Consider the following 144,179-nt stretch of genomic DNA (forward strand, 5'->3'; position numbering starts at 1 on the left):
GAATTCAACTCAGTAAACACCAAGCTGACGACATACCTCAGAATGTTTTGACAGAAGGGCAGTGTAAATTGAAGTCAGGGATATTGGAACATATGAACCTCCATAAATGACCGTATAAGACTACCACCATTAAAAGCTTTACAACAATCTAAGCTAAAACAGCTCCTCTTAAACGCAAATGCTGTAATTGAAACCATTACAACTAACAGTATAAAGGAAACAAATCAGCTCCTATACAGCACAGCCTATATCATTTCAGTGAAGCTTGGTTGCAAACCGAAACAGCAAAAGCCGAGGATGAAACAATCTGCACCATGGAAAATCCGGTTAAAACGAAAGGTCAACAAACTTCGAGCTGATCTAAGCAACTTAAAGAGTTTTAAAGAAGGACGGTTGAAACATAATAACATCAAAAACAAACTGATTAACATATATAATATGACCAACAAAACAATTGCTGAAGTTACCGAAGAGCTAAAACAAAGAATTACAGCCACTGCAGAGAAAATTAAAAGATATCCAATGAAGCAAGAATAAACCAATATGTACAAAATATGCAATTTCGACAGAACCAACATCAGTTCTTTCAGTCTCTCCAGAGAAATACAAATGCAAACTAGCATTCACCCGGAAAAGAAGAAACAATCAAATTGTGGAAGTCAATCTGGGATAATCCTATTGAACACAATAAAGATGCTTCATGGATTAAGGAAATAAAATCAGAAATGAAACAAAAACAAATGCAAAATGTTATTATCACTAAAGAAATGGTCAGTGCTCAAGCTAGAAAATTAAAAAACTGGAGTGCACCTGGCAAAGACGAACTAAATGGATTTTGGTTAAAACATCTAACCAGTCTACATTATCGAATGGCAGAACAATTTAATTATTTGTTGCAGTCAGGCTCAGTGGAAGACTGGATGATATCTGGGGCGCACTTTTCTCTTCATGAAAGATAAGGATAAGGGTGCAGACCCAAGTAACTATCGTCCAATAACATGCCTACCAACTATGCTTAAGCTGTTCACTGCAATCATAGCAAATTCCATATACCACTACTTATCAGATAATCAGATTTATCCGATTGAACAAAAAGGCAATTTTCAAAAATCTAGAGGAACAAAGGACCAGATCCTTATTAATAAAATGATTCTCAGAAACTCAAAAATATGTTGGTTAAAACATAAAAATTAGTTTTCGAAAAACTAATTTAAACATGGCATGGATAGACTACAAGAAAGCATTCGATTCCCTCCCACACTCCTGGATCCTAAAATCACTAAAAAATATTTGGAATTAGCAAAACCATATGTTCGTTTCTGGCTGCTGCTATTAAATCATGGAAAACAACAATAATAGTGAATAATGAACGATTTGGAGATATCAGCATTAAACGTGGAATTTTCCAAGGTGATTCCTTGTCACCATTGCTCTTCAACATTTCTTTGATACCTTTGTCTATGATTCTGAAGAAAACAAAACTTGGATATGAAATTCCCAAATGTAATATTAAAATTTCCCATCTGTTGTATATGGATGACTTGAAGCTATATGGAAAATCGGCCCAGCAAATAGATTCTTTATTGAACACAGTTCGTATTTTCAGTCAGGACATCAAAATGGAATTTGGTTTAGATAAATTTTATCTATTAAACGAGGAAAAATTAATGACTAGCAATTTTAATTTTGATCAAGAGAAATATATAAAAGCAATTTCAGCTGACGAATATAAATACCTAGGAATATTAGAAGCCAATGATATTCTCCACTCGAAAGTTAAACAACAGGCAGCATCAGAATACATTAAAAGAGTTAGAAATATTCTGAAAACAAAACTAAATGGATTAAACACGATTAGAGCAATGAATTCTTGGGCTATACCAGTGATTCGATACACAGCTGGCATAATAAATTGGAAAAAAGAAGACCTAGACAAACTAGACCGCAAAACTAGAAAACTAATGATTATGCATCATGCATTACACCCACGAAGTGATGTTGACCGGTTGTACCTACCGAGGAGAATAAGTGGATGGGGTCTGCTGCAAGTGAGACAAACTTTGAAGGAGAAGAAATTGGTTTAAGACATTACATCGACAATAGCTCTGAGCCAATGCTTCAAGCAATTATATAAGAAGGCCTTCTAAAAGCAACAGTAAACAAATCTGATTACAAAAAGGAACAACAAAATATCCGATATGTGCGCTGGAAAAATTAATCCTTGCATGGATAATTTCTTCGAGATACTGAGGACAAAATTGACGTGAACAAGACATGGCAATGGCTTCAACACGGATACATTAAAAAAGAAACAGAAGGATTTATTCTAGCAACTCAAGAACAGGCATTACAAACTAATGCAATCAAAGCAAACAGCAAATGCAGATTACGCGATCAGAAAGATGACTGTAGAACATCTAATCAGTGCCTGCAGCAAAATAGCTCAAACTGACTATAAATACCGCCATGATCAAGTGGCCAAAATAGTTCATTGGCATGTATGCAAAAAAATATGGCTTTCCTACTTCTGATAACTGGTGGCAGCATAAAATAGAGACAGTATTGGAAAACGAAACAACAAAAATTCTCTGGGACTTTAGAATACAAACTGATCGGCATTTGGAACACAATAGACCTGACATCACAATTATCGAACATCGACAGGTTTGGATTATCGATATTGCAGTACCCAGTGATAACAACATCAACAATAAAGAACTGGAAAAAATTACTAAATATCGAGATCTGGCAATCGAAGTTGGCCGACTCTGGCTTAAACACACCAAAGTCATCCCAATAGTTATCGGTGCACTTGGTGCAACTTCAAAGAAGCTGTCCAACTATTTAGAGCAATTAAAAATCAATGAAGTGACCCCATATGACCTACAAAAAAACAGCATTACTTGGAACAGTCCATATTTTACGACGCTATCTGACGAACTATTCTTAGATTCTTGGGTAGACTCTGAATTGTTCTAAATCACCAGTCAAATTCTTATTTATATGATATCTTGTTTTGACTGTGTATCAATTATGTGAATAATAATAATAATAATAATAATAATAATAATAATAATAATAATAATAATAATAATAATAATAATAATAATAATAATAATAATACGTTGTTGCAGCAATGGGAATAGCCAATATCATACTAACCGTGTAGACATTGAAATTATTATTCCTTATAATTGAGGCCATAATTACCATATTCACAATGTACAGGAAAACTTTCCAACAATTCTTTATATTTTTGCCTCGCTTGCATCGGGTAGAATTCAGCAGAGAAAGACGAAGACAAATTGGGGAGGTCTATAAACAAAATTGGTTATAAAAACGGCTTTGAAGAAGAACAAGAACAAGAAGTGAACTGAGTATAGATATTTGATAGTGTATTCATTTGTATAACTGACTGCTTTGCGGTAGAAACTCCAACAACTTATTATGTTGAGAAATGAATGAAGTTGTATTTAAAGTAGAATAAACAAAACTGGAACATGCCTACCTTAGAGAACGAATAATAATTGCACTTAGAGGTCAGGTCATTTCATATCCCCGGGGTATTTCTCATGAGTCAGTTCATATTAGGTGCCTTGACACAAATTCAGAAGTCAACAGGATATTTGAAAAGGAAAATTTATTTATTTATTTATTTATTCTCTTAATTACGATATCTAACCAAAGACAACACTTGGCTATATTGTAATTAAATACCGTATTATAGTTTGTGCAACAGGGACTGATTTGTAATGAATTTCTTATTACGACAATCTACCTTATTTACCTGATGTTTGTCATCAAACAAAGGTCATTTAGAATATAAACCTACAATAACAAAATCATAAATTATTATTATTATTATTATTACTATTATTTTGGTAACCTCCACATAGTCAACAGACTCATCGTGGGAAGCCCACTCAATCAGCAACATGTCTGCCACAATGAACTTTGAAAATATTTAAACTCCCTCCATTCGCAATCCATTCCCCAAGAACTCTTCGCGTAAAAAATCTACTCCTCACATCCTTCTTCACTACATCTTTATACAACTTCCAGGGATGGCCTCTCATTTTTCTCATCTTAACACCCGCTCTTTTTATAATGCCTTTTGTATTAATCTGGTAGTATCCTTTAACTAACTTGAAGATCTCTATCATATCCTCCTCTTTTCCTTGTATCCACTAAACTCTGTAATCCACATTCTCTCAAATACTCTTCATAAGAACACTCCAGAGTCCTACTATCATTTTGGTTATTCGTCTTTAGGCCCTCTTTAGTGTTTCCACATCATAATGAAAACCAGGCGACCACATCTGAGCACAACAGTCCATGTGTGATCTGACCAATGCCTTATATAGAGGCACCATCACCTCCTCATCATATCCCCTCTTTTCCTTATATCCACCAACCTCTGTAATCCACATTTCCTACATGTCATTCCCACATTCTACATGTCAATGCACTTTTTATCATAGCAGCAATACGATGTGCAGTCTTTGCAAATTCTCCCAATGTACTCTCCGAACTTTCAAGATCACGAATTTCGTCCACCTCCTGAAGTACAGCTCCACAATACAGTATGTAGTCATATATCCCAAAGTGTAACACCTTGTATTTATTAATATTAAAACTATAACCCTACTCATTTCCCCAAGCTAGAAGTCTATGCAAATCTTCCTGTAGAGAATTAACATCAGCACTACTCCTAATAATTCTACCTAACTTTGCATCATCTGCAAACATTTGAAGATCCCCAGTCAATCCACATGAAATATCGTTAACAAATTAATTAAACAGTAGGGCTCCAAGAACAGAACTCCGAGGCACACCACTGGTCACCTTCCTTTTCAGAGACACAGCTCCATCATACACAACTTGTTAGTATCGTTCAGAGCGCCAATCTCCGATTCATCTAACCAATATACTATATAATCCCATCTTCTTCAGCTTATACACCAATCTGTCATGTGGTAATCTATTAAATGCCTTTGCAAAGTAAACAAAAACACTGTATATGCATTTCCCTTATCCAACGCATTCGTCCGTTATCATAAAATATAAGCAGATTGCTGAAGCAAGACTCATGCTGATTATTATAGGGAATCTTATGTCCATCAACTCGATCCTGCATTCTATGCCTAAGCAATTTTTCCAACGCTCTGACCACAATTGCAGATATACATACCGGTCTATAATTGGAAACTTCTGTCCTAGAAACATGCTTGTGGAGAGGTATTATTTTGCCTTCTTTCTACTCATTAGGAACCTTCCCCACCGCAAAATTTTCATTAAAAAAACAGGTGAAGGATATGGCTAACTTTTTTTGCACATTCTTTAAAAATATATGGCGATATGTCATCCATTCACACAGCCTTATTAATATCTAACCCAAGCAACACTTGATAGACTTCTGATTCTTTCCTGTAATTCTCCTAATCTTTGCCTCCCTTTTACATGCCTTGATATACATTGATTAAGTGTTCATTTAATAATTCCACTATATCATTTGCTATGGTTACTCTGCTACCATAGTTATCCACCAGCATCAATCTGCCATAATATTTTTCCTCTTGCTTGCCACATAGCAGAAAAATCCCTTGCTTAGCTTTCACCTGACTGGTTAATCTCCTCACATATTCTATTTTTTCTTTTTTAACCATGCTTGTCACTTTTCTGGTCTGCACTTTATATTCTTCGTGCATCTGTTCACTGCAAACTGTCTTGTACTTCCTCCATAACAACTTATTTTGTAATACTGCTTGCTTGATTTCACTTCTCCATCTCACTCCTACTCCATTTATTCACTTAATTCTCGATATGCTTGCTTGTGTTAGATACTGCCTTATTATTTCCCATGCACTGTCAGAATTCTTTTCTACACAATTCATCAACCCAATGTATTGATGCTAGTTGACTATGGAGCTTCTCATAATCATCTACCTTATAGTTCCACATATATACCTTCTTAACAACTTTTTCCTGTTTCACTACCTTCCAAAGCAAATACCTCATAATCACTCTCACCAACAGGTGGCAGTGTTAATACCTCATTCACAACCGCATCCTGTGAGGGTCATCAAATCCAACACCGATAAACTCCGTGTTACATCCATCACACGCTGCTTTAGATAATTATCCCGAGCAACTCAATAAATTCATTCTCCTTGTTACCATACACCATCTCTTCTTTCCAATCCCCATTTCCTATAAAACTCTCCCATGAGGATCATCTTCCTTTTACTTGCCTAACTAATTTGTCTAAACATTTTGCAAAAAGTGCTCTCCACATTCCCTGCCCTATAATAATATCCTATTAGATATACTATTCTACTGATCTCAACTTCATACCAAATAGCTTCAAAATCTTCACACGTACTACTATTTTCCACTTCCACTCTTGAATGATACAATTCGTCTGCTATCATTAACAATAGTCCCCCCCCCCTCCTCTCTTCACCTTCCTATCCTTTCGGAAAAATCTATATTCTACTATTTCTAGTCCCCCCCTCTCTCTATGCTAATTGTTTTAAAATGTGTTTTGAAATCATTCTGTAAAGAACTTTATCCTAATTACGTTATCCTACAAATTGACTATTCTGCTTAGCCTACCTTCAAATCATCACCAAAAAAAAAAAAAGATATTTTACTCTTCATGTTATTAGTAGTCTTAATGTTTTAATTTCATTATAAATATATTAAATAAGGGTCTGAGTCCTATCACCGAAAGATTAGATTGCATTCAATTAGCCGAGGCAACTAGGCTATGAAAATACAATCATTATTACAACCATACAACTACAACCATAAGACTGGATAATTCACCTTTAACTGAAAATTCCTAATAAAGGTTCCTCGCCTCATGGACGAGATCCGAACTCAGGTTTTTCCAACTGAAGGACTTCGTCAAAACCGACTGAGCTACGGAGGTTTCATGAGGATACTATGCCTCTTAATTGCATATGTCCTTCTTGCCAAATTGCTTAGCCGGATGAAAAATCTGTTTTTCTGAGAATAAAAACCCTGCCACTTTATATGTAACAGGATAACTTACCTTCGACTGAAGAGTGAATCCTGTGGTACTCCGCACCGAATTATCAAGCTGTTTTTAACACTACTTTCGGTGCATTTAATAGATTGCTTCTTGTGTATAGGAGCACTCTACTAGTCAACCTCGTTGTCTAGAATCCCGTAGTGGTTTAATTAAGACATAGAAACTATAGAAGATTTTCGCTAACATAAATCAAAAGAAGTGGAAAAAAAAGTAAAAAAAAATGACCGTTATATTTTTAATTAATAAAAACCTACCGTGGGACTATACAGAAGGTCTATTCTTCATTCTTCTATTGTCATTAGCTGAGCTAACTGTCCAGACTGTAGATTGGATAATGCGGAAATAGCGACTAAATATAAAAATAATGAGCATATAATAAGCATGCTATTAAATTTACTAATAATACAATTAGAAGCATAAGTAATATAATTCTAAAATAATTATATACTGCTTTTTGTTATCTAACTGTCAAATAATTTCCTACCTATCTCTCCAAGTGATCATCAACACTTTGACATATATTAATCAGGTAAAAAAGTGATCAAAGCCTTTGTTGAAATCCATTAAATGATATAGCCATTATGTCTGTTTTCCCCGTGATATCTTCATAAAAAATAAATATGATAGTTTATTGCAACTGATCTCTCCTTATTAAAACGTGCTGTGTCCTGCTTCCCAAATGATTCCTATCAGAAGTATTCTGGATGAGATTCCTAATTAATTTTCCGATTACTTTGTCGATAACACTGATAAGACACATACTGATCTAAAATTGTTTATTTTATGCGATGATCTACCATATGAACTGGAATAATTCTTGCAAATTACTAGTGAGAAGATACCGTTTCCAAACCCAGTGATTCTTTGAAGATGATCAATAATGAATTAACATTAACTCTGACCTAAATCTGTTTATTTACTTCCAATAAAGATATATGAATCCTCCCTCCTGCCAAATCATTCAAGACACCAACAATGTCCCTCTCATATGTTTTCACAATAATAATAATCGCATGATGATACATGATACACGGCTATGAGTCCCCTTTACGGGGAGGTACGGCACCATCTCAGTTCCCCCTCCCCCAAATTTTATCCGGGCTCCAGAACTGGCATAGCTGATGAATCAGACCTGAATCAAACAATTTAATACATGAATCAAACATATATTAAATTCTTCCCCGAAATCATTCAAAACTGTTTTCGAAGAGCTAGTTGTGATTAATTCATTTCATCTATCATTATTATATTTTTATAAATTTATAAAATCTTTTCAGATTAATCGCGGTATTTCTCGTATAATAATAATATCACGAAGCTGTTCAGGAAATTTATCACATGTTACTTTTCCTCATATCATTAACAGGCACGCAATATTATCACTGCTTCCTTTAAGGAAGTCTGTACTCAAGCGTACAGACTCCACGTTTATTATGCACATAATAAACACAGGGGCGCGCCGGCCATATGTGCAATGATAGGATAGTAAAGGATAGTAAAGGCGCCAAAGAGGAGGAAATATTTAAAAAAAACATTTTTTTTTAAGTGATTTTTTTATTGGAGGGGGGGGGATAGGGGCGCCAACTAAAGTTTTGCACACAGGCGCCGGACACTACTGGCGCGCCCCTGATTATGCATCACAATATCTCTAACAAGAGTTTAATATATCTTATACATAAGCAACAACAGGCATCCTTCTCTTTTTCCTTATTTCTTATGAGAATGCCAATTACTATTATACATTTCAATATTAAGAACTTCAGGGTTCAGGGCAAGACTTGGAAATCGCCACAATACGGCTTAATTTCTCGTATATGAGTTTATTATTATTACGTGACACCTCCAGGGAGTCCAAGGACTCATCGCAGGCGGGCTAAATACATCTCACCCTCTACGCTACTTAATTCTCCTACTACGACACTACTACCATCAACGCCAAGTTATACTTAAGCTTCGCGCATTACTACATATATCAGAACATGATTACCACTCAAAGTAACTTTAATGCCGATTTTTTTTTAATTTAATAAAGAGGGGTTATGTAGCTCATAACCTACTTATAATCTAATTAGCTGTCATTGCTATAGCAATATATTATTGAAATAAACCCTTTTTTAGTTATTGATTTAGCAGCTAATATAAATGCTAAAAGATCCTCCTGTAGTATTTAAGATCGTCTGTTCGCACTAGCATAGACATCTCTGGTTTTCTGTTATTTCTTTATATTTAATTTTATTTAGATCACTTATCTATCCGTGATTGGCACTTTCAATACCAGAACATATTCTTTATCAAAGCACCTTTAATTTTGTGTATGATTCAACCACTGTTTCTCCAGGTAATTTTCTGCAGTGAAACAATTTCCACATTCACGTGATATGCCATCAACTAATCCGATAAATTTCTGTACAATATTAGGCAAACAGTCCCATCTTATTCGATGGGTTGTTTATCTAACCTCGTGATTTTTATACGACATTGCTTTATCCAATGCATTCCTAAAAAATGCGTCACTGTATTGCTTGCGTAACCAATGTGTTTATTTGTAGTTAGCAAATGTGTACTGGAGATCTACAGATGATGACGAAAAGTACCGAAATATGACACTATCAAAAACCCGAAGAGGCGAAATTATTATTTCGCCTCTTCGGGTTTCTCTCAAAGGCATAGCGAAGAAAGTCGTCGGCTTGTTTAATGATGATGCACGTGGAACAGTAATTTAATGATTAAGCAAGTGAAACAATATCCCCCCCCCCTCTCCTCTTTCCTTAAATTTTAATCCTCAGAAGAGAAGTTGTATGTCCAACTTAAGCATTTCCTTTTGGGAATTCCTTCCATGATTACCATAGTAATTGTTCCCCAACTTCACACGTTTCCTAAAAGGAATTTCAAGGTCAGAGATAAGTACCGGTAGTTACTTTTTCTTCTTTTCTTCCCCTCCCCCACCATTTTGGGGTGATAAATAACTAATCGTCTCAGTAACAGTCGGTGTCCTCTCGGTAATCAGACCCCCTAAAGTTCGGGACAGGTTAAAAACCGATAACATAAATCAGCGATAGTGAACTTAAACTCATTTCAAACCTCCAAAATACACTATACCACCAAAAGTTATAGAACATATACAGATATAAACATACTGTCCAAACCTTTAGCATCTTAGTCATTCAGTTTAGCGCTGAAAACGTACAAAGTTCCATCATTAAATTCCACTAATGAATTCCCCAGATATTCCCTGGAGTTCGGGTTGGGTGCTGACAACTGAAATGTTCTAATGTTATATTATTTTATCGTATTTCCAGTCATTGTTGGTTTGGGACATCGGATCTGTATACCACAAAATTGCCATGATTCATTACACAATGAACAATTCACCTACATCTATTACAGTGCCATCTCCAAAGTTCATCAAGGGGACAAGACTCAGATAAAAACACATTCTGAACGAATTCTCCGTACCTCAAACTAGAAGGGTGTATAATAACTCGTTGCTATTTTGGACTGATTTCCATTGCTCCTAATCCGGGCTCTGTGTGTCTTGGCCCACGCCAGTCAGTAATGTTGATTTGTTATTATTAACAAAGGCTTGGGGGATCGCGGTTCTTCAACATTCGAGGAAGAGCTTTTTCTTTCTTTTTTTTTTTTTTTTTTTTTACATGCGATAGAAACACTGTTCTGGATTATTTGTGATTATTGGTCTGTCCAAAAAAGATTCCATAAGGTCTGGTGAACGAGATGCGCTAATTAGCCTTCTCAAGATGCGTTCAGCTTCGATTAGCTGAACGCATTTTAGGACTACTGGTCTATGTTAGACTCAGAGTCGCATATAGACTTCCATTTCTTCAACAAGTTGCCAAAGGAGATAACAGTCGGGAAGGACACGTTTTCCTAGTTACATTCATTTTTTCTGTAGAGGGATGTCCATTGACTTTTGGTTAGATAGTGTACATAAAGTATTTAAGTTTCTCTGTACTCAACTCTGTTTAAATGAGGAAATCAAATGCCATAATGTAAGGCTATTTCTGTAAATAAAATAAATTTTGGCAGCAATAATTTTGATAAATTCCAATTATACTAAACTCGGCACTATTGTTATTTGAGGCACAAGATGGAGGCAGTAACAATGATAGTAAATTAAACAAAATTCTTGAAAAATGTTACTAAACACCTCTTTAAAAATAATTAAAACTCCATATGTCTTCTTTAGACATATGGAGTTTTAATATAAAACAAATGTCAATATAAAACAAAGTTTTTTCTTTGTTTTATATTGACATAAGAAGGGATTTTGCATAGTCCCACTCTTTTGAATGGTTTAACTGGGAAAATTACACATCTTATATAAACGTATTTATTTTTAAATTTCCACACGTTGAATCAGTAGATATATCTTATTTTTTAATAGTTTTAATTCGTTAGAGACAAAGTAAATTAAAAATAAAGTTTATTATCATGTAAGTTAAAATAAGTGAACGAAAACAAATGGGATAACTTGACTTCATTAAGTAATGAAACATTAATTTTTACAAAAAAAAAAAAAAAAAACTAATTCTAAATCTTCGAATGCCTTTTTATGCCTCAAAATAGTAAGCACTAATAATAATAATGTAAACTTAATCATACACTACTATTATAGTATCCTGTACCCGTCCTCCCTTCATGGTAGATAACAGGAATTTGATTATGATGGTATAATGCTCTTTCAGCCCTCAATTTCGGAAATTGAGGCTTTCTAGTCTCCATCTTTTAAGATCGTTACAGACTGACGGTGACTGAACTTTACTGACATGCTTAAACTCTAAATAAATTTTTAAAAAATTGAGTAAATAAAAATAAAACATCCTCAAATGCCTTTTATTCCACAAAAGGAGTAAGCGGAGCTAATTGAACTTTTTTTTTTTTTTTTTTTTGAAGAACAGTGGGCATCTGGACTTCACCCTTAGCAGTCACTGGCATGATAGCTGAGCCTGAGGCCATCAATGATTTCAGAGGCATCAGGGGAAAAGATCAATAATGGGAAATAATTGCTGCCATTTCGTGCTATATATTATAGCGCTGCTTAAATAAGTGGGTGCTATAATATATATATATATATATATATATATATATATATATATATATATATATATTGTTGAAATTAGGATTTACTCGGGATGTATACATTTATAAAAATAAATTTAACTGACTAGAACCCGAGAAAGTATAACAAAAACCTTTAATACATCACAACTAGTTTCATCGGTGATCCGACTTCTTCAGGTGAGAAATAAAAACATAAGACATAAAATAACACGGTAAAAAATGAACTTTACAGCTTAATAAAAAGCAGAATAATAACAGTCATATTTGAATAGGTGACCGCGTGCTACCGTTGGCATGAGTAGAATGTGTGCGACAGCTAATTTTTGAGCGCCAGTACTGGATTACTGCGCTATGGGAATCGGGTAAATTGTAGCTAAGATTATTGTTTAAATGTGAAGGGTCCAGAACTATTTCTTTTGATTCGATGATTCTTCTTTCGAATTCATCCTTGCAAATATATAAATTAGTAGTGCGTTCCCAATCAACTTGATGTGGCTGTTCTTCAAGGTTAGAGTTTGCCGAGAAAAGGACATGACTGGAAAGGGCGCTCGCTCGTGCTCTACTGTAGGAGATGTCACGTCTATGTTCCTCAAGAGAAAATATACAAACAAACTAGCGGTTTAGCTATGGGCAGCCCTCTATCTCCAGTCTTAGCTAATTTTTTTCTAGAAGATTTTGAAGAGAAAGCTATTTCCTCAGCTACTTTGAAACCTAAACTGTGGTTACGTTACATCGATGACTTCTTCCTTATTTGGGGACATAGTTTAGAGGAACTGCAAAACTTCCTAAACCATTTAAATAACCAACATCAAAACATTAAATTCACATCTGAACTAGAGGTTAACGGCGTTCTCCCCTTCTTGGATCTAAAGATCAGTAGATTTCCTGACTGTCTTAAATTTTCAATTTTTCGAAAAACCACCCACACTGATAGATATTTACATGGTTCTTCTCATCACTTCCCACCTCAGAAACTGGGCATCATCTCCACCCTCGCCCATCGAGCAAGATGTCTCATTTCCACAGAAGAAGACCTTCAAACAGAGCTTAACTTCCTGAAAAACACCTTCTTAAATAATGGATATTCGTCTCGTAACATCACTAAACGCTTGAGACCACGCCAACATCCTCGACAAGAAGATGACTCCAACCCTATCACTCATATACAGTTGCCTTTTATCAGCACTCTTACCCCAAAACTAGCTAAGATTCTGAAAAAATTCAACATAAAGACCGACTATACTACGCTGCCAAAACTTCGTTCTTTTCTGAGTCGACCAAAACCAAAACACAACCATCTGCATTTTCCTGGTGTTTATAAAGTTTTGTGCAACTGTGGTCGACCTTATTTTGGCCAGACAGACAAATCTGTTTCACTTCGTCTTGAGGAACATAGACGTGACATCTCCTACAGTAGAGCACGAGCGAGCGCCCTTTCCAGTCATGTCCTTTTCTCGGCAAACTCTAACCTTGAAGAACAGCCACATCAAGTTGATTGGGAACGCACTACTAATTTATATATTTGCAAGGATGAATTCGAAAGAAGAATCATCGAATCAAAAGAAATAGTTCTGGACCCTTCACATTTAAACAATAATCTTAGCTACAATTTACCCGATTCCCATAGCGCAGTAATCCAGTACTGGCGCTCAAAAATTAGCTGTCGCACACATTCTACTCATGCCAACGGTAGCACGCGGTCACCTATTCAAATATGACTGTTATTATTCTGCTTTTTATTAAGCTGTAAAGTTCATTTTTTACCGTGTTATTGTATGTCTTATGTTTTTATTTCTCACCTGAAGAAGTCGGATCACCGATGAAACTAGTTGTGATGTATTAAAGGTTTTTGTTATACTTTCTCGGGTTCTAGTCAGTTAAATTTATTTTTATAAATATATGTATATATATATATATATATATATATATATGTAGAAAGTATTTTTACCTTGGGTATAAATATGTTAAAGATACCAAGCAATTTTAAACCTGGTTTTACTCCATTTCCCAAGTAGGCAAACAGACTAAAAGTCAAGTTTGCGCCTGCAATTGATGCAAGTCTAACTGATCCCACAGGTAGTGCAGGAGCAGGGCAACTCGTGGCAAAGGTGGAACAAGCTCCGATCACTAATCTTAATATTTACCTTAATGCCAAAACACATCTCCAAGAATGGGATGTTTTGGCATTAAGGTAAATATTAAGATTAGTGATCGGAGCTTGTTCCACCTTTGCCACGAGTTGCCCTGCTCCTGCACTACCTGTGGGATCAGTTAGACTTGCATCAATTGCAGGCGCAAACTTGACTTTTAGTCTGTTTGCCTACTTGGGAAATGGAGTAAAACCAGGTTTAAAATTGCTTGGTATCTTTAACATATTTATACCCAAGGTAAAAATACTTTCTACATTTATATCTCCTCCAGAGATTTTTATTTAATAAGGTTAAAACACCTTATGGTAACTTGTTTTGGCGAAATACTTACAAGCTCTGTATTACTAAATCTTGGTATTTTTAGCCTAGCTCCCACTGACGAGACCTCAATAAAGGTCGAAACCGGTCTGGGTAGTGGCCCCTTGCCTTTAATACAAAACATCTTACATCCCATTCTTGGAGATGTGTTTTGGCATTAAGGTAAATATTAAGATTAGTGATCGGAGCTTGTTCCACCTTTGCCACGAGTTGCCCTGCTCCTGCATTACCTGTGGGATCAGTTAGACTTGCATCAATTGCAGGCGCAAACTTGACTTTTAGTCTGTTTGCCTACTTGGGAAATGGAGAAAAACCAGGTTTAAAATTGCTTGGTATCTTTAACATATATATATATTTATTAAGCTGTAAAGTTCATTTTTTACCGTGTTATTGTATGTCTTATGTTTTTATTTCTCACCTGAAGAAGTCGGTGCTATAATATATATATATATATATATATATATATTATAGCACCCACTTATTTAAGCAGCGCTATAATATATAGCACGAAATGGCAGCAATTATTTCCCATTATTGATCTTTTCCCCTAATGCCTCTGAAATCATTGATGGCCTCAGGCTCAGCTATCATGCCAGTGACTGCTAAGGGTGAAGTCCAGATGCCCACTGTTCTTCAAAAAAAAAAAAAAAAAAAAAGTTCAATTAGCTCCGCTTACTCCTTTTGTGGAATAAAAGGCATTTGAGGATGTTTTATTTTTATTTACTCAATTTTTTAAAAATTTATTTAGAGTTTAAGCATGTCAGTAAAGTTCAGTCACCGTCAGTCTGTAACGATCTTAAAAGATGGAGACTAGAAAGCCTCAATTTCCGAAAATGAGGGCTGAAAGAGCATTATACCATCTTAATGTTAAGAATACCAAGCAATTTTTAAACCTGGTTTTACTCCATTTCCCAAGTAAGCAAACAGACAAATAAGTCAAGTTTGCGCCTGCAAGTGATGCAAGTCTAGCTGATCCTACAGGTAGTGCAAGACCCAGGCAACTCGTGGTAAAGGTGGCATGAGCTCTGATCACTAATCTTTATATTTACCCTTAATGCCAAAACACATCTCCAAGAAGGAGATGCATTACCTGTAGGATCAGCTAGACTTGCGTCACTTGCAGGCGCAAACTTGACTTATTTGTCTGTTTGCTTACTTGGGAAATGGAGTAAAACCAGGTTTAAAAATTGCTTGGTATTCTTAACATTTATTATACCCAAGGTAAAATACTTTCTACATATATATATATTATAGTTTGAAATTTTCAGTTCTAAAGTCAATTTTTTTAGCTGTGGGATTCAAATCTACGAACTTCAGGGAGGAACAACCTACTTATTTAAATAAGTGGTGCTGCAAAAAACGCACCTAACTGAACAAAAACTGAGAGTTTTTTTTAACTTCCAAACAATCATTATTATTATTATTATTACTATAAAAATCTCCATGGAGTCAAAGACTCATCGTGGGAGGTCCACTATTATACACACAGTTTATCATACTGTGCCTTAAATATATTCACTGTCTCTGCACACACCACACTCTCGGGAAAAGCATTCCAATCACTCACCACTCTCCATGCAAAAAACCTGCTCCTCACTCCCTTGCTCACACCCTCCTTATACAGCTTCCAGGAATGACCTCTTGTTCTCCTGCTATCCTCACCCATTCTGTGCAAAACCTCCCCGACGTTAATCTGGTAATAACCACTCAACAGCTTATATGTCTCAATCATATCCCCCCCTCCTCCTTCTATCCACCAATTTCTGCAAATTGCATTTTGTCAATCTGTCTTCATACTCTACATTCCAGAGACCAGAGACCACCTTAGTCAATCGCCTCTGAACTTTTTCCAACGCAATTTCATATTTTTGAAAACCAGGTGACCAGATCTGTGCACAGCATAAATTATACATTAATTTATTTGAATACCTATGAAAAGATGATTAGAAACCTTGAAGTCAACACTAAGATTTGTTGTTGATGTCGGTTAAACATTCCAAGGACTGAACTGCATGAGTCAAGGACGTGGTAGTTGTGTGGACAGCTTTCCAAAAGATAGCTGTTGTTTTCCTTTGTTTTTTTTTTTATATCGACAGTATAGTTATTGTTAGTATTTGATAGAAAGAAAATACATATAGCAATCAATAGAGGAAATATAGAATGAAGAAAACTTTTTTCTTTTTTTTTTTTTTTTAGAGAGAGAGAGAGAGAGATTTATATAATTTCCAATGACATGCAGTTTCAATTTCTCCGCAGTGATGGACAGTAATGTAGAATCCTACAAGTAACTTTAATTTAACGCCTAAACAATTAACGGGGGGGGGATATTCAGTTGTTTGATGACGATGCAAAACTGGGGAGAGCATGGCTGAGTAGATATGCTGCAAGATGATTTAAATAAATTGGCAGTGTTGGTAAAGGACAATGGTTATCAACTTAATGTTACAAAATAAAAGATAATGTACTTGGGGATGAAAAGGTTATATGCTTTGTATCAGAGTCATGGCACTGGATTACAGGAAATTAGCGAGGCTAGGATTTGGAGGTCATGGTGAAAGAGATTTGAAATTCAGAGGATATATTGCAAAAGTGGTCAGAATAGCTCAAAGGACTACTAGGATGTTGAAGAACACACTGACAAGTAAAGATAAGGAGCTTATTATTCCCTTTTATAGGGCTATGATTCATAAATAATAATAAAAAAATACAATTAAACCGTAAATGAACTTAAATATACAACTGAAATACCATTTGCAAATTAAATATCAACTTGTTAAATGCTTTTGCAAAATCCAGAAATATTATAATATATGAATTTCTCTCATTAACTACTTTATTTCATAAAGAACAGCGATCAAATCACTGAAACAAGAAGGCCCCTTAACAAATTCATGCTGATCTACGTAACTAAATCTAACATACAATATTATTAACAGATAAATCACAAAGTAAACTTTTATGAAACATAAAATTAGTGATGATATAAAGTACCGATGTATTAGCCGTATGAATGTTATTACAATTCGATTATTACATAGCTGCCATCATATTTTTCCCGTTGCCTTTTATTACTTATTAATAATCGATTAATAATAAAAACAGAACAATACATTTTATTAATAAAATCTAAGTACATAAAAAATACATGTTTGCATTTCACGAAATCATGTAATTAAAAAAAAGAGCAATTTTATGTACACTGCACGTACTTATTTATATATATTCTCCTTATCGCCTTTGCCATACGAAGATACGATAGTATATTTTTCTCTCTGCGCATGTGTCACCTTCTTGATACAACGCCTATCGGAATTCCTTAGTAAATAACTAATTGGAAATAACTGCAACACAAAATATTACATTTTATTAATAAAATAAAATTACGTAAAAATATATTTTTGCTTTTCGCGAAATCATGTACAGGGGAACAAAAAGTCATTTTTATATGTACTTATATATATATTGTACTTATTTGGATCTTAATATTTCTTTTTTTTTTTTCTCATAAAAACGGTACGTTTTTATTTCTGCACATGCGTCACGTTCTTGACATTAGGGCCTATCGGCATCCTTCTTTATTCCACACCATTAGGGAGAGTAATTCCAAGTAAAATTGTATTGCATAAAAGTATTAGTCAATGAGGTGAGATCATTTGTATGCTGTTTAAAAGGAGAGAGGGGGGGGGGAAACTAACTGAAATCTTTTTTTTGGAAGGAAAGGTTAAAAGAAATGTGGAAAATAATGAGTCATTGAATGAGACTAATACATCATCTTTTTTTTTTTTTTGCTATGTTCTGTCTAGCCCTTAGTAGCAAAATATCAGCTTTCATTGCTTCAGTATTGCTTCTCACATAGCGATGTGCAGTTTCAAATGTCATTGGTCCTTGAACTGTGAATCATTATCTCCTTGGTCTATATAGGATCATGTGAATGTTTCTTTTTCTGCAATTTGTTTCCCCTTATTCTTCCTCGGATTATTATTATTATTATTATTATTATTATTATTATTATTATTATTATTATTATTATTATTGGCCACATAAGTCATCTACAAAACTAGAAAACTCTACAGGTAAAAAGATATAGTTCCTACAAAAAACACTAATATACAATGCACTATGATAAAATATACTAAGATACGCTATAACAATGTACACATTTTGTGCACACTACAAAATAAATAGATTATCATTACAGTACAAAATTATAAAGTTGATCTTTTAGGAATAAAGAGACGATACCGGCTTTATACACACCGCAGTGTTTGAACATAAAATACTAATAGCAAAACACTTACGTCACTATGCAGCTATGCTAAAATATTACTTTGATGCCAACTACAGGATAGCCAGAAATACATATCGTATAACAAGACCTCAGACAATTAATTACATCACATATAAATATGAAAATCACTACGGAAAGGCTTCGAAGCTTCTACATTCCAGATATGTTAAATAAACTACCTTTTGAATACAGAAACCATACAAAACTAAGGGGTCCTAATGACATACTGTGAACGAGAAATACGCACCCTACACACGTTACAGACTTAATGAAATGCAGTATATTAGTTCAGCCTTTTCAGTTTCTGTTTATTATTACATATATCTACACTCATAAACATTAAGTCAAAATAAATTGTACGAGGATATTATTGCATTAAAGAGTATGCCGATAAAAATAAAATTAAATTAATGCATTAGTTATAACACTTGTTATTATATATTGAAGTTTTTTTTTTTCATTGTACTGTTTTTGTAGATCGTTGTACTTTATAGTACAATATTTTAGTAACGTATCTATTTCTTCTGAATAAAAAGACATGCCGTGTCTTTTTATTCAGAAGTTGATGATAAAAATTCGCAAAAAATTGTTTACAACTTATTTGTTATCAAAGCATGCGATATTTTGTTGCAAAAATATCAATTAAGTTAGCATGACAGAATTAATATTTTATTAATTATCAACTTTGGTTCATTAAATTCGAGGCTCAAAAATATTCACTACATATTTAAAACAATTACAATCGCTCTCATTATCCCTATAATTTTATTATGTTGTAGTTGATAATCCAAGTCAAACTCAATGCTTTATATTCATAAGCAATTCGATATCTTCCGCTGCAAGATACTACCAGACACCGCTTACAGATAAATGTAATAAAAGCCACAAGTATTATCGAACGACACTTCATTCGCCAACATCAATACAGCTACCTCACCAGCAGGGTTATTTCCTGCTGGTGAGGTAGCTGTATATTTATATTAGGAAACGTTCAGAGTTTCAAAGGCTTTCGGTGAATTTGTTTTCTGTTTATTCTCAAATCGGAGTAGACAAAGTTCTTTTAGCCCTAACTTGATTATTTGTAGACTTTCTGGTAACAAGATCATGGCAAATAATTGTTGTGATTTCATGTTACTAACTTGATATGGAATAAAGCACTTAGAACTGTACTGGGCTTTCAAAGCTGTTGGCATATGAAAGAGCTTGCTTTGGATAGTTACTGATTTTTACTGATAGTTACGAAAACACTAATTCAAGATAGTTGCTGATTTTTCCCTTCATGCACACGAAGTTAATGATCTTTTTTATATTATTATTATTATTATTATTATTATTATTATTATTATTATTACTTGATGGCGGAATTTTTGCGGTAATAGAGGGCTTAACTATCTTCTCTCATCTTCTTTAAAAACTTATTCCAGTTTTTATTCATATTTCATCTCTTTTAATCTTCATACTCTATTTCATCCTACCTCAATAATCATCAGTAATAAATCAAATGGTTCTATTAGGCCAGAAGGTTTTATCAATTGACATCAAATTAACTGTATCAGACAAGCATGCTTCAATGATCTAATAGCTTGTTTTTATCAATATAATTATTTATAATTAACTAAGTGAATGCATTGATCCAAATTGCACCCTGCTAACATTTTTTCAAGTTAACTGAATACGTGTATTTGGGACAACATGTAAGGAAAAAAATATCGCATGATTAAAAAACATTTCTACTTTTATTATACAAAAAGAACTGCAATGAAGTCTACATTGTGTTGCGGGAAAAAAAAATAATAATAAAGAAAGAAGTATATAATAAAATAAATCAGTTCACGAACTTTTATATCTTACAGCGCATTAAGTGAGAAGTGAATTCTATGAACTGATAAACTGTATTTTGCAAGTTTCAGCTTAATTTTATGTTTATCGAATTATAAAAATTAAGCTGAATCTTGCAAGATACAGTTTATTGCATTTACTTCATTATATGCAATATATACATTATATACGTTATATAATATTGTTTACTAGCGACATCTCATATTAGGTACTCGCAATTTTTTTTTGTTTGTTTTTGTTTTTTGTTGTTTTATACGTACTATACACGGAATGAGTAGTAAAGCGCAGAAGGTTTGACATTAAATTAAATAGAAATATGAAGAATTTTTTGAGTTAAATTTTCGGGTAGTCAGATTTCAGAACGAAACGATAGTCCGGGAACGAAAGGAAGAATAGATTTTTTTTTTCTTTTTGTATTTGTCCTATTGAATTATCAACATAGATTTAGAGAAATATGAGTCGGTAAACAGTTGTCCGTCCAGTTTATATGACCAAAAAAAAAAAAAAAAAGCTTCAAGACGCTCTGTCTTCCAGAATGCCAGACTGTATGCTTAGCAACAATGAAGTCGGATCCACTAATCCTCTCATGGAGACACGATATTAGTTAGTGCTTTTATTATTTTTTTTAATCATCACAACTTCATATTGTGCAGAAACAACTGAATAGGCCCTCATCATTCTTGAATGAAGTAATTATAGAGCATATTTCCTATAAAATCTAAAAAAAAATTTTTTTTACGAATAAAACTGAATAAAGAGCATATCTGAGACATTATAGCTACAAGGCAAAAACATACTCTTTTTTGTTTGTTTATTTAATTAAATAAACTTGTTTATTTACATTAAATAAACAACTTTGCATAAAGAGATACTTATTCTCTACGTATTCTATAATTATCTGAAGATTTATTATTATCATCATATAATAATAATATTAAGTACACTCCATTCTTCTTCGTCATTCACACGACTTTTCAGCACTCAGATGACTCAAGCATCAAGATTTTCTTTAGCCAATGTCTTTGACAGATCGAGTGTTCAAGTGGAGTGAAGATAATTTAGTAAATTTTAACACTACAAACCTCATTTCCTTGGAGAAGACCATGCTTCACTGTACCTCAATTTTAAAACACTCTGCTCACAAAACAAGATCGGTTTCTCTTCTTGGGCGGATTTCACATGTAGTGACTGTGTAGCTCAGTGGAAATTCATACTGCAGAATTCCATGGATAGTAAAGTTATGTTACATTAAAAGAAAAATACTGCTCAGATCATGTAAAAAGGATCGTAGGAAGAAGCAGATACTGAGCAGATTATGATGTTAAAAAATATGAAAAAAATAAATTGTACGTAATATATATATTATTAAGATATCAAGAAATGTAAATCAAATTGCCAATTAGAATAAGCCTTGTATGTACAAATGTATATATTGTAAATAGTTGTATATATATTTATTTTCATTGTACATAGATACTTTAGTGTTAATAAAATATAGCCTGTGTAACTCAGTGGATGTGGCGTTTGCACGCCACCGCACGAAGGAAGACTTTGCTTCGAATCTAGTCGTCGACTAGAGGAAATTTTTCTTAGCCTTTTTTCGACCGGTTCCAGAGTTAGTCGATCTCTGGCACGAGCAAGCGGGTTTTTTCTCCCGGAAACTCGGGTTTTTCGTCTCGTAAAACTCAAGAAAACCGACCGTAGAACTCACATTATTTCAAACATTAAATATATTGTGTTAGGGTTAGGAACCACGAAATGGCGGCACTCGTTGAGCCGTCTCTCTTCACTGCATGCCGCTTAATTAGTGATAGCCTTGGGTCAGCTATCTCTCATTGGGTACCAGTGGAGATAACGTGTGCCCACTCAGTCTCCAAAAGTTTGATAGGGCTAAACGCCTCGCCTACTCCCTATACGGGAATAAAAAGGCATTAGCTCATTTTTTTTCTGTGTATCTTGGCATAAACATCAAAGCTTAGTATTGTTTTTCGTTCTAAATACTGCTTCTCTTTTGCTTAATTCCTAATTTGTGTTCAGGTTATTAAGGATTATTCTGGTTTATTTCTGGCTGAAGACTGAGTGACATGGGCCTAGTTTTTAGGTGACGTGACTATGGTATTATTTGTATGTGAGAGTGGTGAAAGCATGAATGGACTAAAGCTGTGCTCAGCTATCTTGGTAAGGGACCAGAAATCTCGACAGGAGCCAAGTTTGCAGCATTTGGCGCTTTCAAAATCTGATTTGGATTTGTTCATTCTTTTACAGTTCTTATGAGCTGCAATATACACATTCTGACCACTGCATTAAAAACTTTCATTTAATGCCGTGTTGAATCTCCTTTCGCGACTGTACACGATCCTCTTCAATGCCCTGCGCATAGTTTGGTGAGATATGGATTGGGAACAGCCTTCATTAAATACTTTGATCAGTTGCAACACACAGGCAGTTCTGTTTGTCCGTATAAGCCTTCTCAGATGACGGCGATCTCGTGCCTTACAGACTGTCATCGGATTACAGTTACAGCTCTTAAACAAGCAAAGTGGGTTATTTTTCCATATACCTGATTAAACACCCAAGGTATCTCACCTTTTGAGAAACTGGTCATCTCTGGTGTTTTCAAAATTGTGTCTCCAGATAGACAGGCATCCACAATAAGCCCTCTATCGAACTCCAAAAGATCCTTTGTTTCTCTCATTGTGATCAATACTACTGACAATTATGAAATAGTTGCCTAACACACGTTATCTGCATAATGGCTTATAATTCAGTGGCAGGTATGTGTAAATGGAATGAGCAGTTCGAGTTTTGGTTTTGAGTCACTTATTATATGGAGAGCCTTTTTTTTTTTTCTCTTACTGCATTAGGACACTTTTTTTGAGAACCAAGTTTTGGATGGTGGTCAGGGATTATGATTTCTGTTATTTGGCTAAGTAGGTGTTTGGGCCAGGGCCGGTACGAGAGTAGCTTACGCCCCTAGGCAAAGAAAATGTACGTGCCTTTATACAATGTCTCTATGAAGTAATTAGTGTCTTTTTTTCGATACCCAAATTCGATTAGTGCGCCTCTAAAATTCGATTAGTGCACCTATATACATCTTAAAAGTAAACGTTACAGATTTAAAAAATTTTCTGTCTATACATTTTTATACCTAACTATTTTAAAAAATCACTCACCAGAATGAAATAATTTAGTTACCAATTTAAAACATTTTATTACAAAGTTATTTTTAATGGCATGCTACACTACTTCCATGTACACTATGTATACCAGAGTTTCCCAAATTGTGTTCCGCGGAAGATGAATAAGTGTTCAGCGAGAAGTTCCTGGAATTTTGTCATTTTAGTTTTCTAAGCATTTTTTATGAATAAATAATTTATAGTGGAAATATTCTGAGGAGAATAATATTCGAGAATATGTCGAAAAGCTCGGACCCAGAACGCCTAATAATATTTGTGTATCATTAATTTTCACACATCGAAGCCTTTCAACATTTACTCAAACTTTGGATCAGAAGAAATGAATCAGTAATCGGCTATGTGAAGGATAGAAGTTACGGAGGTTGTCCCCTTTTGGCACTCTACAGTGTCAAAGAACACGAGACTGAGAAGTGAATAAGATAAGGGTTGTTTCTTGAAAAAGTAGACTTGTATGAAGTTGTAAAGTAAGTTACCAACAGCAGAATAGGTATACACAGTATATTTTGAAGGGGAGCCTGTTAGTAAGAGATCAAGTATGATGACGGATTGTCGGGTATGGTAGAGAGACTGGCGATCTGTGTGTTGTTACTAATGACAAATACCCCAGCATCTGTGCCTGCTTGATCGGTGGAGAAGGAAGCCAATTCGCTTCCTTCTACAGACGAAATATCCTAAAGCTTGATTTTCTACACTCGAAATATGCTAATAATGAAATCATCCTTGTCCCCAAAACGGATGACTTCATTATTAGAATATTTCAACTGTAGAAAATCAAGCTTTAGGTAGAGAGATAAATGAAGAGGTCAGAGTGGTTATCAGAGTTTGGAGAGAGAGAGAACAGTCGCTCGTGATGGTCGAGTTGGTTTGGGAGAGAAATTTTGCACCAAAGGAGATCAAACAGGAGGAATCGAGGTTTTGCACTATCCGACATGGAATATCCGGTGGTCTGAGGAATGTACAAGTGCAACCCTTGTGGAGGAAGGAACTGTGTAATATGTAGTTTATTCAGTTGATATAGATGACAGTGGTTGTTGAGACTGCCAATTGGGGTTCTATTCGGAATATTAATTCTGGTTTAGGTGACTGTAGATAATGATGCACATAATTTATATTGCTGTTGAGGCCACGAATATTGGCGAAGTGGATATGAAAACTTTTTGGGTAAGAATTAATGTTGGGGATTTTTGTGGCTTTTTATGAACGATTATTATGAGAGATATTTTGTGATATGCGGTAAATCGTGTTTCTTTGAGCTGTGATCCATTGCGGGGAGGAAGAGATAAAAAGGAAAAGAGGTATGCAATGAGAGAAAGAAAGAAAGAGAGAGAGAGAGAGAGAGAGATGACAAACTTGCAAACATACAGCCCACACAGAAGGAACCCAATCTGCTGTCCACACGTAGCCTCGACAGTTCCCCTGCAACCCTTGTACTGGGCCTCACTCTAGTCACTAACTGGCAAAGTGTTAGCAGGATTTGACTCTAGCTGATCTGGAAGTCTCCGTATTCGTTACTAACCGGTTCAGTTCCGTGCACCAATCCACAGCCTGCCTGCAGAACCGTTTACTGTATCTCCCGAATAGGGAGAATTTGTCTCCCCTATGGTGTGATTAGCTTATCATTGAAGGTATCACCTCATTGCGTGGAAGACAAAAACATGGCTGCATGATATTTGAGGCCTTAAAAAGAAAGGTGATGGTATTTCGTTGCGCGATGAAAGGCAACTACCAACTAATAATTTCGGCATTTTTTATTCTAAAGAAAACAACTACTTAATTATGCAGTCGGGTGGCAACTCTAAAACTACTTGTCCTGTAATAACCACATCATGATGATAATCCCAACATGAACTATATAGCAAAATACTAAGTATGGAACTTAAGAAAGGATATGTATGGCAATAAAAATGCACTAATCTCATCCTGGCTTGTTGTTCTTGGAAATAAACCTAATAAGTCTTCTATTTTATATGTATATTGCTTCTTAAAAATAATAAATAGATAAATAAAAATTTTTAATTTCATACCTAGCTGTGCAAAATCAATGGAGCACATTTGGCAGGAACTTTGGTAACAAATGCTGGAGAGATCTTTCTTGATGAACTTTAAATTTTATGTCAGCCTTGAAAAAGAAAACGGAAAAATGCTATTATTATCAAACAATTATATAGGGTAGGCACAAGAGTTACTCGAACATACAAGGAAACAAGATAACTGCTACAGACGAATGACATGCAAAGTTAAATACATTGTGATCATCTTGCATCATGTAAGAGTCTAAAAAACTGTGACAAAGCAGGATAACAAAGAAAAATTTACAAATTGTTCATTATGTTTTGCAGAACCTGTTTATTGGTAGGTCATTGATGCAATATGCATAAATCATGGTCTGCGGACACTTTGACAAATGAACAGCGAAATATCGTAATTTGAGATAATAAACCTTCTGATCATTTTATTTCTTTATGAAATATTTAATTTCTGTTAAGCTATTTTATGTTCAATTAAAATAATAAAGATACTTAATGAAATGCCTAATTAAAAGATAAGTGTCTTTGTTTATTGGGTATTATTAATAACCTATTTACGCGTAAACACGAGGAAAAGTATTGTTAAATTCATTTAAAAATTATAACTATATGTGATGATTAAAACATTAAAAAATGAAAAGATTCCTTTATTCCAATGAAAAGAAATGGTCCTTAGAATTCGACCATTTTAAAATTGTACCGCAAAAATACACTGGTCTATTATGACCCAGATCCTTTTAATTTTAGTGCTTGAAGGGATGAAAACTGATAGGCATTCAGTACCTCTGAATAATGCAAAATACTTTTTACATGGGGATATTTTATGGAATATCTTCATGTCACGATGCATGATTTCATACTATAGGTGCAACTTTAATAAAGATACTTGAAGGTTTACAGATGCCTTTAATCTCATCTCAACTCAACAGAATACTCTGGGCAAAAACTAGAACATCAGATGCAGGCGAGCCAAGTGCATGAGTGGAATAATGGTTCAAAGTATTAGACACAAACATGGCAAGTATGCCTAAAGCAGTTGAAATTTTATTATCAAGGACAAATGATGACGTACAAACTATGGAGATATATACAATTCAGGTTTGTCCTGATATAATGTTATCCCACTACTTATTTCAGTGTCGTGTAATAAGTATGCTACACATATTAACAAATATCAGCTACCCCTGGTGAATAACGAGTCAGTGTGGCAAAAGAAGTAAATGCATTGATTTCAAATAACCTGTTGGAAGACCTATCTATCTATGAAATATATGGAAGTTAGTTCCAAATATGAAAACTATATCGACTGTCAAGATATTTTTTATGCTTATTATTATTGTTGCTGTTAAAACTTTCATGCAGTAAGACTCATTGCAGACCTGTCTAGGCTGAACAAAGTTCACCTTATTACTGTCTGAACTTATTTACTATCTGCACTCTCACCATTCTTCAAGCAAAAAAAAAGTATGGGTTGTAACTTCTAGAGATTGCTGCTTGCCCATTTACACACTATTGAGAATATGAAAAATTTTCTACGTTCTTTCCTCCGACATCAGACGAATGTAAGCATTAATACGAGTGATCAAACACCAATTCAGTTTGTTTCTCCTGTCAATTTAACTTTTGTGATACTAAAAACCCTCAAATACAGTTCCTTCTTTGGAAAACCTATTTCTCACTGGTAATATCGAATTTCTTTAAGGACACATGCATTAAAGATGTGAATGATGGATAACAGAGACCAGAAATTGAAGGTACATTGCAAATGTCATTAAGACCACAGTGCATTGCGGCTACCACAAGGAGCACTCTTCAGGTAGAGATAAACGCTCTTATAAGTAGAGATAAGAAGCTGAATCACTTTACAAGGTAGTAATCAGATCGCACATAAACTCTGCATAAATTTGATCACTTGGTTTCCACTGTAAATGTGGGAACTCTGGAGAGGATCCAGTGATGAGTAACCAAGACACTATCAGGACTTGATAATGGTTGTGAAAAGAAGTCCGGGAGAGAGAGAGAGAGAGAGAGGGGGGGTTTAAGTTGTTGAGGGATTTCACGATTAATATGGACGTAATTATACATATAGTGTGAGGGGAAAATGAGAGGCCATCTCTAGAAGTTGCATAAAAGTGTGTCGAAGAAGGAAGTGAGGAATAAATGTTTTACGTGGAGAGTAGTGGGTGAATAGAATGTACGCAGAATATGTTGTGAATGCTGGGAGTGTGAAGGGGTTTAAGGTTCGTGGTTTAGAGTTTAATGATAGATATGCTGCTGATTGAGTGAGACCCTCTGCAATGAGTCTGTTGGCTCAGCGAATGTTTGTTATTAATAATAATAATAATAATAATAATAATAATAATATTATTATTATTATTATTAATAATAATAATAATAATAATAATAATAATAATAATAATAATAATAATAATAATAATAACTTTAAAATTAAATATTTAATTATGACTAAAAAGTATTATTTCTAAGTGAAATGGAATTAGCACTTCTGTTCCACCGATCTACTAGTATTTTGCCTCTTTTCCAAGAAGTGAAATGAAATTACATCGGGTTCACTCACTTGGTCTTCTGACATAATATGAAACATTTGTCTATTTTGAAACCATTACTGCTATATTACATAAGCAAAGTATATATTATATCCAGCATTATTTCAAAGTCGAATATAGAAACTCTGAAAGTTTCGTAAGTTGACCAGAGAGCTTGCTGAAATACATTCCGCGTCATTCACAAGTTACCTTAGTGTGAACTATTTAAAAAACATAGGCGCAGCCCAAGCGTCTATATATTCGCCTTTTATTAGTCTATTTTGATAAGGTTTCACTGGCTTGACAGCAGTTTCGAACTGGTTGGTTCTCTTCAGAGACCAGGCAGAAAACTGAATAGAGAGCAAAAACTCTCTTTCAGTACTAAGGAACTTGAAATGTATTTTTCGTAAGCGAACTCTTGGTCCGTGCGTAAAAGTGATTGATAATATAAAGTGCCAAAAGATCCACTTTGCTTATGTAATTTTGAAGTCTTTTGACTCTTTTTTTTTTATTTTGGTAATGATTACTACTATAGTTGTTTATAATGAATCGAGCGTTATTAGTTTGTTGTTAATACATGGCAGACGCCGCGAATGAAATAAAAAGTTAACATTTAATGTATCTCATATTAACTTTTTTTTTGGTTTCGTTGTTTCTTTTTTTTATTACTATAAAATACTTTGTTGTATGACATTTTACGTTGAGGTTATATATTGTGATCTGCAATAACTCCATGACTGTATCTTTATTATTATTATTATTATTATTATTATTATTATTATTATTATTATTATTATTATTATTATTATTATTATTATTATTATTATTGCCTTCCACGAGGAGACGGGCGAGATCGCCAATCGAGATTGACTACTACATTAACTGTCAGTTGCTTTAAAAAAGGATGCTTTCCATATCATCAAATCCTGAAAATATATATCAGGAATTTGATGAATATGTGCACTCTCAAAAAGAGATAAGACTATCATATCTGACATATTATGCAGTACTATCATATCTGACATATTATGCAGTACTATCATATCTGACAAGATATGATAGTACTGCATAATTCACCTAGATCTTGGACTTCCTCTACATTTTCCTACTAAAATCACTTGTTCTACTGACCATTCATCTCCCATTATGTTTAACTAGCGATACTACCATAGTTTAGTGCCTGCTCAAACATTCTTGAATGTTAATATATCAAGTTCCTGAGCCGCCACGATTTTAGTTTGAAATCTTTTCTTTTTTTGCTTGAATAATATTTGTATATTTATGTCTTCAGTTCATGTCTCTAAGGCTGCTCGACTTTGATTATTTTAAAACTTTAGTGCACATTTTTCTTTTCAATGCGATATTAAGATTATCCTGCCCAACACTGGAAACTCGAAAATGTCGTAACCACTGGTGCGATGTGAACAAGAATAGCAGTTTTAAAAGTAGGTTATTACAGCCACTCGAGGGCGCCAAATGTAAACAGCAGAAAGTGAAGTTGAGAGCATTGCGCGTGTGTGTTTAATACATGTGATCGTGGTTTCAAGGTTGTTGGAAATAACAGGTGTAGTTTTAAATTTAACGTGTGGTAATGATGCTGTGTGAAGAACTTGTTTTGACGAGAACGATTTCAAAGCTCTACGTATTCATTTCGTAAAGTTTGCTAAATCCGATGTTTGATACGGTTGTAATAACGGATTTGGTCTCCTAGTTTTAATTTGATTTTGCGTTCTGTGACATCTCGTGATGGGCAACCTGTTACGTCGCATCGCTTTTGGTTGTTTAGGCGTAGTTCAGTCCATTTGCCTCACGATACTCACCTTCATTTTTGGAATTATTTATAATGGAAAGTCCGAAAAACTTCCACCAATTAAAAATTCCCTGCTTTTGGAAAGTGCAACAAGCTTAGCACGGAAGATCAGAACTAGACAAGTAAGTGTCAAATCTATTTGCTTTGGTCGGAGATATATTTTACACTTCCCTCTTTCACCTTGCATTTTGTTGCTTCTCTACTCAACTTCTGCCTTGTTAAAGAAAGGTACAAAAACGATCTGCGTCTCTAAATAATGCTAAAAAAATATTGGAGCACCTTGACTTCTTTCTCATATTATACCTCTCCGGCTGTTTATGTCATACTGTATACGAAGATAATTTTACATTAATGAAATAAAAAAATAAATACAAATAATCCTAAATTAAAAAAAGCAAAACAAATCTATTATTACAGTGGTGCCTCCATGGAGATACTGACTCATTGCGGGAAGCTCATTCGACAAAAGTCATTAATAACCATTGCTTACTTTGTAAAATAATACGTGCCAGTACTTTTTTTTTTAACTAGGTAAATGTGTAAAATGTTACACATTTACCTAGTATCCATATGTCAAAACGTCATTGTTAATTAAAGGTGCCAGTATCCCATATTCCATACCGTTGCGTACAATACAACTCCCCTCCCCCCGAAAAAAAGAGCGCTGTTAATAACAAACCTTCAGATGCCTCATAGGTCTCATTAATCCAGCAACATATATCTATCATTCTGAGACTTTAAAATCTTTAGATTTTTATCATTCCCACGCCGCTTAAACTCTTATTTACCACTTCCTTTTGTAGCTTTCAAGAATGGCCCTTAGTTCTGTTTTTCTGTCTTTTCTTTGTTTTACCATTTGAAATATTTCTCCCTGCCCATTGACTAAATAATTTGCTAGCGTAAATGTCTCAATCATATCACTTCTTTATCTTCTATCTAACAGAATTCCGTAGGTGGGATGCCTTCACTCTATCTTGTTAGCTAACTTTCCACAATCCTGAATTCATTTGTGTTACCTATGTCTGTACTCTCTGTATGGTTCCTTCATCCATCCATATTGAGGTAACTAGATCTGAACACATTAGTTCATATGCTCTAATCAGAGTCTTATAGAATGGAACTGCTACTGTTTTATATCATCTGGTCACTGACTCCAAAGGTGATAATGGCAGCAATCCTCTCAGTTGTCTTTATCACCTCTGCAATATGTCCCTTGAATTTTCAAATTTCTATCCACTATTATCCCAAGAATTTTAGGGAATGTTTTGTGTGCCACATATGTGAACAGTATTCTAAGTTTGAGTTGATTTGGAATTTGTACAGAGTTAGCAGCTGGATGCAGGCTAAGAGATCAACTAGAGTAGTAGAATCCATAATGGTGGTCATTAAGTGGTAGGCCTCTAGATAGTGGTAATGATCTGTCAGTAATTGAAAGGCAGGATTTTCTCTTTTTTTTTTTAACAGGTTGGATATGCTTGCATTCAGATATTGGGATAAATTCCAGCTAAATATAAAAGATTGTAGAGACAATACAGAACAGGTCTTAATTCTGTTGTTTTAGATAATGGCTGAAGCAACTCAGGTTAGGCTATTATATTATGTCTGTTAATTGCATGTGTTCTTATGGCTGGTTTGTCTGCTTTGCAATATGAAGAATCAATTTCTGGAGGGTGGGATGGATTCTGTAGCACAGTGGAAAATCACCATTGGTACTGAAGGAATTGTTTAGTTGTTTAGTATTCTTCTGTCTTTTTGCCAAAAAATTGCAGGAGACATATAGTGTACTACTGGTTTCTGATATGGTAGATGATTACATGGCCTGCCCACTTCCATTTTCTGGTCTTAATATGAGTTAGAATGTCATTTATCTTGGTTTACTCTCTAATCCAGGATCTATTTTATCTTGAGATCCCTAGGATGTTTCTTTCAAATTTTCTTTGAGCAATCTTCAATTTGTTTTCCAGTCTTTTTGTTAGGTTCTGGGTCTCACTACCATAAGCCATGACTGGTAATAAGCATTGATCAATTACTTTCCTTTTTAGGCACAGTTGGATGCCACTCTTAAGAATGGAACTTAGTTTTCCAAAAGCTGTCCATGCCAACTGTATTTGTCTGCTGATTTTTGATTCGATACCTTCATCTAAATCAAAGAGCTGTCTCCTAGATAGACAAATTGATATACAATATCTAATTATTTCCCAGGGTGATGGGCAATTTTATTGCTGACTTGTTGAACAGGAGAGGATGGATGCTGAACCAAGGAGATTACAAACTGGATACCAACTGGAAGAAGAAACAGAGGAAAGCCATGGACTAGATGGGATGATGAGCTTCAAAACTTTGACAAGAAGTGGAAAATGACTGCCAAAGATAAAAAGAAGTGGTCAAAAAAGGGGAGAGGCCTTCGTCCAGCAGTGGACTGACCAAGACTAAGAAAGAAGGAGGAGATGATTTGTTTTGGTGGTCATCTCTGCAGAAAGTTGAAGAGGGATGCTGGGAGGTCAGCTCTTCTTTAGGTGGTCTAACCTTGTTGCCCTCGGTGTACATTGTTACAGCGGTGTGAGAAACTGGTGGAAGTGCAGATAAGCAGTTATTCCCAATGGCCTTGTATCTTCTATACTTTGCAAACTTCCATTTGGACAGTTGTAGAAAGCTTCTTTTTTTTTTTCACTTTTGTTATGTAAATTATAAGAAATATTCTCGTTTTAATCCCATACTCAGGTGTCAAGTAGCCTAGTCGTGAAGGTACTTCACACAACTAGGCCACTTGCGTGTAGAGGTTGCTGACTTCCTATCAGTTGCATTAGTATCCTATAATGGAAAACACTTCTTTTTTTTGGATATGTATATTGCAATGCATTATGGGAAGGGTCACTACCCAAATTGGTTTAGACCTTTATTGAGGACTCCTTGCTGGCAGCTACATCTGGAATATTTTAAAATTATGATGACCTAGTATTTTACTACATCATCACATTCCTGATATGTATCTTCAGGTGATGTACAGGATGTTGTTATTATTATTAACATCTGTCCTCCATGGAGCTAGAGACTCATTGTGGGAGGTACACACTATTGTACACAATGCTCATCCAACCATGCCTTAAACTAATTCAGTGTGTCTACATTCACAACACACTCAGGCAATGCATTCATTCACTCACCAAACAGTCTCCATGCAAAGAACCTGCTCACTCCTCTGCTCATATCCTCCTTATACAATTTCCTGCAGTGGCCTCTTGTTCTGCACCCCTCTCTCATTCTATGAAAAATTTCCTTTGTCAACCTGATAACAATCTTCGACTAGCTTATGTCTCAATCATATCCCTCTCCCACCTATTCCTATTCACAAGGCTTTGCAATTTACATTCTCTCAATCTGTCCTTGTACTCCACATTCCAAAGACCACTAACCACCTTTGTAAATCTTATATGACCATGAAAACCTGGTAAACCAAATCTCTGCGTAATAATCTGTAAGAGGCCTGATCAACACCTTATACAATAGTATCATAACCTCTTTATTTCTGAATGTCAGGGTCCTCCACATCATTGCCATTATCTTATGTGACGTCTTGACAATTTTGCAATGTCACCACTGAATTTCAGGTCCTTGTCAACCATCACTCCCAGATCTCTCTCATCTCCTCTACCGCTTTTAAAGTTTCTCTGCCAAGTGTATTCTTTGCATCCCATCAGTGTACCAAATTTCAAAACCTTACACTTTGCAACATTGAACTGATAATTCCACTTACCTGCTCAATCATGCAATCTATTCAGGTCCTCCTGTAAGGCCCTAACATCTACTTGACTCTGCATTGCTCTTCCCGATTTTGCATCATCTGCAAAATTGGGAAGAGCAATGCAGCATATCACTAGTTAAACCAATCCCAACATCATTAACACACAAACTGAACAAAAATGTTATGATAGTACTACATGAAAAGTTGCATCATTACTAACTTCCTATCTACAATTTTCTTCCAAATTAATCTGTTGTCTGTTAAGACTCAGATATTATTAGATCTTATATTCCTGTCTTCTAAGGCATCACTTACCTTATCAATCCACCTAGATATCGGTCTTCTTCTGGGTCTTTTTTCTGCCATCATGGGAAAGAACACTTGTTTTGCTAACCTTCCTTCTCCCATTGCCATTTGAGACCATAGAACTTTAAAACATTCCCAAATGTTGGATATGTCCAGTTTTCCTAATATCCACATTTTTGATATGATACTGCCATTGATGCCTCTGTTCAGTCCACTAATCTTTTCTCCAGTCTTTGATCAAGTGTTTTATTCTTTAGCCCAGCTCTCAAATTCATAAATTAAAACTGGTATGAACACTGTCTTGTATGTAACTAGTTGAGTATTTTGACTAATTATTATTATTACCTAAGACCTCGTTGAGTCAAAGACTCATCTGGGAGGTCCTTTTATCATACACACGGCTCATCATACCGTGCTTTGAACACATTCTAACTCCCTGCAGACACCACACTCTCAGACAAGACATTCCAATCATTTACAACTCTGCACGAAAAAAACTTGCCTCTCACCCCTCTATTCACATCTTCTTTATACAGTTTCCAGGGATGACCTCTGGTTCTCCCCCGATCTCCCACTATTTTCTGTAGAACTTCTTCAACATTGATCCTGTAACAACCCCTTATAGGATTGTTATAAGGACTCTTTCCAACATCTCTTCATTCTTCGGAAAACCAGGTGACCAAATCTGGGCACAATAGTCTATGTGTGGCCTAATCAAAGCCTTATACAACGGAACAAGAATCCCCCTACTTCTATACGTCTGTGTCCTCTGCATCATTCCCAGAAGCCTTTGTGTTGTCTTCACAATTTTGGCTATGTGTCCCTTAAATTTCAGATCCTTATCCACTATCACCCCCAGCTCTCTGGGGATGATAGTGGATAGGGATCTTCCACCTCCAACAGTGTATCCTCACCAAGCATAAATTCTGCATCCCATATTTGTTTTCCAAATTTTAAAACATTACATTTTGCAACATTGAACTCGCATCCTCATTTCCATGCCCAATCGCTCAATTTATTCAAGTCTTCCTGCAAGGTCACAACATCCTCACTACTCTTCATGGTTCGTCCTAAATTTGCATCATCTGCAAACCACTGAATACTTCATCCAAATCTTCACTTATATCATTGGCTTACAAGTTAAACAGCAATGGCCCTAAAACAGATCCCTGAGGCACTCTGCTAGTGACTTTCCTTTTCCTCGACATCGCTCCTCCATACACAACTTGTTGATACCTATCAGACAGCCAATCTCCAATCCAATGCACCAATCTAATATCCAACCCCATCCGCTCCAGTTTGACTATCAATTTATCATGAGGTACTTTATCAAAAGCCTTTGTGAAATCCAAGTATATCACTGTGTATCCTTCTCCTCTGTCCAAGAAAGCAGTCACTTTATTGTAGTAAGTAGATTATTAAAACTTGACCTCCCTTTAGCAAATCCATGCTGTCCATCAAAGATGATACCATTGTTGTCAACCCAACTCTGGATCCTAGTTCTCACAAGCTTCTCCAACAACTTAACCGCAACACCTGACACACAGATAATTTCTCTCTTATTCCATATAAATTTATTAATTTGACCTACCATACAAGCTTTGCCTTGTACAATTTTTCTTAGCCTTTTCTCAAGTATACCTGCATAAATCTTACCAAGAACACTTGGAAGCATTCCTCGGTAATTCTCACACTCAGTTTTAATTCACTTTTTATAGATGTGCACTATGGAGCTCTATCCAATCATCTAGAATTAGACCCTCTGATGAGGCCTTCTGAATTGTGCAGTATAGCCACTATAAAACTTTTATACCACCATATTTAAGCATTTCTGGTCAAATATCATCCACTCTAGCTCCCTTTCCATGTTTCTTGTTTTTTATTATTTAGTTTTTGATGGCATTTCTACTTCAAGTATGTATATATATATATATATATATATATACATACTTGAATATATATATATATATATATATATATATATATATATTGATACTTGGAGTAGAAACACTCAGCAGATATGCAGTCAACCTGATTGCATACCTGCTGAGTGTTTTCTACCACTGAGCTTTCCACTACAAGTAATTACTTCAAATATCTAGAATATCTGTCTTCAGTTTTTGTCACCTTTGTCATCTCTGATTCCCTTTACAATACTCGTTTCTCCATCTCTAAGCTCTTTTTTTTCCCCTCCAATAGCTGCCAGAATATTTTGCTGCCTTCCTGATATTTATTTTCTGTGTTCTTTACCAAAGTCTTCCCATTATGTTTGTTTAGCTAGTTTTGCACAGTGCTTTGCTTTCTGGCATTTTCCCCTGTACATGCATGTGCTGACTTACTTGCCAGGAACTTTTGGTATGCTTTCTTCTTTTCCATGTACATGCATGTACAACCTGATAACCTTCCCCTTTAACTTTCTGAGTCTACCATGGAGTTCTGATTTTTCTGTCCTTGCAGACAATCTCACCATATGCCTCTCTGGCTGAATCAATGAATCTTATGTTTTTTTAACTTGGTCTATCATGGAATTTCCAAGGTTTGGTTCTTGTTTTAAAACTCATTTTTTTCTTGAATAATGTTTGTGTATTTGAATCTGCAGTTCACCTCTGAATGCTGCTCACCTTTGATTCATTTTAAAACTTTCTTACATGCTCTTCTTTTGAATATGTAATTCAGTTTTATTCTGCTCAAAACTAAATGATGATCACTTCCAATTTCAAATCCTCTGTATACTCCCTTGTCGCGAACCAGTGAGGAAACATTGCTATCAACAATAGTTGAAGAGACTTTTTTCTTATTTCTTGTATTTTCTCTCCACATGAATTTTTACATGTTTTTATGTTGGAACATGGTGTTAATCATAACTAGTTGATGTTCTGAACAGAAATTTAGTAGATACTTACTGTTATTGTTAGCATTGCTCTTTTCTCCAAATTTTCCCAGAACATTTTTATTTGCATGGTGATAATTTCCTACTTGGATGTTTAGATCTTCAACAAGGACTAGCTTTTCTTTTTTTGTGTGTGTCATCTCTAGTGCCTCAAAAAATTCTTCCACTTCATTCTTAGTAGAATCCTCTCTGTGACCATAGGCACAAATAAGTTTCATTGTCTATCTACTTCTTTACTCTGATTGTTATTGCCTGAATATAACATCTTGTATTTGTTGCTTAGAATCACTTTTTGTCTTCTTTATTTTGATTATGCCTATTATGTTGATCTGATAATTATTCAATTCTTCTGCTAGTTCTATTTCTTTTTTATTGATACTTATGTTGATGGTGGCAAACTTGAACTCTGATGTTGAGATTTCTTCCATGATTTGTTCCAGTAGCTGAATTTTAACAGGGGCATTGTTTAACCAGGTGGTTCCTCAATGAAATTCTGTTATGTTGTACTATCGTTACTGTTTAAGCCAATAAGAATACAATTTGGTCAGCTAAATCCAAATTAGCAGTCTGTCCTTGTTCATTCATTATCCATGTAGATACTTACTAATGGAGTGCATTATGAGAAGTGATCACATTCTGTTATTATTGAATCTATTGTAATTATTATTATTATTATTATTACACCCTCCATGGAGTCGACACTCATCGTGGAAGGTTCATTCAACTGACAACATATTTATCATGTAGAATCTTAAAGTTCTTAACACTCCTTGCATTAACCACACATTCTGGTAATGCATTCCATTCATTAACAATTCTCCATGTAAAAAATCTACTTCTCACACCCTTCTTTACCACACTTTTACATAACTTCCAGGAATGATCTCTGGTTCTTTTATGAAAAAAGGATTGAATGTTAAGGCAGAATCCCTTGCCAGTTCTCTGCATTAAAAGGTTGTTTGGTGGTCTCCTAGTTATCCAGCTTTGACTCTTGAGAATCCTATTTTACTGCTTGTATATTATTAACATCTGATCGCCATGGAGTCAGAGACTCATCGTGGGAGGTATACACAAGGCTCATCCAACTGTGCCATAAACTGATTCAATGTGTCTACATTCACAGCACATTCAGGCAGTGCATTCCATTCATCAACCTCTCTCCATGTAAAGAACCTGCTCCTCACTCCTGAGCTCACACAACCCTTATACAGTTTCCATAGATGGCCTCTTGTTCTACACCCCTCTTCCATTCTATGAAAAATTTCTTCCATGTTAACCTGATAACAATCCCTGAGTAACTTATGCCTCAAGCTCTTATCCCCCCCCCACTTCCTAATCACAAGGTTTTACAATTTACATTCTATCAATCTGTCCTCATATTCCAAAGACCACTGCCTTTGTGACTCTTTCATAGACTCTTTTTAACATATCCTCATCCCTGAAAACCTCTCCATGTAAAGAACCTGCTCCTCACTCCCGAGCTCACACAACCCTTATACGGTTTCCATAGATGGCCTCTTGTTCTACACCCCTCTCCCATTCTATGAAAAATTTCTTCCATGTTAACCTGATAACAATCCCTGAGTAACTTATGTCTCAATCTCTTATCCCTCCACTTCCTAATCACAAGGTTTTACAATTTACATTCTATCAATCTGTCCTCATATTCCAAAGACCACTGCCTTTGTGACTCTTTCATAGACTCTTTCTAACATATCCTCATCCCTGAAAACCTGACTACCAAATCTGTGCACAATAATCCATATGAGGCCTGGTGAAAACCTTGTACAATGGTATCATAACCTTTTTGTTTCTGCTTTTCAGGATCTTTCTCATCATTGCCATTATCCAATGTGACGTTTTCACATCTTGTGAAATGTGGCCCCTGAATTTCAGGTCCTTGTCCACCACCACCACTCTCATATCTCTCATCTCCTCCTCTACCTCTTTTAAAGTTTCCCCACCAAGTGTATACTTTGCATCTCATTGTTGCTTGCCAAATTTCAAACCTTACACTTTGCAACATTGAGCTGACAGTTCCTCTTATCTGCCCAATCATGCAATCTATTCAAGTACTCCTGTAAGGCCATAACATCTGCATTGCTCTTCCCAATTTTGCATCATCTACATACAGATGTATATCACCAGTTAAACCCATCCCAATATCATTAATATACAAATTGAACAACAGTGGTCCCAAAACTGACCCCTGCAGCACACTAGTGACCCTCCTCTTTTGGGATACTGCATCCCATATACAACTTTCTGATACCTATCTGACAGACAATTGCCAATCTCACTCAGATGTCTGTTATCCAATCCCACCCATTGGCTCATATGGAAAATATGAATTCTGTTTTGATTTAACCCAGTATCTTCTTGTCTAGTAATACTTCCCATAATATACATATCCAAAACGAAGTGTGTTTGGCATTATGAGATGATAATGCAGTTTATTTGAAGTCAACAGAACTCTGTATACAAGACTATTAAATTATTTCAGGAAATTACAATATACTAAATATTAATTAAAAGAAAACTTTAATCAATACTTCCTATATATCGGCAATGTTACATTGCCATCTTCATGGGAGCATAAAACTATAAGTGCATGCAGGCACTAACAACGAGCAAATGAGGCCGAAGAGAATAACTAACATTGTTCCTAGAGTCCTAAAGGTGCCCCCCTAGTGGGTTGTCTTGGCGGTTGGGCTGATGTTCTCATGATGCAAGCTTCCCAAATTTGGGGAAGTCTCATGTACCCAAATTTGTTGAGGTTTAGGAAGTTTTTTAGAGCTGATGCTGATTCCATGAACAATCTTTTGTATTTATATTCTTCCATCGTATTCTGTGGTGGGTATTCAGAGCATGGTCTGCAAGCCCAGAATGGCTATATTGGTGAAATTGGCCATGTTCTGTATATCTGCTGCAGAATGTGATGGAAGAAAGCCACTTTACTACACCAGAGTAAATATAAATACGAGAGATTGTTCATGGAATCAGCCTCAGCTCTAAAAAAACATTCCAAATCTCAACAAATTTAGGTGCATGAGACTCACCCAAATTTGGGAAGCCTGCATCATACGAACATCTACCCAACACCCAAGACAACCCAATTTAGCCCACTAAGGGGCACCATTAGGACTCTAGGAATGTTAGTTACTCTCTTTGGCCTCATCTGCTTGTTGTTAGCACCTTCATGCACTTATCATAGTTCTATGTTCCCATGAAGATGGCAATGGGAACATAGTTCTGGCAATGGGTATAGGATTAAAACAAGAATATAATTTGTGTAGTATAATTTATTCCATTTAGATAGGAGGCATGTTTATTTTATTGGCCTTGATGAAATCCAGAGTTCAATTTGTTGATGGCTGTTTTGCATTTATTGTGTGCTTCAGCATAGGTTGAGCATGAAGCTGTGAGGTTCTTTTTTGTAAACCACTTGCAGTATGACAAATTTTTTTCAACTGCTTTGATATTTATTTTGTTAAACTGTTGCTTGGAAATTGGATGACAATTTTGGATAGAATGGGAAGCAAAGGCCTTGATGCTAGTGAAGATAATTTCTGATTCACTCAGAGCAGATGTTTGAATTAGAAGAGTGTAAGAAGTGATCTGACCATGGATAAGGAAAGTAGTAGTTCTGGAGATCTCCTTATTTGGTACCATTTTATTGCCAAAGAAAACCAAGTTGGGGATGGCTGGAGGAAGGGAGTTCTGTGGGAGAGGATGCTTGCACAGAATTGTGATCAGAGTACTGAGAGAAGAAGTGACCTACAGTGTATCTGAACAGAGAACAGGTTAAGAAAAGATCAAGGCATTGGGAGAATCAGGTATTATGGCATTATTGAGTATTTTGCTTGGAAAATGTATGATTAGGCTACTGCTTATTGAAAATGTTTCTGCATCTCATCCAACTTGACCAGTGGTGTTAAGAGGGAAAGCCAATTTGATTTGTGAACATTAAGGTCAACTGGGAAGGGAAGATGACTTTGCTATTTGGATCATCATCATCCTTTCAGGGATTTAGGCCTATTGGCCAGTTCTGGTCTCTTTCCATCTTTTCCTTGGGCATTCCTGACTTCTATATCCTCCATCTGCGTAGTATCAGAGTTTTTTTTTGGGGGGGGGGGGTAGTCTTGAACTGTCTACTTCTTTTCCAATACTGAGTATATTTTTAGTTCTTTACATATTTCTGTACTTCTTCTTTTGTTCCAGAGAGTATAGCCTACTGTCCTTCATAAGAATTTCATTTCTCCAGTTTCTATTATTTTTTTCCTTCTGCAGTTTTTATGGTCCATAATTCATTTCCCTCTAGTAGAGAAGGTCTTGCCAAAACTTTATAAACTCTTATTCTTGTATGCTTTTGAACTTGGTTAGGTTTGAAAATATTACTGATCATTCCTGTTATCTTTTGAAATTTTGATGTCAGTGTCAACTTCTTTTGTATATGATACAACACATCCAAGGTATTTGAAGCAGTTAATTTGTTCTAAAATTTTATTTTCAATCACGATTTTATTTCTGACTGGAAATGGTCCTGGGGTAGTGACCCTCCCATAATACATAGCATTATACATATCCATAAGGATATGTGCTTTGCATTAAGGGATACTAAGGATCCTGAAAATAGTTCAGGCCCGAACTTGTTTGCCTTCACTTGGATAAAGGATTAAACCAAGTACAAAATTTCTTGGTTTATAGTTTGATGCCTACATTCCACCACTCTTATGCAATAGTGCTATTTTATACCCTCCTTCCGCTCATTGGGCACTTTCCCTAATAGTTAGTTTCATTGAACAGTTCCTTAAAACAATTGGTGAATTCCAATCCAATCCTACTACCTTATTGACTTCCAGAGTACTTAGTATTTGAGACACCTTCTCATGCCCTTTTACGAGGGTGGTCTGAAAAGTTCTCGACCATAGATGGCAACACTCTCGGCAAGAGATTTTTTTTTTCTAAGTTGGTCCATCTGTCATAAACATCCATGTGAAATTGCAAGTCATTCTATCAAGTAGTTTGTTTTATACAGTTGTCTGTATCCCATGAAATGGATAAAATTGAGTATTGTGTGGTTATAAAATTCTTTGTAAAAGGTTTAATGGCAAAAGAAATTCATTCGAAGTTCATAAAAGTTTATGCTCATTCCTCTTCTCTTTCTTTTTCGACAGTTAAGAAATGGGCTGCCGAGTTTAAACATGGCCCTATTAACCTTGAAGATGATCCATGTGAAGGACGTCCAAAAAGTGTAACAACACCAGAAATCATTGATCAAATGCATGATATGGTATTGGATGATGGGCAAGTCAAAGTGCGTGAAATTGCTGAGACTATAGGCATTTCAAAATGTAGGATATATTTTGCATGAAGAATTGCATATAAAAAAGCTTTGCGCAAGATGGGTGCTGCCATGATTGCTCACAGCAGATTAAAAATGCACTCGCATAAAAATCTCTGAACAGGCTTGGAGTATTTTAACAAGAATGAAACTGATTTTTTGCATAAATTTATTACTATGGTTGAGACTTGGATTCGCCATTACCCACCAGAATCCAAATGGCAGTCAAAACAGTGGACAGAAGCCAGTTGTTCAGCACCAAAGAAGACAAAGTCTGTTCCATCAGCAGGAAAGGTCATGGCATCAGTGTTTTGGGATGCTAAAGGCATTTTGTTTATTAATTATCTTGAAAAGGGTACAACAATAACTGGGGAATATTATTCCGATCTTTTAACCAGACGAGACAAAAAAATTTGTGAGAAAAAGCCCTGGTTTGCAGAAGAAAAAAAAATCATCTTTCATCAGGACAATGCACCTGTCCACAAAGGTATTTTGACAATGGGAAAATTATGGGATCTGCACTATGAATTGTTGCTACATCCACCCTATTCTCCAGATTTGGCTCCTCTGACTTCTGTCTCTTCCCAAAACTAAAACTCTTCCTTGCTGGGCTGTTTTCTTCAAATCAAGAGCTGATTGCAGCTGTAGAGGGGTGTTTTGCAGATCTTAACTGAGAACCACTACAGGGATGGGATAATGGTGCTGGAGCATTGCTGGAATAAATGTATTAGTCTTAAGGGAGAGTATGTTGAAAAATAAAAATCATTTTGAAATTATAAATTCGTTTTTTCGTTGTTAGGCCGAGAACTTTTCAGACCACCTTCGTAAACATTCAGTCTTCCCCATTTCAGGAATAAAACTTGCTTTTCCTTGGATGAAATGCCCAGTGAACTGATTATTGAACAGCTCCACTATGTCCTCTGCATTAATCACTTATCCCCCCTTTTTCCCCTGTCTAACAAGGTTAGAAAAGCGGAGGAGAGAAATGAGTGACCGCAATCATTTCTCCTCCTACTGGCCACATAACAAAAGAATTTCTTGGGATCTTTTTTTTTTTTGGATCAGTGCTAAGCTCTTCTTGTATTTCATTTTTGTCTTCCTTTCTATATTAGCCACTTTCCTCGCTTGAGTATATTTCTCATCCGCCACTGTACCTCTCTTTATACTTTTTCCATTACCTATTTTTAATTTGCATTTGCTGTTGGATTTCATTAGTTAACCATTTAACACCAAATCTTATCTTTTTTCACTTGAGGAATGCAATTTGCCAATGCCATTGATAAATATTCCATCACTAATCCCTGTGCACTGTTGATCTCTTTTCCCTACAATTTTCCATCTGTGGAACTGCCCCAGGCTATTTTCTAATATTATTATAGTTACCTATCTTATAATTTCACAGATTCCTTTCTCCTCGATACTTCTCCAAGTGAACACTCCATGGGCACTCTCACCAGTGGGAGAAGGGGGATCAAGACTGATATTGTAATAATCAGATCCTGTGACTAGATCCAAAAACTTGATCTGTATGTTCCCTCTCCTTAGTGTTTTTTTTTTTTGGATGATGCACAAAGGTATGTTGTAATGGCACTTTTATTAAGTGACACATGACATATGGATGTGTTATTGTTTTGATTTTCAAATTTGCCTGCTGACAATAAATGTGTACTGGCACCTATTGTTTTACTAAACATGTTTTATAAAAACAACCTACTACATGTTGCTTGAGACATTTGATCCTCAAACATTCCAAAAATTCCATTTCCTTATTGTATGCTGTTTCCTCTGCCCAATTTATACTTCTTTTTTCATATTGGCTCTACAACCTGAATCGAGCTTTGGACTCCTTCCCTCTGTTCAAAACCTTACTTCTCCAGTTTGGACATTGCAGTGTGATGTTGCTATTTTGGCTATCTTTTTGGTTTCCTTTTGGTCTTTTACGAATAATTTTACTGTTTATAGTCTTAAGAATTCTGTCATTTTCCATGTGAAAAACACATCCTGCCCATTACAACTTTTGGAACTTGATTAAACTAGATATTGTAGGTTCTTTATAGAGATGATATAACTCATTGTTGTATTTGTTCCTTCAGAGACCATTATCATTTACTGAGTTCAGATAATTTTCCATTGATTTTCTTTTCAAAAGCTGATATCAAATTCTAAAACTCTTGCTGTAAATATCCAGGTTTCACATCTGTAGGTAACAACTAGACAATGATCAATTTATATATTTATACTATAATCTTCCACTGGATAGCTTTTGAGCTGAATACACATGGGAGAGAATCAATTCTGATTATCCTTTATTCAATTCTGTACTTCTACCATCTCATTTGGTTACCTTGTAATCATTACTCCTCTTATTTATATATTTAAATTGTTTCACTTTTTTATATTTCAAGGTTCCCAATTTTCATACTTGATACAAGTATGAAAATTGGGAACTTTGCTCTGCTTTGTATTTAGTTCTTGAACATGATTTTGTCATCTGCATATGATGTACTCTGCATTAATGTCTTTATTAGAGTGCCTTTAGTGTTATTATTACCTGACACCTTCAAGGAGTCTAAGGGCACACTACTCCACTCACTCTCTCCCCTACTCAATCCTCCACCTACTATAATGACACTACTACTGCAACCATCAACAACAATTCCATCTATTGCCCACCACTAATGGTATATTTTGTCTGTAAAGTGTGTACTCTCGCAACTGATTTGCCTTTATGCAGGATGAAAAACCCTCTTTATAAGACTGGTTAACTCACATTCAATTGAAAAATCTACTGCTATAGTTAAAATATCCCATAAACATTGGTCACTGGTCACTTTGCACTTGCCAAATCTCTGTTTCTTCTGCCATGCAATATGAGTAATGATTTGATGGTAGGAGAGAATAATTATGGACATTGTAGAGAGAGAGAGAGAGAGAGAGAGAGAGAGAGAGAGAGTGTGTGTGTGTGTGTGTGTGTGTGTGTGTGTGTGTGTCCAGCATCACTTTTTGAGGATACATCTTTGAAACAAATTGTTCTCAGTGATTTTCCAAAAGAAATAGAAAATTACTGGGAGAAGATAAAATCCCAATAAAACTTATAAAATATGCAGAAAATAAATTTCACCAAAGATTTCTTACTTTAATAAACAAAATTACAACACTGGAAAAAATGTTACTATTATCTGTGACCTCCAGGGAGTCAAGGACTCATCGAGGGAGGCTGTAAATTACCCAATCCAGCTATCATACCTTCCCTTAAATTCATTTACACTTGATACACTCACTACCTGTAAGGGCAAATTATTTCGCTCACTCACTGCTCTCTGGGAGAAAAACCTAGCTCTTAACCCTTTCTTGACCGACAACAACCTTAACTTCCATAGATGCTCCCGTGTTCTCTCCCCGCCTTCCATATAACGAAAAATTTCATCATTTGAAATGCTATAACACCCATTCGAAAATTCATAGACCTCTATCATATCACCCCTCTTTCTCCTGTTAACCAGAGTCTGTAATCCACATACTCGCAATCTGTCCTCATAATCTAAATCCCATAATCCGGATATAATCTTTGTAACTCTTCTTTGCACCTCTTTCCACAGCTTCTTTATCCCCTTGGAACCTGGGAGACCAAATCTGCACACAGTAATCCAACTGTGGTCTTATCAAAGCCTTATAAAGAGGCAAAATTACTTCCTTGTCCTTACATGTCAAGGACAAGGAAGTAATTTTTGCTATGTTAAAGCAAATATCCTCTGAGTTGTATTTGCAATTTTTGCTATGTTAAAGCAAATATCCTCTGAGTTGTATTTGCAATTTTTGCTGTGTGACCTTTCTTGAAATTCTTATCCACCAATATACCAAGATCCCTTGCCTTTTCAGTTTCTTGTAGCATAACCCTGCTAATATAATATGCCACTGGAACTCGAATCATGCCAAAGTGCATAACTTTACACTTACTAACATTAAACTGACAGCCATTTTTGTTTGCCCAGATTTCCAGTCTATTCAAATCATTCTGTAATTGCTGATTATCAGTAGTATCCGTGATTGCCCTGCCTATCTTTGCATCATCAACAAACAATTGCAGATCTCATGATCGACCCTGCTTGATGTCATTGATGTATAGATTGAACAATAATGGCTCAAGAACTGAACCCTGAGGTACACCACTGATTACCTTAAATCTGGCATATTCACACCCACTGTATACCACTTTTTGACCAATCCAAGTCAATAGATTATATTCCAATCCCATATTCTCCAATTTACACAACAGCCTATCGTGTGGTATCCTATCAAATGCCTTAGAAAAATCCAACATTATCATAATGTATCCATTCCCTTTATCCAACTCGGCCGTAACATTGTTATAAAATATGAGCAAATTGCTAAAACATGACCTTCCTTTAGTAAACCCATGCTGTTCCATGCAGAGTATGGAATGCTTGTCTACCCATTTCTATATGCGAGTTCTTACCCACTTCTCTAAAATCTTCACTACCACACCAAAGATACTAATAGGTCGGTAGACACATCAGTTTTTGCACCACCCTTGTGCAATGGAACTATCATACATTCTTTCCATTCCTGTGGTATCATTCCTGAGCTGAGACTCAAGTTATACAAATGTGTGAAAGGCCTAGCCAATTCAGCTGAACATTCCTTTAACAGATGGGCAGATATTCCATCTGTCCCTATTGACAAATTCTTATCCAGGTTATGCAAGAGCTCTTCAACCTCATTTTCATGAACCTCTAACTCTTCATTCAACATAGCAGTAGCACCCTGCACCATGCTGCATACACCTGGTTGATATATCTTAGCAAAGTGAGCACTCATTAACTGGACAATCTCTTTAGCTTCCGACACTCGTGTACCATCTGCATGTAATAGTTATTCTTCCACGTTCATTCTTTCTTTTGCTTGCGGCATAACGATAAAATTCTTTTGGATTGCCTTTAGCTTGCATGGCCAATTTCTTTTCATACTCCATTTTAGCTTTTCTCACAATACTCACAACCTATTTATTCTTCAAACACTAATACATTCAGATACCACCTCATTCAAGCACTTTTTCAAAGATTCCCATGCATTGCTGACATTTTTTCCATTCAATAACTAATACCATGAGACCAAAGATAGTATTCTTATAAGTGGATCATAATTTCCAGCTTTGTAATTGAGCATGTAGTCTGATTTAATTGCAGCTTCAAATACAAGTAGATACTTCCCAAGAAAGAACAGCATGATCACTGTCACCAATTGGTGGTAAAATAGCCATATTCTTGACAGAGATTCCTTCTGACGCTGTGAGCAAATCCAACACTCTATCACCTCGAGTTCCTTCTTTCACATGCTGCTTGAGAAAGTTATCTCACAACAATTCAATAAATTCCTGTTCTTTCTGATCGTGAGATTTCTCTACTACCCAATGAACGTTCGGAAAATTAAAATCACCCATAATGATCATTCGCTTAGTACCCATAAGGCTAAATTGATGATGCATTTCTTCGTCCCCCTACAGCTGAGCTGCCAGGTCTGTAGCAACACCCCACCATATATTTCATTCTATTAACCTCCACTTCACACCAAATAGACTCAAACTCATTGTTACCATCATTGTTTTTTTTTGTATTTCTACCCTAACTGGACTTAAGTCATTTGATATCATTAGTAGCACGTTAGAGGTAAAATACCCAATCACTGGAACCATGCAACTGCAATCACTATCTTTAAAAAAGGAAGTAAGAATAACTTTGACAATTACAGAGGGATAAATGAAGAACAGAATGGTTTTAGAAAAGGAAGCTCCTATATAGAACTTTTATGTAAGATCTTTGTGCATGATCAAAGCTTAGGCAAACATGCTTTTGGATTTCGTCTTCTGTTCACATAGTTAACAATTTTCTCATTTGATAAATAGCACAAAAATGCTTTTGTCATTTTTGTTGAATGTAAAGAGGTAGATCCTTTTATACATTCCTTTATATGGTCAGCATCCCTCATAGTTGTAGTCACTGCTTGTTTTTCATTGAAGTATATGAATACAAATACACAGCACCCATTCATATGTTCGACAATAAAGAAAAGAAGGCAAAAAGCATACATTAAATCAATGTAGGCTGTCTGCCTTGAAGTCCACAGCTGTTAGGTGATGGGCAAGTGACGTAGACATATTAAGTAAAATTTTTATAACTCAATAAAAATTGTTTACATGATGGTTTCAGGATAATTTGCATTAGTTCAAAATTATGTAAGTCAGGGTTTGTCTGTTCAAAACAAAAAAAAATTGCAGATTCTTCATGTTCAAAATGCTGTCTAGGCTGAAGAGATGAAAATAACAGAATGTGAAAGGTTTTGCTTGATAGCAACCTATCAAGAGTGTGTCATAAAAATCTCAAAATTTTTATTCATATACCCACATAAACAAGGGTGGTCTGAAAAGTTCTTGGCCTAACAATGAAGAAACAAATTTATAATTTCAAAATTATTTTTCAACATAATCTCCCTTAAGACTAATACATTTATTCCAGCACCATTATCCCATCCCTGTAGTGGTTTGCAGTAAGATCTGCAAAATACCCCTCTCCAGCTGCAGTCACCTTTTGATTCGAAGCAAAATGCTGACCAGCGAGGAAAAGTTTTAGTTTTGGGAAGAGGTAGAAGTAAGAGTAAATACATTTATTCCAGCACCATTATCCCATCCCTGTAGTGGTTCGCAGTAAGATCTGCAAAATGCTGACCAGCGAGGAAAAGTTTTAGTTTTGGGAAGAGGTAGAAGTAAGAGGAAGAAAAATGTTCCAACAATTCATAGTGCAGATCTCTTAATTTTCCTATTGCCAAAAATACCTTTGTGGACAGGTGCATTGTCCTGATGAAAGATGATTTTTTTGTCTAGTCTGGTTAAAAGATCCGAATAATATTCCCCGGTTATTGTTTTACCCTTTTCAAGATAATTAATAAACAAAATGCCTTTAGCATCCCAAAACACCCAAATGACCTTTCCTGCTGATGGAACCGGCTTTGGCTACTTTGGTGCTGAAACAAGTGGCTTCTGTCCACTGTTTTGACTGCTGTTTGGATTCTGGTGTGTAATGATGAATCCAAGTCTCATACATAGTAATAAATTGATGCACAAAATCAGTTTTATTCTTGTTAAAATGCTCCAAGCACTGTTCAGAGATTTTCATACAAGTGTGTTTTTGATCTGCTGTGAGCAAGCACAGCACCCATCTTGAACAAAGCTTTTTCATTTGCAATTCTTCATGCAAAATATATCTCACACGTTCTTTTGAATTGCCTATAGTCTCCGCATGTTCAAGCGCTTTGACTCGCCTGTCATCCAATACCATATTATGCACTTGATCACTGATTTCTGGTGTATTGCACTTTTTGGACCTCCTTCATGTGGATCATCTTCAAGGCTGGTATGGCCACGTTTAAACTCGGCAGCCCATTTCTTAATTGTCAAAATGAAGGAGAAGAGTACCCATAAACTTTTATGAACTTTGAATGAATTTCTTTTGGCATTAAACCTTCTTTTACAAAAAATTTTATAACCACACGATACTGAATTTTATCCATTTCAGGAGATACAGACAAGACTTTTGCTTCAGACAGCTGTATAAAATAAACTACTTGATAGAATGACTTGCAATTTCATATGGATGCTTATGACAGATGTACCAACTTAGGGAAAAAAATCTTGCTGATAGTGTTGCCATGTATACTCAAGGCAGAGAACTTTTCAGACCACCCTCGTAACTTTTTTGCCCTTCAGAATCGGAAATTTTAATTTTTTTGCAGATTTTGAGGTAATTTTTTTTCATAGAAGAAATGCTCAGTCAAGATGATTTTTAACATATATATATATATATATATATATATATATATATATACACACATACATACATACACATTTCCATTTCATGTATAAATGAAACACAAAATCAGACTTGTGGATGGAACTTAGGATCTGCAGGAAAAATTACAAAAAGAACATTCTGAACAACTAAACCAGGTGACCAACATATTGAGAGGAAAAAAGTTTCTCTGAAAATGCAAATAAGAAATCAAAGTACACACTTTGAGCATTAAAATAAGAGTGGGAAAAAAAAAAAACAGAAACTGGACAATCTGAAAATTAACTGCTGTTATAGTTAATTATTATTATTATTATTATTATTCAGACCTCCATGGAGTCAAAAGACTCATCGTGGGAGATTCTTCCTAAGAAACACAGTCTATCAAGACTCATCGAGGGGAGGTCCCCCCCCTGAGAAACAGTCTATCATACCACTCCTTAAACTCATTGACCGTTCTCGCTCTCACCACTCCATCAGGCAATGCATTCCATGGTTCAACCACCCTCCATGTAAAGATACCACTCCTCACCCTCTTGCTCACAGATTCCTTTCGTAACTTCCATCCCTGGAAGTTACGAAAGTAATCTGTGAGCAAGTCTCTCTCAGTCATATCACCTCTCCTTCTTCTATCCACCAAACTCTACAGTCCACATTCCCTCAGCCTATCCTCATAACTATCATTGTACAGTCCTGAAACCATCTTTGTTATCCGCTTTCCACAGTTAATTTATCCCCTTCAAATCTTGGGGACCAAATCTGAGAACAATAGTGTAAGTGTGGTCTGATCAGGGTCTTATACAATGGAATGATAACTGATTTATCCCTGCAGGTCAGCGTCCTTCTCATTATTGCAGGAATCTACCTTTGCTTTAAGTCCCTTAAATTTCAGGTTTCTATCAATCATCAACCCCAGATCTCTTGTCTCCCCTATTTCCTCCAGTATAACTCCTTCCATAGAGTATGCAGTGTCCCGTTGATGTTTTCCAAACCTGAAGACCTTACATTTTGCCACATTAAACCGATACCCCATTCATTTGCCCATCTATCTAGCTTATTCAAATCCTGTTGCAGGGCTGCCGCATCTGCACTATTACTAATAATCCTTCCCAGCCTTGCATCATCCGCAAACAACTGAATATCCCCTTGCAATCCACTGACAATGTCATTGATATAAAGGTTAAACAATATAGATCCCAGTACTGAGCCCTGTGGTACCCCACTTGTAACCCTCTGCCTCCTTGAAACTGTCCCACCGTACACAACTCTCTGATACTTATCGGACATCCAACCTGAATCCAGTTGACCAGTCTGACATCCAGACCCATGTGGTGCAATTTAAATATCACCTTATCATGTGGCACTGTCAAATGTCTTTGCTAAGTATAAGAAAATGGCAGTGTATGCCTTTCCCTCATCTAATGTTCTTGTAACTTTATCATAAAAGACTAGCATATTGCTAAAACAAGAGCAACCCTTCACAAATCCATATTGACTCTCACAGATAACATTACCCTCATCTGCCCAATGCTGTATGCGGTCCTTCACTATTTTCTCCAAGATCTTATTAACTACTGATGACACACGAACTTGCCTATAATTAGACACTTCCAGTCTGCTACTGCCCTTATGCAATGGCATTATCTTACCTTCCTTCCATTCCATGGGCACTTTTCCTGCAGGCCAGACTTTCATTGAAAAGCCAGGTCAAAGGTAATGTCAGCTTCCTAGCACATTCTCTAAAATCTCGTGATGAAATGCCATCCAGTCCCACAGCTTTACTGGCATCCAGAGTACTCAGTATTTGAAACACACTCCTCTCCTGTACCTCTAAACCTCGAACCTGCCCAATCCCTCTAGCATTAAAACTGACTCCTCCGAATCATTCACTCGAATAAAGTATTCATTGAACAATTCCGCTATGTCCTCTGCATCAGTCACTCTATTCCCATTTTTATCCCACAATATCATTCTTCCACAGTCATTCCTCCTCGTACTGGTCACATATCTAAAAAAATTCCCTAGGATTTTCTTTGGATCTTAGGTCCAATCTCCTCTCATATTCCAGTTTTGTCTTCCTTACCATACTAGTCACTCTTCTGGCCTGTGTCTTATATTCTTCATGCATCTTCTCTTCACCTGTCTCCTTATATCTCTTCCATAGCCTCTTTTTAATACAATTCCTGTTTAATATTGTTTGTCATCCACTTTAATCCTAATTGTGTCATCTTGTTCACTCGTGGTATACAACTTACCATTGCTGCTAACAAATATTCTTTCATAATTTCCCACGCACTAATGATATCCCGGCCTTCCAATTCCTCCCTCCATGAAACTTCCCCAAATTGACATTTTAGACTATTATAATCACCTGCCTTATAATTCACATACGTTCCCTTCTCTTTGATACTCCTGCATGTCAAAACCATATGGTCACTCTCTCTCCAACTGGTGGGAGAGATGTCATCTCAGTTATTATCAACTCTTCTGATGCTATAACTAAATCCAAAACTCTTGAATCTCTTGTTCCATCTATTACATGTTGCCAAGACATTTGTCCCTCAAGAATTCGAGAAATTCCATTCCCTTATTACTACATGCATCTTCCTCTCTCCAGTTTATACTACTGTAGGTAAAATCTCCTATAACAAACATTCTTCTTGCACTTGCCAAACTCAACTGTCTAAACATTTCTTGGTCCTCGCCCTCTGTGCTCCTGGGTCTGTAGCAACACCCTACTAAATATCCTCTCTTGCCCACCTCACACCATATGCTTTCAAAATCATTAGTGCCACTGCCTTCCAAAGTTCACTTTTAGAGAACATAGGTCGTCACTTATCATAAGTAGTACTCCACCACCATGCTTTCCCTTCCTATCCTGCCGAAAAATGCTGTACCCAGCAACTTCTATTCCTGTCATTATATCCTCTTCTGTCAACCACGTCTCAGTGATCCAACTAATTTTTGGCCAGGCTGATGCAATCTGTGCCACCAATTCCTCTCCTTTATTCTGGATACTCCTGGCATTAGTATAAAGCAAAATGCCGTTGTTTCTATACCCAGCATTATCCCCTCTGAACTCCACTGGGTTCAGTGTTAGCTGATGTCGTCCCCCTTCTCCCAAGTACCCATTTCCATAAGAGGCCAACCTTGTTACCATCCTCCCTGGGACACACTGACTTGTTCAGAACAGCAATCTCTCCAGATGCCTACGTCCTTCTTCATTCAAATGTAAGCGGTCTCTCGCATACAATTCCTCTCTCCTCAAACGCACTCCAAGCATCCACATATTCCAGTCCTCTCTTGTCACACATTCTGGCTATTATGTCATTCAATATTACTGCTCTTCTGCTCAGCTTGTCATTATCATACCTAGGCAACACACACTATCTTTCCTCTCTGTGTCTTCTTTCATACCACTTCAAGCAAGAATCTCATATCTCTCGCTGCCCTATTTACACCTCCACTCAATTCATTTGTTCCCACCATCACAATCATCTTGTCCACCCATTCACCTCTCTTAACTGCCAAAGCCACACTTCCTATCGTTCCTCCTGGCAAACACTCCTCACACATCCTATCTTGAACATCACGGATCATTGCGTCCCCATACATTATACCTCTTACCATTCCCCCTCTCCTATTGTTTCCATTTTCTTTTCTTCTTTCATTCCCAGAATTCTCTCTCATTCCCTCTCTCCTACTGTTTCCATTCTCTCCTCTTCTAGCACTCCCATACCTCTCTCTCATTCTGTCTCTCCTACTGTTTCCATTATCTTCTCTTCTAGCACTCCCATGCCTCTCTCTCATTCCATCTCTCCTACTGTAACAGATTAACATTCCAGATGTTAATCTGTTCCAAATGACACAATAGAAAATGCAATTAAATCTTTGTGTATGCACTTCATTACTATAGTTACTGATTTTAAAATTAATTATAAAAAATTTACATTAAGTTTTTTTTTTTCTGTTGAAACAGGTAAAGAGTGTTGATGTTGTGAGAACCTTCATTTCTAGAATTCGTGAAATTCAGCCATACCTGAATGTAATTGTAGATGAGCGATTCAATGATGCACTTCAGGACGCTTCCAAAGCTGATAATGTAATTGCATCTGGAGAGTTCTCAGAAGCAGAACTTGCTTCTCGTTTTCCATTTTTTGGTGTCCCATTTACAACTAAAGAGGCAATTGCAGTGAAAGGTAACAAACTTATCTTGATATTGTGTAACAAGACAGCACATTTGTTTATGCTTTTAGAAATATTATTGCTTTCGATCTTGTTTACAGCTGTTAAATTGTGAATGAAACTATGTTGTGTAATTTATTTATTTTTCATTCACATTTAACATTGCTTATTATATATTAATCATGATTTGTATAAAAATTATTTATTATTCCTTAATTAAGGATTACTATTTAATTATTTATTCTAAACTTAACCTACTATTAATTTATTAGGCAATAATATGTGTAGAATTTATAATAACTAAAATATATATATGATGTAACGAAAAGTATTATTATAAATAATTGTATACGTAATGAAAGAGCCGATTAAGTAGCTCAAATATTCTGTTTATTCTTATTTGTGAAAATTTAACGTTATGTAATCACTTATGTAAGAGTAGAGCGTTGTATTACATTAGCAAAATGTTTACGTTCATGCGTTGTCATGGAGACGCATGAAATAAACAAGCACGAGTCGAAGAGTGCTTGACCTTGGAACCAAAAGGAGAAAGAAAGGCAAGAAGAATTATGAATTAGAGAAAAAGGAGGGAGTTTTGCGGAGCCTGAAGGAAGGTACGATACAAGCAAAGAAGTGAAAGAAAGATTATAAATTCTTTAGGGCAGAAATTCAAGAGCATAGTATTTAGAAGTGAGCAAAAAACGCAGTGAATCTTATACTCAGCTGCAAGTGAAATCAGCTGTGGTTATAGAGGAAAATTGATGTCGTAATCGGATAAATAAAGAACTGGACATTCAATGGAAAATTCTGATTAGTTCCAGTTAGTCTAGGATTACGTCTTAATTCTATGTTGCCCTGAGGAGAATTATATCGAATTAAACTAGTTGGAGAAAAGTAAACAAGGAAAGATATCAGTGTCTTATTGATGTGTTTTTTAGAGTAGTGAAGCGCGATTAACAGTAGTTCAGTTAAATCGTTGGAGAATTTTTATTAATGTGTTCCGCTAACATAAATAAGTTGATTCATAAGTGTGCTCACAATTAATTGATGTATTGAAGATTGTATCTGGTAAGAGTAGTCATACGTATTTGTTTATTCTAACATTACATATCTTCGAAGTTTAAGGTCCGAAATAAGATTGCTTGGAATATTGTCTACCTTGATTAGTGCTTCCTGTGAATTTAAACATTAAGTACAGCTGATAGATGTGTGGAGACTGATTAAATAAGAAGTTTCGTTTTATTAACTTGAGTTAAGAAAGCTTGTGATTTTGAAGCTGTGAATTGTATGTGAAAGTTTAGAACATTGAATTGCCATGAGTGACAGCAAGATGTATTAAGTTGATTGTATTGTTTCATTTTAAAAGTAGAATTAATGTATTTGCTATATATCATATATTAAATGTTTTATTTTGTTAATCTAAATATTGTGTTTGCCTGAATTCCTTTTTATTGCACCGTTCATAAATATTCGAATCTTGCGAGAACCCCATGTAGAGTAGTAAATAATTCGGCCTAAATAAATGAGGAGACTGCTAACTTAATAGGGTGGCGCAGTATAATTATAAATTTCCCTACTTTTGGATCGGTGATCAATTTGCAAATTAGTTGTTATATTGATAAGAGTGACTTGAACCAAGATGGCGGATTTAGAACATAACGTGAAAATAGAACGTCACGACACAGCCATACACGTTGAATGTCATTCATAACTTATGACTGACATTAGTATAAAATCATAGATCGAGACCCCGCTATGCCTCCGAAGAAAAAAGTTCATAAGTTACTGAAAAAGAAATCATTATAACAAATTAAAACCTGTTTGTAAAAACCACTCTGGATTTCTGGGGCATCCAAATTGTAGATATTTCATACTGAACAAATAACAATATATCATCAGTGTGTAGAAACAAGCAAATCAAAGAACAGGAATACAAGGTACATACAACAATTGGTTTACCAATTAAAAATAGTTGCTTCATCCAGTGGGATGAAGAAAGAGCTTCATCCCACTGGATACTGTTTAGGGTCAATGCTGTGTTGTGCCAGACCAGACTTTGAGGTTTCATGTATTCATTTTAATATTCATGTTCATTAATTCTTGTTTTTCCACAGAACAGCCTGTCTGCCTAAAGTATGTCAAATTACATTCACAGGGAATCTGGAAAACACTAGCTAACGATAGAGGTGATAGTTGTCTTTTGTAGATGGTAACAGATGAGAAATTTTGTTGATAGGAAAATGTGCTTTGTTTAATAAGGTGATACTACTTCAGAATTCTACCAATAGCTTCAGAGATATCAAAAATATAAGGGATTGGAACCCTACCGTCTGTTTGGTTCCAATCCCTTATGGAATTCTTAGGTGTTGGAACATAGGAGTCAGTTATCTGCTGGATTTGATGAGCATTGCAACCATTTAATTCCATTAAAGTTTTGATAGTGAGAAGTTCTTGTTGTAAGCTTGGACAGTAGCATACATCTTATACTCTATTAATTTAAAGCCTTGATAATGCCAATTTTTTGAGAGGTGTGATGAGAAGGCTTTCAATGAATGCATCTGCCAGTAAAGGTAGGTTTTCAATAAATACTGGTTAACAAAGTACCAGATTCTATGCAAGTAAAAAGGATGTCCAAGAATGGTAAATTATTAGCATTTTCTTTTTCCATGATGAATTGATTTGTGGGTGAAGGCTACTGATCCATTGTAGGAAAGTGGTAAGTTCATTTTCAGAATGAAGCCAAACAGCAAAAACATCAATGTAACAAAACCAAAGAGAGGATTGGGGATGAATGGATGAGAACAAGGTATCTTCCAGATGGTTCTAAAAATAGTTTGCCAAAAGTGGAGACAGAGGGCTACCTATGGTAGTGCCTTCAACCTGTCTATTGATATTGTTTTTCCAGCTGAAATATACTGAATGCATAAGTTCAAAAATCTTCACATCATCAGAAGGGAGATCATCATATAGTATACTAATAGTGTCAGATAATGAAATGTTGGTAAAAAGAGAAATAATGTCAAAGCCGACTAACATATTCAGCTCTTCTATTTGAATAGTTTTGATTTTTTAAGAAAATGTATGGAATTCTTCTGAATGATCTGGATTATCCAATATGGGCAGTTAATAAACATGAAAGAAATTTAGCAGTTCTGTAGGTGGGAGAGTCGATACAATTCACAATGGGTTTTACTGTGAACAACCTTCTTTAAGAATTTTTGGGAGATCATATAAATGATCTTCCAAATGTTCATATAAATGAGTCCGTCCAAAATGGTGTGTAACTTATCCAAATGATCCCAGCTAACAACTTCATTAAGGAGAAGAGCTTACTGAATTGTTTAATTTGTGTTTTTTAGGGTTATAACTAATTTCTTGATAAATGGAGGTATCCTGTAAAAGGCATTCTATCTTCCTCTTATAGTTGACCTTATTCATTACCATTCACTACAGCTTTTCCTTTATCCACTTTTGAAATAGATATATGGTTCATTTGTTTTAATGAAAACAGCACACAGATTTCAGTACTAGATAAATTACATGCAGGTAATTTGCTTCTAAAGAGTAATGCAGCAACTTCAAAGTGTAGCTTATTAGTATCTTCGCTTGAAAATCCCAACAGATTGTGTTCACTGTTAGGCAGAAAAAATCAAATACAGACTGGATTTAGATACCAGAGCATGACAGCAAATCTTGGCTTTTAAGCCAACACACTAGTCTTAGCATCAGACAATAGACATTCAGAAATGTTCATAACCCAATTATTAGTAGGAGCATTGTCAGCAATTTTTTACATTTTCATATTTTCGCATGAGTCTGTAGAAATGTCTTTTGTAAGAGTTATTTCTCTTTTTATCAGGTTGGAGATTGTTTAGAAACATGTAGAATGATATCTAGTGAATCGTTGTCAGAGTAGCTGAAATTCTTCTTTCGTGATCTAAAATAGACTGAATATTAGATCAAAGCTTTTTAGCCACTCAAAGTTGATTCCATATCCAGGAAAAAACGAATAGAAATTGCATGAGCTCTAGGCATCCGAATAGTCTCTCTAAATCTAGCAAACATAGAATAACTTTTGTATCATGACATTTTTTGAGAAAGGCAATCCAAGCACGTAGCTTACCTACCTTTACTGGCAGATACATTCATCAAAAGTCTCCTCATCTCACCTCTCAAAAAAAAATTGCTGTTATCAAGGCTTTAATTAATAGAGCATATAATGTATGCTCCTCTCTGTCAAGCTTACAACATGAACTTCTCACTATTAAAACTTTAATGAAAATAAAGGTTACAACTCTCATCAAATCTAGCAGATAATTGACTCCTATGTTCCGACACCTAAGGATTCTTCAACAGCAGCAGGGTTCCATTCCCTTATATTTCTGGTGTCCCTTAACTATGGGTAGAATTTTGAAGTAGTATCACCTTATTCCCACATTTTCCTATCAAAATTTCTCATCTGTTACCATCTACAAACTGTGACCTCTATCATTGCCTGTGTTAACCAGATTCCTTGTGAATGTAATTTGAGGGAAGACAGGCTCTTCTGTGGAAAAAAGATTTAATGGACATCATTATTACATTGAATACATGAAACCTCAAAATTCTGGTCTGGTGTTGTGACGTTTTCTCTTCATGTTCGAATCCGCCATCTTGTTATAAGTCACTTTCATAAAATAAAACACAACTAATTGTAAATTGATCACCAATCCAAGGGTAGAGAAATTTCTATTATACTGCGCCGCTCTATCCTTAGATAAGTCTATATAAAACAGCAGGATCAATTCAAAGTTAGTTAGCAGTCTCCTCATTCATTCTGGCCGAAGTATTTGTTTTCTATCTGGGATTCCCACAAGATTCGAATTTTTGTGAACGGTGCAATAAAAAGGAATTCAGGCAAACACAATAATTAGATTAACAAAATGAAACATTTAATATAAGCTATATAACACATAAATAAATTCTACTTCTAATTTTAAACGATAGAATCAAGTTAAACATTAAGTCAAGTCAATCACATTAGTTCAATCTTCCAAACCTCCACATACACTTTCTCAGCTTCTGAGTCACAAAGTTCCTATACTTAAATAAATATAATAGAACTTCCTATCTAATCAGTTTCCACACATTTCTCAGTCATGCTATAAGTTCAAAAATATCGCAGGCACTAATAGCTGTAAATATCTCCCAAGCAATTTTTATCTTCAATTCTCAATTTCGAAGAATTTCCACAGTTAAAGTTAAGTTAAACGTAGCGTAATTAACACTCAATTCTTCATGCATTGAAATAATTCAATATGATAGTCCTTACCGGAAATAGTTCCTAGTACATCAATTACATTGTGAGTATACTTTTAAAATATATTTATTTCACTTAAGAACACATCTATAAGACTTATCCACAGTTATAATTAAAACACTATTAATTGCGCTTCAGAATTCTAGACATCAACTGCAGGGTACTTTAACTATCCTTGTTACCACTCATTAACGAATTAAACACTGTGCGGTTCTCCTTGGGGCAAATTAGAAATAAGTCGCAATTCTAGACCAACTGGTTTTATTCAGGATTCTTCACTGAACATCCAGCATTTTATATTATCCGATTACGGCATTAAATTCCTTTTACTATTACTGCTGACTTCACCTTCAGCTAACTATAAGATTCACTTCGTCTTTGGTCACTTATAAATATTATCCTTTTAACTCCTGCCCTAGAGGAAATTTTTCTAAGCCTTTTTTCGACCGGTTCCCGAGTTAGTCGATCTCTGGCACGGGCAAGCAGGTTTTCCCTCCCGGAAACTCGGGTTTTTCGTCCTGTAAACTCAAGAAAATCGACGTAGAACCCACATTATTTCAGACATTAAATATATTGTGTTAGGGTTAGGGACCACGAGATGGCGGCACATTTGAGCCGTCTCTCTTCACTGCGTACCGCTTAATTAGTGATAGCTTTGGCCATCTGTCTCAGATTGGTACCAGTGGAGATTGAACTGCCCACTCAGTCTCCAAAAGTTAGATAGGGCTAAATGGCCTCACCTACTCTCGTATACGGGAATAAAAAGGCGTTAGCTGATTTTTTGTTTTTGTTTTTTTGAACTCCTGCCCTTAAGAACCTTTCATTTACTTCTACTTCTCTAGTTTATAGCCTTGCTTCCTTTCACTTCAAAATTTCCGTCCTCACTCTTTCTTGTTACCTTTTATTTTATTTTTTTTATTCTCTCTTCAGCTCACGCTCTGTTCCACTCGCGCTCGTTTATTTCATGCGTTTCCATGACAACAAATAAACGTAAACATTTTCGTTAATATTACATAAGGCTATACCACTACACTGAGTTAATAAAAACACAATAAATAGAATATTAGAGCTACTTAATCAACTCTTTCATTTCATATACAGATAACTATAATAATATTCACGTTACAATATATATAAGTTATAATAAATTATAGGGGTGCTTAAGGGTCATGGGGTGCTTAAGGGTCAAAGCTGTATAACAGAGGAGACCTCCACATAGCCTTTAAAGGAATGTGGAGAACCGACCTGGGCTTCTGACCTAATGTCCAATCCTCACCTTCTCGTGGTGCACCCTGTTGGGTATCTACTTTGATACCTGAACGAACGAGGATGGGCTGGCAATTTGGGATTTAGCCGACCAAATTGTATTCTTATTGGTTAAACCAAAATAAAAAATGATGGTACAACATGACAAAATTTCATGCCGGCTGGGGCGTCGCCCGGTTAAACAAGGCCCCCGTTGTTTTCGCCAGGGAACCAGGGCAAACAGCGAAAAGTCAGCTACTGGAACAAATCTGAAAACAAACCCCAACTCAACATCACCAGAGTTAAAGATCGGTACTATCAACGTAAGAAGCCTGAATGGCAAGGAAATGGAGCTAGCTGAGGAATTAGATAAGTACCAGATCGACATAATAGGGGTGACTGAAACAAAAAAGACCAAAACTGGTGAGATCTTTCTGAGCAATAAATACAAAATGTTATATTCAGGCAATGACAATCAAGGAAAAGAAGGAGTAGCCATAGTATTCAACACAAAATACGAGGCTAATCTTCTTGAATGGCAGTCAGTCTCAAATAGAGTAATGTGGGCAAATATGAGAATGGAGAACTGGACAATGAGACTTATTTGTGCCTATGGTCCCACAGAAGGTTCTACTAAGGTAGAAGTGGAGGAATTTTTTGAGGCTTTAGAAAAAGCAACTGACACAATGAAAAAGGAAAAGTTGGTCCTTGTTGGGGATCTAAATAGTAGAGTAGGAAATGATTGTGAGACATACAAAAATATTTTGGAAAAATTTGGAGAAAAGAGCAAAGCTAATAATAATGGCAAATATCTGTTGGATTTCTGCTCAGGACATGGACTGGTTATTACTAACACCATGTTCCAACATAAAAATGTGCACAAATTGACATGGAGAGAAGAGGCTAGGAATAAGAAAAGTCTCATTGACTATGTTATTGTTGATAGTGATGTTTTCTCCCTGGTGCAGGACACCAGAGTGTACAGAGGATTTGAAATTGGAAGTGATCACTATTTAGTCTTGAGCAGGATAAAATTGAATTTCATATTGAAAAGAATACCATGTAAGAAAGTTTTAAAGCGAATAAAAGTTGAGCAGCTCTCAGATGTAAACTGTAGACTAAAATACAGAAATATTATTGAAAAGAAAATGAAAGAGTTTGAGAACAGGAATCAAACCTTGGAGATTCAGTGGCAAACTCTGAAGGAAACATTGATTGATTCTGCCAGAGAGGCATGTGGTGAGGTTGTGTGCAAAGATAAAAAAATCAGAACTCCCTGGTGGACACAGGAAGTTAAAGAGGCAGTGAAGGAAAAGAAGAAAGCGTATCAAAAGTTCCTGGCAAATAAGTCAGCTTTTACTCTTACAGAATACAGAGACAAATGTAAGAAAGCTAAACAGTGTGTAAAACTAGCTAAACAAAAGTCATGGGAGGACTTTGGCAAGAATATAGAAAATAAATATCAAGAAGGTGGCAAAATATTCTGGAGGTTGTTGAAGAAGCTTAGGAATGGAGGAAAGAGTGCTGTAAAAGGAATTAGAGATGATAAAGGTGAAATGAAAAAAGGAGAAAAAGATATCCTTGAAGTATGGAGTAATTACTTTGAAAAACTGCTAAATGAAACAAGCAGTGATGACAGCACAGTGATAAAAAACACTGACCAGGCATGCAGTCAGGAATACATATCCATACTTGAAGTAGAAAAAGCCATCAAAGGCTTGAAATGTGGAAAGGCAGCAGGAGTAGATGATATTCGACCAGAAATGCTGAAGTATGGTGGTATAAGAGTCTTACAGTGGCTGCACTGCATAGTTCAGAAAGCCTGGACAGAGGGACGAATTCCCAATGATTGGAGTAGAGCTTTCATAGTACCCATATATAAAAAGGGAAATAAAACTGAATGTGAGAATTACAGAGGTATTTCCCTAATGAGTGTTCCTGGCAAGATCTATGCAAGTATACTTGAGAAACGGTTGAGAAAAATTGTGGAAGAAAAGCTTGGTGAAGAACAAGCTGGATTCAGGCCAAATAGAGGCTGTCAGGATCAGATCTTCACTTTACGACAAATAGTCGAGAAAGCATGGGAATATAACAAAGATCTGTATATAAGTTTTGTCGATTTGGAAAAGGCATATGACAAGGTGCCAAGAGAGAAGCTATTCAATACGCTGCAGTTATATGGTGTCAAAGGGGCATTATATCAAGCAATACTTAGTCTTTATTTGAGTTGTGAGTCAGCAGTTAGAATTGAAGGAAGTACAGGAAGATGGTTTAATGTTAAATCTGGTGTGAGACAAGGATGTACATTATCCCCTCTGTTATTCATTATCTATATGGATCACATTATGAAGGAATGTGGTATTAAACCTGATATCAAAATTGGAGATGTTAATGTCAGCTCTTTGCTTTATGCGGATGATGTTATACTTCTAAATAAATCCGCTACAAGTCTGCAAGATTCTCTGACTAAATTGAATAGCTGTTGTAATAGATATGGTATGAAGGTCAGCAATAAAAAGACAAAGACAATGAAAATAGGCAGAATCATTGAAAATGTCAACTGTGTTGTGAATGGAGAACCTGTGGAACAAGTAAAACATTTCAGCTACTTAGGCACAATTTTTACTGAAGATGGTAAACTAAATATAGAAATAGACAACAGAATCAGCAAAGCTGGTATCGTGGGAAGTCAATTGAATAAATTCATATGGAATAAGAGAGAAATTAGTCGGAACACTAAATTAGCTGTATACAAGGCTGTGTTCAAACCAATTTTAACTTATGGATCTGAGAGCTGGGTCAGAAGTAAAACACTTGACCAAAGACTAGAGACCGCAGATATGAGAGTCCTGAGAAAGATTAGAGGCATGAACAGATGGCATCAATGGCAATATCATGTTAAAAATGAGGATATTAGGAAAGAACTTGACATTGTCAGCATCCAGGAATGTGTTAGCAGAGCTAATCTCAGATGGTATGGTCACTTAAATAGAATGGGAGAGGAAAGATTAGCAAAACAAGTGTTCTCTGCCAGGTTGGCAGGAAAACGACCCAGAGGAAGACCAAGATATAGATGGATTGATACGGTACAAAGTGCCTTAGACGATAGAAATATAAGATCTGATAACGTTGGAGTCTTGACAAGTAACAGACTGATTTGGAGGAAAATTATTGATAGGAAGTTAGTAATGATGTAATTTTTTCATGTAGTACTGTCATATCCTGTACACCCCTTGAGGGTACATGGCAGGAATTTGATGATGATGATGATGATTGATGATGATAATAAATTATACACATATTATTGTTTAATAAATTAATAGTAGATTAAGTTCAGAATAAATATTTAAATAACAATTCTTGAATAAGGAGTAATAAATAACTTTTATACAAGTCATGATTAATATATAATAAGCAATGTTAAATGTGAATGATAAAAAACAAAATACACAACATAGTTTCATTCACAATTTAACACTGGCACTGCATAGTATTGACACTGAACACAGTATGTATCCAGTGTGATGAAGCTTGTCTTCTCAATACAAACAGTTTTAAATATAAACACTTTTTCAAAGAAAGTTGTGAAGCTCTTTTACATTGGCCTAACTAGAATTGGAACGATTGTCTCTCTCCCAAAAGTGTTAATTTCTACCTCATGGCAGCCATTTTTAATTGGTAAACTAATTGGTGTATGTACCTTGTATTCCTGTTCTTTGATTTGTTTGTTATTTCTACATACTAATGATGTACTGTTACTTTCAGTATGAAATATCTATACTTTCATTAAAATTAATTACTGTGGTTATTGTGTAATCTGTTGTTTATAGTTATGCCACAGGTACCTTTTAAAGATTAGACAATACTCCCTGCATCCTATAGTTGATAGTGTAGATAGTATAATTACCAGTTAAGCTCCCTTAACTGGTAATTCCTCTCCTTTTATAAAAATTCTCTCCATTTTAAATCGCAAAAAAAAAAAAATAAAATCAGATGCTTAAAAATTCAGACTTGTTGGCTTTGATATTATCATTATTATCAGACCTCTGTGGAGTTAAGAGGCTCATCACAGGAGGTCCCACTCTGACACACATGGCTCATCATATCTTGACTTAAATGCATTCATTCTCTGCACGCGCCACACTTTCAGGTAATCACATACCACTTTCCATGCCAAAAATTCTACTCCTCACTCTCTCTTGCTCACACTCACCTTATACAGCTTCCAAGGATGGTCTCATGTTCTATCTGTGTCTCCAGCCATTCTATGAAAATTCTCATCCATGTTAATCTGGTAATTGCATCTTATCAACTTGTCTCATTCAAATCCCCCTTTTCACTGTTCTTCTATTTTCTAGGCTCTGTAATTTGCATTCTCTCAATCTTTCCTCATATTCCACATTCCAGAGACCAGAAACTGACTTAGTCAATCGTCTCTGAGCCCTCTCCATAACTCAGGTGGCCAAATCTGTGCACAGCAATCCATATGCAGTCTAATCAAAGCCTTATACAATGGAATCATAATATCTTTGTGTTCTTCACATCATTTCCATAATCTACTGTGTTGTCCTCGCAAACCTATCCACCATCTCTCAGATCTTTCATCTACTCTATCTCCTCTAAGATATTACCCCAATCTTATACTCCACATCTCATCTTTGCTTCTTCAATTTTAAAACCTTACTTTGTTACATTGAACTGACATCTCCACATACTTGCCCATTCAGAAAGTGTATGTATTCAAGTCCTCTTACAAGGCTACAAATCTGCTCTACTTCTGATAACTCTCTCTCCAACTTTGCATCATCTGCAAAGAAATGTATATCACTATTTATGTCCCTTCCAGTGTCATTTGCATATAAATTGAACAACAGTGGCCGTTAAAAAAAAAAAAAAAAAAAAACCTGAAGCACATCTCTAGTAACTTTCCTCTTCTGGGATATTGCTCCACCATACACAGCCTGCTGATACCTATCAGACACAAATCTCCAATCTAGTGCACTAATCTACCATCCAATCCTATGTGTTCCAATTTAATTACCAGCTTGTCATGTGACAATCTATTGAATGCCTTTACAAAATCCAAATATACTACTGTATATGCATTCCTTCTTGTCCAACATATTTGTCACTTGTTATAATAAGTAAGCAGATTGCTAAAACATGATCTTCCTTTAGAAAATTCATGCTGTCCATTAAAGAGAATTCTGCTGCTGTCAACCCATTTCTGAATCTTCATCCTCACTAGTTTCTCCAACACTTTGACCACATCTCCAGACAAGCAGATTGGTCTGTAATTCGAAGGCTTAGTCTTATCACCCCTTTTATGAAATAGAACAGTTTTGTCCTCTTTCCAACACTCCTTTGGAACTTATGCCACTCTGATATTCATGATAGAAAGGTAAGTTAAAGCTGTTAACTTCATGGAACATTCTGTCAAGACATGCTGTGATATACCATTAGTGGCCTTATGGCATCAAGTTTACTCATTTCTTCATATACCTCTTGGTTGCTTATCATTAGTAGTTCTTCTCCACTTCTTACTGCAGTCAAGTTCTGCATTAATTTACAATCACAAGGATGGAATACTTTAATGAATTGCTTAGTTAACATTTCTACTATATCCTCCTCAGCGTTTATCATTCTTCCTCCTACTGGCCACATATTGGGGGTAGGGGGGCACCCCAGAATTTCTTTTAGCTTTATTTACTAATTGCTGCTCATACTGTACTTTTGCTACCCTTAACAAACAAGCCACCTTCCTTGTCTGCTCTTTGTACTCATGTATCTGATTATTCCCAATTATCTTGTGCTATCTCCACAATGTCTGTTTCTTCCAGATTGCATGCTTCACCTCTTCAGTCATCCATTTTACTTCTACCTTATGTGATCTCCTTACCTTTGGAATACACTTAGTCATTTTCTCTGGCAGATAGTTGCTGAGTAGGGACCAAGCAGCATTGATTTCCTTCCCATCCAATTCCTCATTCCATGATATCACTGCAAGCCACTTCCTGAGTGATCAACTGAAGTAAAGATTTGACACTTCATTTACAATAATATATTCTGATGAGATGATAAAATCCATGATCCTCAATTCTTGTATAGCCTCTGTTATGTTCCACCTGAGATAGTTGTCCCTTAAAAACTCAAATTCATTCACTTTGGTTTCAGGTTCTTTTGGTTCATTCCAGTATATATTACCATAACTGAAATCACCTATAATGATCATCCTTTTCTTATTAGTGAGACCAATTTGCCTAAACATTTCCTTCTCACCACCTTCCATGTTACCAGGTCTAAAGTAACACTCTACTAAGCATTTCACCATACTGCATCAAAACCACTGTCACTATTTGCTCCTTGCATCTCCACTCTAGATGGGCACAACTCCTCTGCCATCAACAGCCCTCCTTCCTTTCTGCCTCGTCTGTCTTCACGAAAGGCTGCATATCGCTCCATCTCTATTCCTGTCAGATTGTCATTCTTGTTCAACCATATCTCATTTATTCCAAGTTTTTGTGTAAATTAAGTATATCAATGATACAATTTCATTCCCCTTGTTTCGAATTCTAGCATTTGTAAACATACACACTAGGTCATTTCTGTTTCCCACTGACCAGACCTCTTGGATATGACTCCTCCATACTTCACCTAGCCATTCTTCTGTATCATCACTGATGTTACACCCCTTTCTCAGACCTAAATGTCACTCCCCGTCATCCTTGACTATCTTAATGCTTTCTTGCACACTCACACATCTGCTCCTGAAACCATCATCTACACTTCTTGCACAGTGTCTCCCTGTTCACCCTGACTCCCCCGTTTCCCTGTCCATCTTGTGTTCCTTTTCTCTCATTCTTTTCGTTCGTGCCACTCACCTCTCCATTTGCAAACTCTCCTATCTTTCTACAACACCTCTTGCTTCCTCAAGTATGCAATCTGGAGAAAGAAGGCATTGAAGCAGCATGAGTAGTAATAGTCAGTTGTGTGAGGAGTACAACAAACAGGCAAAGATGGCAACTTGCTTGGTATGTATGGCAAAAGTTGCCTTTTAATTTGCCAGCGAAGAAAGAGTGATTATGGAAGGATGATATTGGTCATTTGAAATGGTAAAAGGATAACCTCTGCAAAGGATGTATCTGAGATATTAAATGAGCAGTTCATAAAGGTATTTTGTCCCTCATTAATGTGATATAATGCTGAGTTTGAATGCAGCAGAAAGGGAGAAGGAGACTGAGAGACTGTGAGCAAACAGGAAGTATATGGGAAATTGAATGAACTTGATGTTGATAAATCCATGGGACTTGATGGTATATATTGCGTGTTTTGTATATACTCAGCAGTACATTCCCTCGTGTACTGCTGAGTTGATGCCTTGATATACTTGTTTAATGAGGATTACATTAGGCCATGTTTCAAAGGAGGGGAAGTTCAGATTGTACCATTTCATAAGGGGGGGGGAGGGTAACAAGACTTAAGCTTCAAATTATAGGCCAATCCATCAGGTGTTGTGGTTAAAATGTTAGAGAGGTTATTGTGGACCAAGATCTAGAATTGGGCTAACCAGAGTGGCATTCTTGTGATGGACAACATTGGTTTGCTAAAGGAAGATCATGTTTTAATAATTTGCTTACTTTTTACAATAAGGTGATAAGTGCATTAGGCAAAGTATACCACTGAGTTATACTCAGTGATATACTTAGAATTTGCACAGGCCTTTGATAGATTGCCACATGATAAGTTCATAGTTAAATTAGAATGGAAGAGTTGGATTGGTGATTAGATGTATGCTGGGTATGAACCAGTTTTGTATGGGTAAGTAATATCTCTTAAGAAAGTCGGTAGTGGTGTCCCTCATGGGTCTGTTTTAGGGTCATTGCTGTTCAACTTGGAGGTTAATAATATTGGGAAAAATTTGATAGGAATATTCAGTTGTTTGAAGGTGATGTAAAGTTTGCAAGAACTATAAAGAGTAGAGTAAATGTTGCTTTTCTAGTGGATTTGAATATACTGAGTGGATGGTTATGGGACTGGAATTGCCAATTCATTGTTGCAAAGTGTAAGGTTTTAAAATTTGGGAAACAGATGGAATGCAAAGTACAAATACAGTTGGTGGGGATGTATTGTAGGAAGTGGAGGAAATAGAGATATGGAGATGATTGTGGATAAGGATCTAAAATTTAGAGGACAGCACAGTGGCTTCTGGTAGTGATGTGGAGGGCACTGACATGATATTAAGGAGATTATGGTTCCATTGTAGAAGGCCTTGATCAGACCACGTATATGGACTACTGTGCACAGATTTGATCACATGGTTTCAGAAGGATGAGATATTGGACCGGTTCCAAAGATGATTGACCAAGATGTTTCTGGTCTCTGGAATGGTGATTATAAAGAATTTTATGTTGAAAAAATGCAATTTTCAGAGTCTAGTTGGTAGGAGGAGTGGGGGAAGAGGTTTGTTAGAGGTATAAGTTAGTAGGTGGTGGGGGTTATTACATTAATGTGGATGAGGTTTTTTTTCATAGAATGGTTGGAAGATGGGAAGAGAGAACAAGAAGTCATTCCTGGAAGATGTAAGGGTGTGGGAAGCAGGTATTTTTACATGGAAAGTGGTGAATGATTGGAATGCATTATCTGAGAGTGTGCTGACTGCAGAGAATGAGAGTGCATTTAAGGCAAGGTGTGATGAGATATGAGTATGACAGCCGGACCTCCCATTATAAGTGACTCCGTGAAAGTCTGTTGATTTAAAAAAAAAAAACATGCCAAACTCTCCACAAAAAACTTACTTGCTTTCACGTCCACTTTACCAACATCTGTGGCATAAACACAAATACTTTCCAAGCCTGCTTTATCATCACTTAGTCATCTGCACCACACCTCCCTTACTCTTGACAGACCTCCAAATTGTTTGGCTACATCAACTACTGGCCACCTTCATTGTTCGAAGTACACACTTCACCATTCTTTTTGCCATAAGGATAGCACCTCTGCCTTTGTGAGATTTGGCATTGCTAGCCAGAGAATAGCTAATTTAGAATCCCCCTGCCCTTGACCTCCTCTGGCTCAGGGTGCACTCCTTTTGCTACACCATTGAAAGTTAGATGAAGTGTGGAAGTTTTTTCTTTGGTAACTCATATCACAATCTTGTGCAAGTCTCCTCTCACTGGATTAATTTCCTCCAACCACTCAACATCCAGCACTACAAGCAGGATGACTTCCGATACTTCAACTCTTTGACTATTGCTTCTGTTCTTCTGATCCAAATGCCTGCTTCAAGTGAGTCACAGAGGTTATGCTCACTGGCATTGAAAGTCTTCATTATCCATCCTACCTAAAATTTTCATCCACTTTCCAAGCCTGGTTCAAAAGAAAATGTACCAAAGCATTTAAAGAAAACTCATCATCAATTTCCTGATAAGTACCTTCAAGGAGTGTTCAGGCAATTATGACAGCACTTCATGATTAAATTTATATTATTATTAATCTTCTATCCACAATTTTTCTCCAAATAACTCGATTACCTGTCAGCACTCCAGTATTGTCACATCTAACATTTCATGCTTCTAAGCCACTTCTGACTTGATCAATCCATCTAGACCCGGGTCTTCTTATGGATCTCTTTCCTGCCATCTTGGCATCAAACACTTATTTTTCTAACCTTTCATCACCCATTCTATTTAAGTGACCATACCACCTTAGATTAGTTCTGCTTGCACATTCTTGAATGCTGACATTGGCAAGTTCCTAACTAATATCTTTTTTAATTTGATTATGCCAGTTATGCCATCTGTTCACGTTCTTAATTTTCCTCATAACCCTCATATATCTGTGGTCTCTAGTCTTTGATTGAGTGCTTTATTTCTAACCCAACTCAGATCGTAACTTAAAACTGGTTTGAGCACTACCTTGTATATTGCTAGTTTGGTGTTTTGGCTAATTTCTGTCTTATTCTATATGAATTTATTCAACTAGCTACCTACCATACCAGCTTTGCTTATTCTGTTGTCTGTTTCCAGATTTATCTTGCCATTTTCACATAAACGCTATACTTAATAGCTCAGATATTTTACTTGTTCTATAGGCTCTCCATTCAGTATGCAGGTGTGTTCTATGTTTCTGACTATTTTCATGCCAAATTTGTTACAACTGTTATTCAATTTCATTAGAGAGAATTCTGGAGACTTGTACTAGATGTGTTTAGAAGTACATCATCTGCATAAAGCAAAGAAAAACTCAGCTTACTTAAATCTGAATTAATAAAGGCCAACAGCAGAGAACTGGCCTAATGTCTAAATGGAAGTTGTGCTCTTCTGGTCCCTTGCTAAGGCTCTCAGACACAACTTCTGTTACAGTATCTAAAGATAAACTGATCTCCTGACAAGCAATTCTGGTCATATATCATCTACTCCAGCTACCTTTCCACATTTCAGGTTTTTAATAGCCTTTTCTACTTTAAATGCTGATGTATTCCTGATTGCATTCTTGTTGAGTGTTTTCTACGTTATGGTGTCACTGCTTGTTTCATTTAGTAAGATTTCAAAGTAATTACTCCAGACATCAGAATATCTTCAGTTTTCTCATCACCTTTATCATCTCTGATTTCTTTTGAGTACTCTTTTCTCCATTTCTGAGATTTTTGAATAGCCTCCAGAAAATTTTATCACCTTCATGATATTTATTTTCTAGTTTGAGACAGTGCTTCACTTTTTTAGATTTTTATCTCTATTCTGTAAGAGCACAAGTTGACTTACTTATGCTCTTATAGTAGAGGTAGAGAATTTTACTACCAGGAACTTTCAATATGCTTTCTTTTTTTCTTTTTCCTTAACTACCTCTTTAACTTCATGAGTTCACCATGAAGTTCTGATTTTTCTTATCCTTGCAGATTACTTAACCACTCATTTTTCTTGAATCCACAGTTCCCCTCTGACAGCTGTTCAACTTTGATTTGTTTCAAAACTTTCTTTTACATCTTGAAAGTTTATTTTTCACTTGGTTAGAGTATAATAAAATTAGTTTAATCCTTTATCCAAGTGTGAGCAAACAAAGTTTGTGCCTGAAAGTATCTTCAGGACCGGAGTAATCTCTGCCTAATCTCTACCTATAGGAGTTGCCAAATGGTGTGCCACCCTTTTTTAATAAATTACTCTGGATTTAGAGAAAGATGTTGAAAGTTTATTTTTCACTTGGTTAGAGTATAATAAAATTAGTTTAATCCTTTATCCAAGTGTGAGCATCTTTCAACATCTTTCTCTAAATCCAGAGTAATTTATTAAAAAAAGGGTGGCACACCATTTGGCAACTCCTATAGGTAGAGATGACCTGCTAATGCTTCTGCCTGGTAGCTCCACTTGGGCCTGGCTCCCACTGAAGAGACCTCAATAAAGGTCGAAACTAGTCTGGGTAGTGGCCCTTCCCTTAATGCATAACATTAGACATATCCGCAAGGAGATGTGTTTTGCATTATAGGAGATACTGAGATAGGAGAATTGGTAGCTTGCTCCACCTTTGCAACGAGTTTCCCTGGTGTTGTACCCACCTTACCCCAGTCCTGAAGATACTTTCAGGTGCAAACTTTGTTTGCTCACACTTGGATAAAGGATTAAACTAATTTTATTATTTTCTTTTACATCCTATTCAGTATTGAAATTCAGTTTTATCCTACTCCACACAAAATGGTTATTACTTCCAATTTCAGATCCTCTGTATACCCTTATGTCCTGAACCAGTGGAAAAAATTGATATAAAGTTGATATTTTTTCAACAATAACATAGTCAGTGAGATTTCTTATTCCTTGCATCTTCTGTCTGTGAATTTGTGCTCATTTTTGTGTTGGAACGTGGTATTAGTAATAACTAGTCCATGTCCTAAGCAGAAATCTAGTAGGTATTTACCATTATTATTAGCTTTGGTTTTTTCTCCAAATTTTCCCAAAACATTTCTATATGTGTGGTAATTATTTCTTATTCTGCTCTTTAGATCTCCATCAAGGACCGACTTTTCCTTTTTTTATTTATTTTTTTATTTTTTTTTATTGTGTCAGTTGCTTTCTCTAATGCCTTGAAAAATCCCTCCACTTCTTCCTTAGTAGAACCTTCTGTAAGACCATAGGCACAAATAAGGCATTGTTCAGTTTCCCCATTCTGATATTAGTCCACATCATTCTACTTGATATTGCCTACCATTCAAGTAGGTTATCCTCATATTTAGTGTTGAATACTATAGCTACTTCTTTTCCTTGATTGCCATTGCCTGAATATAACATTTTGTGTTTATCTACTTAGAAAGTAATGTTCTTCTCCCTCTTGTTTTATTCCATCTATCTCTGTTCTCTGGAAAAAGCTTCATCAAAGGTCCCAACCCACTATATGCAAACTCTTCAACAAAAATGTCAATAAACTTATTTTTCAGTCCTTTGCCTGCATCCTCCTCCCCTCACACACATGGCACTAATGTGCTTATAGGCTCTACCTCTCATGTATGAGATCTGTATATATATGTGTGTGTGTGTGTATATATATATATATATATATATATATATATATATATATATTAAAAAAAATAACTATTAAAAATTCCTATTGTATTACTTCATTGAGGATGAAGATATTGATAGCTAGTGGTTGTTTCAGATTTTTTCACCTAATTTTTAGGCAATGAGAAAACAGGAAAAAAAGTCCTTGTAGATAAACTTATATGTTGGTTGGTTGGTTGGCGACTTTAAATTTTTCAGGAAATGACAACGTATACTAAAATATTAAAAAACTTTAATCAATACTTTCCTATATTTTGGCAGTGTTACATTGCTATCTTGTGGTAACATACAACTATGATATGTGCACATGGGCACTAACAACGAGCAAATGCTGAAATTGGTCCTAAAAGTGGCTCCCTAGCCAAGACAACCCAATTTATTCTGCTAGGGAACACTTTTAGGACTAGGACCAACACTTCAATTGCCTTCTTCAACCTAATTTGCTTGTTGTTAGTGCTGCGTGCACATATTATAGTTGTATGTTCCCAGAAGATGGCAATATAACATTGCCAAAATATAGGAAGGTATTGATTAAAGTTTTTTAATTAATATTTTAGTATACATTGTCATTTCCTGAAAAAAAAAGTCAGGAAAAAGGTCCAGAGAAGATGAAATCTCTGGAATGTTGGCTGTGAGGATAGAAAAGTGATGACATGATAGTAATCATAACATTAATAAGAGAATTTTACTACATTAACTTAGAAGGGATTATTCATATGGTAGAAAAAGAATGAAGCAGAATGAGAGAACTCACTTTGATGTTGTATAAGAGAGAGGTGAACAGTATTAAAACTAATTTTATTTTATTAATTCAAATGAAAAATATTTTCTTGAATGAAATTTAATTGCTTTGTGGAAAAAGTTTATAAAATCACATCGGTACAGTTGCCATCATTATCATAGGCCGATGGTTTAATGCTTTGGAAGTGGCCAAGTGAAAGTAATGTCTTAAGTATGAAGAACAAGGTGTGCATATATTATGAACTTTAAGAATTTGTTTTAGATGATTGATTTAAGTGTTGGAGAAAAACTTGCTGTGTTCATATTTATTTTATTACTTAACTGTAGTGAGAAGTTCTCATTGGACATGATAATTATAGTGTTAAGTTCTGAATGAAACTATTAATTTATATTTTCTTCAGAACTTAACATGCATTTTACATTTTGCACATACTGATATATCAGGCAGATAAAGTTACTTGTAAATTACCAGAAACGTTAATAATTTAAGAATCGTTTTATTTATCCAAAGAATTGTAATGTATTTACTGTGAATAGTCGATCGTTTAAACTTTACTAAATTTGTATAAATACTTGTATATTACTGAAAGAAGGCTAATTGGATTAAGTACTGATAGCCAAGAGCAAAACACGTACGGCGAAGTACACGTGCACTGTGGAAGGAGAGCACACGGTCCCCCCACCCCAACGAAGAGCATGCTAGGAGAGATTGTGGCACTAGGTGTTGGGAGTTGTAAGGTGACATGAGCAAAGAGGGAGAAATTTAATGACATAGTAAAGAAGTGTTGGCACGGAATTTAAAAAGCGAAGCAGAGCCAGCTCGGCTTCTTTCGCGAGTTTATCTGGAGTCGTCCTCTTCGCTTGCCGATGTTCATCCCTGTTCCTTGGAGGGACCGTCGATTGCAGAATTCGTGGGAGAATGCCGAGAAGTCCTTGGGAAATCGCCCAGCAGAGTTGAGTTCCTGGTTGCTGCTGAGACAGGTAAGCCTTGCCGAGCCTGATGAGCAGTGAACGGCAAGCACGTGTCTTCATTGCTGGAGATATATCCATTCCAGACCATTCAGTGGGGTAATGCAGACCAAGCAGAACGAAAAGTGGACCTGGAGGTGATGTTATACCGAGATATGTATGATGTTCTAATGATTCCCCAGCAATTGGTAAAGTAGAAACTTTAATCTGTTTTAGTGAATGTATAAAGGAAGAAAGACTGATTATTAGTTGGACATTAAGTATAGAAGGTTGTGAAATTTATGCAAGGACTTTAGAGATATGGTTTAAGGGGGCATTGTACTGCCCTCTGAGACATGAATGAAGAAATTAGGGCTAAATTAATGTCTATGAATGAATAACCTTTAGTATTGTGAAGTTTAGCTTGTGATTTACCTTTGATAGAATGTTGTAACCATACTGATATTTATACATGCTAAGAGAGAGTAAGAAGGGTTAGATAATTATGTTTTTCTTTGAAACTGATATTGAAGCTAGCATGTGTAAAAGTTTATTCATGATATGTAATCTGACTAGAGTGTAAATAAATGTTTTCTTTAGATTCAATAGTTGACTTGCCTGATATCATTTTCTATGACACCGCTCATAAATAATCGAACCACAGCAGGATGCAATTTATAAGGGCGGCTACAACTGCAAACTAAGTTAGAGATAGATGAGATTTGAACTACTTTACATAGTTTAAGAAATTAGGGATAGTGTGCTATGCTAAGTTCTGGTTCTTTGATTTTTCATTGTTCAAAAATCTAGGATTCAGGGTGGCACAGTATAATATAAATTTTCCCTGAATCTGAAGAGAGAACCAGCACCAGCACTGAAATATTGCCATTGTCTATTGGTCTCTTTGTCTCTTACCCACGTGCAATATCCTTAAAATTGATAACGACCCAAAGTAAATGTAGAGACTGCATAAATTAAAGAGTTAATAAAGTATAATTAAGGTTCTAACAGAAAGTGTTAAATTAAGGAATTAATAACGATATAGACACGAAGTAAACATTATAAGCCAAGCAAAGGAGAAATATAAAGAGGTAATGACGTAACAAAGACACAGTCGGCCATAACACACATTTATATAAAATGACTATTTAACAATAGAAATGCTGTATGACTATATGCATTGCATCATATTGCTTTTAAGTTTTCTATTTGTCTGTAATCAATAAATGTTTTTTTTTAATTGTTTTTAATTTAGGCATGCCATTTACTTCAGGACTTGTGTCACGAAAAGGAATTAGAGCAACAGAAGATGCTGTTACAGTTAATTTATTTAGAAAAGCAGGAGGAATTCCTCTTGCAGTAACTAATATTAGTGAATTATGTATGTGGTGGGAATCGAGCAATAACATCTATGGTTGTTCAAATAATCCATATGATACCACCAGGATTGTAGGAGGAAGTAGTGGTATGTATTCATCTAATCACTGTTAAAACATTTCTCATTGGACCAAAAAAAAACACAAAGTGAATGTTTGTATATTCACATTCTTTTATTTATTTTATGTTTATTTTATTTTTTCTTTCACTGTCAGGCTTGTCATATTAGTATTTTATGTTTATTTTTTAATAGTAGTGGTGCAGTAGTTTCTACTTAATGCTCATATTGTTCTTTTTAGAAAAGAGATGACAACATAATTTTTATGTAAATCCTGCCCACAAAAGGCTATAGCCTGTAATTTAGTATTATCACTGTCAGAAGACTAACAGTTAGATAATCCAGAAATCCTGTTGTCAAGATCAAACATGGAACTTTTTTGCAGCCACTTTAGGCTTCCACTAATCAGAGTAGTTATCTCACAATGTGCGATGAAATTCATCTACCACTTACATTTACAAAACATCATGCACCTATTTGGAGTTGAACCCACAGCCTGTTGATTTGTGACTAGATATACTAGCCAATTATGATTAATAAACCCTCAAACAGAAGGTGAAAGGGGGGGAAGGAAAATGAGATGATATACTAGCCACTGGGCCAACCAGGTTGACTGATATATCCATGATATAACTACAATAAATGATTTTTCACCATAGTCCAAATGGTATCATCAGGAAAGTATAGACAGGTAAAGATTCAGTGCAGTTCACTCACTGTGTGTGATTGAAAACTGAAGTGAAGAAACAAAATCGAGGTCTAAAATCCTAAATTTGCACTATTGATTGGGCACTCTTAGTTGTTTTGCCAATGGTCTAAGGCCAGATGTGAAACTAATCAGATTAGTTAGGCATGGAATTCCAGTGGATTTTGTAGCAGATTTCCCGTGCATATAAAGACTTTAGTTATGAAAATTGCAGAACTCGGGGCAGAAAGTTTTGTATGGAAACTTAAGTCTGAATATGAAATAGGAAACTGGTTCTGTATGCCAAGGATAACCCAAAACAATTTTGTTGTCATGCTGCAAGTGAAAGAATAATCCTACCAAATGTTGGATGGTAGTGGAGATGCATAAGAAGTTGTTCAGATAATGAGTGTCTGCTTTGCTAAGAGTGATCAGCATTGATTAAGTGATATGGAGCTCAGTGCTACATCTACACTGAATGATGTGACTCAGGTGTATGAATGGGCACTAGAGCTGTTACATAAACTAAATAAGAATTGGACTATATGGACTGGTGAGATTTCAGCATGGATGGATGCTAAGGAAGTGTTCAATAGAATTGGCTGTTCCTGTGGCCTCGCTATATAACTTGAGTCTTAGTACGGTTAAGATTCCACAAAGCAGAAAGAATGTATGATAATTCCATTGCACAAAGGTAGTGCAAAGACTGATGTATCTAACTATTGATCTATCATCTCTAGAGTGGTATTGAAGATATTGGGAAAAGTCAGTGAGAGCTTGCATACATGGATTGACAGAGAATCTGTGCTTTGCAGTGCACAGTATTGAGTTTACTAAGGGAAGGTCATTTTTGAATAACTTCTTCATATTTTATTATGACTGATTTAGACAAAGGGGAGGAATGGATACACCATAATATTAATTAACTTTGCTAAAGCTTTTCATAATATAGCATTGCAAGCTGTTATATAAATTGTAGAATATGGGATTGGATAAGCTGTTAGTTTGGATTAGAGGATTGCTGACTGACAGGCAATAAATATGGTTTATGGAAAAGTCACCTCTGGCACATCGGTACAATAAATAATGGAAAAAACTCACGTAGAAAGATTATTTATTAGTATAATTTTCACCTGTGTGTCACAGGCATCCTCAGTACATTAAGCTCAAAATTAAACACTAACTGACAATTCCAAAAAGCGCCACCTAAGTAGCTGGTGTAAGATAACTAAAAAGGTCAATAACTTTCCTAAAAAAAAAAAAAAAAAAAAAAAAAAAATTAATACAATAAAAAGTTAGGAAAGATTAGCTGATTTGTAAAGTACTATCTCCCATAAAGGGGACAGACGTAAGGCTTACGTCTGTCCCCTTTATGGGAGATAGTACTTTACAAATCAGCTAATCTTTCCTAACTTTTTATTGTATTAATTTTTTTTTTTTTTTTAGGAAAGTTATTGACCTTTTTAGTTATCTTAAGCTACTTAGGTGGCGCTTTTTGGAATTGTCAGTTAGTGTTTAATTTTGAGCTTAATGTACTGAGGATGCCTGTGACACACAGGTGAAAATTATACTAATAAATAATCTTTCTACGTGAGTTTTTTCCGTTATTTATTGTGTACCGATATGTCTACTCACGGTTTACCTCTTTTAAAACTCACCTCTGGCACATTTCATCCCCTTTTAGAAATGAGTAGGTTACAAAAATGTAAATACAGTCGACTCTCGATAACACGAATTTTTAATGAAGTCCCAGCCCCTTTAGTGGAGATTCAGTGTTAAACTCTCTCTATTACTCGAACCGAACTTCCGATAACTCTAACTTTTCCGAACAAATTTTTAAAATTACATTTGTGTACAAATTGTCATGTCGCTTTTAAACTAATTTCTCCCCTTTTGTATGTCTTCAGGGTTCTCTTTCCATTGTGAAAGTATTAACTGGAACTGTTAATCTTTTCACAATGGAAAGAATACATACTCGACCACGAGGGCAATAGTCACATGGTTAGTGACGGATGTGGGGTGGGAGAGAACAATGGACAGCACGCGTTTGCTGTTTTCACTGCCTCATTATCGGTAGTACATCGCGTGAACAAGCTGAGTGTCATAGGCAGTGCAATATCTACATATTATTTTTGCATCTTGATTGATTAATCCTGTTTGTACAATGGCAAAAAAGTGTTTCGTCAATAAGAGGCAAAAGAAAATTGGTAGATATTGACAATCACATTTACCTGTTTTCAAAGAGAACTGTAGATGAACAACATGGAATCTGGGTTTGTGAAAAACGTTCCGCCTGCAAAGGGGTGTTTGGACAGAGGGTTTGGAAGGCCTAGTTGTGAAAGTCATAACTAAACATAACCATGCAGCTCAAGCTGCAAGGTTGGAAGCATTGCAATTGATTGGTCAAATACGGCAACATGCAACAACCACGAACGAATGGCCACAGCAAATTGTTGCATCAGAAATTGCAGTGGCTCATACCAATGTCATGGCATGACTTCCTAAAAAGGATTCAGTTAAATGAACTATTCGTCATGTTCGATGCAACAATGGTACTCCTACTTTACCGAGCAATCTTCAGGCCCTAATAATTCCACAAAATTATCAAGAAATTATTATCGATGGCAATGTACAACAGTTTTTGATGTATGATTCTCAGGACGAACTGCTCCTGGGTTGCATGCTTATTTTTTCCAATAGTAACAATCTTCAGTTATTAGCGCGTAGCCAGGAGTGGTTTTCTGATGCAACTTTTAGCACAGTACCCACACATTTCCATCAGCTTTATATGGTGCATGTGGTTCAATTCAATGCAGTTATTCCAGTGGTCTACATGCTTCTGCCAAACAAAACTCATGCCACATACGCCAAGTTGCTTCAAGAAGTTAAAAATCTACAACTGGGTCTCCAACCCCAGCGACTTATGACAGATTTCAAACAAAGTGCTATGCAATCCTTCCAACAAGAATTTCTTATATTGTAAACACCGGTTGTTTTTTTCATCTTTCCCAAAGCATTTGGCAAAAGGTACAGAATGAAGGTTTAAAAGCCTGATACGAACAAGACCATGAATTTGCTCGTTGGATTCGAATGATTCCGGCATTGGCATTTATTCCTCCTGCTAACGTTTTTCAAGCATTTGAAGATTTAGTTGAAGCTGATGACTTTCCCATCGAAGCTATGGTGATTGCAAACTACTTTGAAGATATATATATTTGAAGAAGACAACGGAGAAGCTGGCAATTACCCATTTTTGCCATCGAATTGTGGAATGTTTATACACAAACACTGAATAAATCATAATGTAATTGATTACCTTAGAGGCATTGCATACAACTTCAAGTTTTAAACAATAATAATGTGCATTTATTCTATTAAAACCAAATAAATTAGAATTATTAAAAAATGAGGTGTGTTATTTACATTTTTGTAGCCTACTCATTCTACAGGGGGCGAAATGCTGGGGGCAACTTTTCCGGATCCCAATAAATAGTGCTGTATAGGGATATGGGGGTGTGCTGAGAAGTTGTGATAATCACCATGAAGGAATTGAGATAGAACCATATAACTTACACATTATTTTACATATTCCCCTCAAAGTGTTATACACTTGTTACAATGCTGCTGCATCATTTTCAGTCCTCTGAGAAAAAAAAAGTATTTTTCTTGTTGCTTAAACCAGTCCTCAACTGCAAATATGACTTCATCATCTGTGGTAAATTTTGTTCCTTTCAAGTGTTTCTTTAAATTTTGGAATAAGAAATAGTCAAATGGGGCCAGGTCTGGCGAATAAGGTGGGTGAGGCAGACATTGAAAACTCAAGTTGTGTATTGTCTTGTTAGCTTCCATAAGCAGTGTGAACAGGTGCATTGTCCTACAAAAGCAACATGTCTCTGCTTAGTTTCCCTGCAGCATATTTCCTTCAGTATCTCCTTCAATTCCTTCAGAGCTGTTGAATAAATTGCTGCTGTAACAGTTTCAGTCAGCCATTCTTTTTTTTTCTTTTTTTTTTTTTTGAGGTACCTAGTGAGGATTACACCATCCACATCCCAAAAGACAATGGCAAGAATCTTCCCTGCTGACTTTTTGGGTTTGAAACTTCTTTGGCCATGGAGAACCTTTATCTCCACTCCATTGACTATTATTTGGTCTTTGGATCATAGTGATGAAGCCATGTTTCATCAAGTCACAATATGAACCAAAAAATATGCACCTGATTTCTCAAAATGACCCAAAATCCCTTGAGATTGACAGCACACATGCTCTCTTTTGGTGGCATTCAAACATTTGGGGACCCACTTCGCTGAGAGCTTCTGCATGTCCAGATGTTGGTAGATAATGACCCCAACTTGTTCCCTGGATATCCCCATAGTCTTTGCAATGTTTTGGCTGGTATTCATCTATCATTAAGAATCATTGCATGCACTGCATTAAAGTTTTCAGGTGTGATTGCTGGAAGGTCTTCCTGACCTGGGGCATCTGTTGTCTCAGGATGCCCAGTTTTAAACTTGGTTACCCATCTGGCAATTGTTGTATATGCTGGGACACACCCTAAAGTCTTGCACAAAGTTTGGTGAATCTCAGTTATGGAGTTTGCTGACGATCAGTGCCTACATAGCTAGAGCTTTTGCCGCCCTCTCAATATACACCAAAAATATTACAAAAAGTCAAAACGATGCGGGAAAAAAATTAAAACACTATGTTTGTGTTTATTTTAGTTGTAAGTATAGTTGTTGAAAACTAATTATTAAGTAATAAAATTACTAAGTTAATATAAATAGAAGAATCCTCGAAAAATAAAATTGTGTCTCACGTGAAAAGTGCTGCCTGGGGCGGACCGCACCCTCGTAGCTGTGCCACTGCTGATGAATCAAAGATAGCCAGAGTAATTAGGAATAATTACTGACATGCATACTTATAGAATGATTTGAATAGGCTGGAATTGTGAGCACATGTGAAAATGGCTATCAATTCACTGTTAGTAAATATGAAGTTATGCACTTTGGTGTGTTCAGAGATCCATCTTATATTGACAGGATTATGCTAGAAGAAACTGATCAGGTTAGTGATCATGGAATTTGGATAGATAGGAAGCTGAAGTTCAAAAGTCATATAGCAAAAATTGTAAATACAACTTAGAGGATAATAGCAATGCTAAAAATGACATGTAGGGATGTAGAAGTAAGTCATTTTGCCTATTTCTAAAGTCTTGATGCAACCTCACCTAATTGTGCAGATCTGAACTCCTGGTTTTTGAAGTGATGTAGGTATAATGGAGAGGATGCACAGGACAATGTTAAAGATATTGGGACTGTGGAGAAAGAGGAACATGATATGATAGAGACCTCTAAACTTCTGAAAAGTATGTAGTGTACTGGTAAATGGAATTTTCATTTTATAGAGGACATCCTTGAAAGTTGAGATAAATAGTCATGAAATGGGTCAGAACTAGATGTATTTTCTCAGAGTGGTGTGCCTTAACGAGTCTTAATTCCCCAGAGATTGCTAATAATATATTTATTGAGGTTAGGATTTTTCAGTATCAAAAAAAATTCAAGGAAAAGTCTTTCATACGTATATTTGCTTCTGTGAAGCAAGGTAACCTTTTTTTTTTTTAGTGAATTCTTTAGAAGGTTTCCAAGACATGGTCTGCAAATCCTGAGATATTAGAACCGAATATGGTCTTTGTGTTCAGAGATACCGATGTTGACTGTCCTGTGTTTGGCTTTAAGTAGGACAGATTACAGATGCAGGACACTTAATAGACACCAGGCAAACTTAGTTGTATCTGGGTTTTACAAGAGCAGATAAGGGATACTATTTTTTTTTGTGCAGTCTGAAGGTAGTCACCAAATTGTAAATTTTCAGGATTTTTGCCAGCTTTTTTTTTTTTTTTTTTTCTTTTGGAAGTGCCCTAGATACATAGAGTAGTGATGAATTTACTGTTTGGAAGGAGGCAGTTTGGAGTGTCAGTATTTTTATAATTCCAGCAGGGTCTATTGTGTATATGTTTCAGTTTTGAGGATATTATCATCAAAGCAGATCAGTTTTCCTTCTAATCAATTTTTTTTTGTAAATATCTACTGCTGGAAGGAAATGGTGATATAGCAACCAACTCTGGAAGGTATTCTTATTAATTCTCACATCAATAAAAGTTCAGCTTATCTAAAATTGTCCAAGTTAAACTGGTGTTGCAGTAAAAGCTCCATCTGGTTTTGTGGATCATTCCAAGTATCATAGTCTGTAATTACCATTAATAGGTTTTGGGGAAACTAAAACTTATTCATACTGAAAGACGCTGTTAAAATGAAACTTATTCATTATTCAGGGAAAACCAGATTCGCCAGCAAGATTCTCAGGTGTTGCTTAAGAGATGCAACAACTGAGAATTGCTTGGAAACTAAATTATTTAATTTTTTTTACTGCAATCCCATTCACAAAAGGTTGAACACTATAGCCTGTTAGCATTACGAGTGTGCCAGAGGATAAATAAACTAGGAATCTGATTCTAGAGACCAAATTATTTTTTTCGTGTTCCTTCATGCCTTGAATGAGTAAAGGCAGTTATATTACACTGTGTGTCATTAATGAATAGATAACTTTCTTTTACAGTCCAAAGAGCATCACACTTTATTAACTATGATCTTTTTGGTTTTTAATCAAAATCATCTTTATCTTTAAACAGCACTTTTGGGGGAGAGAGAGAGGGGGGGATATTATATCAGCATAACTTGCATTACTGAAATGACAACAAATGAGATGCTTATTTTCATGTTTATTATTGAATACTATAGTATAGCTACTCCTCCCTTTTCTTGATTATTATTGTCTGACTAAGGTGTTATATTCAGACAATAATAATCAAGAAAAGGGAGGAGTAGCTGTACTATAGTATTCAATAATAAACATGAAAATAAACTTCTGAATGACAGGAAGTTTCAAGTAGAGTGATGTGGACAAATTTAATAAATTAGCAATTAGATGATGATGATGATATTTGATATATGAAATTCCACTGAGGACAGTATAGAAATTTTGAAGGAAGTTAGCAAAAAAAAAGGGGAGGGGGAACAGTCCTTGTTGGAAATCTAAACAATAGAGTAGGAAATCAATACCATACATGTAGAAATACTTTGAAAAAATTGCTAGTATGTGTCCTGAACAGAAATCCAGATTTCTGTTTGGGACATATATTAGTCATTACTAATACTATGTTCCAACATATATGAATGAATTCACATGTGCAGACAAAATAAACACAAGAAATGAGAAAATTCTCATAGATTGTGTTATTAATAGTAACATTATTATTATTATTATTAACATCTGACCTCCTTGGAGTCAGAGACTAATCATGAGAGATCACACGCACAGTGCTCTCTAACCCTACCTTAAAATGATCCAACATGTCTGCATTCACAACATACTCAGGCAATGCATTCCACCCACCAACCACTCTGTGCAAAGAACCTGCTCCTCACTCCTCTGTTCACACCCTCCTTATACAATTTCCAGTGATGGCCTCTTGTTCTACACCCTTCCCATTCTATGAAAAATTTCCTCTGTGTCAACCTGATAACAACCCCTGACTAGCTTATATGTCTTAATCATATCCCTCTCCCCTCCTCTTATTCATGAGGCTTCATATTTCCATTCACTCAATCTGTTCTCGTACTCCATATTCCATAGATCACTGACCACCTTTGTGAATCTTCTTTACATCCTTTCTAACATGTTCTCATCACCACAAAAATCTGGCAACCAAATCTCTGTACAATAATCCGTATGAGGTCTGATCAAGGGCTTATACAAAGCCATAACCTCTATTTCTGCATGTTAGGGTCATCTGCATCATTGCCATTATCCGATATGACATCTTCACAACTTGTGCAATGTGGTCCTTGAATTTCAGGTCCTTGTCCACCATCACTCCCAGATCTCTCTCTCATCTCCTCTGCCTTCTTTAAGGTTTCCCCACCAAGTGTATACTTAGCAACATTGAATTGACAGTTCTACTTACCTGCCCATTCATGCAATCTATTCAAGTCCTGTAAGGCCATAACATCTGCTTGACTCTACATTGCTCTCCCCAATTTTGCATCATCTGCAAACAGCTGCATGTCACTAGTTAAACCCATCCCAGTATTGTTAATATACAAATTGAACAACAGTGGTCCCAAAACTCACCCCTGCAGCACACCACTAGTGACCTTCCTCTTTTGGGATACTACACCCCCATATACAACTTTCTGATACCTATCTGACAGACAGTCGCCAATCCCACTTGGATGTCTGTTATCCAATATCATCTGTTTCAATTTATTTAACAGCTTGTGTGGCAGTCTATCAAAAGCTTTTGCATAACCCAAGTACACCACTGTATATGCATATTCTCTGTCCAAGGTATTTGTCAACTTATTATACTACATAAGTTAGTGAAACATGATCTCCCTTTAACCAACCCATGCTGATAACCACAGAGAATACTGCTGTTATCAACCCATTTCTGTATCCTACTTCTCACCAATCTCTCTCTCTCTCTCTCGTACCTTCACCTAACTCCAGATATACAGATTAGCCTATAATTTATAGCTATAGCCTTATTACCACATTTATGCAGTGGAACAATTTTACTTTCTTTCCACTCCCTTGGAACTGTGTTGTTGTATGACCCTTATTAAACAGGTATGCCAATGCTACTGCCATTTCCCTGGAACATTCCCTTAAGACTTGTGGTGATATGTCATGAAATCATATCGCCTTATTGGCATCAAGGTTTTTTATTTCCTCAAATAACTCCTGCTCACTCATGATTAAGCCTCCTCTACTCTTAAGTTGCTCATGATTCCACCCTGATGAGGATGAAACACCCATATATATATATATATATATATATATATATTGATTCCAGAATAGCTCAACAATGTCTTCTACAGCAGTTACCATTCTACTATTTTCATGTATTAACATCATCTTACCATAATCCCATCTACATTCCTTCTACTTGATGCATATTTAAAACACTGGGGGTTTTCTTTGCCTGATTTGCCAACACTTTTGTTTTCCTTACTAAGTCCTGGCTTGTTTATACCTTTCATGTAACTGATTATTACCATTATTCTTCATGTACTGTCTCCAAAATAATTTCTTCCAGATTTCATTCTTAAGCCCCTCATTCAAATACCTTATTCAGCCTTTTGGCCTTTGGAATACATTCACACATTGATACTTTTATGTATTTCTTTGTCATTTCCCAAGCAGCATCTATTTCCTTAGCATCAACTCCTCATGCCATACTATAGCCCCAAGCTGTCTCCTAAGCTTGTCACAGTCACCAGCCTTGTACTTCACATATATCCTTTTCTCATATAAGCCTGTATGTGACTAGCCACAACCTAAGTGATCACTTCATGATCACTCACCAACTGAAGGAAAGTGCAAAACCCCACTCGCAATTACATCCAGGATAAAATGAGATCTAAAAACTCTAGATCCTTGCATGCTCTCCTTTACATGCTGTCTGAGATAGTAATTTCTCAAGAAATTCATTTTCCTTATTCCCAAATACCATATCTTCATTCCGATCTATACCATCATAATTAAAGTTGCCCATAATAATTACCCTTCCTTTGTTTTACTAATCCAAGTTGTCTATACATTTCTTCATCACCACCCTCCACATTCCCTGGCCTATAGCAACATCCAATGAAATATGTCTTCCTGTTAACCACCACCTCACACCACACTGCCTCATAACCATTGCCACTATTTCCCTCTTTCATGTCAACCTTATGTGGTCATAATTCCCCTGCTATCATCAGCAGCACTTCCTCCCTTCTTGTCCTTTCTATCCTCATGAAAAATACTGTATCCTTCCATTTCTATTCCCATTAGGATATCACCTTCATTCAACCATGTTTCACTTATTCCAATGATTTTGAGGCGAATAAACTTAGTCAATGAAACTTTCATCTCTTTTATTTTTGATACTTCACATTTGTAAAGAAATGCAGCAATTCATTTTTAGGTCTATAGGATTCCTATCCAAGCCACTTATTGGTTGTGATTTCCTCACCACACCTACCTTTGCCCAATCACCTTTATCACCACTTGCCACTTATATCCATTCAGTCTCAACTTCCCCACCCACATCGCGATATACTCAATCTCCATACACACATTCACTGCCACTTTTAAAATCCACTCACTCTCTCTCTCTCTCTCTCTCTCTCTCTCTCTCTATATATATATATATATATATATACACACACACACACACCATGTCTCCTTATTCACCTGGCACTTCCCGTTTCCCTGTTCCTCTTGAATTCCCATTCTCTCTTCATCTCTCACACTACTACTGTTTCCATTGCCAAGCACTTCTGCCTCTTCAGTATCACTCTCCTGAACTTTACTTTATCTCTTACTTCTGATCTCTTGCTTGCATCACACACTGCACTTCCATCTAACAATACACTCTCCAGTGCACCCACTCCAAAGCCATTCAAATGTAACTCATCACGCCTGCATAATTCCATTCTTCCCTCAAAGACATGCCATACATCCACAAACCATACTCTCTTCTCCTCCCAGAACTCTGCTAGCATACCATTCATGTGATTCTGGCTCTACGTCTCAACTCATCACTGTCATACTTCGTTAACACACTGACAACCTTTCCCACTATGCTGTTATCTTTCACTCTTTTCAATAACTTGATATATTCGCCCTTACAACTCCCATGGTGATTCAGGATACAAGAGTATACAGAGTTGAACTGATTGCCATTTACTATGAGCTGAATAAAAAAGGAATATGATGATGAAAATATGATATTCCTTTTATATATAAAGAAGCTATATAAGGAATATGATATTCCTTATATAGCAATATTAGAATTTGTGTCTAGAAGAATAAATAGAGTAGGAGTGAAATGGAAGCGTAATCTAATTAAGCAAGAGAATTATAAGAAAAAAAAAGATGATGTGGAAGGAATACTGTGTGCATAAGGATGTCAGTTATAATAATTAGCAGCAAGCCAGAAGAATCCCAAGTGTGGTGCACAAGAAACTGGCTCTGCAAGTTAAAGATAACTCAAAAGAATTCTATCATTATGCTGCAAGTAAAAGAAAGAATGAATTTGAAAGAATAACTATACTGAATGCAGATGATAAGCAGGTGACTGATGTAGAAATGATTGTTCAACTGAGTAGCCATTTTGCTAAAAGCTATCACCCTGGTGTATGCAACACCAGGTTGATAGCTTTTGCTTGAGCTCACTGCTACCTCTTCACTAAGTGAAAAAGCTGAGGTGTATGAGAAGGAAATACTAGAGCTGTTGCACTGATCGAATATCCTCACAGATGCTAAAAAAGTGTTCGACTGAACTGACTATTCCTTTGACCAGGCTATATAATTTGAGTCTCAGAACAGGGAGATTCTACAGGCGTGGAAAGAATATATGGTAATCTCATTGCATAAGGGTGATGCAAAGATTGATGTATTCAAGCTGTCGGTCAGTATCTCAGGAGTGGTGGTGAAGATTTTGGAAAAGTTGGTCAGGACTTGCATTCAGAAATGGTTGACAGAAAATCTCTATTTTGCAATGAACAGCATGAGTTTATTACTAAGGGAAGATCATGTTTTAACAACTTGTGCACATTCTATAATAATGTTACCACTGAGTTAGACAAAGGGATTGGATACATCCTGATACTTCTGGATTTTGCTAAGACTTTTGACAGAATTCAGTATGGAAGACTGTTCCATAAAGTGGAGAATATGGGACTGGATTATAAACTACTGGCATGGATAAGAGAATGGCTGACTGAGAGATATCAAAAAGTTGTATATGTGGGGTGTGAATCTGCAAGATTTAAGGTAACTAGTGGTGAGCCCAAGGATCAGTCCTTGGTCCACTGTTATTCAGTCTATACATTCATGACATTGGGAAGGATTTGATGCAATATGCAACTATTTGCGGATGATGCAAAGATAGGTAGGGTAGTCAGGAGTGCTGCTGATATGCAATACTTGCAGAATGATTTGAATAGGCTAGAATTGTGGGCATGTGAAAATGGCTTCAGTTAAATGTTAAGTTTGTTACATCCCTCTTACTCTCTCTCTTCTGCTTGTGAACTAAACTCTGTAACACACCCACAGACTTTCAGTCTATCTTCATAGAGAGCATTCCTCAGACCTGATATCAACTTGGTTACTTGTCTCTGGATCCACTGATCCCCCAAGAAATCCAGGTGACCAAATCTGTGCACAGTAGTCATGTGCCTAAATCATAGCCTTATAAAGAGGGATAAGGACCTTCCTATTTTTACTTGTTAGTGTGTTTTTCAACATCCAAGTAATCCTTTGCCAACTTTTGCAGTATACCCTCTGAACTTCAATTTTATCCACTATCACCCCTAAATTCATATTCTTCAATTTCCTGCAATCCAGTAGCATTAGTGTGATACAAAGTATGTAATTGTTTCATCTCAAAGTGCATAATTTTACATTTTTCAACATTAGACTGATAACCATTATTCTTTGCCCATACTACCAATGTATTTAAATCATTCTGCAAGATATCTACATCAACTTTATCAATTATTTTCCTCTCCAGTTCAACAAACAACTGAATGTCTCTCCTTGAAATCATTCCCTAATATCATTAAGGTAGAGTAGTGACCCCCAGTACAAAGCCACGAAGCACTCCATTAGCGCATTCCACTGCTACTACTTTCTGTTGTCTGTCTGTCTGGCATCCACCCATCCTCATTTATGCCATCAGCTTCCTATTCATTCCCTTTAGCTCCAACTTATGTAATAGTTTTCCATAAGTCATTCTGTCAGACACCTTTGCAAAGGTCAGTAGTATTGTGGTGTAGCCATTTCTTTATCCAGTTCTATGGTAGGACTAAATTTTTACAAAGTTCTGCTGCCCCATTTTTGAATTTTACTTTTAACCAACTTTTTTAATACTTTAACCACCACCATGTTCTGAGATGCTAATTGGTCTGTAATTTGCTACTTCTTTCTTAGAGCTACCTTGATGTAATGGAAGTATCTAATCTTTTTTCCACTCCCTTGGAATCTTACTCAAACTATGACTTGCTTGAACAATTTCATCAGAGGCACTACTCGTTCTCTTGCACATTCTCATAACACACAGGCTGACTGCTGTATCCATGTTGATATTTTTAGATAGGTTCAAACAACTCAGTTTTGTCTGCCTCGCTTCTCACATCAGTCTGTCACGTGCATTTTTAAATTCTCCACTTGGATGATATATCCTTGTAAAGTATTTCTTCTGCTTCTGTGACTTTCCTACCACCAGCATTCATTAAAGATTATTCCTCTTACTCACTACATAGTGGAAAAAACTTTTGGATTTACTTGGGCCTGCTTTGCTCATTTTCTCTCATAATCTGATTTAGCCTTAATCATTATATTAAATGTAGATAATAGATACATACTATTAGATAATAGTATGTATCTATTATCTACATACAGATAATAGGTCTATTATCTGTATGTGATACACACAGATAATAGGCCTATAGTTTGATGCTTGAGTTCGATCACCTCCTTTATGAAGTGGCACAATCTTGCCCTCCTTCCACTCCTTAGGGACTTGACCGAGTGCAAGACTCGTATTTAAAAAAATGTCAAGACCGGTGTCAACTCCCTGGCACATTCCTTCAAATACTTGGCGATATATTATCAAGTCCCACAGACTTATTAACATCTAGTTTACTCAACTCCCCATACAGCTCTTGCTCACTTACAGTCGGTCTCTCCTCCCTATCACCTACTGCTCTCAATCTCTCCATGAAGTCACATTCACAAGATTGGAAGACCTTTATAAATTGCTCATTATCTCCACCACACATTCTGCAACAGCTGTCTTTATATCATTTTCTCCTATTAATGTCATCCTGCCATAATCATTCTTTCTTTTGCTGGCTACATATCGAAAAAATCATATGTAAGAATTATACCACATTTACCACGAGTTGCCCCAGTCCTGAAAATATTTCAGGCACAAACTTTGTTTGCTTACATTTGGATAAAGAATTAAACCAAATATGTAATTGGTAACATAGCCAAGTGAAAAAACTTCCATTTCCTATCAAAATTTCTTATCTGTTACCATCTGCAAAAGATAACCTGTCACCTCTGTCATTAGCTGGTGTTTACCCAGATACATTGTGGATTAATTTGGCATACTTTGGGCAGACAGGCTGTTCTATGGAAAAAAGAATTAATGGACATCAATATTATATTGAATACATGAAACCTCAAAAGTGTGGTCTGGCACAACATACTATTGATACTAAACACAGTATCCAGTGGGATGAAGCTAGTCTTCTCCATAGAAGCAGGTTTAAATATGAACACCTTTGCAAAGAAAATTACAAAGCCCTTTAACATCAGCAAAACCTGAATCGGAATGATTGTCTCCCCCCCCCCCCCCAGGAAAAAAAAAGTTTAGGAGATTCTAATTTTATGTAAACATCAAAAATAGTTTTAATATTATTTATTAATATAATAATTTCTAGCAAGGTGCAACCATTTTTAATTGATAAACCAATTGTTGTATGTACCTTGTATTCCTGTTTTTTAATTTGCTTATTTCTATGTACTGATGATGTACTGTTATTTTCAGTATGAAATATCTGTACTTTCATTTCATTCAAGTTAATTACTGTTGTTATTACGTAATTTGTTGAATATAGTATCTTTATTGACATGTACTGTACGCCTGAATTTTATTTTCTTTGTTGTATGGTTGTATGGAATTGACAATTTGTATGGTTCCTGCTGTTGGCAGAATATGAGTGGGAAATGAGATAGTGCAAATATCTTCTTTAGTTGAAGAGATCCACGTAAGTTTTTCTGGTGGATGATGTGTTTGTCAAACAGTAATTCCAATTATTTGGAATTTTTGCTTGAAAATTTTGCTGTAACCCAAATAATTATCTACCAATATGTTCATTGCTATTAAGTAAATAATCTTGCAGCAATACAAGATATACTTACATGTTGTAACATTTATCAGATCTTCAACTAAAACATTTTTTTTTTTCATTTGTTTTATTATGGGTGTACTAGTTCTGATTATCATAATACTGCTGTTGTGTAATGTACTGCTCGAAAAAGTTGTAATTCCACATAATTACCTGACAATATGTTCAACATTGTTAGATAGGAACATCTACTGTAAGCTGTCAACATTTATCAAATCATCAACCACAGTTGTTTTTTTTTTTCTTAGATTATATGCTAGTTCTGATTATTATAATGACGCTGCTATTATTATTTTTTTGATGGTACAATGATATTTTTTCAGGAGGAGAAGGAGCTCTTTTGGCATCAGCTGGCTCTGTCATTGGAATTGGATCAGATGTTGGTGGAAGTATTCGTATACCTTCATTTTTCAATGGGATATTTGGTCATAAGCCCTCAACTGGTGAGTTATACTTCATAATATTCTGTAGCTTCTGCAATTCCATTGCTGTGAACAGGATTTTGATTATCAGAAACTCCATATACTCTTCAACCTAGATAAAATATGTTTGTAGCAAGTATATTTTCATACTTGCTTCTGTATACAGTGTCTTATAAGATTAACATTTCTGTACAAAATGTCACCATTCACATAGAATACTCTGAATATAATGTATGTAGCTTGTGACCACAGTTTACCAGTTTGATATTAATTCCTCTAAAGAATGGGGCTGTTTCAGTTATAAAACATAAACAGAGATATTAAGTCATAATAGTGCTTTGTTTCAAAGAAATTTCACTTTTTTGTTGCTTATAAAACTATCAACCAAATTGGCCTGATTTAACAATCTCTGAAAGAAAGAGATAAAATTCCTCCATTATCATCTAGTATCTATCAAATTCTATGTGATTGTAACCTGTCCTATTTTTGGCAAACAGACTGATTTGTTTTAAATATATTTCAGAATGATCAATTTTATTCAAGTCAGAAGTCTATCTTTGTAAGCACAGGATTAACAATTCTATCCACAGGATCTTGTGATGCAATGCAAATTTTGCTACATATGGGCATCTAAATTTGAATTATTCTTCAAGGAGAGAGAGCACTGAGGTTCTTTTGCATCATCCCAGACAAAATCTCAATGGACTATCCACACTCAAAACCTGGGAAATTGTTATTGACATCTGTTTTTTTTTTTGTAGGATCCTGTTAGTGTAATAGTTTGTTACCTCATTACTGCACATGAAAAGATACTCATTGTTTATTCCACACTAAAGATAGTTTGTGATACAAAAGCTGATGTAACTATGCTATATAGTATAATTGTAATAAATTATTTTTATTGTGGATACATGTGAAGTTCCCACAGTTCTCTCCAAGAATAGATCTTCATGAATGACAAAAATGGTGATAGATTTTATATTAGAAATAAAAGAATGAATAACTTATGATAAATAAAATTATTTTAATCATAGAATTAAGTACTTGCTACTGTTATATTTCTTGGTGGTTGTTTTTTCTGAATGTAATATTTGTAACACTTTGTTAATCACTTTTATCACTATGCTTATATCAATCTCTAATTCTTTCTTTGCAGGCATAGACTTCTATGGCTAATTGGTTCAAAAGATATATTTCGATGATTACACCACGTTTTTTATTATTCAGTTATACAAAATACTGAAATAATAGTTCCCAACAAGTTTCGTAAATCGTAGGATTTACATCTTCAGGGGATAAATAGTATAACTTAAAGTTTAAACAAGAGAATTAATAAATACAAATCATATTTATATTTATTAATTCTCTTTAATAACCGCTTGGCTATTCATAAACTCAAATAACACAATGCAGATATAAAACGTTATTGACATTGAATAATACTGGACAATGTCACGTATTCTCATTCACATAGTCCGAGCTCAGATTGAGGTAGATTTTTTATTAGAGCTGACCACACTTGATGGAGATTTAAACCTTGATTTTTTATTGCATTGGGTTGGGTTTTTCAGCTTTTTTTTTTTTTTTTTGCTATGTAGGACAGACAGGAAGATCTGGAGAAATACGCATGGCTGAACACCAAAAAGACGTACAATACAAAAGAGAACAAAAAACGGGTCTTGCTTTCCATACCATACCACTTCCACTGGACACGATGTACTCTGTCAAAAAATGACAATGTCATACATAGAAAACAACAGTTATATAAGAAAATTTAAAGAAACTGCTAATATGCTGAAAAACCCAACCCAATGCAATAAAAATCAAGGTTTAATTCTCCAAGTGTGGTCAGCTCTATCTACCTCAATCTGAGCTCGGACTGTATGAACGAGAACAAGAACACGTGACATCGTCCAGTATTGTTCAACATCAATAACTTTTTATATCTGCATTCTGTTATTTGAGTTTATGAATAGCCAGACGGTTATGATTTGTATTTATTAATTCTCTTGTTTAAACTTTAAGTTATACTATTTACCCCCTGAAGATGTAAATCCTACAATTTACGAAACTTGTCAGGAACTATTATTTCAGTATTTTGTATAACTGAATAATAAAAAATGTGGTGTAATCACCGAAATATATCTTTTGAATTCTATCTTTGTTCTACTTTAAGTATTCCTCCCTGTGTCTGGGATCTCTAGATATTTATTTGAATTATTTTGACTGCGCCTCAGAAGTTTCCCTTATGACACAAGAAGGCATTAATACCCTCGCTGAACAAAGAATTTACTCATATCATAACTTAGCCACAGTTTGCAGTCACGGCCAAAAATTTTCTATTAAGCTTCTTAAATCAATAACTTCTGGGTTCCCACTTTATAGGTCTGATTTTATTTAGGATCAGTGCATTACAAAAGATTAAACTGAGCCAGAAACATTATATATAAAAAAAAAATAATCAACATTTAATAACAGGTCAAAGAATTATATACAGTGCAAGTAATTAAAGCTTCATCCACAAAAGAAATCCTTATTCTTAAACAAGTATTCAAGCATGATATTCAAGGGACTTTCATATATATATTCTCAGTTAAACTCAATTTAGTACATTCCACTTCAGAATTACTAAAAATTCTTCACACATAACAAGGAACTCGTTAGGTGCGCATAGCAACCGTAATTAATCTTCTAACATGCACCACACACACACACGTCCTATAACTCCTAAGCTCTCACTCTTAACTTTAAAGACTTAGTTATATGATTGGCAATTATACTGACATACTTTCATCCCTTCTAAGTTAAACATTTCAACAAGAAATTAATTCAGCACATACAAAGATTAAAAGAATTTCAAATTAACCCAATTTCATCTTAAGGAAATTTACTACGCTCATTTGGCTTCTTTGTGGTTTAGCACAGATCTATGGGTGACTCATGCACATAAGAAAAATTGCTACTTTTTTTTATACTAATCAGTTCAGCAGTTCTTTAGGGGAATTATCTACACACACACACATAAAGAAAATGAACATTACAGATTCACGTGGGTCTCTGACTGTCTTGCATACGTCTTCCCTCCTTGTTTGTTATTTTCTTCTGGTGCTTCAGGGGGTCTCTTCTCCGTTCCGGGTTTTTACTTCTTTTCCTTCCATTTACAAGAGTCTCAGGGCACCGATGAGGAGTCGCTTCAGCTAGCGGGATACTGGATGGGCTCTTCCAGCATCTGGAATTTGACTGGCGAGGAAACTGCGTATGATGGTGGGCATGCATGTACTCGAATGGAGCGGCAAGGCTTGGACTCATATGGCAAGATTTCTCCTTAGATTGACCTCCAGATTATCCTTGGCTTTGCACTGGAAAACTGCCTCAGGTGGACGGACTCAGTCTTTCCCCTTTGAACTTATGGCACCTCTCCTCCGTGACTTCTCGTGAGTAGATTAGGCAAGATGAAAAAAAGGAAGACCTTAACAAAACTCTGAGCCTTATATCTCTCATTGCCCTTGCACTTTTTTTTAAGGTTATTGGACCCCAAATGTCCCCGTACATGTCTTGTGCGTAGTTACGAGAACCCCAGACAACATCACGAGATTGGCAGTTCTCGAACATTCGCCAACAAATCTATTCTTCTTCCTAGACGTCCTTAATCTGGCTTTGGTCTACAGGACTTTCCGATTGATGCATGCCGCACCCTTTCAATACTGACCTTGAAGGTCACCTGCTACAGGACTAGTAAATACTTTTCAAGAGAAACTGCCGACTCATGGATATTACTTTTGGTTTCAACATCATACTTTTGCCTTTAAACAATGAGCAAGTCAATTCCCTTTGGGCTTATTTTAGTGTTTATACAAAATTTGAACATAAGAAACATAGATACACTTTATACAAGGTTTTTAAGGTGTGTTCCTACTGTAAAAATCGATGCACTAGAGTTTTTATTATTTTTCATGACATCGAGTTTTTACACTACCACCAAACCTTGAGAAGCAATACAAAATACTTACCTTGTTTCATTCATCTGATCTAAAACCGAGGCATATCAGATTATGTAATTGGAGGTCCCATTAAAAAAAAAAAACAAAAAAAACACAATATTTAGGGGATTTTTACGCTAAAGAAAAATGCATGTTGCATTTTTTTTTCTTCTTGTTTTTCCCATTGATTTATTTACTTTTTCTTTTAGTAGCGATCTTAAAATGATCATTTTAAGATTTTTATTAAAAGAACACGACAACATACTTTCAGCTTGCTGGTTAATAAACTAGTGTTTTGTTCTTTTGAATAACGAACTGACACTGGATATATTAGAAGTAACACTTGCCAAAATCTTTTTTCTTAGGAATTGTATCTAATAAGGGTGAATATCCATCAGCACATGGTGATGTAAATAATCTCTTGGGAACTGGACCAATGTGTCGATATGCTACTGACTTGATACCTTTGCTAAAAGTTTTAGCTGGTGACAATGCTTCAAAATTGAAACTTGATCACTCTGTAAGTACTTATGGAAAAAGCTCAAATTGTTATTAAGTACGTTTTGAAAATCCTAATTTAATGTTTGCAGTCCTGACAAATAACATTAATTGGAGTTATTGCTAGCTTCTTCTCAACAATTTGTAATTATTAATACCAAGCTAATAATATTATGTAAATTTAGTCATGTAGTACTATTCTGTTTCCCTCCTTAAGGGTACAGCATGAATTTTGTGATGATGATTTGGAATTGTTGTGATTTTCAAGTCTATATTTTTGTGATTATTTTCTTCTACCCTTTGGCCTGTAATATCTTTGAAGGATATTTTAAGTACACCTAAACCTCTTTTTATGCGAATTTTTTTTAACGCGAATTGGGATATCAAAAACATTTTTTTTTTACGCGATTTTTATTCACTTTTATACAACCAACCTAAACTCTAAGTTAGGAAAAAATCTGTAATTCAAGAAAATTCTGAGAATTTTGTAGAATTGCATTCTCGTTTCAATTAAGAAAATTCTAAATTCTTACGGATTTCATTTATTGGGAATTCCCCGAATTACAGTACATAACTGACTGCACATAAAAAAGCAGTTCTTAGCAGTTTGAATTTGGTGTTTGACTAGACAACACAGATTTTTTGCATTTGCATTTTATAAGTGAAATCAAAATAAAAATCGCGTTATAAAATTAAGAAATAATAAATGGTAAGCTATATATAATTTTCAAACTTTCATTTCGTTAACCGAAGATTTTAATCCAGCCCTCACATGATGTTGCCGATAACCAAAAAAAAAAAAAAGAAAGGAAAGCCGTTTCCTTGGATATAAAAATTCAAATTTTAGATCGTCTTCAAACTGGGGTAGATGTGACGGCTGTTGGTAAGCATTTTGGAATCCGTGAATCAACTGTCAGATCTATAAAGAAAAATGAAGAAGCTATTAGAAAAGCGGTATGTTCTGGTGCAAAATCGAGTGCGAAATTATCATCATACATAAGAGATGTTGTTCTAGAAAAGGCCGAAAAAGCTTTAGTGATGTGGATAGAAGATATGTACAAAAAAGAATGCCAGTTGATGGAAATTCCATCAAGCAATCAGCATTGAGATTTTATGAACAGATTAAAAACTGCAGCCAGATACTTCATCTCAATTGAGGAAAAAATATAAATTTCATGCAAACAATGGTTGGCTGGCTGGCTAAGTTTATTAAAAGACATGCTCTTCATGATATAAAAATTAAAGGTGAAAAGGCTTCTGCTGATGAAACAGCTGCTAAAGCATTTCCACAAAAACTTGCTAAAATAATTGAAGATGGAGGTTACACTCGTGAACAAGTTTGGAATATGGATGAAACCGACCTTTTCTGAAAAAAAATGCCAAACAGAACTTGCATATCAAAAATGCAAAAAACAGTTGGTGGGTTCAAAGGATCTCATAACACTCCTATTTTGTTTGAATGCTTTAGGAGATCGGATGTTAAAACCACTGCTCATAAATCAATCATTAAGACCATGGCCAATGAAAGGCATAGAATTTCAAGAATTGCCAGTTCATTGGATGGCCAACAAAAAAAGCTTGGGTGACCATTGATATTTTCACAGTGGTTCCAAAAACATTTTATGCCAGAAGTTAGACACTATTTGAATGACAAGGGTCTCGAATTTAAAGTGCTTTTGATTCTTGATAATGCACCCGGTCTTCCTGCAATAGAACACCCAAATGTGCAATTTTTTTTTTTTGCCGCCCAGTACTACATCATTGCTACAACCTCTAGATCAGGGTATAATTGCAACTTTTAAAACATATTATATCAGACGAACATTTCAGTACATTTTGAACAAGCTAAATGATGATGAAAAACTGTTAGTTATGGATGTGTGGAAAAATTCAATTATTGTTTTTTTGATCTAGTTTGATTACCATTATCTGAATTGAGATCAGAAACTATGAATGCATGCTGGAAAGCTATTTGGCCTGCATGTGTTAAAGAGAATGCTCCTGTTCCCTTCAATCATACTGCAGAATTCCCCAATATAATAAGTTTGACATGTGAAATTGGCGGAGAAGGATTCAATGATCTTACATCGGCAGATATCGAAGAATTGTTAATTAATAAACCTCTTAGCAAAGATGAAATAGTGGAGATTGTTTCTGAGACTCCTGAAAGCGAAGAAGTTAATGATAATATCAAGATAACCTACTTTTACTGCTGATATAATTAAAGAAGGTCTTAAACTGGCCAGTAATTTAGGCAATTATTTTTGCCTGACATGATCCAAATGAAGAACGTGCTGGGAAGTTTTCATGTGAGCTTAAGTTGTTAATGTCTTCATACAGAGAATTATGTTGTGACTTATCTAAAGCATCAACACAGTGATTAATAACTGAGTTCATGCCTAAAACTACTGAAACAACCAGTGGTACTTTTGTTCAAGACATGACAAGAAGAATTCCATAAGTTGAGGAGGAAGTCGATGATGATAATAGCATATCTAGTAGTGCTAGTGATATTACAGTCTCACGAAAACAAAAGCTTTCGTGTTTATTATCAGAAACTGATAGCGAATAACATAATTTTTTTATAGAATCCTTAGCAAACAACTGAAATGAATATGTTTTTTTTTAAGTTATTAAACTTCATTATATGTATATGTGTTCTCCATGAAATGTAAATAAAAATCTTATGATCCTAACGAATTTAATGTTTGTTTTTTTCATTATTTTGCTTATATTTCAGGTTTGGAACCAATCTTCACTTTTTCTATGGAGTCAGTAGTTCTTTTTACACGAATTCTATTTACACGTAATTTTTAGGAACGTATCTATTGCGTAAAAAGAGGTTTAGGTGTATCTATCTTGTTCCTGTTTAATACACATATTCAGTTTGATTTTGCATTGAGTCTTCTATCTTATCATTAAGAAAATTTTCAATTTTTTTCTGATATTATTGTTGTGCATTTAATGTAACTTTATACATCATTTAACACTATATACTTCTTTTAAACTACTATTTGGGACTCAACTTCTAGCTTCTAGGACTCAACAGCAATAACTGTGATTCTTATTTTTCTCCTCTCTCCTAGTTTTCATCTTTAGCAATATGTAGATAGTTCGATATATTGCTCGAACATATTTAGTTTTGCATTTGCATCATTGTTCTCTCTCTCTCTCTGTCTGTCTGTCTGTCTGTCTGTATAGCTCATCACATCCTAAATACTGAAATTTTGAATGTAAGAATTGCAGAGGAATTTCTCAGGTAAGTAAGGTTTGAAGTAAGATTTATGCATAAATATATATATATATATTTATGCATACTTGAAAAGAGGTTGAGAAAGATCGTGGAAGAGAAACTTGGCGAACAAGAAACTGGGCTCAGCCCAAATAGAGGTTGTCAAAAGTTTGAAAACAAGAACCAAACCTTGGAGATTCAGTGGTAGACCAAGAATTAAACATTGATTGATTCAGCCAGAGAGGTGTGTGGTATGGTTGTCTGCAAGGATAAAAGTGGTGGTCTCACACCAGGTGATGAAATTCATCTCCCACCTAAAGACAATTTCAAGCATCCATGTCCAACAGTGGGATTCGAGCCCATGACTTGTTGGTTGGAGAGCAGGTATGCTAACCAGTCTGGCTGTATATATACAATTGCATGCATGTGTGTGAGAGAGTGATCTCAGTCTTGTTTAAAGTATTTTTGATCCTAATGACATTTTTAATGCCCCCCCCCATCACTTGTAGCTCACATATTCTCATATTGAATCTTCATTTTCTAGTTTGTACTTGTTTAATTTGAATTTCATACTTGCAATAATCTTGATAATTGTACAAAAATGTTATGGAAGTAAAATTCTCACTTAAATCATATGTTGTTAATTATCTTTTGTTAAAAAAACGTAGCCTACCTGTTGTGTTAATGGATTGGCTGTAACACACAAAAAAAGTTATATGTCAGTGTGTTTTAGCATATAACACAAAAAGAAATCACATTTTAATAATGATACATACCATACATGTTTATTACTATATTTAGTAATATAGCAATAAAGTGTTTTAAAGAACACTGTACTCACCTAAAGTGCATGGTGTTCTGTAAAAGTAATGCTTGTAACTCTGAAGGTGATGGCTAGTATGAAATCCAACAAAATATTATTACCTTAATACATATAACTTTGTTTTGTTTTATTAGTTTAATCATCATCATCATCAAATTCCTGCCATGTACCGTCAAGGGGTGTACAGGATATGACAGTACTACATGAAAAATTTACATCATTACTAACTTCCTATCTACAATTTTCCTCCAGTCTGTTACTTGTCAAGACTCCAACATTATCAGATCTTATATTTCTATCATCTAAGGCACTTTGTACCGTATCAATCCACCTATATCTTGGTCTTCCTCTGGGTCGTTTTCCTGCCAACCTGGCAGAGAACACTTGTTTTGCTAATCTTTCCTCTCCCATTCTATTTAAGTGGCCATACCACCTGAGATTAGCTCTGCTAACACATTCCTGGATGCTGACAATGTCAAGTTCTTTCCTAATATCCTCATTTTTAATATGATATTGCCATTGATGCCATCTGTTCACACCTCTAATCTTTCTCAGGACTCTCATATATGCAGTCTCTAGTCTTTGGTCAAGTGTTTTACTTCTGACCAAGCTCTCAGATCCATAAGTTAAAACTGGTTTGAACACTGTCTTGTATACAGCTAATTTAGTGTTCCGACTAATTTCTCTCTTATTCCATATGAATTTATTCAATTGACTTCCCACCATACCAGCTTTGCTGATTCTGTTGTCTATTTCTATATTTAATTTACCATCTTCAGTAAAAATCGTGCCTAAGTAGCTGAAATGTTTCACTTGTTCCACAGGTTCTCCATTCACAACACAGTTGACATTTTCAATAATTCTACCTATTTTCATTGTCTTTGTCTTTTTATTGCTGACCTTCATACCATATCTATTACAACAGCTATTCAATTTAGTGAGAGAATCTTGCAGACTTGTAGCTGATTTATTTAGAAGTATAACATCATCTGCATAAAGCAAAGAGCTGACATTAACATCTCCAATTTTGATATCAGGTTTAATACCACTTTCCTTCATAATGTGATCCATATAGATAATGAATAACAGAGGGGATAACGTACATCCTTGTCTCACACCAGATTTAACATTAAACCATCTTCCTGTACTTCCTTCAATTCTAACTGCTGACTTACAACTCAAATAAAGACTAAGTATTGCTTGATATAATGCCCCATTGACACCATATAACTGCAGTGTATTGAATAGCTTCTCTCTTGGCACCTTGTCATATGCCTTTTCCAAATCGACAAAACTTAAATACAGATCTTTGTTATATTCCCATGCTTTCTCGACTATTTGTCGTAAAGTGAAGATCTGATCCTGACAGCCTCTATTTGGCCTGAATCCAGCTTGTTCTTCACCAAGCTTTTCTTCCACAATTCTTCTCAACCGTTTCTCAATTATACTTGCATAGATCTTACCAGGAACACTCAATAGGGAAATACCTCTGTAATTCTCACATTCAGTTTTATTTCCCGTTTTATATATGGGTACTATGAGAGCTCTACTCCAATCATTGGGAATGTGTCCCTCTGTCCAGGCTTTCTGAACTATGCAGTGCAGCCACTGTAAGACTTTTATACCACCATATTTCAGCATTTCTGGTCGAATATCATCTACTCCTGCTGCCTTTCCACATTTCAAGCCTTTGATGGCTTTTTCTACTTCAAGTATGGATATGTATTCCTGACTGCATGCCTGGTCAGTGTTTTTTATCACTGTGCTGTCATCACTGTTTGTTTCATTTAGCAGTTTTTCAAAGTAATTACTCCATACTTCAAGGATATCTTTTTCTCCTGTTTTGATGTCACCTTTATCATCTCTAACTCCTTTTACAGCACTCTTTCCTCCATTCCTAAGCTTCTTCAACAACCTCCAGAATATTTTGCCACCTTCTTGATATTTATTTTCTATGTTCTTGCCAAAGTCCTCCCATGACTTTTGTTTAGCTAGTTTTACACACTGTTTAGCTTTCTTACATTTGTCTCTGTATTCTGTAAGAGTAAAAGCTGACTTATTTTGCCGGGAACTTTTGATATGCTTTCTTCTTTTCCATCACTGCCTCTTTAACTTCCTGTGTCCACCAGGGAGTTCTGATTTTTTTATCCTTGCACACAACCTCACCACATGCCTCTCTGGCAGAATCAATCAATGTTTTCTTCAGAGTTTGCCACTGAATCTCCAAGGTTTGATTCCTGTTCTCAAACTCTTTCATTTTCTTTTCAATAATCTTTCTGTATTTTAGTCTACAGTTCACATCTGAGAGCTGCTCAACTTTTATTTACTTTAAAACTTTCTTGCATGTTATTCTTTTCGATATGAAATTCAATTTTATCCTGCTCAAGACTAAACAGTGATCATTTCCAATTTCAAATCCTCTGTACACTCTGGTGTCCTGCACCAGGGAGAAAACATCACTATCAACAATAACATAGTCAATGAGACTTTTCTTATTCCTAGCCTCTTCTCTCCATGTCAATTTGTGCACATTTTTATTTTGGAACATGGTGTTAGTAATAACCAGTCCATGTCCTGAGCAGAAATCCAACAGATATTTGCCATTATTATTAGCTTTGCTCTTTTCTCCAAATTTTCCCAAAATATTTTTGTATGTCTCACAATCTTTCCTGCTCTGCTATTTAGATCCCCAACAAGGACCAACTTTTCCTTTTTCATTGTGTCAGTTGCTTTTTCTAAAGCGTCAAAAAATTCCTCCACTTCTACCTTAGTAGAACCTTCTGTGGGACCATAGGCACACATAAGTCTCATTGTCCAGTTCCCCATTCTCATATTTGCCCACATTACTCTACTTGAGACTGACTGCCATTCAAGAAGATTAGCCTCGTATTTTGTGTTGAATACTATGGCTACTCCTTCTTTTCCTTGATTGTCATTGCCTGAATATAACATTTTGTATTTATTGCTCAGAAGGATCTCACCAGTTTTGGTCTTTTTTTGTTTCAGTCACCCCTATTATGTCAATCTGGTACTTATCTAATTCCTCAGCTAGCTCCATTTCTTTGCCATTCAGGCTTCTTAGGTTGATAGTACCGATCTTTAACTCTGGTGATGTTGAGTTGGGGTGTGTTTTCAGATTTGTTCCAGTGGCTGACTTTTCGTTGTTCGCCCTGGTTCCCTGGCGAAAACAACAGGGGCCCTTGTTTAACTGGGCGATGCCTCAGCGGGCATGAAATTTTGTCATGTTGTACCATCATTTTTTATTTTGGTTTAACCAATAAGAATACAATTTGGTCGGCTAAATCCCAAATTGCCAGTCCATCCTTGTTCGTTCAGTATCAAAGTAGATACCCAACAGGGTGCACCACGAGAAGGTGAGGATTGGACATTAGGTCAGAAGCCCTGGTCGGTTCTCCACATTCCTTTAAAGGCTATGTGGAGGTCTCTTCTCAGTTATACAGCTTTGACCCTTAATCACCCCTTATTAATTTAATGATACTTTAATTTTGTTTGCTGTTGTTTTCACTATGAAGCACTACTATGAATAAGCACCACTGCCTGCATCTTATATTGCATCTGTGCTCATCTCCCATATCTAGACCTTTAGAGTTTGTCATTTAATCACAAAGATTAATTGAATAAGTTTTGCACTCTTTTCAGCATAGTTGATAACAGATTAATTCTGTTAATCGATTATTCATCTGGTTTTTTTTTTTTTTTTAGAAACACTTTTTTGAATTAGCAGAAATATTATTTTTCTTCTTTTACATTTTAACACTCATTCCAAATTTTGTCCATTCCAGCTCTTTTTCTAATTTTTATTATATGTTTTCTGTTTGTGATATTATTTCTAAATCTCCATTTTTCAAATCTTCAAATTAGTTTTTTTTCAGTTAAGGATATATAAGGATATATCTCACTATCACATGGGATAACCTTTCATAGTTAATTACTCTAGACATCCCAATCCTTATATTGAATTTTTGTTATCTTTGATTCATTTTATAGTGCTATTTCTTTCATTTTTAAACATTTTCAATAGCTTTTAAAACATTTTGCTTCTTGATTGATAAACTATTCCATTTTATATTCCTACAAAGATCATCCATGATTTTCTTTAGTTGATTATTTCTGTAATGCACTTAGTAATTTTTAGTAACTTTTTTTTTTTTACTAAATAGAAATTAGCTAGTCTCATACAGAGGTAGTAGGTCTCTCCTCTTTCCAGAAACTCAAGTTTTTCATTTTGCATAATGGACAAATCTGCCAGAAGATACATGATTCATAGACAAAAAATACTGCATAGTTTATGAATGGGCACATGCTGACTAGCTTACCATGAAGTTTTGATGAAATTTCTTTCCCAGGACTTCCTGTTTAATTTCTTGACTCCAGCACAATGTTCTCTCTCTCTCTCTCTCTCTCTCTCTCTCTCTTTGCAAACAACTTCACTTCATTTGCTTCCTTAGTCCCATTCACTTGCTAAAACTTTATTTAAAGATTTTCTAACTCTCACTTTTTTTCTCAATATTTGTGTATTTCAGTATCTGCAGTTGACCTCTGAAAGCTACTCAGTTTTGATTCTTTTTAAAAATTTTGTTTTAATTATTTTTAAAATTATATGTTGCAAAAAATAGGCATGCTATCAATTGTATGCCTATTTCTACTTAGCAAATCATAGATCAAGATCCTACTATGTCTCAAAAGAAAAAAATTTCTTAACTTACTGAAAAAAGTGACTTCTTGGCCCAATGAAATCATGAATAAAATAAAACTTGTTTGTGCTAAATATGGGATGCCTAAAATTTATATGTGTTTTAAAATGAAACTTCACTTGATATTAATGACAAGAATATAATGCATTCAAATTTAAGAAAGCTGTTTTCAACTGTTCAGGTGTCATTGAAGGATTTAAAAGTATATTATATGCTAAGTGATGGAGGAAATCCACTTATTTCACCAGTACATCCAGATATTAAACAGGCTATCGAGAAGGTAAGAGAAATATATTTTCACTTTTATCTAGTTTAGTGAAGAAGGCTAAAATTTTGAAATAACATGAAAATAACCAAAAACTTAAGATATTACCTGGAAAATAAATAAAATAGCATTCTACTAACCTTACAGTTCTTGAGACTACAGGAATCGCACAATATTCAGCCACTTATTTTCATATCACCAACTGGTAATCTTCCAACTACTTGATGACAAGTAAGCAGTTTTTACTCTGTCAATTACTTATCATTTGGCAGAGACAATTGGTTTTTAAAATAAACAGGAAAATGAATGACTTGACATTGGATTCCCTCAAAAGCTAAGGAGAACCAGTGCAGTTAGTCAGTTGAAAGTTATACAGCTTGTGATTGCTGAGATTGAAAATATGGCCAAGGTGCAAGCTTTGAAGTTATTTTTAATGATGTAATTTTTCAGAAACTAATTTGTTAATGCAGAGTTAGTTTTGAATTGTTTGGTTAAAATAACATATTTTATCTTTTTCACTAAAAATTAAGTACAGTCATGCCCTGAAGTTACGTGCTAGGTGGGAACAACAAAAAGCACGTAAGTCGAATTCGCATAACTCGGAGTATAATTTTGCATGTAATTTATATATACAAACATACAATTAGGACCAAAGGTTTACAAAAATACCTATATTTTTTTAAGAAATATAATCATAATTGTAGTTTTTCGTACATAAAAAAAAGAGTTATTTCAATGTCGATTGTTTCATAAAATCTAATAGATTCGTCTGACGGCATAATGTCTTTTTCTTGTCACGCAAAATTTCTTCATAGCAAGCTGATGATTTTTTTATTCCTTGCTTTGTGGCTACAATTCATTCCTCGTTAGAATGTAAGTCCTCCAAAAATCTGTAAACCTTTCTTTTATGATTGTTCTTACTGTGGATTCCTGTAGATCAAACTTCTTTGCTAGCTCACAAATTTTCATTCCGCCTTCAAAATCCTTAATGATGTTGAGTTTTGCTTCCAAAGTCAAATTTTTTCTTTTCTTGCTAGCTGTAAAAGAATCGGACTTGCTTCTTTTGGATGACTTTATTATTTTTTATGTGATAAAGTTTTTATCAAGAACATAACATTAAACAATCGCAAGGTTTGTAGACTATAAAAATCGTGTATGAATGGAGACTGCACAAAACACGTCAGTGCTTGTTCACAGCATGTGCGACACTGGCGAATGCAGCTGGCACCGGAAAGATACGATAGTGGTGAGGATTAAATACATACATATAAGAAACCGCATAACTCCGGATTCTCAGAAGTCAGGTTATGACTGTATTTTGAAATTCAGTAAAATTCTGCTAGTCACACCATTGGGTCTAAGAGTGCCAAAACAATATTTTATTGTAATCACAATACTGTAGAAGTGTCTTGAGAAATGATACAAAACAGCAGACTAATGTACAGAACAGCTTATACTGTCCATTTTCTGATATATATTGTGATGGTAGCATGTATTTTTTTTTCCTGTACTATATTACATCTGCTCATGTTAAAACAAGGCATTGACATTCAGATGTAGGGGAAAAAAAATACAAGGTTATTATATAAGCATTTCCATAGTCTTGCAGACTCATTGTGGAAGGCCCACACTAACAATTATTCACTTCACAATTGTCATGCACAATACTTTACCAACAAGGCACTTAGAACCACCTCTGGCAACCTGTTCCACTTGTTTATTGCTCTTGCTAACCACACTTACAACTTCCAAGGATAACTCCTTGTTCTCTCCTGTCCAGTCACTATTAAAATATTTTTTTAGGATCTCTATAAAATATCTTAGGAACTTATCTGTTTCTGTCATATCCCCTCTTTTCTGCCTGTCAGCTAAACTTTGTAACATACAAAAGTTACAAAGCCAAACTTATCTTACAAGGTTAAACTCTTATCAACATAGAGGACACTTCATAAGCCATTACCCATTTTGGTCACTTTCCTCTGAATCCTCATCACTTCCCCAGGAATCCCAGGCAACCAAATTTGTTTGCTGTAGTCTTAGCCAATGTGTCCTAGTTGAATTCAAAGAAAAGTTTCATTCAACTAAGGCACTTCATATTTACAGACAGGTAAGTTTAGTGCTCCTACATGAACAAATTGCTGCTACTTACATAGAGCTTTCCAAATTCAACAGCGCTATAATGACTCTACATGAAAAAGAACTGTTTAATTTTTCTAAATCCTGAAATGTGGACTGTCCTATATCATATCTCCAAAGTGTCAGCAAAAAAATAATTCGCAATGGTTAAAAGCAAACACCTAAAAAAATTTGAAATCCTCCAACAATGCTATTGCCCAGACCATAACATTCTTGAGATTGTGTGGTTATAAATTTATCATTAGGTAATAGCAAAGCTATTACACCTAAACAAGTTACAAAGCTAGAAATTATGATGAACATAGAATGGGGCATCTACAATCTTCCTCTTCAATAGCTAGTAATGTTCATTTAGACATAGCAAGCATCCTGACCAACTCTGAATCACTTAAAAGTAATATACCACAGAATGAAATAGCTGGTTTAAAAAAGATATAAGAACAAAAATACTGTGATTACTAAAGCTGATGAAATCAAGAGAATTACAACAAAAAAGTTGGATTTTTTGGATGACAATTCTACTTAGCAAATCATAGATCAAGACCCCACTATGTCTCAAAAGAAAAAAATTTCTTAACTTACTGAAAAAAGTGACTTCTTGGCCCAATGAAATCATGAATAAAATAAAACTTGTTTGTGCTAAAACATCCTATATAATATGGGATGCCTAAAATCTATAAAGCTAATATTCCCATACACCCTATAGTTGATAGTATAGACAGTCCCACTTATAAACTTGCTCAACGGTTAGCTAACTCATTTGTCCCCCTTAATGGCAACTCCTCTACTTGTATAAAAAAAATTGTTCATTTCAAATCACTGGTTAAAAATCATATCATTAAAAATTAAAACATAATGGTTAGTTTTATTATTATTATGGGTATCTCCATGGAGTCAGTAGACTCATCATGGTAGACCCAAACTATCAAAACAGTATCTATCATACCTCTTCTTGAATTCATTTACAGATGAAGAACTCACAACTGAGTCAGGCAATGCATTCACCCCCCTCCAAGCAAAAAATTTAGTTCTCACACCCTTGTTAACCACATTTTTCCTTAATTTCCAAGGATGATCTCTTGTTCTTCAATCACTATCACACAGCTGAAATATTTCCCCTGCATCAATCTTATAAAAATCTTTTAGTAATTTAAATGTTTCTATCATATCCTCTCTTTTCCACCTATCAACCAACCTCTGCAATCCACAACCTCCTCATCTCCAAGGAATCCAGGTGACCAGACTTGAGCACAGTAATCCAAATGTGGAAGTATCGACGCCTTATAAAGGAGAATAATAACCTCTTTATCTCTGGATGTTAGTGTGTTCTTCAATAACCAAGTAATCCTATGTGCAATCTTGGACACCTTAGCAATGTGCCCACTGAACTTCATCTCCCTATCCATCAACACCCCCAAGTCTCTAGCCTCATCAATCTCTTGGAGTACCGTTCCATCAATGTGATACACAGCTGGTAATCTTTTAATCCCAGTTTTGATGTCACTTCCTTATTTGTTAATGTATTACTAACAGATTCTGTTGATTTAATAAAGTAACTCCTCCCCCCCCTCCTCCTGCAATATCTTTGAATTATTCAGATTTACTGTGTATGCAGATTACTTTACTTGGTAAGGAAAAGTTACAAATTCCCCCACCCCCTCCTTTTGGCTAACTTTTACATGGAGCATTTTGAGAAAAAAAACCTTTACCAAGCTACTTTCAAACCTTTAGTCTCGGTAGTGTAATATTTTTAGTTTTTATTTTTGTTTTTAGTTCGTTTATGTTGAACTGGACCTTTGTAAAAATATCTATATTATTTATTTTCTTATTTTAACTTCTTAATTTCTTGTCGGTCATAACTCCGAGTTGTAATCGTTGCTTGAGCTAGTCTTAAAACCTTTAATCCTTTAGTCTACAATTTCATTCCCCCTTCTCAAGGTCGTAACTATGCTACCTTCACGTGTGTGTAGTTTAAATTTAGAAATTGCCTCTGGCTGGAGCCAATTTCTTTGTCTAACTTGCTGGCTTTCTCTAACACTGATCTTTAAAAATTTATTTGTATTAACGACTGCACCATTAAAGATCACTCAAGGATTGTTTGTCTTTCCTATACGTATAAGAGAAATGCTCAGCAGAACACGGAAATATCTCTAATATTCAATTCTTAATCAAGCAACGTTAGATACTTAAGTTTAGTCAGTCGTGGCTACTTTTAACTTTAAGGACACACAGGTTCTATCTTTTTATGAGAAGTGCATTGGTAAGTCAAAATCTGGCAAGTTATTTAACAAACAAAATAATTTATTCATACTGAAACATGGTAATTACAAATTAAAAGAGAAAAGATTTCACACATATCAAATCTATCAGGCTGTTATCATTTCTGCCAAGTAACAAAGCAATGCACATGTCTGGTTCTCAACTTACTTAAATCAGTACTTCTAGCCTTTAGCTTAGAGACAATAGCAAATATTTACGTTCACATATACGTCAGACACATGGTTAATTTCACACACACTTTAAAACAATTTAACTTAGACCAATGTCAGAATTATGCTTAACGAAATTTCACATTCAGTCTCTCCTTCAAACATTAACTCTTGTAGAAAGTCTTATATAAGGTCACAACTTTGCCATTGCTCCTGGGATTCGCCACCTTCCAAAGTTATTTAACAAACCTTCCAAACCACATCGCCAACGATATTAGACTGGATGTAGCCTGTTTTGTCACAAAAGCAAAACCACCAAAAACCAACATATCCATTAGTGAATACAAGTCTCTACAGGATTGAAGGAAAACAAAGAAATAGTTATCACCAAAGTGGATAAGGGGAATGCCACTGTGGTACTCAATCATAATGACTACACAGGTAAGATTAAGGCTTTACTATTAGATTGAGCTACTTACCTCCCCATTGAATACAATCCCACCAACTCACAAATTAGAAAACTCCATAGACTCCTTAAGAAGGTCACTTCTTGGCCTGTGAAGATTACTAACTAAAACCATATAACTCTAGACCCACCCCCGTATATATGGGCTCCCAAAAATACATAAAGAAAATGTGCCATTACGTCCCATAGTGGATAGCATTGATTCCCCCACTTACAAACTAGAGCGCTTTGGCTAAATATTTAGCCAAAGCGCTCTCACACTCTACTGGCAACACACCATCACACATAAAAAAAAAAAAAAAATCAGCCCACTTCAAAGCCAGTATAGAAAACCTTACACTCCAACATAATGACATAATGGTCAGTTTTGATGTCTCCTCCTTATTCACAAATGTCCCCCTCAAAGAAATCTTAGAGTTAATCCAAACTAAATTTCCTCCTGATATCTCAGCCCTATTTCAGTTCACAATGAACTCAGGCTATTTCGTTTGGCAGGAAAAATTCTACAAACAGATAGAGGGGACAGCCATGGGTTCACCACTTTCCCCACCCTTGGCCAACTTCTTTATGGAGACTTTTGAAGAGAAAGCCTTAAACTCTGCCCCACAAAAAACCTACCATATGGCTTCACTACGTTGATGATGTGTTCGCTATTTGGCCACATGGCCCAGATACACTTTTCTCCTTCTTAACACACTTAAACAACCAACACCCTAGAATCAAGTTCACCCTGGAAAAAGAGAAAAACAATAGCCTCCCCTTCCTAGACACACTAGTCACCTGCCAACCTGATGGAACCCTGGTTTTCTCAGTTTATAGAAAACCCATCCATACAGGCAGACATATTCGCCAACAATCCTCCCCCCCCCCCCACACACACACAGCAATATAGAGTTATTAAGACACTATTCAACAGGGCAAAACTAATCTGTTCAAATGACCAAGCCCTAACTACTGAACTAAATCACATCCTTGACACTTTCTCAGCCAATGGCTACCCCCCCCCAAAAAAAAAAAATAAAACCAGTTATCCACAACCCAGCTCCCCCCCCCTCCCCTTTCACAAAAAAGATTACTCTAAATCCATCACCATTCCCTACATCCGAGGCACCTCGGAAAAAATGAACAAAATCCTAAAAAAACATGACTTGACCTCTTGTTACAGATTATATAGAAAATTGACATTCCTTATCTGCTCCACTAAAGACCAACCACTTCCCCTAGACCTACCTGGTGTATACCAGGTCCCTTGCAGCTGTAAATTGTCCTACTTTGGCCAAACAGGCAGGACAGCAAATCTCAGAACACAAGGACTACATCCGATTTCACCAGTACAGCTACTCTGGGCTTGCAGACCATGCTCTGGATACTCACCACAGAATAAGGTGGAAGAAAGCCACAGTAATACACCACAGCAAGTTCAAATATGAAAGACTATTCATGGAATCAGCCTCAGCCCTTAGGAACATGCCAAACCTCAACAAATTTGGGAAACATATATCAGAAGAACTTCAGCCCAAAAGCCAAGAACACCTAATATAGCCTGCCAGGGGGCACCATCAGGACTTTAGGAAAACGGTATCTTCCTCGCTTCGTTTCTCATTTGCTGTTGTGTAGTACTTGTGTGCACATGTCTTTATCTTAAGTTCCCACGAAGATGGCAACGTGACGTTGCCGAAATATCGGAAAGTATATGTTAAAGTTGATTTAATTTATATTTCTAGTGTATGCTGTCAATTCCTTAAGTATTTAGTTATCATTAACTCTTAACCTTTTAACATAAACAATTGCTCAGAATTCTTCAGAAAATTATTTCACAATAACTAAGAAATGCGGTTTTCTGACTTCATAACCTTACGATACGCTTGCAACTATATAATCAACAATCCCTGCTCTAAGGTTCACAATCCATAACAGTTTTACATTAATCTTACATGATACATTTCTCAGCCAGTTCAGCATTCACAATCCTAGAGATCACGAATATAACCTTATTCTTTCTCTTTGGAACTGCAAACAGACATTACTCCACAGCAACGATGATACAGCATTCCTGGAGATCGCTTAAGGAACTTCGCCAGGGGACTTTCTGGACCAGGCCGACGGCACTGTTACATATCTCCTATCATCGTCGATATACTGCTAGCAGGATATCCTTCTCCATCCTTGGAATGACTGGATATAGGAACCTTCTTCGAAGTGACAGTGGAAAAAGTCAGGAACAGTAAGACTAGAGCAGAGCGCCTGTCTCCTTTTTATTCTCCCTTGATGGCCATGGAACTCCTTTAGATTAAGTTCTCCGGATGTTCTACCAAGGGTACCTCCCCCCCCTACGAAATCGCTGAGTCATGGCGGGAAAACCCTGTAACTCGCTGTCCTTTGCATCTGGCTATTGCCTCAGGTCTACATTCTAATTCTGTGTGGGCTCTCTCTTTGTTTGTACAATATTGGCGGTCAAATAAGTTAGCAATTCATTCTAATATTTTTATAGGTTACATATTGGTGGTTATATTTTAGCAAAATTCATTCTAATAATTTTTCAGATCACATAAAACACTCAAAAAAAATAATAGAAGCTAGTATAAAAATAGATAGAGGCTATTTAACAATAATTGGTTTATATGCCCCAGAAGAAGGAAGAGAACAGGATAATATTGATCTTTATAATCAGCTACAAAACATATATAATAAAATAAATAAAAATGATTACGTAATTTTAGCAGGAGACTTAAATGCAAGAATTGGAAACACAAAAATTAATAATAATATAGGAATACATGGATAACACACTCTAAACAGAAATGGTAAAAAATTGATTGACTTTGTAGTTTATAATAACCTAAAAATAATGAATTCATTCTATAAACATAAAGACATACATAAATATACTTGGGCAGCAAGAGGATTGAAATCAATATTAGATTACTTCATATTAAATGAAAAGACATCAAAATTTTCACTAGATGTTAGAGTTCACAGAGGATATGAAATAAGCAGTGACCACTTCCTTGTTAAAATAAAATTAAGATTACCACCTAAATGGCTACAAGTAACAAGAACAGAAAGAAAAATTGAAACATTTGTTTATAAAACTAGACTATTGAATGACACAAATGTACAATGGCTATATGAACAAAGAATTAACCAATATCTAAATAAAATAAAACAAAATGAAGAAATAGAATGACTTAATATAAAAACGATACTAAATGCAGCAGCAAATGAAAGCTTAGGAAAGACCAAAAAATTCAATAAAAGAAAACAAACTGAAGATCTGGGATGATACAATCAAAGAAATAATCAAAAAGAAAAAAAAAAGCCTATCACAAATGGTTAAGCAGTAAAAGATTAGAAGATGAAATAGAATATAAAAGAATAAGAGCCATAGCTAAAAGAGAAGTCAGAAAAAGACATAGAGAATCATGGAATAAATTTGTTTCTAATTTAGAACATGATTTATGTAAAATAAGATCCAATGTATATAAAATTTTGAAACACTTAAATGCAGATACCAAATAAACAAAATTAAACACTGAATTGAAATTAGAAGAATTTCTAAATTACTACACAGAACTGTGGACACACAAATATTTTAAAAAAGATAACTGGCAAACAATTAACGAAAATGAAAAGATTATAACTGAAGAAGAATTAGAAATCAGCCTGAAAGAAACAAGAAATCGAAAATCACCTAGAGAAGATAAGCTAGGCTCCGAACTATATAAATATGCAGGAACAAAATGCAAAGAAAGACTCTTATTATTTTTAAATAAAATTTGCTCAACTGGTATCCCTCCAATAGAATGGAATAAAGCAATTGTGATTCCTGTCTTTAAGAAAGGTAATAGAGATGACCCTAAAAACTATAGAGGTATCAGTATACTAAATTCCTGTTACAAAATATATAGCAGAATCTTAAATAAAAAACTAATGAAATATTCTGAAAACTTTATTCTAGAAGTACAGAATGGATTTAGAAAAGGACGATCATGTATAGACCCAGCCTTTTGCCTAAAATTAATAATAGAGAAAAGAAGAGAATATAATTTAGAAACACATATTGCATTTATTGACTTTGAAAACGCATTTGACAAAGTTAAAAGAAACATGTTATTTAACATATTAAAAGAAAGACAAATACCAAATAATATCCTAAAAGCTGTCACAAGTATATATGAAAATAATCAAATACAAATAAGATTAAATCACGAGCTATCATGTACAAGAGAGATAAACCAAGGAGTCCGACAGGGATATCCCCTCTCAGCAACTCTTTTTAATATCTACTTAAATGAAATAATAATAAAATGGAGTAAAAATTTACATCAAGGAATTAAACTTTCTCCTACAGTTAACTTAAACACTCTCCTCTTTGCAGACGACCAAATAATAATTGCAAATTCTGAAGATAACTTACAGAAAGCTATTTTAAATCTAAATGAGATATCCAAAGATTATGGTATGATAATATCAACAGAAAAATCAAAAACTATGGCCTTTAAAGGACAAGATCCAACAAGAACTAAAACAGTAATAGATAACAAGATCTTAGAACAGGTGTATGCAAAATATTTAAAAATAACAGGTGTAATTAACTCTATATTTAAACCAAACCTAGTTCAACAACAAACCAGGCTAAAAGTATACAATACATTAGCCCTGCCGGTCTTAATGTATGGAAGTGAAATCTGGACAATAAAACAAAAAGACAAACAAAGATTAACAACAGCAGAAATGAAGTTTATGAGAAAAACTGCAAAGTATACCCTATTTGATCACAAAAGAAACGAAGATATTATGAAAGAATTAAACCAAGAACCAGTAATAGAAAAAATTAAAAAATATAAACATAAATGGATGGAACACGTTCAAAGAATGAAAAAAGAAAGATTACCAAAACAAGCCTTAAAGTACAAGCCATCAGGAAAAAGAAAACCAGGACATCCTCTTAAAGATTCAACGATGACTTCTAAGGCCGGAACAGGCCATGCTAGGCCCTAAATCCTTGATACGCATGATGATGATGATGATGACATAAAACACTCAAAAAATTGTTAATTTAACTACAAGTATTTCGCATTGACTTTCTTTCTCAAGTGAAATCGGTATATAAGAATTTTATACAAAATTCTTTCTATACAAGATTTTACAGTAGACTATATAGATAATGTGTTTGCCATTTGAACCCTCCATGGGCGCGACATTGTTTTCCTTCTTAAATATCCAATATCCCAAAATTCACTTCATGTTAGAAAAAGAATCAAATAACTGTCTGCCCTTTCTTCACATGTCACTTGCCTTTCATATGGTCCACCCCGTTTCTATTTATAAAAATCCAACACATGCATAATGGAAGATATCTCCATAAACAATTGCCATCATCCAGCCCAATAGTTTGGAATCATGAAATCACCAGCTCATAGAGCCAGGGCTATTTGTTCTAGTGATTCAGTCTTTGCCACAGAACTCAGCTATCTTTGCCACACTGTTTTTGGCCAATAGCTACTACAAAATAAATAAAATACTACATGCTCTCCCCCCCCACACTTCCCCCTTTTAGCTAACTTGTACATAGAACATCTTGAGTACAAAATACCACAGCTACTTACAAACCCTTAGTGTGATTATGCTTTGTTGATGTGTTTGCAATTTGGCTCCATCAGCAAGACATTTCTCTTATAACTTATATTAACAGCCAACACTCCAAAATTTACTTTACAGTTAAAAAAGAATAAAATAACTTTCCTTTTCTTGACACATTAAGTCACTTTCCTTTCAGATGGTTCAATGTCTTTTTCCATTAATTTGCCAGAAATTTGGGAGATTTATCCTAAGATCAACTCTTACACAACTGTAATATTTGTTTTTTTTTACAACAATTGAGGGCACCAAATTAGGAATTGAGATCTTTTGTCTGTTACATTTTGAATTGTTTCACTATCACATGTAAACTGTAACATGTTGTTTGCTCTTAAGATACTGATTTGAAATCCAGCAAAATATATAAGCCAGTTAATAAACACTTTTTTTTTATAATTTTGTGAGTTTTGGTTTTGAGATTATCAGTGAATACTTGTTAGCATACTGCTCATCACTAGTTATTCTCCATAATGCTTACAGCATTACAGACACTTTTAATTATAATTTATTGCTATTTCTTATACTCTTGTTAAATATTTTCAGGCCATCAAGTATTTTAAAACTGCATATGGAATTCCTGTTCAAGAAATAAACTTGAAACAGCTGAAATCTTCATTTAATATATGGGCATACCGAATGACATCAGCTGATTGCCCCACTTTCTGTGATGAGCTTGGAGGCAGAAAAGTAGAAGTGAATGTCTTCAAGGAACTAATGAAGTGGATGTTTGGATGGTCAGAGCATACACTCCCTGCTCTGGGCCTTGGACTGTTAGAAAAGTTAGTACACAAACAACATAGCAAAGTTAATCATTTTATTAAAATTGGTAATGATCTTAGAAATGAGTTGCAAGAGTTGCTGAAAGACAATGGTGTATTTATTTATCCTAGCCATCCAGAGCCAGCACCTTATCATAATTTGCCAATTTTTAAGCCTTTTAATATTGCATATACTGCTGTATTTAATGCCTTAGGCCTTCCTACAACACATTGTCCAACAGGTTTAAGCAGAGATGGTCTTCCTATTGGTTTTCAAGTTGTGGGATCTTTAAATAATGATCATGTAACGATAGCAGTAGCAGTTGAATTAGAAAAGATCTTTGGTGGCTGGGTGAGTCCAAGCAGTTTACAAATAGAATCAAGTGTGGAAAAGTAACCTGTAATAAACTAATTAATGACTAGAATAATCTCTATGCAGTAAGCTTTTGTTAAATAGTTTTTATAATATTTTTCAGATTACACAGTGATTTATGAACACATTATGTTTTACATAATGTTAATGTTGCTTGCTCACATCTTTCTATCAAGTGTTGTTTATTGAGTTATTAGATTCTTGTTACATTTGTTGATAAAAAGAAAAATGATATTTTTGTTATTCTTTTCACAAGCTGCTGCTGCTGCTTATTTTTACCAATAACATTTTCAATTGAATATACTATTGTAACATGTTTTCCTTAAAAATTTTATAAATCTTAGTTCTATTGAAGAGTGTGTTTTTTTCTTACTCCATTTTTAAATTAAGAAAACCTGACTGATAAATATCAGCCTTTGTCTAAAATGTGTCAGTTCTTAAAATATTTAGCTACTACTGTGATATTTTTATTTTAAAAGTCGCTGTTCGTTAAAATTATGTTTAGATTAATAATACTGTGAAATAACACTGAATTAAATTTTCTCTGACTAAAATTAAGTAGATTTAACTTTTAGTGAGTGATTATCTTTTTTTTTTTTTTTTTTTTGTAAATATAGATAGTATTGAGACCAAGTGAAGGTGGATAACTGTATAGAAGCTTATAAAAAAAAACGTTTGAGTGGATCAATTTGAACAGAAATCATAGGGATTTAACTTGTATAACCTTATTTGTTTTATTCGGATGCCTTATGATTTCAAAAGTAACTGTCATATTGCAGTAATATTTGACTTTTATGAAAAGTTTTGTGATTTCCAAAGTATTTCCTCTTTTAAAGGCAACTTTAAATATATAGAAAATATATCGTTAATGAGAAAAGACTGCTAACCAGGATGGTCTCTCTTACTCCACATAAATTTATTCAAACCAATTTTTCATATCAATTTGGCAAGCAAAATTAGAATAAATTTAAAACTAAATATTCTTCTGTGATTTTTTTTTAATGCAAAATAACAGGAATGTCTAACCTGTAACCCACAGGAAATTGTAAACACTCTCACATAACTATTCAACATGAACATTAGCCAGTCATCAAATTATTTGTTGCTTCTGTTTATTAATGATACTTGAAATGGAACAAATTTAAAATAAAATAAAAATAAGATATCAGACATTCTTCTCCATTCTTTAGGGAGAGTTGATACATCTTTAGAATATTTTATTTTTTATATTTGAATGTGCTCTTACAGTTTCTTCAGCTTCATTTCTTCCTTTCCCTTTAGCTTTGGATATGGATGATATTAGCCCTCCAGTTGCCTTTTTGCTTACTGTTTCTCATTCCTGAAAAAGGAATCACTGCTGAATGGTATTTATAATCATCAAATTCGTGATGTGTTTTCCTTCAAGGGATATACAGGATGCTATGATAATACTACATGATTAAGTTTACGTTATTCTTAACTTTCTCAACAATTTTCTTCTAAATTATTCCGTCACTTGTAAGGCATCAATCCACCAGGATCTTGGTCTTCTGCTAGTTTTTTTTTTTTTTTCCTCATCTTGGCATCAAGCGCCTATTTTACTAGTCCTTCCCTTTTCCATTCTGTTTAAATGACCACACATACTTAGATTAGCTCTGTTAATCTAAGGTGGTGTGGTCACTTCACATTCTGGAATGCTAACAATATCTACTTCTTTCATTCTTCATTTTTAATATGATTCTGCTACTGATGCTATGCATTCATTCTCCAAATTTTTCTCAAGATGTGATCTTCCGTCTTTATTTCTAATCCTGTTCTCATATCTATCCATAAATTAAAATTGATTCGAACATTGCTGTGTATACAGCTAGTTTAGTGTTTCGACTAATTTCTCTCTTATTCCACTTAAATTTATTTAAACCGATTTCTTATCAGCTATGCTTATTGTGTTATATATTTCCATATTAAATTTGCCGTTTTCACTAAAAATTGTGCCTAAATAGCTTAAAAAGTTTTACATATACAGTCGGGTCTCTTTTTGTGCAGTAGATACGTTCCACAGAAAACCGCACAGAAAAGATCTAACTTACGTTGAAACATTACGGATACGTTCCATAATTTTCTAAAACTGCATAAAACCGAAGCAATGAATTAAAATAAACCTGAAATCACATAAAAAAGTTTATTAAAAATTCAGGAAAATAAGAATGCCTAAGTTTGTTTTAAAGCTTTATTCATTTAATTTTATTGAAAAATGACTTCTTTTTTTTTTTTTTTTTTTCCCCATCAGAATTATCATTGCTATTAGATAATATTTGGCAACGTTTGAGAACTGGTGTGAAATCACTTTCATCGCCAGAAGATATAGTCAGTGCATCAGATCTGTATGGTAAAGGCAATGGTTCTTCACAAACAGAATTACCATCACCTTCATTCTGTGCTGATTTTTTTTTTTTTTTCTGACAATGTAATCAGTGATTAAGCTTTTCAATGATGATTTTACTAATTTTTTATATAGCTCGCAATATCCAGACATACAGTTCTTCAGTTCACGTTGGAATTTAAAGGCTCATTCAGAATTTGTGTCATGAACAAGAAAATGATTTTCCAATTTATTGCACAGTTCAAGACCTTCTCGAATTATATATGCAATGAGGGAGACAGATTTTTCTTCCGCTTCACTATCGTTTTCTAGATCTTCAACGATATCTAAAGTTAATCGATATCCAGTAATACCATCACCACTTAAGGCATTATCCACAAGCAATTTGTCTACATCATTCTGGCTAAATGTATCAAAATCTTCTCCACCAATTTCATATGCCAAAGTAATGATTTCAGCTGATAATGTAGATGGTTGCAACACATCCAAGCCAAGCTACTTTCCAGCAGACATTTAAAGTTTGTGGTCTTAAAAAGTAGCAATTATGCCTAGATCTAATGACTGAATAATGCTTGTTGTATAGGGTGGAAAAAACACTAGCTGCACATTTGTATGTTCTAAATGCGGATGACTTGGTGCATTGTCAACAATTAATAAAATTTTAAAATCGAGAACTTTTTGCTTCATATATGTTTCCACTTCTGGTACAAAGCAATTATTGAACCATTCAGTAAATACAGCAGTTGTTATCACCTTTGTATTAGTCATCCAATGAACCGGCAGCTGTTTTAGATCTTTGCCTTTTAGAGCACGTGGTCTTAGAGATCGATTACTAGGAGGGGTTTCAACATTTGATCCCCTGATGCAATGTTACAAAGTAACAACATTACTCGATCTTTTCTTGTTTTAAACCCACTTGCTTCTTTCTCAGACTTTGTGATGTAAGTTGAACTAGGCATTTTCTTCCAAAACAATCCTGTTTCATCAGTGTTAGACACTTGATCGTGACAATATCCACCGTCTTCAATAATTTTGACTAGCTTCTCTTGAAAATTTTTGGCTGTTTCTTCTTCTGCTGCTGCTGCGACCTCACCTGTAATCTTCACGTTATGAAATGCATTCCTTTTTTAAAAACCCAGTTAGCCATCCTTTGCTAGCTGAAAATTCTTTATCACCCTGGGAAGCGGAAGTAGATGCTCTAATTACTTCATCTGTTCATATAAATCTGAAGAGCTCTTTATTTAATTAAATAACCACGTATAGGAATTCTTATTTGAGTTAATTCTTCCATCCAAATTACGATCACTCGTTCTGTTTTTTCTAATAAAGCATCTCTTGAGTATGTTGATAATTTGGCACTTAGTTTTGTGCCAGAAATGAAAGATTTTCTTATTTCGACTTCATTCTTTTTAATTGCTCTTATAGTTATAACTATAATTATAATTATTCTTTTTAATTGCTGCAACATGCTGTTCATTATGTACAATGGTACATAACCTTTGAAGTTATGCACTGCATCACTTCAAAACTACTTATAAAAGATAAGCATAAAAAGATGCCTGAGTGTACTTGTTTTATAGACAGCTTCAATCAAGATGCAGCTGATGTTTTCAGTGTTCCTGCTTATTCATTTTTATGTCAATTGTATAATGTTCCATTTATCCCATATAATTGTAATGTTTTGAAAAGCTTTTTTTTCTTGGCACTTTATCATATTCCTTTTCCAGATCTCCAAAACTTAAAATACAGATCTTTGTTATATTCCTATAATTTCTGAACTATTTATCTTAAGGCTTATCATGAGAACGTTTTGATCTGAATCCAGGTTCATCTCCAGGTTTCACTTCTGCAATTTTTTTTAACCTCTTCTCAAGTATGTTTGTATAAATCTCAATATTTTCTGCTACTTGTACTGTCACTTCTTGTTTCAGTTAAGTCTTTCAAAGTATTTACTCCAGATATCTAGAATATCTTTATCCTCAATTTTCACTTTACAATGCTCTTTTCTCCAGAACATTTTGCCACCTTCCTGATAAGTAGCTTTTATAATCATACCTAAATTACAACTATTTAGGTATACAACTGAACTGGGAAAGGAGGCCACATCTAGAAGTCAGAGAACAAGTTGCAAAAGCCAAGAATATCAGGATGCTTGAATGAAACAATAGAGAAAAATAAAAATCTTAGAGTAGAGACAAAAACCAGAATTTATAAAGCAGTAATCAGTAAAGCAGTATATGTTATAATTAATCTATTATAACATATAATGCAGAAACAAGATGGACACTAAAAAAAAAAGATAAATATTACACAGGTGAAATGAATATATTAAGAAAAATAGTAAATAAAACTAGACTAGATAAAATAAAAAAATACAAGCAATAAACAATTGGGTAGCAACCCAAAGAATAAAATGGATTGAACATGTAGAGAGAAGAGGTGAGGATAGAATAATAAAACAAGTCTATAGTTTGAAACCAAAGAATAAGAGAAGAACAGGAACACCTAGAAAAAGATACTATTAAAGAAGATGAAGTCTTGGTCACAGTAGATATTACATCTAATGCCTGAAGAAGAAGAAGACCATGTCTTACCATTACTCCTGCTTACACATTGCTTCACAGTCTTGCCATTATTACTTTTATATAGTATTTTCTCAGAACACATGCTAACTTACTTGTTTGTAACTTTTGATGTGCTCTCTTCTTTTTCCTGACTGAATCATTCAATCTTTTCTTCATGTTTGGGTGCTGAGTGTTCAAGATTTGTTTCTTGTTTACAAACCTTCATTTTTTTTTCCTCTTGAATAATATTTGTTTATCTGAGTTCACACTTCACTTTATAATTCTCCTTAAATTTGATTATTTTTAAAAACTTTGTACATATTTTTCTTTTCAATATAATATTCATTTTTATCCTACTCAAAACTAAATGGTTCAAATCTTATATATACTCTGCAATCAGTAATGGCATAATCATTTAAGGTCTTTATTTTTCTTGTGTGTGTGTGTCTCTTCTCTCCTCGTGAATTTGTGCATAGCTTTGTTGGAACATGGTATTAGTAATGTCCTTGTCCTGAATAGAAATCCAGCAGTTTCCATTATTATCTCTACTGTTTTCTCTAAAAAAATTTCTGTATGTTGGGTATTCATTTCCGGCTGCTGCTATTGTAGAGCTCTCCAATTACTTTTTTTTTCCTTTTGGCAGCTTCTCTAATGACTCAAAAAATTTCTTGCTTTTTTAGTAGAACCTTCTGTGGGTCTAAAGACACAAATAAGTCTAATTCCTCATTTTAATGTTGCCCACATCACTCTACTTGAAATGGCATGCCATTTAAGATTATATTTGTGTTTATTATTGAATACTGTAGTTACTCTTCCCTTTCCCTGATCACTATTGTCTGAACATATCTTGTAATTGTTTAGAATCTCATCTGTTTATCTTTGTTTCAGTAATACCTGTTATGTCAATATGGTACCTCTCTAATTCTTTGACCATTTCCACTTCTTTTCTATTGATACATTGATGGTACCTATCAATGGTAGATCTGTAGTGAAGATACCACCAAAATTATATAACTATGAACCAGTGCAGGCAAAGTGGATTAGCAGATCATGTGCTTGACACCCTATATGCAATTAGATGGGAAAGAACTTGTTCTAAAAAAAGTGTTTCAAAAGTGACAGGTTATTTTGGCAATCTGCTTATGATCTTACAGACTACATCTAATACCAACAAATATGGGTGAAAAAAAAACAAAAAAAAAATTTCCAAATATCTTTTTTTGTTTTTTAAATAAATACCCTTCTTTGATTGGATATAAAGTCCATAAGTCAAAATATTTGAATAACCACTTGAAATTTGCTCTTATTCAGTTTGCTTTATTGTATCTTTTTCCTTGAAAATGGTTGTAGGGATAAAATTGGATTAAAATATTGAATTTTTCTATGTGTTAATGAATCATGAACCCTTTATTACCATTAGTTCTCTAATTTATTTTCTGTTAAATCTGCTTATAATAATGAGTTTAAACTGTTGTATCACTTTGCTTTGGAAAAAATTATTGTAAATGATTAACAGCTATTCCATGAAAATTTACATTTTGGAATTAGTTTAGGATTCATTATGTGAAAATCCAAATATTGTTTTGTAATATGTCAGTTACTGTGGAGTTATATAACAGTCAATTCAGTGAAAGTGATATAAATGCCATTATTTTGAAGAGAGAATTACTCTTCACTAATTAAAAAAGAATACAAATATGTTATAAGCTGAAACAACGGTCACAACTAATTTCTGATTTTTGGAACAACACTTGAACAACTTGGGCTTCAATTTTTCATGTTATATATAAATGAAGGGAAGAGAATGGAAAACAATTCATTAAGTATATACTTGCATAAGAGTGGAAAATTAGACCAAATGTATATAACTAAAAACTAATACTATTGTAATCATTAGCATACTGGAAAAACTATTTTCATGATTTTACTAATATGCATTTGTAGTTGTATCCTGTAATTGCTATTTTTGATATATAAAGTCACTAAATATGTAAAAAAGAGAATTTTCTCCCTCCTCTCATTTGCTTTAGTAAATTATACATTCCCTAGTAAATTGCATTGTCATAAAAGAACTGATGATATAATATTAAATGTTTAAAGATATATGCTATATTTTTAGAATTTTAAAAAATCTTATAAACTATATTTAGGATGTTCTAAAATTCTAGATGCAAAAAAGTATTTTAATATGTACAAAAACTTATCAATTAGTGAACACATTTTGTAAATTGAAAATTTAAACATTTTTTAAAAAGTTTTTAAAATTTTTAAATATACACATCTAATATATATATTGAATTATAACAATCGAGTGGGTTAAGATCAACATTATTGTTAATTTTGTCCCAGCATGCTTAAAGTACTAGTTATTTCAGTTCTACACTTTTCACAGATTCGTTATACAGGGTGGCCATAATTAAAGAGAATATGTTCAGAGCCCTGTAGTGAAAAATGCATTAGACAAAATTCAACCAAACTTTGTGTAAGTACACTCTGGAACATGGTTTTTTTTTTTTATTTACAGAAGATAAAAAAATAGTACAAATTCTGCCACCAGGGCACATTTGGTGCTATAAGCACATTATTAATTACACAGTAATGGCTAGAAGAGAGACAACAAATCAGTTTTCATGTTCGTATAACTTACAGATATGGTTCAATATGTCCTTTCAGATGTTCTAAGTACTGCATTCTGTGAATGACATTTTCTACAGCAAAATGCAACAGATCTGTATTGATTTGCCTTACATGCTGTGCTTTTCTGTCTATCAAGGTTGCTAAATCAGGAACATGTCCTTCACACATTTCAGATGGCTCCACAAAAAAAGTTCTGTGAAGAGTTTTCGTAATATTTGCTGTATCAGCAATCCAGTGTGAGGTGGTGCACCATCCTGCATGAATATAGTAGAGTCAAGGCATCTTCGCTGCTGCAGTTGCAGAACAACAAAGTTGCACAGCATTTATCGATACCTAACAGCAGAGAGATGGTACAAGTCACTGGTCTTGTCTGGCTAAGCTCTTCAAAAAAAAAAGTACAGACCAGTAATAAATGATGCAGTGGAACACATGAGGGTTATTCATTGCTCAAATGAGGCAATTGTGTGAGTTAGCACTATAGTTCAAACAAAAATGTGCCTCCTCACTCCACAAGATCTTCCATGGCCTTGCATCATCCTACTCCATTCAAGCTAAAAATGTCAGGACAAACTGCAATCGAGTTTCTGCATCACCATGAAGCAAAAAAAAGCTCGAATATGGGAGATCTTGTAGGGCAAAAATCGCAGCATCGATGCAAGATTTTCCACACAGAAAATGAGTATGGCGTGTCCAGTTACTTTGATATTGCCCGAGCACTACTGGACCCTTGTGTGTTATTCATTCCGTGTTCCACGAAGGCAGTTGCCACTTCATCAGCTTGTTGAGGAATAATCCATTTGTACCCTCGTCCTGGCCTCACTGCTAAAGATCCGCTTTTTCTCCTATCCTTCAAACACCGGAATACTCAAAGCACGGCATTAGCATTGCTGCATTGTTGATAGTAAATATTGACATCGAATCTGTTTTGGTCTTCCTTATATCATAAAGTTGTCAGTAGAAATGGTGATTTTATGCAACTGTCACATGCTTACAGTGCCAAATTTCCTCTGGTCACAGAATTTTGTACTCTTTTTTTATGGCCATTTTTTATGATTACCTCCATTTAAAATCTGGTCTTAAATATTTATCTGAATTCTGAATTGATTAATTATTTTAGCATATAATTCAGCAGATTGGTCCGGCCATTTCTATGGTGATTAACTGATATGAGAATTTACTATAGATGGGGAGGGAAAAAAAAAAAGATGTAGGTATAGATTAATAATAGTTTGAAATGCTTCAGATGTGATTTTGGAATCACTTTAAAACTTTGTAAGAATGTCATATACAGGCATCTTTTGTTAGTGAAGTTTGATACTTGTGATATACTCATTCCATATCAAATATATATCATTTCTCATAAATGATATAAAAATAGTTAAATTTGTTGATGTTTTGCATTGACACAGATTAATTGTAAAAAATGAGAAATCTGTTTGCAGAAATTACTTTTGACTTTTTTTTTTGCTAAATTTCACTTTGTTTTTTGTTTTCATACTCTATAATCTTTGTAAATGATAGCTTTTATAATTAGATTTTGAATATTTTTTTCATCTCTTTCTCTTATTTTGATAATTTTTCAGAATATGTGAAATGTTACATTTCAAGTTTACATTTTTGGCATAAAAATAGAGAAGGCTTTTCATCCTGTACTTTTTATGCATACTTTAAAAAAAAAAAAAAAAAAAAAAAAAGCACCATTTACATATCAAAATGACCATCATCCTTGATCTTGATTACAGCTATTTCTTGGAAGGCATAACTGCAGCAAAAATGAGATAATATGAGAGTGAGAGACCATGGAACTCTAAAGAGATCTTTAAGACTAAATTGTCTTTCTGCTATCTAGCAATTAATTGTGCCTTTTGGTATGAGCAAGGACCAATTCAAATCAAGTGCAGGGAAATGCAGAAATGAGGTTTATTGGTCATTAATTCTGTTAGTAAATTGTCCATTCCAAGTGGAAATGTCTCAAATGCATTTATACAATATTTCAAATTATATGAAATGTGGTATACAGGTACACAGTAAAATATTCTCAATGCAGAAAGGTCTAGAAACAATGCTGTTAGCAATGGCTTTAAATTTCCTGAAATGTTATTTCCAACTCTCAGGCATTAATAGAAACTTTGCATTCTCAGTCTGTTATTAAATCGGCATATGAGGTAAGTTTTCTAACATTCTTGTAAAGCAATATGGGTGAATGCTTGGTTATACTCACCTTTTTGTTGTATAAAAAGAATCTGGTTCCTAAATGTTGGCATTTGGTTTCTTTTTTTTAATTTGTTCCACTTTTGAGTAGTTGCAAGTCTTTCTGTTATGAAAATCACTGTATATGTCACGCTATGAATCATTATATAATAATGACAAAACATTGGTCAACTGGACATTTTTAGATTAAAGAAATTTAATTTTACTTTGAAATAAGTTGAAATATTGTGAAGTAATGTCCAAAATTATTGTATACAATATCCCTGTACAAACCGATTATTGAATTAAATACGGTAACTGAATACCTCTCTGCAAACTTGTTTAACCCTAAAGTATTCATATATTTGTAATGTGAGATAACAAAATGCATATATTATCATGTATATTAAATAATGGGTTTTTGATTTTAATGGTTATAATGATAAAAATGGATGTGCAGTAATAATTTTCTGTCAATTATAATTATTGTATCTTACTGTAAATATGTCTTAAAAAATAGAATACATTAATATTTCTAGAGAGAGAGAGAGAGAGACATTGTATTGCTCTTAAAAAGTAGAACCTCAAATTAAAATGATTGATATACAATGTTTCCTGTGGTGGAAAGACATTAAAGTACATAAAATTATGTTGAGAGTATTGTATTAGCAAATCTGCTATAATACATAGCAGCTAGCACATAGCTTCATTAAGAAAAAAATCTGACCAACAAAGTGGAAAGTTGGTGGGGGGTGGGGGGAAGAGACTAAGTATTTCTCTTAAATAGACATGAATCCAGTGCAAAATAGTTCTGAGAATTCTTGATAATGAGTTCTATGGTTCATATACCTCAGCAAGTTTTTAGGCAGGAGAGAGAGAGTTTGGAGAAACTGTTTCTCATCATTCTTCTATCAGAGACCTGAATTGACTTTAAAAAATTCCATATTTGGTATCTGAGATAATACTCTAATTACCTGGCCGCAGTATTAATGTATGATAGGTCCTAACCATTTGTGGAAGTACTTATACAGCTTGATAAGATATTCTGTACTACACAGAATATCTTAACTCTAGTGTTTACATCTGACTGGAATGTCCTCTCTTTGAAATAAATAGCTGAGTTTGGCTGTAGAAAATCTCTTTGCTATTTCTTGTATTATGTACACACTGCTGTTATTATAATAAATGGTGAATTATGTAAGAACTTGCAAACATACTCATCAGTTCTTTACCTCATAAGCAGAAGATATCCTGTGCAGTAGCTCAGAATTGTTTTGTTACTTGTTCACAAGAAATGACCTGTCATCAACATAGCACCCATGCCATGGGTGCTATACACTGCAAGAGGCATGCTGTATCAAAATCTTCAGGATTGCTTCCTATAGATCTGCAAGAGTTGGGGAAGGGGCAATTCAAACATCTTATCTCTTGATTCTGTGGAATCATATGGATCAAGATCTGGCAAATTCAGTGGCGTGGTACTTACTTTTGTTTGGCAAACCACTCTCAAACAAAGCTAGCAACATGACTTAGTGCATTATCCCTGCTGGACACACTTGTATCACTGAAGACATTCACCACAAAGGAGTGTACCTAAACTACAGTGGACAGGTACCTTGTAGCAGTAATAGGTATAGTCTGTAGATATCAGGGCTCTAAGCAGGTCCCAAGAAAACATCTCCTAAACCATAACACTGCTGATTCCAAACTTTAGATATATATTTAAATAAGATGAACACAGATCCTTGTGGTTGGAAAGCAGGTATACTATCTACTCAAATTGGATTTATTCCAGCATTTGGTTGTTGTATTATTAAAATTACAGATCCTGTGTTTTCCAATATTTATTTTTCATGATAAAGTTCTGGATTTCTTTTCTAACCCATTATGAGGTATTGATATTCTAAAACTGTATGGTGGTCTACATTATGAAAAATAGATGTTTTATCTTTCTTTAAATAAACTGATATTTACTAAAAAAAAAATATCAGAAGTGAAGACGCCAACATTGAGTGCATTAGTGCATCTATCCTACAGCTTGGAAGCATGCTTTGGAACCCAGCTGGTTCCAAAAAAAAAAAAAAAGAGATAAAAGTCAATCATTTGACTATTGCACTAACTGCTTCAAGATTCATTGGTTACTTAATGATCACTAATGGGTTCTGTCATTCTCATTCCATAGCATATCTCCTAGCCAACCTCGCCCACCTTTTGAACACAAGACATGGAGATGTCTGAAGAAACTCATGTGGTCACTCTTGATATTTCCAAGGCTAGGATCAAATCTGGCATTGTGGCCTTTGTTACCAGTTTGCCAAGAAATTATATTCTTCTTTAATCCTTTACCCAAGTGCAAGTAAACAAAGTTTGTGCATGAAGTATCTTCACAACTATGCCTCCACGTACTTCTAATCATGTACAAACATGAGCAAGCTGCTCATTGGCACCATTATACAGTTCAGTTCCAAACTCATCAAACCAGTTTCCCATGCTCCTCCTCCATTCCCTATAACTCTGCTCTTTGGAACTGTCTTCCCTTTACTGCTTTTCCCAATGATTACAACCCTCAGGTCTTCGAGAAACAAATCAACAAATTCATTGCTTCTTTCAATCACTTGCCAACATACTGTACTTTCGTGTCATAGGTTGGGGGGGACTTATCATGTGTGAGGCTTCACACACACACATATATATATATGTTACCGGCAAAGTGTGAAAAGCAGACATTGTTAAGAATGCCTAGGCATTCTATTGCAGTGGCACACTCAGGATTTAATCTTGGAGGGGGCCCCGAGTTGAGTAGACGTTTTGCGAATACACACTACACATCGCATACGACCTATAACTGAGCATCTGCAGTGATCGCTAATTCATAAGTAGCACACAACATAAATAAAAAAATGAATTTTAATTAGGAAAAGATTTTTGGAAATTTTTCTAGTGTTTTTTCCTTTTCTTTGGGGGATGCCCGGGCCCCTTGGCCCCCCCCTCTGGGTGCACCACTGTTCTGTTGAATGCGTGATGTTTTTAGGCAAAGTATGAAATGTCTGTTTTATTTTAATATTTTACATACTTTCCCTAGGCATTATATAGAATGACAAATACTATTTCGGCAAAGTATGAAAAAGGCTTTTATTGAAAAGATGCATGTGAAAATGTAAGATACCAGGAGAAAAAAAAAAACAGTGCTGAACTACTTGTTGCTGTAAGGTAGACTGGAATGGCATTTTGAATTGCACTTAACTGCTTTTTTCATAAAAAGCACTTCAAATTTCGGCACTTGGTCTTGTAAGTACACCTCACGAACTCTTGGCTGCTACCCATGGACCGAGCGGAAGCGGCTGACCGGAGAGATATTTCGTGGTCAGGAACATCTCCATCTCTCGGTAAGTCCTTGGGACATAAAGTGAATTGTGATGTGGCATACAGTTGGTTTAAAATTCCTGCAGCAGTTCTAAGTCGGTAAAAACTATCGTCTGTCACACTCATAACAACCAACAGCAGATTGCGCGAGTCACCCTATCCCTTGTCGACGTCTGGGATAGGAACTCGCACAGTGGCCCCCAAAGGTGCAGGGGGGAATTTTTTGTCAGAATCCATTTTCATTTTTTTTTGGCCTATATTTCCAGATTCAATTTAGATTCAATTTTACCTTCGACACCATTCTCAATATTGAAGCAAAGAGTACACAAAATATTAACATCATAACCTTCTATTTTCTCACTTCCATCATCTTTACTCTCATGTCCACAGGCGGCATGAACGTTTTGGTGACAGTTTCTGCATGTATGGGCACCACTGGTTACCTTCAAACAGACACAGCAGGTAGCAGAACCGGAAGCCTTTTCGGTAGACGTGTATTCATCACCACTTTTGTTTCTTCCATCGTGGACTACGGTCTCGTCCATGTTTTGTGCAATAGGCACTTTCTCTTGGATAGGGTGATCTGTTTCTTCTTGTATTGTTTGAACATTTTCCATCATTTTTTCCAGTTGCTCCTCAGTCTGTATCTCTTGTAAAACATCTTGGGATAAGAAGATGTTGTGAGATCCACTTCAGCTATGCAGCCAAAGAGAGCTTCATACGGTGTTCTCTTAATCCCAGAATGAAATGCCCTGTTCTTCATAAGTTGCACGAAACATAGTCCCTCACTCCATCGGGCAGTTTTTTCATCTTGCATCCACGTACACAGCATATTTTCAATGTTCTGATTGGCTCTTTCGACACTGCCTTGGCTTTGTGAGTGGGAAGGCTTGCCATGGACGATCTTCAAAGTCAGCCAGTACTCCTTCAGCTTCTCACCACATTATTAGCAAATTCTCTGTCATTGTCAGATTGTAGAATCGATGGTGCTCCACAAGGTTATATGCCACTTCTTGCGCTGGCTCCGACATCAAACACAGCGCGAACTTAGTGAGATGATCTTGGTATACCATTATAAACTTGTATTCCCTGTCAGGATGTGACTGAAAATCGATGAGATCAACCTGACAACGGGAATTGAACTCGGAAAAAATCATAGGCTTCACTACAACACCCTTTTTAACATCTTTTTGTTTTTTCTGACAGGGCTCACAAAGGTGAATGTACAGTTCAGTGTCATGACGAGTAATATTCTTGTACTTGTGTGAGATTCCTTTCAACATTCTGTCATGTCCTCCATGGCCAATGACCAAATGAGCTTCATGAAGCACATTAAATAACTCAGAATCTGTGATGTAAAACTGGATTTCACTGACACCTTCTTTAACAGAATAAATCAACTTACTTTTCTTTTCTACGACCATCACATCATAGCGATTCAGCAGCCAAAAGTCACGTGGTATCTTCTTAGAAGCCATCTTAGCATTTTTTACATCGTTCCCTAACTTTTGGTAGTTAGTGAATGATGTTCACTAACTACCAAAATATCATCGTTGCATGTCAACATGCTGTGATTCCTGTCCGGACAATGCAGCTTGCTTATCCATTTTTTGTGCAGCAGAGCCAAATTGAAATTGCATTTTTCTTACCGTCGAACAAACCCGGCAGTGTAAATGGCGGAAGTGCTCTGACTCTCTGTTTGAGGCGAGCGTCGAAAGTCACATGACTTGCCTTGTGACATTAAACGTCACTGTCGGGAGTATTTTATACTTTGCTGGTGTGCCTTTTGGCATTCTATAGAATGCCTAGGAAATATGTGAAAATCTAAGCATTTCATACTTTGGCATACCACTTTCAGCATTCTATACAATGCCTAATTTCACACTTAGCCAGACGAAATTTGAATGAAATTATTGTTCGTTCCTGAACTGTGCTGTCAGATCAGCTCCTTTATTAACCAACTTTTTCTGTAATCCAATATTCCTTTTTTTCCCCTCCCCTCAGTTTCATATTTTGCCTAGGTTATATTCTGCTTTCTATGTGACTTTAAGAAGCATTCATCATGTCAGAGGCCCAATCAGTTTAAAAGCACAAGTTAGTACTTGGAAGGTGACCACTGAGGAGTACTGGCTGCTGCTGACAATTGTTTGAGAGGTATTTATAGGACTACTGGAGATATTTGATGTATAGTAGCAAAGAGGAAGGGACAAAGGGCCATCTCCAGCAGTTACGAAGAGTGGTGAGTAAGAGTGCACGAATTTTTTTTGCATGGAGGGTGGTTAGGCTTCTTTGGCTGAACCTGTTCAGCTGGTTTAAGGAGTGGTACGATAGGCTTTATATTGTCTAAGTTGAAGAATCTTGTGACTCCATGGAGTCCCTGAATAATAACGTTAGGTTCTGTGAATACATGGAGACTGTTCATAATTCCCTTCCTCTCCCTTTCCAAAAAAAAAAAAAAAAAAAAGTCCCCCATATCACAGAAGGATAGAATTGGGGAAATGCATTTATCTACAATTTATTGATGGGGAAACATCAATTTGAAATAAGATTAATATTAAGCTAAGCATATCAGTATATTGAAAGCTTGCTTTTCATACCTAATGGGTTTTTTTGTTTGTTTGTTTATTTTTTTCCTAATCAAAAACCCACTAGTTAGTATACTGCTACTTACAAATAGAAAAAAAGGAAAATGGATTGTATTTTGAATTTCAGCTAGGTCTAAAAGTTAAAAAAAAGAATAAAATATAATAAACTTGGGAATTTTTAATGATAAAAGGCCAAAGAATTAAACTAGTCATAAGAGAGAGAAATAAAAATCTTCTTTTCTGTCTGTATATATATAAAAACTTTGATTTGTGTTTTTTTTTTAATTGGAAATGATTATTAAATCATTCCCTTTTTTGCAAAGAAACTGATTTAATAATCATATCTCGATAAATGCTGTATTCTTGAGCTTTGTGATTTCTTTTTTTATTCATGTTTTTCATGCATTTATTATCCTTATAATGCGATAAAGAGCTGCTGCAGATTCAAAGAAATTCTTGTTAATTTTCTGCTTTTATTATTTGTATTGCTTGCATTGTAAACCTTTTTGTATAATAGAAATATTTCAGCTTTTATAATAAAGGTATATTGTGAAAAATGTCTTTTTGTAAAAATCTACATCATGGCATGATTTTTCATCCCCCCTTTCATATGACAAATACTCTCAAAACAAGCCTTAATTTCCATTGTGTTTACATGATTAATAAGACTTGAGTAGATAATATACAACAGCTAACCAAGCAGCTTAGTGTGATGAACATCATAATTGAAAACTTAGTTGTGAATTTGATAAAAAAAATTAAGTGAATGTATTTTAGTAGTCCCTTATTAGTAAAAATTATAATTTACACGTTGCGTCCATTATTTTATGTTCGTCCTAGATATATTTTTCACTATGTTTCAGTTACACAACCAGGTAGCTATTTAAAACTAGCAGATGAAAATTATTAGGAGGAGTATTTTTGAATTATGTTGGGATGGCAGGGGGAATGACTTAACAAAGAACAAAAAATTTAAATAATCATATGTGTTTGATATGCAAGGACTGTCCCAGCATTTGCATATCGCAAACACAAAAAAAAAAAAAAATGTATTAAATAAGTAAAAAATGAAATATTCAGAATCAGTATTATAGAAAAATACTTTATGGAATAAATATATAATGTATGACATGTATGTTTTTATTTTATAACTCATCCAAACATTGCAGATCGACAGAATATCCAGAAATGAGCAGTAATAATTAATTTGTCTTCTTGGGTATTTTTGCTAACTTTTGGTTATATAAAAACCACAGCTCTATATCCTTTGCACATATTTTTAATTTTTGTCATTATCAAGGTGCAGTATATTTGGAAAGGTAAGATGATATAAATTATTTTATTTAACTGTTTATCAGCTTGAAAAGTATATTGTGAAATATGTCTTTTTGTAAAAATCTTATACAGGCAGTCCTTGGGTTATGAATGAGATACATTCCTGAGAATGTCTTGAAGTCAGATTTTATTATTATTATTATATGGGCAACTCCAACGAGTCCTTAGACTCATTGAGGGAGGCCCAACATGTCAAGAACAACTATTCAACATGCACACAGTATCTATCATACTTCATCTTGAACTCATTTACAGTCATGGCACCCACAACAGACTCTGGCAGCTTATTCCACTCATTTACCACTCTCCAAGTAAAAAACTTAGCTCTATCACCCTTGCTAACCACACTTTTACCAAGCTTCCATGGATGGCCCTAGTCCTCCCACTACCAGTCCTATTCTCAAAAATATCTTCTGAATTAATCTTATAGAAACCCTTCAGTAATTTGAATATCTCAAGCATATCACCCCTTTTCTACCTATCAACCAATTTCTGCAGCCCACAAATCTTCAATCTGTTCTCATAAGGTTCATTCCATAGTCCTGCTATTATCTTGGTCACTCGTCTCTGGATCTGTCAAGGTCATCACATCTTTCATAGCCCTGACTGCTTGTGGGAATGTATGCCGTAAGTAATAAGCCTTAAATGCAGGAATGACTCCCTGGTCCATTAGCTGTAGTAACGATGTAGTGTGGTGGTAAAAATATGACCTTTACATTAGGGTGAGGTCATCTGAAGATGTTGGATATCCACGAGCATTGTCCAGCACAATCAGAATTTTAAAAGGAATTTTCTTTTACGAACAATAACATTCCACAGCAGGAATAAAACCATTCAAGATCCAATCTTCAAACATGGCAAGTGTGACCCAGCCCCTTAAATTTGACTTCCAAATAATGGGGAGAACTGCTTTAATAATGTGGCGAGTGCAGGTTTGTTTACATGCACGAAAGAAACTAGTTCCTGAATTATTAATTTAATTATTAATTATCCTTATGGAAGCCGGTTCGTAAGTACAGAACGCTGTAAATCAGGTCGTTCGTAACCCAAGGACCACCTGTATGTAGTTGTGATTTATAGTTATTAAATATTTAGGTATATATGATATGTGGGCCTCTGTACTTTTCTCCCAGCAGACACTGCAATTGTGGGGGGCGGGGCACACATCCACTGTCCCATGCAAGGAAGAAAAAAAAATAAAAACTAGTTCTCATGTAGTTGGATCTGAATATACAATTTTCCTTCCAAAGCATTTCTATTTAAGCATCTCTTAATGGCTTATGTTACAATTATATCACTCCTCTTGTATACTGAACTCTAGATTAAATATCCTTAATCTGTTTTTATTTCTGAAGGTTCCTTCATCCTTTTGGAATCAAAATGACCAAATTTATTTACAATAGTCCAGATATGCTCTGATTAAGGGTCTGTAGAATGGAGTTACCACAGTGGTGAAGCTAAAGCTTTTGCTGTCCCTCTCAACACACACCAAAAATACTACAAAAAGTCAAAACGACGTATAGGGAAATAAATTAAAACACGTTTATTTTTGAAGTAAAACATTAATTTCAACATTCTAAAATGTTATTTTTCTTACTTTTCTGTTAGCAAAATGGCAATGACATTGGTGAAGTCTATTTCATAGTAATGTAGGTAATTCTTAATCAGTTTTATTTAGAAAAGTCCTCTCACAACTAATTGAGAGAGGACTTTTTACAGCAATTGTGAGGAAAATTCTTAGTAGTATTACAATATTTGGAAATGAGTTATCTAGACTGTATTTTAGAATTAACTGCAAAAGTTCAAAAAGGTTCGAAGTGCCTCCCGGGGCAGACCGCTCCCTCCTCCCCACCCTAGCTATGCCTCTGAGTTACCATGCTTTATCATTGCTAGTTAGTGTTCTCACCATTGCAACACTATTCTGCTTTGTAGCGAAACATCTTCAGCATGTCCTCTGAACTTTGCCTTCCATCTCTAAATCCAAAGTTTTATAACTTATGCTTAGTTCCATTAAAATGAGATTCTCTCTCTCTCTCTCGTTGTCCATCTTTCCAGCCTATTCAAATCCTGAAGTGTCATTGGTGTCGCATTTAATAATTCTTCTGAACTTTGAATCATCTGCAGACTATTGCATCTACACATACATCTCACTGAATGAGAAACCTTTATTCAGATGTACATAAAGATCACTTGCGCAACATATATGCAAAATACTTGTTCTAGGCAACTATATAAAAATGCTGCTGGTCAGTAATCATCAAGATTGTTGATCACATTGGGAAAAACAATGGATCTTTTGGAGGTTGATAAAGGGCTTATTGTGGCTGGAGTCACGATTTTGAATACAGCAGAACTGACTGGTTTTTCAAAAGGGGGAAAATAGATATTCCAGCTGTTTCATCAGTAGAAAAATAAATCGCATTGCTTGTCTAAGAGATGCAGTCTCTCTCAGGAACAAGATCACTGTTGTCTGAGAAGGCTTGTACAAACAGAACTTCCTGTGTTCTGCAATTGATCAAAGCATTAATAAGGGTTGATCCAAACCCATATCTCACTGATATGTGTGTGCAGGGAAAATGAAGATGATAGATATTGGTAGTCACATGCCTATATATGGAAACCATTGATTTCTGCAAAGTTTCTAATTCAGTCAGTGAATATCTACACCCCCACCCCCTCCCATACATAGTCTGTTCACAATATTAATAAAAACAGCCATGGGTCCCAGTGCTGAATCCTGCAGAATGTGTGTTACTTTATTTGACTCCCCCTCCATACACTTATATTTGATATGTCATTATGTCATTCCACTCCCCTATCTTGACTATACAAACCCATTTATCATCTGTGGTAACCTATGAAATGCTTTTGCAAAACTCAATATTGCAGTTTGTAGATTCTCCTTATAGATTACTTGTATCCGTTTTTTTATGAAATTTAATCAGGATTATTAAAAAAAATTGCAATTTAAAAACACATTAGTTTCCATAAGCAATCTTGTCCTTATCCACCCATTACTGTATATCAGTCCTTACCAGTTTTTCAAAAGCTTAATTACCACTGAATTCAGAGCCATACTTATGCATAGGTGCGCGAGGCTCTAGTTGGGCCCCCAAAATTCAGGGCGAATTTAAGGGTTCCAGAGCACTAGTGCCTTGGGAAAAGTTAATATGGCCCTGACTGAACTGATCTGTATTTCATATCCTCCATTTTGGCACCACCTTTATGCAGTGGCATGGCAAAATCTCATCCAGTCTCACCATCTTATCGACATCCAGAGTAGTTGATACTCTGGATGTCAACATGGTGGAACTGGATTGACTTTTAATTCATTGGCACATCTCCTTCCACTAGGAATAAATAATCTGTTCCACCAGATTGAAATATTCTAATGAATTAACTAAAAAAAAATTTAGTTTCATAAGATTTTACGCAGAAGGCAACCAGTTAGACTCTAGTTTTTCTATATTGTTTAAAGAATGAATGTTTAGACCTTCCAAAAGCGTTCACCATTGACCATCTTTAAGCAGGGACAAACTAACCTGGATAGAACGCTTGCTCTCTCGCTCTAGTAATAATTATAAATTTAGAAGTGGATATATCCTTAATATATAATGAAGTTTCAATAGTAAACAAAAATGTTTCCACGATAAACTTTTCTTTACATTGCAAATATGCAATAACCGCATAAATTATTTCATATTACAGAATCAAAAAGCCTAAAACGTTAGTACGGCTAGTGACGTTTATTGCTAGCGCAGTCTAAAGTACACTTGGTTTATTCCTTAAATAATAGATGGCGTCACTGTCACAAGCCGTCATGAATTTTTATGATTAGGAAGATATCTTAAAAATGCTTATACTATAGAACAGTATTCAGCGAAAAGTTGTAGGACTTCCTCAGAGCATTTATAACTTAGACGTAGTTTCTGAAAAACCTTTCAGCGAATAGGGAAAACGCTGTCTGCTGAAACAATGTTTGAGGACTATCGTTGCTAGGCGACGTGACTCGCCAGTTATTACGGTTCAATGAAAGTATTATTGTTGTAATTATACTGTATATTGATATGAGTAAACAGCATCAGATAGATTTGTTTTTAAAAAGACAGAAATTAGTAAAACTATATATATACTGGGTGGATCCGCCCCCTGGCGCCTACGGCGCCCAACCCCCCGAGTTCCGGGGTAACCCGATAAGACAAAAAACGTTTCAAATTTCGTTTTTTATCTTTATACACACACACACACACACACACACACACAGATAGTCCTCGACTTACGATGGGGTTCCGTTCCAACGTCTCCGTTGTAAGTCGAGGACTTTTTTTAATTCTTCATTTGTTTGATTTCTGTTATATTTTCATAAATTAGGCTTCTATTTAACTTAAAACGGTTAAAATTGTATAAACTTCGTAAACATTTATAAATTATTTATTAGCTCATATAAATACAAAATTAAGAAAGAAAAATTTAAGAAAAAAATACATAAACACATATCAAAAATCACAATTTTTGATATGTGTTTATTTAAGATTTTTCTTGAAAAATTTGGCAGTTTCAAAATCGGAACTAGCAGCTTCTCCCGTTATTCGTATGTTATGCAAGTTAAATCTGCTTTTGAATGGATAAAATCAACCTTTACCAGCGTTAAATGTATGCTCGCCGTATTTACCTTGTTGTTTCCTTAAATTGTCAAATAGGCTGCGTGCTTTTGTTTGAATCGTAAACAAACTGAGAGGAATATTCTTGTTGATTTGATCATCTATCCATATTAAAAGCTTCTCCATGAATTGGCCCTTCTCTTTTTTTTTTCCATTAAAATTCTACATTTCATATTAACTGCTCCTTTTGCTGCCTCCATTATTCTTGATTTATCTTTTATAATTATTGAGACAGTTGAATGCGATAGTTTTTCTTCTCGTGCTATTTCACCCACTCTTTCATTTGTCATATGCTTTAATGACCTTCATTTTAACATCTAAACTTAAAGCTTTCCTCGCCTTCTTTTTTATGTTGGAATTTTCATCAGTTGTATTACTTCTCTTGCTGGACATGATAGGGTTGCGAGATACAATAATTGCAACGAGAGAAACGAACACTTCGACTGCTGATTAGCAACTAACGTGCCAAAGGTGATGGTGATAGGCTTTGTTTGTCGACTAATGGCGACTCTGCAATGCGTATACAAAAGTTTTTCTTCTTCCCTTCAGGTATTAGGCCTAGTGGCCTGTTATGGAGCTGTCTATAGCCCCTTCTAACGCACCCGGCTAGTTTATCTGGAAGATTATCTGGAGGAAAAACCCCAGATAAACTGCGGACAAAAACCCTGCTGTCCACGCCCAAGACCGACTAACTTGGCTATGTCTGAGAAAGATCCTTAAGCTCTTCATGTCGGCGACGGGAATCGAACCTAGGACACTGCTTTCCCAGTCATATGGTTGCGAAGCGCGTAGCCACTCGGACGTATACAAAAGTAATCTGATATATGTATGTATATGCTGGTGGCAAAGTTAAATTAGAGAATTTTTAATAATAATTTTTGGCCGTCATAAGTCGAGGACTGCCTGTGTATATATACTGCCGAAGAACATATACCATCAACGAGTGCTCTAAGTATAAATTGAATAACACTGCAACTGAGTGTGAGGGAGCAATAGAGCAATCGTACCCCACTAAAACGACCCGACTGAAGGCCATCGTAACCCACTAAGCCAGTGGTGGCGAACCTTTTTATGTGCGCATGCCAAAAGTTTACATATCGAGTTGCTGACGTGCCGACGCGTGCCAAAAATTTACAAATCAAGTTGCTGACGTGCCGGGCAGTTTTTAGCAGGGAAAAATTAATTTATATTATATAATATTTTATAAATAATTTTAATTTATATTTTATTAATAATTATAATTTTATAAATATTTATTTATATATAAATTTATAATATTATTCAATGTGAAATTTATTATTGTACTATTAAATTAATTTTAATGATTTTGGTTTGGGGAAAAAAAAAAAAGCGGTAGTGAGAAAAATATTTCTGCATTGTAACTCACCATAGAAGTCAGCTGAGCAGGAAAAGCAGCAGAAGGATGTCAACTTGTCGGCGAAATACCGTATTTATTCGAATATAACTTGTCCTCGTTTATAACTTGCACCTCTGGTTTTATTTCACGAATAAAGACAAAGTTTTGCATATTACCTCGCACACGAAAAATGTTTAAACATGTTCACGTCGAGGCGATAGTAACTCACTCCAAGCGGTAACAACGCACCCTCCGCAACAGACATTATACTGCAGATGCAAGAAAAACAAGTGTAGTTTTATTGTATCCCTGAATAAGGCTTTTGCAGTCTGTGTAATATATTTCTCAACAAATAGTGTGATTCATTAGTTAGCGCCGTTTTTATTCCAACTGTCTCTAATTGCACTATTATTGTCTTCCTCCCACAGAAATTGTGCTATATTCCAGGAAAACCATATGTTGCACTCAGTGCCGCGCTAGGGTCTTTGCCGCCCGCATGCAATTTCTATCTAAGCGCCCCTGTAACTATCCGGGCGTGTATGGTTCTTTTACGATAATAAAAATTTTAATTATTTGAAATTTCTTAAATAAATTTTGACAGAACAGCCACACGTTGGTTAGCTAAATGTAACGAACAAGGGGGGGGGGGGTATTGAATCGTTAAAAACCCGAATATTCAAAAAATTCTCAAAATTTACAGTAAATTTTGATAAAGCCACTTCACTTTAATCGTGAAGTGAAGTGGCTTCCTTCTCACCGATCCGAATCGCTAACAAAATTCAAATGCATTTTAATTAAAGTTAAAATTTATTTGAACTAAAGTTTAAAATTTTTTTTGCATTTTACAAATTACTAAATTCTTAGTAATTTGTAAAAAGTTTTTAATAATTTTTATAAGTTGTACTATCTTTTAGGAAAATAAAAGAAACTCAAGATAGATGAGAAAATAATTCAGAAATAATTAGAACATTTAATATAAGTATTGGAAAAATAAAATCTTCACAGAATAACAAAAAATAAATTAAATTACATAAATATACTTGAAATTTTTTTAATTAAAATTTTAGGGTTTTTGATTTCATATTCACAAAATTAGAAATAATGGTCTTAACGCCAAACTAACAAGCCTATTTTGTGACATATTTGTTCTTAATTAAGTTTTAATCAATTTCAACTTGGAAAAGGAACGTTCACCGCTCGCTACACTAACAGTTAAGGTTAATAGTATTCTTAAAGCAATTGAAAAGTTAGGGAAAGATAAATTATTAAACACAATAAAATTAAGAATATCGAAAGAGCTTTGAATATTTAAATTATCCTTCCGAAAAATATCCCGGAAAGCACATAACTCGTCATATAGTTCTATTGCATTTACGTCTTTATTGTCGCCGTCCTTCAAGAGAGAGTCTCTAAATCGTCACAATTGTTTCGTAAATCTTCTTTGTTAATTGTAATCTAAACAAGAAATTAAAATTATCATAATATGTTTTTAGTTGTTCAAAACGTTCTATTAACGAACACATTGCAACGTCTAGAAGAGTGTAAAACACATTCGCTCTAAATTTATCTTCTGGCGATCGTAATGAAGCTCGTAGTCAAATTGTCGTGTCTTCTTTCGTCGTCGAACTTCCTTACCAGTTTTAAATTCTTGTTCTCCAAACACCTCTTCACTCAGTTCTTTTGCCGTTTTTAGAACGTCTTTAAAATTTGTATCTGATATATTCTTGTACGAATATTTTTAAGTTTTCGATAGATTCTAAAGCAAGTGTAATGTTCATATTTTTGTCTTGAAGCATTTTACTCACAGGGTTTATTCTGTTAAATCATGCCAAGTTATAAGAGAGCAAATAAATTTGGAGTTCTTTATTTTAGCAAATAATGCTTGTGCTTCATGCTGAGTTTATTAAAATTTTCATTATTTAAAATTTCAAAAAGTGCATCGTAAATTTCTCCTAACTGATATCGTAGAGGGCGGATTGCATAAATTTTACTTTCCCATCGCGTTTCTGATGGCTGTTTCAATGTTAAATTTTTTACGAACTTTAAAAGGATTGCCCAACATTTGTAAGAGAATGAAAAGAAATTGTATATTTCTTGAATAATTGCAAAGAAACTAATTGTATCTGCATTCACTTTGGCTGCATTTGGTTAATGATTAAATTTAGAGTATGTGCAGCACATGGCACGTAAAAAGCTTGAGGATTTTTGTTCAAAAGCAAATTTTGGAACCCATATTTTTTCCCTTTCATATTTACCCCATTGTCATACCCTGGACCTCGCATGCCTTCAATGGGAATGTTCCATTATTGTTGCACATAAACCACGTCCTGTGGAATCTGATATATCTGCAAAACCTAAAACGTTTTCTCTGATCTTGACAATTCCATTGTCACAGGAAACAAAGCGAATAATAATGGTCATTTGTTCTGTTTTACTTGCATCAGGTGTGCAGTCTAAAATTATGGAATAATATTTAGATTTTCGAATTGATACTAAAATTGTATCCCTGATTCCGTTACTTAAAGTTTCCAATATTTAATTTTGACTGACTTTACTCAAATAGTGTACTCTATTGTTTCATTGTAGACCCCTTTCAACATGATTTTCCATAACGGGATCAAACTTCGCAAACAGTTCGACTAATTTTAAAAAATTGCCGTTATTCCTTTTATATAATTTATCAGCTGATCCGCGAAAAGCTAAATTTTGAGTACCAAGGAATTTTATAATTTCAATCAAGCGTTCTGAAACACTCATCCAATGTTTCTTTTCCATTTCATACATGCTTTGAGTCTGACAATCGATAGTAGTTTCGTTTTTTAAA

The 144,179-nt window shown here is 35.1% G+C and overlaps 1 protein-coding gene and 1 pseudogene across 1 annotated transcript; one reads left to right on the forward strand and one right to left on the reverse strand.

The window, feature by feature from the left end:
* The first annotated feature begins 30,169 nt into the window (after positions 1-30,169).
* LOC150095969 (fatty-acid amide hydrolase 2-like) lies at positions 30,170-118,945 on the forward strand. Its single transcript, XM_090409396.1, has 7 exons — positions 30,170-30,433; positions 54,435-54,654; positions 76,674-76,883; positions 92,888-93,007; positions 97,332-97,486; positions 106,416-106,514; positions 117,714-118,945. Exons 1-7 carry the CDS (start codon positions 30,248-30,250, stop codon positions 118,323-118,325), a joined length of 1,602 nt encoding a protein of 533 aa, XP_090265522.1. The 5' UTR covers positions 30,170-30,247; the 3' UTR covers positions 118,326-118,945.
* A 13,407-nt stretch (positions 118,946-132,352) lies between these two features.
* LOC150095970 (KRAB domain-containing protein 2 pseudogene) lies at positions 132,353-132,895 on the reverse strand (annotated as a pseudogene).
* Between the last annotated feature and the right edge of the window lie 11,284 nt (positions 132,896-144,179).

This window comes from Typopeltis vanoorti, chromosome 19, assembly GCF_054136105.1.
Source record: "Typopeltis vanoorti isolate ZY-2024b chromosome 19, IOZ_Tvanoo_1.0, whole genome shotgun sequence".
In the NCBI taxonomy this organism is placed as follows: Eukaryota; Metazoa; Arthropoda; class Arachnida; order Uropygi; family Thelyphonidae; genus Typopeltis; species Typopeltis vanoorti.

What these genes read in the sequence shown, in the direction of transcription:
- LOC150095969 (XM_090409396.1), top strand. Translation starts at nt 30,248, where the DNA reads ATGGGCAACCTGTTACGTCGCATCGCTTTTGGTTGTTTAGGCGTAGTT. An exon ending in GATTGTAGGAGGAAGTAGTG is followed by an intron (nt 76,884 to 92,887) that starts GTATGTATTCAT and finishes ATATTTTTTCAG; the next exon opens with GAGGAGAAGGAGCTCTTTTG. An exon ending in TTAAACAGGCTATCGAGAAG is followed by an intron (nt 106,515 to 117,713) that starts GTAAGAGAAATA and finishes AAATATTTTCAG; the next exon opens with GCCATCAAGTATTTTAAAAC.